This window comes from Abrus precatorius, unplaced genomic scaffold, assembly GCF_003935025.1.
Source record: "Abrus precatorius isolate BTA unplaced genomic scaffold, Abrus_2018 Scaffold10, whole genome shotgun sequence".
NCBI classification, from domain to species: domain Eukaryota; kingdom Viridiplantae; phylum Streptophyta; class Magnoliopsida; order Fabales; family Fabaceae; genus Abrus; species Abrus precatorius.
Window position 1 is genome coordinate 13284743 of NW_020874292.1, and position 144179 is coordinate 13428921.

Consider the following 144179-nt stretch of genomic DNA (forward strand, 5'->3'; position numbering starts at 1 on the left):
TTCATTTATTCAATATTATATACATGAGTTTAAAAGTTGAACTTCGGCATTCACATTAACAAAATAACGAAACTTCTTTGATATTTCCATGTACACCAAAAATTTACATAAAATTTATATGTATTTACAACATAATAATTCAGTGAGGTCTCAAAATACAAGTATTTGACACATAATTACATTCGTTGACAAATTTGTAACGGAACAAACTAGACATAGACCAACAAAATGATTAACTCCATGCTCTTCTAAAAAATTGCTAACTTCAATGTCTCTCAGTCAGACCTTCCAGTTTGAGAAGTCAATGCATCCCCTGTACCTTCTTCTTACGTACCATTGTACGATCATTGCAGCACATATATACCAACACAACAAAATGCAAGGGTGAGCTTACATAAATTAACAGCCTCATTAAGGAAATATGAATGAATATAAATAAAATTATTTGAACAGCTCATAACAGGCAGCACACGACATTACACAACTTCAATAAAATAATGCAGTATGTCCAGCCCATTCCTAGCCCATCTAATGCAAATGCAGCGATTCAGTTTCCATCTGGTTTCACAGCCTAAGTAATCCAGAGGAACTATTTTTCGGTCTGGGAGCGACTCATCCCGGTATCTGGATCTAGACACAGCACAACTCAGCATCCTAATCAGCTCTAAAATGATGTTAATGAATAGGATGTAACAGCTAAATCAACATGTTACAACACAACAAAATATTCGTTTTCAGCCTCAACAATACAACAATAAATATATTTTTATCTATCATTGGCAGCACAATAAATTCTTATATTTTCAATTTCAGCAATTTCAAGCAGACATATTATTTCACCCAGCTTCAATAATTCAATCATATATACATTTTTATAGCAAAACTCAGCATTTCAATACATAATACCCAATAAAACTAAGTAGCTCAGAATATTAACTAAATATTTCAGCACAGTTTTCTAAACAATCATCAAACAGTAGAGTAATCTACTTAATTACACAAACTCTGGATTGTAGACCAAAGTTAACTTATACAGTCCATTATTCTCAGCTAGAATGAAATAACTTATATAGACATCACGATTTATATTAAATGAACTGGATCAAATCAGGTAAGCTTCCCTTACCTGGAATGAGTTCCAAAATAGTACTCCTAGTGAGTTCTGTAGAGAGATCAATTGTTTGGGTGTGGAATACGGCTTGATCGGCTCAGATCTCCTTAAAATAATATGATTTAAGTCCCTTGAAAAAGGGAGAGAAGAAACAAGGTAAAAATTGAGAATTGAGCTCCGAGAACTCACCTAAACCTCAATAAGATGGAAAATCTCGCTTTGATCGGGAAGGAATTCAGCTTTGAGAAAGCTTTCTCTAAGAGTAATAAGAGAGAAAACAAAGAGAAAATGAGAGAGAAAAGTTGTCTGGTGAGAAAATGAAGTTTCTGGGCACTGAGATACCTTAAATACCCCTCTAGCGCGCGCTCTCGCTCAAGCGAGCTACTTCTCGCTTGAGCGAGCTCTACTCTTTCTTGGGAGAGCTAACTCTCGCCTGGACGAGAATACCAGACAGTGGAAGGACTCAAAATTTTTGATATTCTTGCTTGAGCGAGAAACTCTTCACTTAAGCGAGATACATCTCGCTTGGACGAGCAACATTCTCGTTTGAGCGAGATTGCGTCCAGAGAGCTACCTATTACTCCTGCGACATCTTGCTTGAGCGAGCTCATCTCGCCTGAGCGAGGTCATTTCTCGCCTGAGCGAGACTCCTTCTCGCCTGGGCAAGGTTACAACTGAGGCAATCCTATCTGTTCTCGCTTAGGCGAGACTAATCTTGCTTGAGCGAGATACCTTGCACCCAGACTCCAAAATTTTTCTCCTGAGTGAAATACTACCAATTCTTAATCACACTGTCTAAATTATCCAAATACTCAACACATTTAACCATCATTTTTTCATTCACATGACACTTCACATATATCAACATCATCATACAGCTTAACAACTGCTCTGCTTCTTGTTTGGCAATCTCACAACCTTTATTTTTCAACATATAGCTAATTCACATAGTGTCAGTTTACGCAACTCTAATCAATCGGCATAATAATAAATACATATAACTACACTAACCTGACACACCATCTTTCTGAGTAAATAAGATTAATACGGACAGTAATTGTAGGATAAACCACATGGGTTGTGATGGTGTTATATGAAACTATAGTGGTAAATGACCAACAAGGATTACCTTTTTTTTTTATGGTGCTCTTTGTGTTGAATTAGAAACAATCTTTTAGGATCTTCACTTAGCTATATTGAAATGTTGCCATGGGTTATTTTAGAATATGATTGCTTAAAAGTAATGAACCTTATTATAAAAAAATTAAGATTAATTTATCTTGAAGTGTATTCTATTTTACAGGATATTCATAATCTCATGTAAAACTTTTTTCATGTATTCATATGTCATGTTATTCACGATGTTAATTCAATAACTGTCAATTTAACTCATTTGACACATTTGCCTAAAGATATGTTTTATCCTATAAATGATCATTCAAATACAATTTCTAAATTTTTAGTTTTAGATAATTTACATATTCTATGGTTTGTCTTTTTCTTTGTATACAAAAAGATAGATTAAAATATAAGTGCAAAGAAATACTTTTAAAATATGTTTGGACTTTTTATTTATATTTTTTTTTATCTTATTGGAGTGTATATTTCTTTTCTTATAATAGTAATACTCACTTTTGAATTAGTTTTATTTTTCTAATTTTAAAAACTTTTAGATTTAAAAATAAAAAATTTATTATATATATAAAAATATCTAAAAAAAATATAAGCAAAATTAGTGTTTTTATTCTCGAATTTAAGAGTCAAATTTAATTTCGTTCTTTAATTTTATTGGAGCTTTGATTTTAGATTTCTAATTTTGTGTTGAGTACAATTGTAAACTTAATTCAAAGATTTTATGACCATTAAAAAAGAAAATTATGTTAAATGGGATTTTTTTTATATATATACATAAAAATATCGCACAAAGACTTATAAAGAAGATGATGAATGTTAGTATACTTGGTTGTAGAATTTGTGCACAATCACAGTAAAATAGGAAAAACATGATGAAATGGCCAATTAATGTACTAACAAGACAATAGGTATATTAAGCTAACAAAAATATAAATGAACATGATAATCTATATCTTTTATGAATAAGAAAACACAGAGAGAGATTTGCCTTCAATGAACATGAAAAACATAAATGTCCATCCTCAATTTCCAGTAATTGTACATATTAATAAAATGTCAAAACTCTACAATTGATCCTCGTTTATCAAATTGCTGATTTTTTGAACGATTGTCCATATTAATAAAATGATAAATAATATATGAACAGTATACATAAAAGAAATTAAAATGAAGTTGAAAAATAAAATAAAATATAACATTTACATTAAAAAAACACTAATTTTAGCAAAAATATCCTATCTATGAAAGTACTAAAACTTTACTTCTCCAACCGGTAATATTTTAATGTGACGGCGTAATTATATGGAAACCCAACATCTATTTCAGAGCATCTAAATGAATGAAGTGGTCTGATTTTCATTAATTTCAGTCTGTTCTTTTTTTTCTTTTTTTCTTTTTATCTTCTCCATATCAACAAATTAACAATATCATTCATGTGAAAAAATTATTAGATATGATAAATTTTTTTTTTTGAAAATACTTTCATTTTAAAATTTATATTCATAAATTATATATAGTGTTTAGTTTGATTTATTTTAAAATATAATTATATAAGAAAACTATTTCAGACACATGTTAAATATATAATTAATTAATCGACTTCATTACTTGTTGAATAAACTAATTGTGGGTTTAAATATATTTTTTATTCTTAAAAATATACTAAATTTTAAATTTAGTCTTTATATACTAATTTTAAAATTTTTAGTCTTAAATTTTTTTAAAATTATTGGTTTTGATTTCTTCCACTTACTTGAATTTATAAAAAGGTGAAACATGACATAAAAATTAAGATATGGCAATATTTGTGTTAGTGACATTGTCATTATACCGTCATTAAAGATTAAAGTTAATAATTTTTAAAATATAAAAAATAAAGCTAAAAGTTTTTAAAAAACTAAAATAAAAATTTAATATATTTTGACTTAATTATAAGAAAATTCACTGTAACGGAGGCAAGACTTCAGTAGGAGGGAGGGGTGTGATGACAACAAAACAAAATTATTGTACATATATGTGTTTATTTTCTGTGTTAAGTACATAAATATGTTTATCATCAAAATTTATTCACTTTCAATCCTGAATACATCTTGATCTGTCCACAGATACAAATTGCCATATGTACTTAGAATGATTATTGATCACAAACTTGGATACCCATGTACGACAAATCCTTGATGCTAACAGCATGATGTGGTTACAATTGTCTGTAGTCCTCCAAAATCAATGCCAAACATTTCGATTTTTCTTAGACTAATGCACTAAACCAACATGGTCAACTGGGAGAGGAATTGGATCCATCACCATCCAGAAGGTTATCGCCTCAAAAGTTCTGATATGCTACGGTAAGCCAACCCAAATGCACAATTTTATTTGTATGCTTTCGTTTGATCCAAAGTGAATTTGGATTTTACTCGATTAAAGATAAGGCATAATTTGTTTAAATCATATGTTTCCTATAGTTAAGAATTATTTAAATTTAATTGATTTTTTTAGTAAATTATGAAAATATACTCTTTAATAATTTGGAATGAATTTAAAAAATACTTAATTAAAATTTTCATTATTATACTTTAATTTATGTGCAAATTTTAATGACTTGCATTTATTTTTTTAATTGTTAAAATAAGTTCTTTATTTCAAATTCTGTTCAATATTTAATGAAAACATAATGCAGGTGTGACACACACATATATATATATATATAATAAAAATAAAAATTATTTCTAAAAAAAAAAAACTTTGAAAGCCACTTTTTTTTTTTTGGGTATTTGGAGTTGGATAGATGAAAAATTCAACTGAAAATTATCGGGCCTTAGCTCAATGAGTGGAAACATTAACGTAATTTGAATGCAAATTATTGAAGTTCTTAGCAACAAAATATCAGAATTGAAAATATAGTTACTTGATGTCCAAATTTAACCTAAAATAATCATGCATGTTCATTCACCTTAAAGAAATGGTTAATAGTGTCAATTCGTGGTTAGATTTTGTGAAAAACGTACGATAGTATCCTCCAATATGTGGATAGTATGATATTAGGCTATATGTGCTTAAATATAATTTTGATACATGTACGTGACATCTGTTTTTAATTCCTTTTCATATAAAAATATCTTCAATTTTTTTAGGTGCGAAAAGCGAGGAGAGGGAAGTGAAGGAAAATATCTTCGATTTAATTCTTATATATAATTGTTTTAATTAATTTTCATTATTTACTATTGTTATGATGCTTTCTGTTAAAGTTGTTATATATCAACATAAGTAGGTTCAAGAATATACATTTTTCATATTCAAATATATGAAAAAAATAGTGTTAAGAGAATTAATTTTATTATATAGATATTATTGATTTGAGTAGATTTAAAAAAAATAAATCTAATTACTATGTTTTACAATGACATCATGTTAGTGTAAGATAGTAATATATGGTGAGGATAATATCAAAATTAAATTTATATATAAAGGTTAGAGTATTATATATATTTATATATATAATAAGTTCAGTACAGAGATAAAAGTGTATTTAATTTGATTTTTCAAGGTGATTTTAGTTCTTTTCCTTTTAATTTAATTGTGCGATTTTGTGTTTTAAATTTTTTTAAACGTAAATTTGATCCTTTTACTCTTCTTTTTAAAATTTAATAAGGTTAGTTACCTTAATTTGAGTTAACAAGTAGTGTATACATTATTTAAATATGATGAAATTAAAACTGTAAGAAAAGGTCACATGATATATCTAATATTTTCATTGAAGTTTCAATTAAGTGTTCAATAAATATATTCTATGGTTTATTTAGTTCAATTATATTTAGAATGTAAAAATATTATTATTTTTTCTAGTCAATAGGGCGTAGCAATCCAAAACACAAAAGACCCTCAGCCAAAAAAACTTGAGAGAATCACAAATTACAAGCATTTCAGCTTAAGAAGGGGAGAAGGGAGGAGTCATCAAACTGATAGAAAGAGGATAGGAAATCAAGATCTATTTTAACAAAGGTGTCCGTATATTGATTTGACTCTACAAGTATGAGCAAATCAAATTGATATTATTATATTGTGTTAAAATTTAAATGAAAAATATAATGGAACAACTAAATTATTATATTAAAAAAATTAGAAGCTAAAATCATAGCAATTGAAGGTAAAAAGACTAAAATCAGATAGTTGGAGATATAAATACATTTAAGCCAGTACATTTTAACCTTTCCTTTGCTGACTAAAGTACATTTATCAATTAAAACGCAAAATGCAAACACGCGTAACAATATTTACAATTTCTTACTTAGCGGGCAATTTCTTAAGCTTTCCTTTAATATATTAGATTTGAAAGAGATGATTCGAATTTGCCACGATTGAGATGTGCCTCCCAACTTTGTCTTTTTTCAAACATTTTGCAAACATGGAATTTATATTCTTTATTGATAATGACATTTTATTTTGGATTTATGATTGTCCATTACTCCCTTTCTGGTGGGTGAATTAAATTACACGGCACGACCAAAAAATAAAATAAAATAAAATTACACGCGAGTAAAATAAGATTATCATCAACCAAATCACAAGAAATATGCATTTTTTGTTGTTCCTTTTGTTGCCCTTGTCAACGTTGTGTTATTTATGAATCTCCTCTAAAATGGGCTAATGAATAATGATGGTGTGGCCCATTTAAGAACTCCACTTATTATCACTACTCATTTCGAACAGTGTTCTTCGGAGACACACCCTCTCCCAATGCATTACCAGCTTCCCAATAACTGTAGCTTAATTTATTTATTTTTCTTGCTGTGTTTTTTTTTTCTGCGTTTGAGTTTTTAGGGCCTTGTGTTGCCGGTAACACAACAGCACCTGACTAAGAAGATAGGTCAAACGCTTAGGGTTTAGGTCAAACGTTGTACACAAATTGTATGTGACAAAATGAAATAGGATCCACAAACAAATTTATAATATTTGTAATCCTCTTCAGAATCTTAAAATTATATTTTTGTTCTCTCAAGCGTTACTTGTGTCCGCAACACTGTTAACTTTACAGCATTCATGGCATTGTTTCTTTTGCATCTCGTTTGCCTCAGTAATTTTAACGATATATAAAAATAATATTCCTTATGCATAATTTTTAGTTTTAAAATTAAAAAATTTTCAAATTCTTTAATTAAACCTGTTGATTCAAATTTTTAAATAAAATAAAAAGAGTATTTTTCATATATTTTTTATATTTAATAATTTTTTTTAAATATCTTTGTAACTAATTTTTAGTTATGATATTTGTTAAAAAGCTTTATATATACTTATTTTGATATTGTTTATCATAGACCAATATTGTACAATTTAAATGTACATATATGTACTTGGATTGCAAAGAAAATGAAAAGTCAATTTATAGTTAATCTTAAAACTTATGAACTACTTTATTTCTTGATTGGTGATTGTCAAAGGATCAACATTGGTTGTAATATAAAATGTTTTTCATTTAGCTTGTTGAGAAGCTTTTGACGTTGAATTTTCTAATAAATAAATATACATTTTTAGCTATATTTTTAAAGTTTTTTTTTTATAGTAATCCTTGAGTTTAATATATTCACAAACATTTGAGATCATAGGTGAACAACTAAAATGATGTCAATTGCTACATTAACTAAGTTATATGTAAAATTACACTGTTGATTAAAAGTCTCGCTAATCACCACATCAATTCAATCACAATTTTTAAGAAAATAGATCTTGAAGCATAGTGAGTAAATTAACATGCCATGTAACTTGTATGCTCAATTTTTTTTCCATTGATTAGAGAACCCGTCAATTCAACCTATAATCTTTATTCCTGAAATTTAGAAGCTTATTATGGTGTGTGTGAAATATTAAAATAATTAATGAGAAATTATGCACATATTTAAATATTATTTAAGGACATTAGATGTATCATGTTAATTATATTTACCAATAAGTGTGGCTTCACAATAATTTATTTACTTAAACACAATAGAAAAATTAAAAAGAAATAAAGCCGAGAGCAACAAATGACCATTATAAGGTCAAGTAATGAAATATGTTTCTTTGTTAAATAATCTAAATGTCTGTTTAATTAATATATAATAGGATTAATTATTTCACGAATACTTTTAGGCGATGATGGTGTGTAAAGATTTGAATGCTAAAGCTAATTTACAATGATTGGTTGATATTATTCTTAATTTGAATAAGCAAAGGTGGCAAATATACTAATTGTTTTAAAAGAGTATAGATTGTATAGTTTCTATAAGGATTCTTACCAAGCTTAACAAATTTCATAAAATTCAGTAAAAAAACAAATTAATCAACATATTTTTGAGTTTTGTGTCAAATTTATATAAAAATAATAATATTAAATAAAAATAAAAACATGAAAATTTAAATCATTAAAAGAAGAAAACTAAAGACGAGAACATGCAAGAATATATGAAAATTTAGAAATAATGTAGAACAAAATAAGATTATGGTAAAGTTTTTATAAAAAATGTGTAGAACAAAGAAATATAAGATAAAAAACACAATTATATATATAGAGAGAAATGAATAAAAATCATATGTAAATTTAGAATGAAAAAAATGGTTAGATTTAAACTTCATCTCGATTTTCACTCCTATAGAAAATACAAATACAAATTCTAACTCAATTTTATGGTATTATTGTATGATCTAAATATCTAGTATAGTAAAATTCAAAGTTTTGGTATTTTACTCTAATTTTTAGCTAGAAAATCTTAATATCTTAGGTAAATTTAACTAAAATATTTACAAACAAGAATCAATAACAATCACATCCTACACATCAACCTCTAATTCCTATGTCTAATTCAAAGAAACTTACCTCAAATTTCAGCTTGTCTATTAATATGTCCATTGTGTAGAAATATTTCAAATTTATATAAGTGAATGGCCAATTCAATTGAAGCATTAAGTGCATAAGTAAAACTATACAATTATCAATAAAAAATTAATTAGATTCACATAAATAAGATTACATGAGCTTGAATCTTGATTACATATTATCATAACCTAAAAATTCAACAACACACAGTGAAAAAGAGTCCTTAAATCTAAACATCTTCATTTATTTATAGAGTTTTTCAAAGTTGAAGATGAATCACTTTAAAGTTAATGTTATGTCTTTGTCCCACATTTTAGAAGATTCTATAAAATTTCAACTGGCTTTGAACAACTTGTCTTGCAAATAATTATTTGCTTTATATGTATTAAATGTGAAAACATTAAGTTTTATATTTTTCAACTCGTTCCTTGAATTATTTGTTTTATTAGGATGTGAGACATTGATTTTTAAATGTTAGGATTTCTGTAACTTTAATTGATTTTGAGTAATTTATAAAACCCTGAAAATGAGGATGTTGGAAACTGCACACATCCATTTTTTTTAAACTTCAAACTCAAAATGTGAGAACATTAAGGTTCAAATGTCCTATTTTTGTTCCAAACTTCGTTTAATGCTTCTAGATCTTTCTATTTTCTTCTCTCTAAATTCTAAATTTAAAATAATGTGAAAATTCATAAATTCATACAAGGGATTTGCAATTAAATGGATTTTTGTCTTCCATCTAATCAATTATGTAGATTTAACCATTATTCCTTATTTTTAATTAATTAAATGAATTTGCAACAAGAAGATCTCATTACGAAATGGCTTGTTTGAATTGAGTTAGAAGGTGCAATTCAACTTTATCCCAAAACCCTAGTAGCAAATTCAGTGATATCTAAACTTTGTACTCCATGAATAGATACTTTGATTATCAAGCTTTTGGAAAAACATATAGGCTACAAACTCATAATTGAAAAATTGAAGTAAACATGGAAACAATCAAGAAGTTTTGATATCATCGATACTAATAATAGATTTTATATATTGAATTTGATTTGGAACAAAATTATACAAAAGGTTATCAATGACAAACCTTTTATGATCTTTAATATTTTTTTTACAATTACTAATTAGAGCTAGAATTTTGTTGCTATAGAAGTAAAGGCAGAGTGAACCATGAATGTGCAGAAAGGGAGATTTACTTGTGTTTATTTTGAAATTGATCTCATTTTTTTTTGTTGTTGGTAAGATTTGCTTGCTAAATCATTGGTACAATATAAAGTATGAAGGTCTGCATATTGTTTGTTCAAATTTTGGTTGTTGTGGTGTTAGATTTGGTTGCATAATCATTGGTACAATGTAGAATATGAAGGTTTGTATATTATTTGTTCAAATTACGATTGTTATAGACATTACTCTCACTCCTATTCAGCGAATACTACTTCACCTATGAATGGTGTTACTACTCCACTAGTAGCTTATCCTATAAGAGACAATGAAGCGATTAACCCTAACATCAATTAGGATAGTGAAAATCATATTGTAAAAATTATTAATCATGATATAGTAAATGCTAATCATAAGAACAAAAATTTAGGAATAATGTATAAGAAATTGGGGTTCACACATGTAACCTAGTTGATTGTCCCAAATAGAAAAAATAAAAAAAGTGTTCCAAAATATAAAGACAAGGTTGAAGATCAAGAACAACTTTTGTGAAGAAATCATTTTCATGCTCTAAAAGAAAATGTTATAAAAGTCATCATAACTAATAATATGCATGTTTAGGAGCTCTTTTAAATTAGGCTCATGATTTAGAAAAGGATCAAGACTAATTCAAAGAAGAAACATCATTGTACTAATGTCATTATATCTCAAAAACTTGAATTGATAATTATCTAGAACCCTAAACCCTTAACTCATGAAGGAACTTTATGCTATGATGCATGAATGTGACCTTTTGGACCTAGGATTTCAAGGAGCATATTTTACTTGATGTAGGAAAAATGACTTTCACAAAATCTTTAAAAGGTTAGGTCAAGCATTGACAAATGTTGAATAGAGACATTTTTTCTAATTCTTTCGTAAAGACCCTCAATTATATCTATTTTGACCACTACTCTTTATTCTTGTCAGACCTATATATTTATATATGTATATATTATATTACTCTTTTTAATTTGGGTTGTAATTGCTTGATCTGTATGAATTTTCATATGTTGAAGTATAAATGTGTAAGTTGTGCAATTGCCAAATGAAAATTGTGCGTTTGTAGAGCTATTTGGTTGCTTTGTTTGATATATTTAGTAACAAGGGTTTGTGATAGATTATTAAGAGGTTTATGTGTGTGTTAACATTAAGGATATAGCAGAGCCTTTTATTGTAAAAATCTCATTTGCATTGCCTTCTTTCTGGAAAATATAGGAGTTTTAGTGTAGGGTTTCTCGCTCAAGTAAGGCAGAATCATGTTGAACTGGGCATTCTAGAGTGATTTTGCTCAATTGAGATCAGTCTTGCTCAAGTGAGATAGGATAATATCACCCCAACTGTCTTCTCACCTAGGAAAGATGAGCTTGTTCAGGCGATGAGTCACAGGAAAAATGGGGACTCTTGACCCATTCTCGATTAAGTGAGAATAGCAGAAAATTGAGTACTACCACTATATTATTTTCTCATCCAGGCGAAAACAGAGTTCGTTAAAGTTAGAACGCGCAGATTTAGAAAGGTATTTAAGGAACTCCAACCCTAAAAATGTTCATTTCTCACTAAACAACTTGCTCATCTTGTTTTCTCTCTATTCTCTCACTTTCTCTTCTCAGAGAAAATCTCTCGAAGCCTGAACCTCTTCTCAATCCAAGTGTAAACGACTATTCTATTCAGATCTAAGTAAGTCTCCAGAGCTTAATTCTCCAACTTCACTCCTTATTACTTGATTTCTCTTTCTCAAGAGCTTCCTACTTTGTCATATTAGGAATATATGAGTCCTTCAAACAATATTTTATACTTGAACGCTATGGCTCTACCTTGGGACTTACAAGGGGAGTGATCTTAGAAACCCATTTCTAGGTAAAGGAAGCTTACCATAGATGGCCTTTAAAATTCACTCGGATATTATGATATTTGTATATAAATCTTATTTTAGCTGAGAATGGGTTGATGTATGGATAAATCTTAGGATAGAACACAAAGCATGTGTAATGGGGTCCTCTGTTGTTCTATGAATGATATGAAACTGTTTATGTCTAAGACAAGTATTTGAAATGCTGGGACATAATATGCTGAAATGCTTGATATATGCTGTAAATCTATTATGATGAGACTGTTTGATAAATGCTGTAATTCTATGTAAGTTGTAGAAAAATGAGAAATGGTTGTATATCGTTGGGCTCTACTGAGAATATATATATATATATATATATATGTGTGTGTGTGTGTGTGTGTGTGTGTGTGTGTGTGTGTATAATGGCTATTCTACATCATAATAATTTTATCCTTCTAGAGTCGAGTTACATATTTAGGTAGTTAGACATGTAATGATAGGAAAAATGTTGAGTTGTGCTGTGTCTGGATCCAGGATGAGTCGCTCCCAAACAAAAAAATTGTAGGTTCCTTCTAGATTACTTAGGCTATGAAACCAATTAAAACTGAGTTGTTGCATTAGATGGACTGAGAATGTGCTAAAATGTTGCATTGAATTGCTAGAAATTATTGATATATTAAGTTGTATAAATAATAATATTATATTATGCATTGTATGACTGTGGCTATTTGTTGTATAAGCTCACCCTTGTATTCTATTTATGTTCGCGTGTGTGCTATGATGATTGTACAGTGGTACATGAACAAGCGTGACAAGTGGTACGTCCATTTCCCATGTTAAAAGGTTTAGCTGAGGAGTGATTCAATTTACTTTTTGTTAGTCTAGGTCTTAGTTATAAGTCTACACCATTTAGGTACAGGTTTGGTCATGAAATGTAATTATTTAATTTTTAAGTTTTTATTTTGAGCTCTATGCCAAGTAACTTTTATATATATATGTATATTTAGAATTTTATTAAAATGCCCTTTTGAGGTTTCACTTCACCATTGAGATGTTGAAATTTTTATTTTTCATTGATCATTCTACATTAAATATCAATTCCTTTTTAAATGCCTAAAATTTATACAGGTTTTAATTGGATAGTATGTTACAGATCCTTCCCAAAAAGGTTGTGACAATTCTTACGCCATTTTCAAAAGCGCTTTTAACACTTGTTCGTTTTCAGAAATCAGAGTTGCTCATAGAGATTTTGCTTCTTTAGTTCACATAAAAGTAATAATTCATTAGTAGATAGGTCGTCACATTTAAAAGATGATGTACTTTAGTTTAATGATAAAGTCTTTAGGAATATTTTTTGTAACACCTTAATTTAATTTCAAATAATAAATTTCACAAAAATGAGAATAATAAAATTTTCATTTAAATATAATTTTCCATCACAGAGTTTCATTAAACATTTCAAAATGATAAGGGATTATAAGTTTATATCAATAACTGCTACAAGACTAATTCAATTACATCGTAATTTCAAAATAAAATTTAAGCCTTATAGTAGTTTCATCCATCCCTTCACTAAGCCGGGTGCTGATCTTCTTGGTCACTTGAAAAATAAATGTAAGGGTGAGTACTCTACACTATCCAACACACACAAATATCAAGCCTCACCATGTACACTCCACGTATATTCTTAGACTTTTTACACAAACATAATCAATCACAGACAATACTTTTCACATATTCCATTTCAAGTTACAACCGGTGCGCTCACTGCAGCAACACATTTCACACACGTGCGCTCACTACACGTAGCCATGCTCACTGTGGCATTGTGATCACAGTTTCTCACCATGGATGGTCGTCAGTTACCCTTGCCTCACGGATACCACGTGTGCGGTCACGAGTTGCTCGGTAAAGGTGTTGGTCAGAGGTTTAGTCCGGAGGAGAGTGTGTGTCACCACCACTCTCTCTTCCTCAAAATATTTCTACCGTCCTTATCTTCTACACCTCTAGTGTATCGCTGAACCATTCATAGCATATCTACAATTACATTTAACATGCCCTTTCACACAAATTTCAGCCATATACAATATTCATATTCATACACGGCACACATGTCCACATTTATTCGTGTTACATTTAACGCACAACAATTTCATACATGCAACATTTTCAACATAATCCACATTCATCAATTTATTCCATCATGCACACTATTCAACATTCATTAGTCTATACTCCATTCAAGCTTTTCATTAAAACATACATCTTCCTACATTTCAATCACCCACATCATAACACACAGCAAATTAACAGAGTTCAAGTACAAAATAAGATAGGGTAGAGTCCCCCATTACCTCAAATGAAGACCCACACACCAAATCAACAAGGAAGGCCCTCCCCACATGAACTTCCGCCTAAATACATGAAAGAATTCCATGAGAACCAAGGAAAACCAAGAAAATAGAGAATGAGGTGAGAAACCGAAACCTTAACTATTAAAACTTACCTCCAAGCATTCCCAACATGATTTCAATTTTCAATCTAACTCCCAAACGACTTTGGAGGCAATTTAATTGGTGAAATAAGATTTTGAGTTGAGAGAATCAACGAGATTTTGAAGAGAGGAATGGAAAATGAATTTTTCAAACCCTAACCCCTTCAAATACCCCTCTAGTTGCGACACTCTTGCTGCAGCGAGACATTTCTCGGTGTAGCGACGCCCCTTATTGCTACAGCAAAAATTTCAGAGGAAACTGCATTCTGGTTTCTATAGAATTTTGCTACAGTGAGACTGCACCCAGAAATGCATCCCTCACTGCCGCTTTGTCGTTGTAGCAAGGGACCTTTCGCTACAGCTAGAAGGCGACAGTTTTATGCCTTCCTCTCAGGGCCTTTTCTCTCACCAAGAATACTCTACATCATACATTTAACCCATTTCAACAGTCCAATTCCAACCACAAATCAACATATACATATTTCCACACATGTATGAGTATCCTAACAAGGTCACACACACATCCACATCATCATGATGTAAATCAACACACCACATATGGCAATCTACATATATATTAATAATTAAACAATATTACAAAATTTGAGGCGTTACATTTTTCACCATAAGAATCACATTTTTTCTCAACTACATGGTATCCAAATTAAATTGTCATGTAGTTCTAAAATGGGGCTAGATTATTTGAAGAATAAATTATAGAAAGAATAAAATGATATTATTCTTCAAAAAGAACTTTTATGGTTTCAAAAGTTTCGAGAGCAGGGGTCTTGCATAGCCGTACTCATCTACGGGAAGCTTAATTATGAAGAGCTTTTAGGATTTTCAAACCTTATAAAAGAGAGACCTCAGACATCTTGTTGGATATTGTTTTTACATATTGTGTTTTGCTCTCTAATACACCTCTCATCTCGTTTCTCTTGCACGAGATTATTGGCATACTCTTGGCAGGACGTGGAACTTCGGGCGACCATACTTGAAGACTAGGAACTTATCTCATTCTAGTTTGATTTTCTTTATGGCTTTGTTTACGATTGTTTTAGTTGTTTCCTTTAGCATGAGTAATTAAGTCCACAATTAGGGCTATTGAAACTATTATTCATAAATTTATGAGATTTTGAAGTTTGAATCTATATTTAGTTTTCATTCGTGATTAGCTTTTATCCTATTGAGCATAATTATAATTCTAATTAATTATTTCGTCAAGCGACTGTACCTCAATTAGTTAATAGATTTATAGAATAAAATGAGACAAAGGATTAGGTGGACCAAATCAATCTTTCTCTTCCAATCATTATTAAATTAAGAAGTTCATAGGTGCTTTAAGCTTTCTTGAATTAATATCTTGTATGACCATTGGGGATGTTAGTTTAGAGAAAAGAATATTAATATTGCATGACCATTAGGTATTAATAGTAATTGTATGAATGATTGGTAATTACAAAAAAATCAAATTTAGAGTTAAACAGAAAAAAAAACATAAAGAATTAAATGAGAAAAACTCATATGCCCTAGGTTCCTCTCCGATAAGTTCAACCAAGACGTGCATTGTATTTTAAATTTACAATTGATTTTATAATTAAATTCTTATTTTTAATTCATCTCATATCCTTTAAGCTTAAATAATTAAATTAGGAAATTCTTAGTAATTGAAAAACAATCATTGTGGAACGATATTTCAGGAACTTATTCCAAGAACACTTTATTATTTCTCGACAGGTACACTTGCCCACCGAATGTAACACCCCTATTTTTCTATTTATTAATTTTTTTTGTATAATTGTTAATGCATGTTGTTTGAAATTAGAAGAGTTTTAGGTGTGTGAGTTGTAGAATTTCTTGCTGTAGGGAGAAATGAGCGTCTATAATTAGGCTTTCTATGCCCTTTCATTGTAGCAAGAAGCTCTCGCTGTAGCTAAAATGACAGACAGCAAGGGCAAACATGTCTAATTTTTGCTGCAGCAAGAGAAGGACTCGCTGTAGCGAAAATTAGCTCGTTGTAGTGAGAATATCACGAGTTAAGGGTATTTAAGGGTTTCCAAGTTGAGGAACTTGGATTATAATCCAAGTTACAACCCTTTTTTTCCCCATCTGACCTCTCTCCTTTTTTTCTTGGAAAATCCTTTAAAAACTCTAATATTTCTCTTATCCAAGCTTGAGAGTTCACTCTCCTTTCTATTTGGTAAGATCTTGAAGCTTGGTTCTCCATTCCTTTGGATATTTTCTTGTTTTTCCTCCTATAAATTTGATTTCTTATGATATTTAGGAAAAACTTATCCTTTTGAGCAAGATCTCTTAAAAATCCTTCACTAAACTTCCACTTTAAGGTAAGGAGAGCTTTATTTTGTTATTAAGAATGTAGTATGTGTTAATGAAAATATTGTGATGTAATGCATGATTGTGAATATATATTTGATCGAAGCATGTTTTTGTGGTGTTTGATGATATGCATGATCTTTGTTTTGAGTGTCTATGCATGTATGTTGTGGACTGAGTCCGAGGGTGACCAACCTTTGGCAATGATTGATTGATATATGATGTGGTAATGAACTTGAATAAAATAGAAAAATAAGAGGATGAATAATATGATAGTGTACAAATAATGACTTTAGGATATAATAAATAATGAGTTTGGCCATAATGACTAATGAGTAGAATAGATCCATAATAAGAAATATAGAAATGAAATGGGAAATATGGAAAGAGAAATGAAATGAGGAATAAGGACAAATATGAATAGTTCAGAGGTACATTGAGAGTATGGAAGATGGAGGCGATTGAGAAATCTTGGAGAAATGAAGGTGGTAGATGGTTTTCTTGAATTGCGTATGCCTCACACTTGTGTCCTGACTTAAACTCCTGACCATGCTTTTTCTAAAAGGGCCTGAATCGGTACACGTTGTATTTGTGTAGCTGTGGCTATCTAGCAACTATATATGCTAAGAAAGACCTTGAGGGATCTTAGGGGCAGTGAAAGTGTGAAATGAAAATTCCAAGTGTTAATAAAGAGGGAAAGTAATAAGCTGAGTAATTAATGATTGTTGCTTTTATATGAATATGATCTTGTGGCATGATGGTTTGTTGTATTACCTTCATTTGTATTGTTGACTTAATTGTGAATGCATGCTTGGTAATAAGAATAGAGACTCATCTTTACATAAACTTTTAGGAAATACAGATGATAGACTCACAGGGACTTGTTAGCCTGTCTGAGTTACTCATTACTAGTAGAATAGACCTAGTAGCTAGGGAATAACAGCAGTTATGCCATTGTAGTTTTATTGTACATAGTAATGATAGGTCGGTTATTATATTTACTTTAGAAATGACTATAGGATATGATGTACCTTTGGATTATCTGGACAGTGGTAGAATCCACCATACTGTATGTGTAGTTATATACAAAGGCTTGACCAGGCCACCAAATGCATAGAACTACGTGTACACCTTTTTGGGCCATGACCAGTATAGGAGACCCAATCATTGCACTACTGAGAGAATCACGAGCCCTGAGCTAGTAGTTGATGAGGGCGACCTCGATGAAGACGAAGACTTATCCCTAGAGGAGATAGTAGAGATTGTGGGATGGTTTGGGAATGATGACTAGTATCGTCTTTGGTCCTCAGGTGGATAGACTGCTTATTAAGACTTATTATATTTTGTATTTGGTAAATAATATAGATGAGTCATAATGTATTTTGATGTATATTTTGCTAATGTCAACCTCTTGTAAATTCCTTAGAACAATGTATATTAATGTTATTTTGATGTTTCCTCTTAATTTTTTTTAATTTCTATTACTTTGTTATTTAAGTTTTAATAAATTTGAGAAAAGTAAATGAAATATTTTATATTTTCACACGTTGTACTCGGCTTGCAAACGAATTTAATTAAATTTTTTCCTCTTAACTCTGGAATTATTTTATTATTATTTTGAATAAAATAAGGATGTTACATCTAACATGTATGTTTGTGGACAAGTGTATCCGCCAAAAAATAATAAAGAGTAAAATAAATTTCTAAATTAACGTCATACAAATATTGTCTTCAAATACTTATAATATTAATTTATTTAATTATGGTGTATATTTTTTTTCTGAAGAATGAAAGTGTTTAGTGATATGATGCTTTGACCACACTCTTTTATTGGAAGTAATTGTCATTTTAGTCATGGTCTTTTATTTGGCAAAATAACATACATGTTAGGAACATGTTTGTCTGATTAGTTATTTAAGTTGTTGATGGACATTTTCATTTTGAAAATCAAAATATAAAATGTTTGATATTGCTTTCCATAATGACAATCTATAGTATTTTTTGTTTAATTGACATCCAATTTGAATTTATGTATTGTAATATGAATTTTAAAATAAGTAACCTAACTAATACAATAACACCTTCTTTTTATTTATTTATTGTTTGATAAATTGTTTTAATATTGAGTAGTATTGGGATATGTTTTAAATTGATTGGAATAGTGTTTATTAGAATTCTGGTGTAGAGGGTGTAACGCTTGAAATTTTGCTAACTTAGTTAGCTAACTCTTACGCTTAGATGCTTGCTTGTTTTTTTGGAATTCCAACTTGTTAGTGTTGGAATGAGTTGTTGAGTGCAGAGATTTCTTGATAAATCTCTTGATTTTCTTTGAGCATGATTTATTTTTATAATTTATTATCTATTGGAATTTTAAAATCATTGCATGCAATTTATTTGGCTTCAAAATCAGTTGAGTTGTCTAATTACCCAAATTTTTAGGAAGGTTAATTTTCATGAAAATTAGTCATTTGGAAAACCTTGAGACCTCCTAAAATCCCTTGATTATTTTTTGTTATGACTACCAAAATATCATGTGAAAATCTTATCCAAAAAGCTGATTTTGTTTTGCTTAAATTTATTGAAAATCATGATTTATGCCCTTGAAAAATGTGAGATTTTATAATCATTACAAAGATTTATTATCATTTCAAAAGATTTTATAATCATTGTGAAAAGATTTTATAATCCTTTCAAAAGATTTTGTAATCATTGTAAGAGATTTTCTAGTCATTTCAAAAGATTGTGTAATCATTTCAAAAGATTTTGTAATAATTACTTAGCAGCTGTTATCATTACACAAAGTCTAGTAATCTTTACTTTAATATTTCTAAATCTAGTATCGGCCAATATATTTTCATGCAAGATATTCTTGTCTCCTAAATTGCAAATACATGATTACCTTAAATCTTTCCAAATCTAGTATTGTCTACTAGATTTTCATGCAAATTAAATGTTTATTTCCTTGATTGTAAACATCATGATTATAGAAAATTCTTCCTTTGTTTTCAAAGCCCCAAATCAACAAAATCTTTAGAAGTTTGCACCATGACACTTGTTTCATCTAATGCTTACCAAGTCATCTCGAATTCCACATCAACCAATCACTTTTCATGCATCACTATCCTAAATCTTTCTCTTTGGACTTTGCAAAATTTTGGAAAAATGCTGGCCAAAACCCTAACCCTTATACTTGAAACTATCTAATTTCCAATTGCAAACAAAAAGGAATCGTGTGCACACTTAGGCAACTGCATTTGGCTCTCTAGCATTTCTTTTAGAAAAAACCAAACCCTTCATTCTCTCACTTTGCTTCCAAAAAGCCCAGAGCCTTATTCAAGAAGTCTATTCACTTTTCTCTCACTTTCTCTCATTTTCTCTCAAGGAAAATGAAAGACTCCAAGCTCAAAATCAAACCATTCTTTCATCCTCCTTTTGTTTCCTTTCAACCAAAAATATTCCTTCATCCATTTCTTCAAGAAAATCGTGGAAGCAAACTCCTTTGGAGGAAGATTCAAGCATTTTGGTGGACTTCTTGTTCGGTACAACAACCAAGCCTTGGAGATCAACTTTGTTCAAGCTCATCCTCTTTATTTTCACATCTTCATCCAAGGCAAGGGGGAGTTCTCACCTTGTTTGTTTTAACCATGCCTTTGATTTAATTTGAAAGCTTGTCCTTTGAAGTTTTCTTGTGTTCTTGGTTTGTGGATGCAAAGTATGTTGATTTATCTCTTTGCATGTTGAATCTTGCCGTTGCATTTTGATTTCTCTCTTTGCATGTCTTGGATCCTTTTTTTTCAAACTTGATTTCCATTTCAAATTGAAGTTACCTCTTTTGATGAGGAAGCCAAAGTTTTGCATGTTGTTTTATTCCTTTCATGTCATGAATCTTTAATGAAAATCCATGTGCAGTTTTGAAATTACTCAAAAGGTTACTTTTTTCATGTTTTTGGTACGTTGAACTTCTTGAAAATTTGTGTGATTCAAAGGAAAGTGTTCGATCAAAGTAAAAATCAGAGATCTTGCTTGATTGTCTCAACTTTCCCCTTTCCAAGCTTGATTTCCTTTTGATATGAGATTACCTTTTTGGACAATGAAAGTTGAATGTTTACACGCTGAAATTTCCTTGTGTATGGCTCAGTTTCTTTCGTCGAAAACTTGATTTTCTCAATTTTGATCTTGGAAAGGCACTAAAAATTAGAACTTTACTTTACATGTCTTGATTTTGTAAGGAAGTTAAATGAAAGTGAAAAATGGTACCTTTTAGCTTTGAGATGGTTGAATCCATGTTGGGCTATATGTGATCTTGATTGAATAGAACTTTCTTGCAAGTTTGGTTTATTGACATTGTGTGAACCTTGATGTGTGTTTCGATTTTTACCGTTGATGTTGTGTTGGAAAATTTGAATTTAACATGCATGTGAGGTGTTTGGAATGTGTAAATGAATGTTATTTTAGAACTGTTCATTTTCGGTTTTTGTAACTTGGAAACCCTGTGGAACTATGCTTAAAGCTCTTGGTGTTATTTGTTGAAATTGTGAAATGATGGTTGAGTAAATGAGTGGATGTGTTGTTGTTTTTGGTGTGAATGTGCCGTCAAAGGCTAGTGAAAAGTGAGTCACATGCATCATTCATTTGAAACATGAATTAATTGATAAAAATTTGATAAAGTGCAGCTATTTTGTGATGGTGATTCAGTGTGATTTTAATGAAGTTTGTGCCTTGAGGTCTGTTTGAGAAATGAAAGGTAAACAAAGGTTTTATGATGATTTGATGGATATGCTTGTGTATTGAACTGTGAGAGGATTTTGATTGAGTCTAAGTCTGAACAATTATCCTTGGTGGAGAGTGAACAACCAAGAGGTAAAGCCATGTGAGTGCGGGAATTAAGGATGAAATGATGGACTAGAATGATTTAGAGATTGATGAGAAAGTTAGAACACTAAGAATGAGATTTGAATAGCAAGATCATATGAGGTTTGAGTGATAGAAATAAATTAAGTTAAAGGGATTAGACATTTAAAGGATGCAAGTGTTGAAGTAGGTTTATGATCTAGTGAAATTGAGTGAGTTTTTAAGGTATGAAAGGAATGAGGGAATAAAGGTTTAGTTTATTAAGAGAGAGTTCATTAGTGGGATTTTAAGTGGTTGTTTTGAAAGGTTTAGTTTACTAAGATTGGAATTGATAATGGGATTCCAAGTGGTTATTTTGAAAGGTTTAGCTTACTAAGATTGATTGAAATTGATAATAGGATTCTAAGTGGTTACTTTGAAAGGTTTAGCTTACTAAGATTGAAATTGCTAATGGAATTCCAGTGGTTGATTTGAAAGGATTCCAAGTGGTTGATTTGAAAGGTTTAGTTTACTAAGATTGAAATTGATAATGAGATTCCAAGTGGTTATTTTAAAAGGTTTAGTTTAGTAAGAATGAAATTGATAATGAGATTTCAAGTGGTTGACTTGAGAGTTTAGTTACTAAGAGTGAAATTTGTGATGAGATTTCAAGTGATTTGATTTGAAGAGTTTCATTGATTGAGAGTGAAATTGTTGATGGCGATTACAAGTGGTTTGATTTGAATATTCTTCACCGAGGTGCTGCACTTGACTCAATGATATAATGAGAAACGAGAATGTGTTTTGAGTTCATGAATAAGATGTACAACTATATCTATGATAATGAGAAATGATAATGTGAGTCCATGAATGAGATGGACAATTGTACTTGTGATAATGAAAAATGATTATGTGTTTGAGTCCATGACTGAGATGGACGACTGAATTTGTAAAATGTTGATGAACTGATGAAATTTGATTATGATGAAAGCCGAAAACTGGCTATTGTTATTGACCTCATGGAGTTTGCCATGATGGGAGCCCTGTGTGGCTATTTTTCTATTTGTGCATTTAGCCTTGCGATGGCTATGTTAAAATGAGAAAACTTGTGAAAGAAAATGATAAGCTTTACGACATGCATCATACTTTTACAAGTGATAAGGCATTGGCAGTGCACAGCTGATGGTGTGCAGGTTCAGGTCCCATGTAGACCTACAGGGGGTGGCAAAAAGGGAATAATCAACCTAGGGGTATGGCTGATTGCTTGTGTGTGGAGAACTCACCACTTTGATTTGTCTTGTGTCGTGTTGTTTCTCCCTTGTGTGTGTGTGTATATATAGATGGATAGGAATAAGGTGAAGGCATAGAACCTACCTTCTGAGGAGGATATTTGTTACTCACCCCCTTGCACTGCTGAATGGATTGAGGAGAACGATAGAGATCCTGCTTCTACTTCTAGTTCTTCTTCCCCTACTTCTTCTGAGGAGTCTAATCCTATCAAGGATTATTTTCCTTACAATTGATGTGATGATTTTATATGTTTATATTATTAGGGCAACTGCTCTTTAGGAGTCTGGTTATGCTATAATATTTATTTAGATAATGTTATTATTTTAAGTTATGTTAAAGTATTACGACTATTTTCCTCGATGGATCAACTGATATTTATAATATATGGAGGTAATTTTCAGATTATGAAATTGTGATTAATCTTACTGACGAATGTTGAATACAATATGTATGTTGACTCTCTCTTTCAAAAAAGGAATATATACTTACACCTGCATTTGCAAAGAAAAAAATACTATCAGATTTTGGTGTTTTTTGAGTTGCTATATTATAATTTAATGGTATCAAAGTATTACTACTATTAAAGTATTTTAGGGCGTTAGAGGGAGTCTTGCTCAACAAGGCAGGTTTTGCTCAAGCGAGAATAAGTGTCCAGAACCACATGTTTTCAGGACAATCTCGCTTAAGCAAGGAGAGTCACTCAGGCGAGGACTCACTGAAAAAATGTCTAACTCTTTGGACGTTGTCTTGCTCAGGCAAGAATATTCTCGCTCAAGCAAGAATATCAGAAAATGCTTGGAAAGACCACTATCTGGTTTTCTCGCCCAGGCGAGACAGAGCTCGCTCAGGCGAGAGCGTGCGAGGTTGAGGGGTATTTAAGAGATTTCCAACATGGAAATTTCATTTCACTCCAAATATTACGTTCTCTTTCAACTTTCTCTGAACTCTCACTTCTTTCTCTCAGATAAAACCTCTTCAAACTCTAATCACTCCTTCCAAACTTGGACATCAAATCTAAACGACTCCAATTAAGTTTATCTTGGTTTAACTCTATTTTCTCCATTCGTTTCTCTTGTTTTTCATTTCTTAAGGGTATCTCGTGATATCCAAGAAAACTTCTCTTGCTGAGTAAGAACCTTCATCAATCTTTCTTCAAATACTAATCTTGGGGTAAGAAGGACTATATTTTATCTTTTATTTAAAGTGTATATTTTGTACTTATAAGATCATTAGTACATAATATTTGCATGAAAATATATGTTTGGATAATGGGATTTGTGAAGGAAAATTAATTATATGTGTGTTTGATTGATTGGTGATAAATCCACAATTTATAGACATTTTTTTATTTGTTTATAGATTTTTAATAGAAAAAATAGACTTAGAAGTGATACATACCAAAAAAATCTCATTTAGATTGAATATCATAGCTTTCTTAAGTTTTGTTTGATTTACATTGATTTCTGTAAATATATTTTACAATTTTGATCATTTGAATAATTGTACAGGAATTTCTAAGCAAATCCTTTGAATTTTTGGCTCTTAGAAAAATATGAGGTGAAAATAACTACTTTCAGGCACCATAGTAATCTCTACAACAAGCCAATTACAAGAGACATGCCAAAGTAACTACTTTTAGAAACAATAGTAATCACTACAGAGCCAATGACACGTTCAGACCTACACATGTTTATTATTATAAACAATAGTGATTAAGCACACCCAAAGTAACTACTATCATGCACAAAAGTAATCACTACAAAGAGGAGAAAAATCATGGATGTTGCACGTGTTTACTATCATGAACGATACTAATTACTATGAAAGACGTCAAACTTAATATAAATAGATTTTTACTATTTTAGGGTGAGAGATTTTTGCCACTTTAGATTTTATTCATTTTGGGAACACTTTTGCAGAGCTAGGTCAGCTTTGGGTAACAGCCAAGGCCACATCCTAGGGTTTGATTTTTCATTTCGTCTTACTGTTCTTTGATTTTTACTTTGATGTATTGATTTTTCATGATTCCCCTCTTGTAATGGTGAGACCCATCCTTATGGAGGGCTAATTTTCTTGTAATCCCTAGTGAGTTTATATGGATTCTTGAATTCTTGAGCTTTTAATATTAATATAAACCCTTTTTCTCATGAATTTCTTCTTTCTCTAATCTCTTGAACTAAGTTAAGAGTTGAATGAGAGGGTGTTGCTTAATCAACTTCAAATTCATTTTTAACAAAGGTTCTAAACTTGGTTTGCTTAATTTCAGGTTTAATTCTAAGGTTGCTTAATCCTAAGGATTAGAGATTGGAGCCCATGGATTTGCTTAATTTTGTATGAAAATTTAAGGTTAATTTTCGCTTGTTAAATTGACCTAATTTAGGAGAAAAAGGGTAGAGTATTAAATCTTAATAGGAATTAGGATAGAATCTATATGGACAAATTAAGAGTTACTATATTCTATTGATTGAACTTTACAATTTGATTTTCCAATTGAGTAATTTATATTTGGAACCACAAACCCCCCTTTTCTTACTTATTCTGACTTAATGTTTACAACATGTTTGATGAATGTTTTCTAACCAATGTCACTAGAGACAACTTAGGCTTGCATCCTGAACTATATTAATTTTTCTGCATATTTTGATGAGGGTTAGCGACGAATCTTTCGTAAATCATCAAATGGCTTGAGTAAATATGATGTGTTATATGCAATATATGATGAGAACCAAGTAGATGTTATGATAAGTATGATATTGCACTTGTTGATTTGAAATGTTTACTATATGTTGAGATGTATATATGAGGATCTAGCTGAAAAGTGTGATGAGTAAATGTTATCTGATAGTCGAGAACTATGTGACCATGATAAAAGGTAAATGATATTAGTCTACATGACTTAAATGATTGAAACTATGTCATGACGTTATAAGTGATGTGGACTTAGTCCGAAAGTGCTTTATTAAGCACAATCTTTTAGATGGATGAACGAAGTAATTTGAAAAGAAATATGATATGAGTATAAAGTGTTAAATGGATCTAGTATGAATAGTTACAAAGATTCACTGGGGTATAAAGTTTGGAGACAATTGAAAATCTAGGAAAAACATAAGGTGGTAAGCTACATTTGCATATGTGTACACACTCTTTCTGAGAGTGAACGCGTTACATGGCGTCACACTCGTTTTCTGACTAGACTCCTGATTATACCTTTTCTAAAAGGTCCGTTATTGTATACGTTGTATCCATGTGCATAGGCTAACCGACAACTATTTACCTAGTTGAGTAAGACCTCAAGAAATGCCTGATGCATCGTATTTCTGTGATTAGAGTGCGTTGGAAGTGCGTGTGTAGGAGAGAGATTTAAGGATTTATGATAAATTATATAATGTGACTATGTGAGGATTGTTGTTATGTTGTTTTGTGGTTAAATTTATCAAATGTTCTTCTATTCTATGCTCATAATGAGTATAAGAGAAATAGATGTTTAATGATGAAATAGATGCTCATTCTTACTAAACTTTTCAGGGAACAACGATGACGACGCCCCGAGAACGAATTAGATTAATAGATCGTTCTGTACAATGTAAATTAAATTACATATTTAATGAGTATCAGAGAACTTGTTATTTTAAGTTGGCCATAAACTGTGATAATATACCCAACCATATTTATATTTTAGAAATGAAATTATATTATAGTATTCCTTTGGCTTTTCCTATAAATGATAGGATTCACCACATCCTATGTATATATATATATATATATATATTTATAGAGGTACGATTAGGACTTCGGTAGCAATGATTACCTATATACCTACCATGACCATGATTATCTCAGAATGATGACCCAAGTAACTTTTGAGTTGGTCACAAGCATTGAGGTCGCGACTGATTTTAGCGATCTTTATTTTAGAGATGATAAGGATCTAGATTCTGAGGATCTAGTGGAGATTAAGAGATGGCACGGTGATGATTGATACTGGGTCCTCAGTGTTTTAGATATGGATCATGATTGCTCTGGACTTGATGTATTTTGGTTATGTAACTATTATCCTAAGTCTTATATGTTGTTAATAACAGTTTGTAAATTATTGTATTTATTATATGTAATTGAAAGTTCAGTATCTATATTTCTAAAATTTGTTCTGATATATTATAATCATTAAATTTACAGTTAATTTTATCTCATTTCATCGTGTTGGTAAATTCAGTGAATGATTTTATTTATAAAAATTTTTTAATTTACTCATATTTTTGTATCACCTATTATATACAAAATTTTAAATTTACATTTTATCCCAATTTTATATAAATAAATAATGCGATAAAAAATTTAAAATTTAGGATATATGCATCAACTTTATTAACAAATGAGAGAATAACTCTCGTATTATATATTATTTCATATTATGATTAATTCATGAATAAATCTAGGCCATTAAGCCAATGTCTTTCATATTCAACCAAACGGTACTAGACTAACCAAATTCCATATATGATTTAAAAAAAAATAATATTATTATCAAATGTTGCTCTTGTTGCATGACATTTTAATATCGTAATTTTAATTTCTAAACTTTTAATCTCTTATATCACATTCATCTTTCGCTCTTCATTGATACTAAATGCAATTTTGTAACTATAAATGACTTCAACAGTAGTGACATTATCTTATGTGAAATTATTAACTCAGTAATTAATAGCACATATAATGCTAACTCATGTTTAAAAAAACAAAACATAAACTATCTTAAAATTCCACTCATTATTTCTTCCTACAAAATCTTTTTTGTTTTCTAAACAATATACTTACTCTTATTTTATGTTATTGGATCTTAAAAATGAAAATGTTAATATAATTTATTGTATAAATAATTTATGATAAAAAATTAAGTAACCCTTAAAATTAAATAATAAAATAATAAAAATTAACACTTGTTAATTTATTGCGTTTAATATATTAACAAAAGAGATAAAAATTTAGCAAATGATAAAAATTTAATCTGTAATTTACTTTTAAATTTTGATTTTTGTATGGTGTTTTAAAAGTATTGGTTTAATTTATTGTAATTTTTAAAAATTCTGAAGTAAGTCCCTATTTTTAACTTACTAAGTATGTTTTTCAAAATGCCCTTTTAGACCTATTACGAATAAATCTTGTTAATTCTTTTATTATATTATTATTATTATTTATTTAAATAGGTTAATGTGTTAGGCAAGAAATATCTCTTTCAATGACTTTGAACCTAATAAAATTAACAAGAGGACTTCAATAATATTATTTTAAAATTACAAGGACTTAAGCTAATGTTTTTAAAATGCAGGACAAAATCAAAATTTAGAAATAAATCAGAGACAAATTATATATTTAACTTATACATTATCAACTTGCAAGCTACTCATGCGTGGCACAGATAATTTTAATTTCATTATATTAATCATATGAGTGTTTATATTTCAATAAAATTTATAAATAAAAACTAAAATTATAATAAGTTTTATAAATAACAATAAATACTCTATTTTATTGGATAAAAAATCAAATATAAAAAGTTTTGAAATTGGGAACTATAATTTTAAGAAAAAAAATATTTTAATTAATATGCATGTCATTTTTACTTATACAATAAATTAATATATTTTGAGTGAATACTAAAAGTATAAACTAAAACTAATCAAAATTTAATTTAATAAGTAATTTTTTTTCAAATAAGTCATTAAATATGCTCTCATCATTGTTAAATAATTTATATTTTGAAGAGAAAAGAATTATTTGTTTTAATTAGAGATAGAATTAGTGATACATTTTTTTTTACTTTAGTTGATTAATTAGAGACAAAATAAATTTTAAACAATTGAATTCTCTCTATTATATTTTATATTATTAATGATCTATGCAGAGATGAAAAATATTGAGACAAACAATTTTTGTCTCTAATACATAAAATATTCTTTTTATTCATTAAATTTTGTTCCTAATAAAGAAAAAAGTGTCTTTATTGTCATCTTTAATGTGTTACTAATTCAACTTTTACTAGTTGTGATGGTATGGACTTTTTGCACCCAAAACCAACCAAATCTACAGTCTGAAGAGCCTTGGTATGCATCAATCAATTCATGGTTCTCTAATGAAGAGAGTGAGTTATGTTTCATTAGTTGCAAGCTCTCTACCAACACCTTTTGCTAGAAATACAACCCCTACATCACCACTAAGTCCTCATCTATGTGATTGTCGTGTCATTGAAGAAAATTCTTAAGGTGTTATGAGATTTATACTGACACCAAGCTTAAAAGACAAATGTAGTAGCAAAAGGAAATTAAAGATATTAATTTGTGTAGTTATGGTGTATATATGTGTGTGTCTGTGTGCTTTTTTTTTTTTTTTCCCTAAAGGATGCAAAGGTTTAGGGATATGCTGCTCTGACCACACTCTTTTATTGGAAATAATTGTCACTTTAGTCAGTCTTTTTTTGGCAAAATAATACATTTGTTTGGAACATGTTTGTCTTATTAGGTATTTAGGATGTTGATGGACAATTTCATTTTGAAAATTAGAATATGAAACATTGGATTTCCACAACGACAATCCCTAGTATTATTTTCCTTTTAACTTTGCAGTTTTAAGTTTGACATCCATTTCGATTTTGTATTGTAACATCAATTTTAAAACAAATACAGCCAAACTAAGACAATTTCTATCATGCATCAACTTTATTAGAAATGACAGAATAACTTTCATATTATATATTACTTCATATTATGATTAATTCATCAATAAACGTAGGCCATTAAACCAAATATTTTTCAAATTCAACCAAATGTGTACCTCAACATACTAACCAAACTCTATATATGATAAAAAAAAAATTATCATTATCAAACGTTGCCCTTATTACATGACATTTTGATATCTTAATTTTAACTTCTAAACTTTCAATATCTTATATCACATTTATTTTCCACTCTTCATTCATACTAAATGTAATTTTGTAACTAGAAATGACTTCAACAAGTATTGACATTATCTTATGTGGTATTATTAACTTAGTAATTAATAACATCTATAATGCTTACTCATGCGAAAAAAAAAAATACAACATAAACTATCTTAAAATTCCACTCATTAATCCTTCAACAACATCAACTTTACGTTATCTACATGTATTCATAGAAGAGCCTACCAAGTTTGCCGACCACAATTACCTCCCCCTCTATAATAAGGCTAGTACTTTAAAACCTAAACATGCCCAACAACTCCATTGATCGTTACTTGAGGAGAAATGGGACAGTTTCTCACCAATGGCCATTTGCAAGGAATTGTGGAAGCGAAAGGAAACGGGGCTGTTTGATTTAAGGAAGAAGAAGAAGAAGAAAAGGTTAGGACGGATTCTTAGGGGGATGAAATGAAGAAAAGAATCATCTCAACATGTCACTTGACATGTCATGCCCAATTTATTATTGGTTTTGGACATTGACTAAATCAAGGACAAAAATTGATGGAAATTTTGCAGTCTCAGGGACAATAATAAACATCCGCTATAATTTTAAAGACGAATGTAACTGTTAACAAATGTAAAATAAAAATATTAAAAATTGTACTGCTGAACTTCTCTTATGATTTTCGTTGCACCCCTAAAGATAATTTTCAATGAAGAGTTTTTAATTATTAATTTCTTAATAATTAAAATTTTATCCTGAGACAGCTGCCTAGACATCCAGTTGACAATGAAGCCTCCACTTTTTCCTACAGTTCTACGGGACAAGATTACAGCTAGCATTAATGGATAATAGTAAAATCACAAAGATCAACGTAACTCGTTGAGCCATGTGGATAACTAAAGACGTTTCATTTCACTCTACCTAACTGAAGACGTTTCACTCTATTCTACCTCAAATTTTTGGAACAAATAGGCAATTAACCATACACACTTAGGTGGTAATAAAATTACGACATCATAATCAGATCACTCACTCCTGCATAAATCCCAATTGAATGCATACAACTACCACTGGTCCCCTGGCATTTACCATGGATATAAAGGAGTCCTTTTCTACTTAAGATATTCAGATCCATGATTGAGTTGCTTATCAATTTTTCATGGATTAAATAATCAACTCCAATCCACCACCAGATAGGCGTGGGCAAGGACTAAGGAGTAAGGACCATCCACAACTATACTTGTACTATTTGTCACCTAGTGAATTACCTTATATCCGTAAGGTCCAGCCATATTCATGCCCCCACATGTCATCGATGTTCAAAGTGGTCGTACTCAGGGACCTAAATTCAACACATGCAGCTACAGCCACAATTTTAATGCCCTGATCATTTTGTCCATATCAGCTCATTAGTATAACCCTTGTCTCACACAAGTACACATAGCTGAAGTATACTAGATTTTTCAATTTCACCACCGATTTAGAAATTATAATAGAAATCCTTCAATTACACCCCCCCCCCTCCCCAGACAAGGCCATTCCTCCTTCTTATTCTCATGGCTTCCTGCCTCCACTGACGTTGCAAAATGGGAAGAACTCCTTGCTGCAGTCATGAGGAACTGAGAAAAGGTGCATGGACGGTTCAAGAAGACCAGAAACTTATTGCTTACATTCAGAAACATGGCACAGGAAGCTGGCGCACCTTGCCACAGAAAGCTGGTCAATTTTTATGCCTTAAATTTTATATTGTTCAGTAGATCACTACTCTAGAATAATATTTGGGTCAATAATTTCGATCTTATTATATTATAATAATTTTTTATCCCCATGGATAATTAGTTACCATTGATTGTTCATAAAGGCTGAGACAGAGTTGATAGAATTAGTTTGGCTAACATGTTTAAGTAGAAAATAGCATTTGTCATTACAATGAAAAGATGTAACATTTTAGTCCTTGTGGTATTGTTCAGGTCTTCAAAGATGTGGAAAGAGTTGCAGGCTGAGATGGTTTAACTACCTCAGACCTGACATTAAGAGAGGACAATTAACCCAAGAAGAAGAGGAGACGATAATAAAACTTCACGCGGTTCTTGGCAACAGGTATAAGATCTAGCTGCAAGCTGGAATATACAGTCATTAGTGTTGGTAATAAGGGACCCAGCAGAATTTTTGCATTTAGTATACATGATTTAGGAATTTTTTACAAGAATAATACTATTTCCCCATCAATCAAATTATGCTCTTTCCAATGGGTAATACTAAAATGTAGCTTTGCAGCTTAACCAAGAAACTTGTTTTAATGGTAAACATGGTGGACAAATTTTGATTACATTGCGTTGATTATATTATTTTCCTGCTAGGTGGTCAAGTATTGCAAAGCACTTACCAATGCGAACAGATAACGAAATCAAGAACTATTGGAACTCATATTTGAAAAAGCGCTTTGAAAAGAAATGCATGGATCCAATTAGCACTGTTAGTTCCACAGAATCAAAATCCACTCGCTTGTACACGGTTCCATCAAAGAAAACATCATGCCATGGACCAAACGCCACTACAAACCAGTCAGTTTCATCCTCAACTAAGCTTCTCAACAAAGTTGCTAGTAAAATTCTTGCATCTGGTTACCTTGATGCAATCAAATCATGCCAACCCGTTGGTGCTGGGAACAACACTAATGAGAGTGTTATTAACCCTGGAATTGGGCTAAAGGATAATATTAGAGAGACCCTTGTGCCTAATTTGACCTCCATGTCAAGTAATAATTCATCAACTTCTGCCCAAATACTGAACAAAATGGCCACTTCACTCCCTCATAAAGTTCTTGGCCTTGAAGCTGCAAAAGCTGTGTTTTCAAAAATGATGGAAAGTGGGGAAAAGGGTGAGACTACAAGTGATGGTAGCTTTGTTGGCAGTGATGAATTTGGAGTTTGTTTAGATGCTTTAAGCCTTTTTGAGGAAGGACCACACATAACAACAATAATTGGTTCCCCTTCTAGGCCTACTACACCAATGTTCAATAATCAAGTGACCACACCCTCATGCTTTTCAGAAAATGAAGATAGTTGGCAATGCGTTTCATCTAATTATGTTTCTTTCACAAACTGTGCTGAAATCAGCATGGTTGAGTCTTCTAGTTCCACGTCGTGCTTTCTGTTTGAGAATGTTGATCTTGAAACGTGTGATGATGAGATAAGCAAGTACATTCAGTATTTGTGAGCAAAATGTAAAAACCAAAGTCACTGGCCTCTCCATTGTTTTGTAATTAGGACCCATCTTTCTAAATAAATGGACCTCAATCATCTCAAATTATTTGTATGCAAGATGGTGGACCCCATATCAAAAGTTAAAGTGTATAGACATATAAAAACAATTCTGTCTTTTTTCTTGTCATGTGACGTTGCTCAAATATCTTCCGGCATATTTTTTTTTTGGTAAAATAAAAAGGTAGAGAAAAATAGTCTAAAGAAGAAACTGGCACGTTGAGATATTTTGTCATTCTTTTTATACATATGAATTTATTCTCTAAAACATATGTAGGAATAGATGAAGGGATTTTCCTTTTCTGATAAAGAACGATGATTTTTTTAAAAGAAAATAAGGATTAAAGATTTGTCTACTTAAAATTTTTGCCGGTTCAAACAAGGAAGGTGTCAAGGTCGGACTTCATGTTCTTCATCGTGTGTATCTGCATACTTTAGAAGCTAAGCTTTGTAGGATATTTAACATGAATTTATAGGGAAGTAATGCCGAATTAAACACGCTATTAAAACATAAAATAGCTTAGAGGTTGGAATCACTTTTATGGAATGCTTGGGAAGGCTCTTTTTGAGGTAGCTAGAGTTATTTTTCGAAAATATAAATTTGAAAACATAACATTTTTACGTTTAGTATAAGTTCTGGGGAAATTTTCTAAAATAATTAATTTTTCGAAAAAAAAAAGTTCATCTTTGGTTACTTTTTTTTTATATAAAAATAAACATTTTGAAATCCATTAAATTATTAACTCCACTCACCTTTTTATCATATATATATATATATATATATATATATATATTATCTCTTTTGAGTTATTTCAATCAAACAAATTTTTAAAATATTAAATGTTAACTAAGTATGATGAGATTTATCCTAAATCTATTGAATTTTAAACTTACTAGGGTTAGGATGTAAATCAAGATACAAAATTTAAAATTTGATGCTTAAAATACGAGAAGAAAATTCTGATCACAATATAGAGTTTTATTGGAAGAAAAGGATATCAATTCAAAAATTTAGAATTGGAGAAAAAGAATTTGTTGTTTTGAGAACTGAATAAAACGAAGAAATTATGGTAGGAATGGCGCCACAAACAAGGATGCTTGATAAGCAAAAGAGATCACCACAAGCATAAGTTATTTCTTGATAAGATCAATGATTTGCAAGAAAGAATCCTAGCAGAGAAAATACCCTCTATATTCTGATTTCAATCATGTAATTGTATTCTTCTAAATATTTTTTAATACAATTCATTTTAGGAGTTTGTCCACATGAACTTGACATATTAAAAACAAAAACTAATCCCTTAGTAAAAACATGTTGTTTATGTCCTAGAGGTTAAGTGGACGTATCTTAACCTCAAGTACAAACATTGTGTGTATTCATAGACTTCACACTTGATGTTTTGCTGTTGCAATACTCATTCATTTGGGTATTACCAATAGTCAATATTGCAAATATACAAGTACAATACTAATATTAGGCATGGGTACATGTATATAATACGACATTTAAAAAAAAATAATATGATATGAGTACATCAATTAATCTATATACATGTAAAATTATATAAAATAAAATATGAAAAATTATAGATAAAACAAAGACACGCAAATTTGAACATATCGTATATATAAATTTTAGCACACAAAGATGTCCTAGAACCACTACTAGAATATTGTGATTGCGTTTGTTATAGAATAAATTAATAAACTTGAATCCCTAATTTATTTCAGAATTTAGATCAATTTAAGTGTTCCTAAAATATATAAATATTTGGACTTCGGACCTACACAAGATCTCATATCTGGGACTTACCTTGTACCAGAGATAGAGTTGTTGATCGTTGCTTGTTGTTGCCAAAAATGGTCGCCAATAAGTGCCAAGCTTTAGTAAATTGTAACACAAATTTGGGCAGTTATTTACTTCAATAAATTTAATTTAGATTTCAATTTTCTTTTAATCTAGAAGAATTTGAATTTAAGCAATAATTTTGTCTTATAGATTGAAATGAAACTTAACTCCTTTTTGTTAAATTTATTGATTTATAATAGCTTAAGGAGGATGGAAGCCAAAGGAGACTGGAAATAACACTACTACAAAATGTGTATATATAGACGGATTTATTAACAGATTTTTAAACCATTACAAACAGTTTTTAAAATTACATACGTATTTTTTATATATTAATATAAGGGTATATATGATATATTATAAACGTATTTAAGCAGTTGAGGGGCAAGAAAATCTCGTTAGTGAAGGTATTATGGAGCTCAAGTGATAAGGAAAATATCACATGGGAAACGGAGAATAGGATGAGAGAGTTGTATATAGAGTTGTTTGTTTAGTTAGGTTGAATTTTAGAGACAAAATTCTCTAAAGGAGGGGAGAGTTGTAATGTCCTGAATTTTTGTAATAATATTTTAATATATTAATATAAGGGTATATATGAAATTTACATATGTTTGTATGTTTGATTTATATATATGATGATGTGCATATGCATGTGATAATGTGGACGTGTATGAATATATGAGTATGATTGTGAAGAAGTCCGTATAGTTCGGTTGAAATGTGATGTGGATTTGTGATTTGGCTGGAAATGATTGAAAATTTGGCTAAGTGTGTAATGCAGGGGTGTTCTTGCTATAGCAAGAAGATTCTTGCTATAGCAAAAAGGCCCTGGGTAAGCTGGATGATTGATGATTCATATTTTGTACTCACATTTATAGCCTTATTGCATCTTCTAAAATATCTTTCCTTCTTTATTTATATCATTTAGCATGTTTTTTAATTTCTTGCATTAAATTGGTGTTTTCATGAATATTTGCTACCTTTACTTTATATTTTATATTTTTGCTATTTTGACCTTTGTCCACAATTTTTGGCATAACTTTTTTCTGTATATCTCCTTTTTGGCTGATTTTTTTTGCAATGGATTTCTCACTTCATGGGCTTCAATTTGAACATATGGATCATATTGTTTGGAGTTCAGAGCTATTTTCTATTAATTTTTGAAGTTCAGACTTAAAACATACCTTTTATATTTAGGATTTTTATTTAGGGCTTGTATTATAATTACTTGCAGAGGCCTTGGCCTATTTATTTCTGTTTTTATTTAAGACTAGTATATATAGGGGTCAAAAGGTTAATGTTGGATATATCTCCTTTTCACCTCTCTCTCCTTTCCTTTTCATAATTTCATTTTTGGAATAAAGACTTTTTTTCTTTTTTGAGAGAAAACCCTTTTTCGTTTCATTCGCTTGCCTCTTTTCAAATTCTGCTACGTTTTAAATTATTTGTTTCTTGCGAATTATCTCGTCTCAAGCGTGGATTGCAAGATCGATTGATCACTCCGAGTTTGTCTTTTTACTTTTTTGTAATTCTTGGTTAAGATTGGTGTTGCATAATTTGATTGAATTTGGTTTTATCCTTGAGTGTAATATTGATCGATTGATTGCTTTTACATTTGAGATTTAGGCAAATTCGGTATAGTAATCCTAATTTGCATTTGTGATTTGTGATTCGTGATTTCAACTTGTGGTTTTAATTCTCGTTTTTGTTTTGCGTTTCGTTTTACATTTCATTTTGTTTTTGTTTTCAATTTTGTTTTTCGATTCGTTTTGTTTTCAATTTACATTTGTTTTTGTTTTTCTAGGTTAAATGAAATTCATTTTTGTTTTTTAAATTTGTTTTTAATTTTTAGATCCATTTTCAAAGTTTAAATTCATTTTTAGTTTTTAGATTTGTTTTCAAATTTTAAATTGTTTTTAGATTTGTTTTTAAATTTTAAATTCATTTTCAGTTTTAGATCCGTTTTCATTTAAATTGCTTTCATTTTAAATTACTTTTATTTTTAATTCGTCATTAAATCAGAAACTCCCAAATTAACCATCGTTGCATGTTTAAAATTGAAAATAGAATGAATTTGTGTCTGTGTGAGATGACCTAGGTTTGCTCTCTATATTGCAAAAATTAATTGAAAAATCTAGTTTTATGTGACACCATTACGACGTGGTTATCAAAATGGCGCCATTGCCGGGGATACAAGTCAATTTTGTTTTAATTTTATTGTGTACGCTAACTGCTTTATTTAATTTCCTACGTTGTTTGTTTGCGTTGGTCTTGCGTCTTTTATGTTTATGTTGCGTCGTTTGTGTCGCTAGTGTAGGTTACTATTCACTTGCTATTTACCATATTTTAGAAAATTCAAATAAAATAGTTAGAGACTGAATTTTGAGTTGAATTTTTGTATCCACATTTCTTTTAGTGTCTTTTAGATAGTAGAGTTGGCGGATTTGGGAAAAGAGTCGTAGAAAAAAATATACAAGTGAGTGGCAAATAAAAAATTGTGGAAACTTAAAACGGGCATAACTTTGGCTAGGAAACTCAGAATTGACATTATTGCCTATGCATTTGGGATAGAAAAAATTTTCCTATCCATTGCGATTTTCTAGATTTTCAAAAATTGCCTATTTTCTAAAATATTTTTATTTTTTGCTATTTATTTACTTATTTTTCTTGCTGTTAGGCATCTAGTTTACATAGTTGCATCTCAAAAAATTCAAAAAAATTTTGTGGCGTTTTCTTATACCAAAAAGAGATTTATCAAGGCTTTACTTCATCCATATCTCGCATTTTCATAGTACTTACCTTGTAAACTGACACTGTTCACTCAGTAAATGCTTTTTAAGTGTAGGATGTTCTTGGTGATTTTAACTTTGCATGACCAGGTCTGAGATTGAGAAGACACATTCAAGGCTTCAGAGATTACAAAGAGAGTACATTACAAGACGGCTCCAAATAACCAAGAGAGAACCTTGAAGGAGCTGGTTGGCCTTGATGTTGGCCACCAACCACTTTGCATCCAAGTGCCTCAACTACAAGAAGGCGCAGCCACCTATGAATTAAAGTCTGGATTAATACATTTGTTGCCCAAATTTCATGGATTGGCAGGAGAAGATCTGCATAAACACTTGATGGAGTTCCATGTAGTTTGCTCTACCATGCGGCCAGTAGATGTGCCTGAAGACTTCGTGAAGATGAAGGCATTTTCATTCTCACTTTGTGACGTGGCCAAGGATTGGCTTTACTTGCAGCCAACACCAATTATTACATGGAATGACATGAAGAGGAGATTCTTAGAGAAGTTCTTTCCTGCCTCTAGAACTGTAGAAATCAGAAAAGAAATAAGTGGGATTAGGCAAACTGGAAGGAGAGAATTTGTATGAGTATTGGGAGAGGTTTAACAGACTTTGTGCAACCTGTCTGAATCATCAAAACAATGAGCAGCTGTTGATCCAGTATTTTTATGAAGGTTTACTTTCTATGAAGAGGAGCATGATTGATGCAACTAGTGGAGGAGCTTTGATGGACAAGACCCCTACAGCTGCAAGTTATTTGATTTTCAATATGATAGAGAACTCACAACAGTTCAGTTCTAGGAGTGTGACCAGATCTGTGCATGAAACAACAACTAGTGATGTGGCTACAGTTGATAATCAGAGACTGAAAAATAAGCTTACGAAGTTAACTTCATTGGTGAGGCAACTAGCAATGGTATAGGCAGCGCCACAGACCTGTGGTATATGCTTAGGTAATCATTACACGGATGCTTGTCCACAGCTGCAAGAGAAATCCAGTGCACCTTCTCATGCGATGGCAAATATACATCCTTTATACCAGTAACAGCAGTATAATCCATTTGCATCTACATATAACCCAGGGTGGAGGAATCATCCTAATATGCGATATGGTCCAGGCCCAGCACAACATCAGCAAATGTATAGTTACAAGCAGCCACAGCCTGTGTAGCATCCTGCCCACCACCAGCCAGCACAGCGGCAACAGTCAAAATACACTCCTCCTCCTCTCTAATAGCAAGTTCCATAGCAGCAACCCAATTCTGGACCTTCTCTCGAAGAACTGATGAACCAGATGGCCACACAGAGTCTACAGTTCCAACAGAATGTTTCCGCCACTATACAAGATTTGCAAACCCAGATTGGGTAATTAGCTACCTCAGTGAATAATTTCCAGCAGCAAGGGTCTGGAACATTACTGTCTCAACCTATGGTGAATCCTAAAGGTAATGTGAGTGCTATCACTTTGAGAAGTGGCAAGGAGTTGAATAGCAGTCCAGTGGCCAATCCAGCCTAGTTCAGAGCAGATGTCACATAGAAGTCTATATAACAGCAGCAGATCCCTCTTCTATTTCCATCCAGAGCGTCTACATCAAAGAAAGTAGAAGCTGATCAAGAGCTGCTAGATACCTTCAAAAAGGTGGAGATAAATATACCGCTGCTAGATGCCATTAAACAGATTCCTAGGTATGCAAAATTTTTGAAAGAGCTACGTACATATAAGAGAAATTTGAAAAAGAGGGCAGTCCAAATAGTCTCATCCTTGTCTCAGTCCAACCTTCCACAAAAATATGATGATTCACGCACATTCTTCATACCATGCACTATTGGAGAAGCAACCTTTACTAATGTCTTGCTACAATTGGGAGACTTAAAGCCAACCAGTGTGATCATTTAATTGGCAAACCGCAACACAACTCAGCATTTGGGAGTGCTTGAAGATGTGTTGGTAAAAATTAACTAGTTAATTTTTCCAGCTGACTTCTATATTCTTGATATGCAGGATGAGAATTCTATATTGATTTTGGGGAAGCTATTTTTAATGACTGCAAGGACCAAGATCGATGTTCATACAGACACATTATCCATGGAATTTGGAGAGGACACAGTTCACTTCAATATTTTTGAAGCCATGAGACACCCAGCTGAAGACCATTCCATAATTGTTGATCATTCTATTTTTCTGATTGATGTTGCAAAAAATAATAAAAATATTGATGTGTGTATAGAAGTAGATGTAGGAGTAGATTTAGAAATAGACTTTGAGTTTTCGCAGTTTTTACAATTTTTTGATTTGGACATTGATGTAGTTCCTAGTTGCACCTATGACAGTGGCGTGTGTGCCATCTATGCTGAGATTGATACTGTTATATCCTCTGTTTTGCCTTCCTTTGCAAGTGCAGATTCTAATATTTCTATGGCTGCTAAAGTTTCGCAGTCTCCTTCATCATCCACACAGCAGCAGCCATCACTAGAGCTGAACCTTTTGCCAGACCAGCTCAAGTATGCCTATTTGGATATAGAGTAGAGGCTTCCAGTAATCATTTCTAGCAGCCTTCGTGAGGACCAGAAGGAGAAGCTGTTGAATGTTCTGAGAGTGAACAACAAAGCCATTAGCTAGACTTTGGCTGATATCCCTAGAATCAGCCCAACTATATACATGCACAGAATTATGTTAGAGGATGAGTCTAAACCTGTGAGATAACCCTAAAGAAGACTCAATCCTACCATTCTTGATATAGTAAAGAAAGAGGTGACCAAGCTACTGATGGCCGGAATCATCTACCCCATTTCAGATAGCATATAGGTCTTACCTGTGCAAGTGGTGTCTAAGAAGTCTGGGATAACAGTTGTGTAGAACCAGGAGAATGAGTTGGTTTCCAACAGAGTTGCCAACAAATGGAGAGTATGAAATAATTATAGATGGCTCAACTAGGCTACCAGGAAGAACCACTTTCCTCTCCCATTCATTGATCAGGTACTAGAGAGGTTAGCAGGTAAGTCTCACTACTGTTTTCTGGATAGTTTTTCTGGTTACATGCAAATACACATTACTCTTGAGGACTAACCCAAAACCACATTCACCTGCCCTTTTGGCACTTTTGCATATAAAAGAATGCCTTTTGGTTTGTCCAATGCACCGGCTACTTTTCAACGATGTATGTTGAGTATGTTTTTCAATTTGATTAAAAATTGCATGGAGGTGTTTATGAATGATTTTACAATTTATGGTTCCTCATTTGATTCGTGCTTGCATAGTTTGACTAGAGTTTTAGCCAGATGTGTTGAGAATAACCTTATACTTAAATATGAAAATGCCATTTTATAGTAACAAAGGGTGTAATCTTAGGACATCTTGTTTATGAGAGAGGAATACAGGTTGATAAAGCTAAAATTGATGTTATTATCTCTCTATCTTACCCCGCGTCTATGCGGGAGGTGTGTTCTTTTCTTGGATATGCAAGTTTTTACAGGAGATTCATCAAAGACTTCAGCAAGATTGCCCTGCCACTATCCATTCTTCTGCAGAAGGATGTGTCATTCATATTTTCTGATTCATGTAAGGAGGCATTTAAGGAGTTGAAGAGGAGACTCACCGCATCCCCCAACATGTAGCCACCAGATTTAAAGCTTCCCTTAGAGTTAATATGTGATGCCTCAGATTAGGCACTTGGAGCTGTATTGTCACAGATGGTAGGTAAATTTCCACATGTCATAGCTTATGCCTCTAGAACTCTTGATGCAACTCAAGTAAATTATACCACCACTGAAAAGGAGCTTTTAGCCATTATGTTCGCATTAGATAAATTTCGCTCCCATCTACTTGGCTTTAGAATAACTGTCTTTACAAATCATGTTGCTTTAAAATTCCTACTGAAGAAGCCAGATGCAAAACCCAAATTACTCAGGTGGATGCTTCTCCTATAGGAGTTTAATATTGATATTAAAGATAGAAGTGGTGTGTTGAATCAGGTTGTTGATCACCTTAGCCATATTGAAGGGACAACAAATCCTTTACCCATTTATGATCACTTTCCTGATGATTATCTATTTGCTCTGTACTCTGTAGATTATGTACCTTGGTTTACAGATATTGTTAATTATTTGGTTACTTCTGTTGTACCTCCTCATGCATCTAGATCTCATGTTGATAAGCTTAAAAGTAATGCTAAATATTATGTCTAGGATGATCCATATATGTGGAAATTTTGTGGTGACCAGGTTATCCGTCAATGTGTTCCTGACGCTCTTTCGATTAACATACTTTGCAGATTTGGTATGCTTAGGGTTGTTTCAGATTTTCTTTGGACTAACATACTCTGCAAATTTGGTATGCCTAAGGCGGCCATAAGTGATCAAGGAAGCCACTTTTGTAATAGGACCATAGCGACGTTGTAATAGGAAGCCACTTTTGTAATGGGTTGACACAAAATTACTACACCATATCATCCCCAGACTAATGGCCAAGCTGAGGTATTTAATAGAGAAGTCAAGCATCTATTCCAAAAGTTGGTTCACCCTAACAGGAAAAACTAGAGTAAGTTGTTGGATGACACTCTTTGGGCTCAGAGAATAGTTTACCGGACACCACTAGGCATGTCTCCATTTCATATGATGTTAGGTAAAGCATGCAACCTTCCAGTGGAAATTAAGCATAGATCATATTGGGCACTAAAGAATTGTAACATGACACTTGAGTAGGTCAGAAAAGAAAGGAAGCTTCAACTTCAGGAACTTGATGAGATACGCTTGCAGGCCTATGAGAACTTTAGGATGTATAAAGAAAAAGTCAGAAAATTCCATGATACAAAAATTCTGAGGAAAGAGTTCTCTGTGGGACAAAAAGTGTTATTGTTTAACTCTCATTTGAAACTGATTGCAAGTAAGCTTCGATCTAGATGGGATGGACCTTTTGTGATTACTAATTTTTCCCTAAGGTGCAGTTGAAATTAAGGATGAAGCTACCGGCAATTTTTAAAGTTAATGGTCACCAGTTAAAACTATTTCAAGAAAGCAAACCTATGTAGAAGGCTCAAAACATAGATGATGTATCTTTAGTGGAGCCTATTATGATGGAGGAAGTGTCTACATAGGGACTTGGGGCATTCTTTTCTCTTACCCTTATTTCCCTTCATTTTAATTTCCTTTAGTTCTCCATGCATGTCTTTTCACTTTGTTTTAACTATTTTCATGTGTTTGTCATTTTTCTATCCATTCCCACATTGCGAACATATTTGATTCAAGTGTGGGGAAAGTGTGCCAACATATTTTTTTCATTGGATTCCTTTGCTTTTAGATTTCATTTGTGTGAGCAACTTTTTATTTGTTATTCTTAGTTGAGATTTTTATAACATGATAATTTGTTTCTTGCATTTGAGTTTAGCTAGTTTTTCATGATAATTAGATTCTGGATCAATGATTGGTAGAATAATTACCTTAGTAATACTTGGGCTTATTGTCTTTCTTGTGTGATTCACTCATGTTTGTAGGCATTTTAGAACTTGACTTGACTCTTTTTGAGATTATTTGTTCACATGCACTTTTGATATGATTTAGGCCTTCTTTCACATTTTAGCTACTTAGCCAAATTGACTCACCTTGCATTTATTTCACTTGTTTACCCCTTTGAGCCTTATTAATTCTTTCTTGATAATTTTGCAGCTCATTACAAGCCATGTGACCTGAAAAACCATGAATCATCCAACCTTAAAAATTAGATGAGCTTTGGAATTGTTTTGGGAGTTGGTTAAAAATAAGTGTGGGGGTATTGTGTTATATTGTGCCTTGTTTGGAAATTTTGATGCATTATTAGTCACTAGAACAGTAGCTTAAAAAAACAAAAAAAAAATTCCAGAATTTTAGTGTTGAATTTTTGGTACTTTTCTACTTGTTTTTATCTCATTCCCCATTGCTCTTCTTTCTCTTGGCTTTTAGCCTTTTATACTTTCTTTTATCCCACCTTTTCTCTAGTCCTATTGATACAAGTCCTATTGATCTTTTGATGCATGTGTTTCAAATAGTGGAAATTAGAGGCACTTCAAGCCTATGGTTGTGCTTACTTTTATGATATGCTTTGAGTGAAAATGTTAACCTATACACTTGAAAGAATGAGTGATACCCATACCTTTGAGAGAATTTTTGCCTATTTTGATCAATGATTTAGTTAGATTGAAGTTCTTCCTTACTTCTATGTTTGGAACATATTCTTGATTTTTTTTATTCTTTCATACTTTGATTAATGAATTCATTTTCTTTCTTGCTCACACCACTTTCACTTTAGGATCCATTGAAATTTTTTTTACTTTGTTTGGTTTTGTTTTGTTGTCCTTTCTTTTATTTTGCTTGGGAGTGCAAAACCTTAAGTGTGGAGTTATTTGATGATTCATATTTTATACTCACATTTATAACCTTATTGCATCTTCTAAAATATCTTTCCTTCTTTATTTATTTCATTTAGCATGTTTTTGCATATCTTGCATTAAATTGGAGTTTTCATGAATATTTACTACCTTTACTTTTATTTCACATTTTTGCTATTCTGACCTTTGTCCACTATTTCGGCCATATCTTTTTCTATAGATCTCTTTTTTGGTTGATTCTTTTTGCAATGTATTCCTCACTTCCTAGGCTTCAATTTGGACAAATGGATTGTGTTGTTTGGAGTTCAGAGCTATTTTCTATTAATTTTTGAAGTTCAGACTTAAAATATACCTTTTATATTTAGGGCTTTTATTATAATTACTTGTAGAGGCCTTGGCCCATTTATTTCCATTTTCATTTAAGACTAGTATATATAGGGGTCAAAAGGTTAATGTTGGACATATCCCCTTTTCACCCCTCTCTCCTTTCCCTTTCATAATTTTGTTTTCATAGTTTCATTTTTGGAATAAAGACTTTTTTTCCATTTTTGAGAAAAACCTTTTTTCGTTCCATTCGCTTGCCACTTTTCAGATTATACTGCGTTTTAAATTATTTGTTTCTCACGAATCATCTCAAGCGGGATTGTAAGATCGATTGATCGCTCCAAGTTTGTCTTTTTAATTTTTCATAATTTTCGGTTAAGATTGGTGCATGCATAATTTGATTGAATTTGGTTTTATCCTTGAGTGTAATATTGATCGATTGATTGCTTTTACATTTGAGATTTAGGCAAATTCAATATAATAATCTTACTTTGCGTCTGTGATTTGTGATTTCAATTTGTGATTTTAGTTCTCATTTTTGTTTTGCATTTTGTTTTGTTTTTGTTTCATTTTCACTTTTCGATTCATTTTGCTTTCAATTTGTGTTTGTTTTTGTTTTTTTTGGTTAAATTAAATTCATTTTTATTTTTAAATTCGTTTTCAGTTTTTAGATCCACTTTCAAATTTTAAATTCGTTTTCAGTTTTTAGATCTGTTTTCAAATTTTAAATTCATTTTTTGTTTTAGATCTGTTTTCATTTAAATTCATTTAAATTTCGTTTGTTTCAAATTGCCTTTACTTTAAATTACTTTCATTTTTAATTTGTCATTAAATCACAAACTCCCAAATTAACCACCGTTGCATGTAATTGAAAATAGAATGAATTTGTGTCCGTATGAGATGACCTAAGTTTGCTCTCTATATTGCAAAAATTAATTGAAAAATTTAGTTTTATTTGACACCATTACGACGTGGTTGTTAGTGATTATGTTGTGTTCTCGCTGTAGCGAGAAGGCAACAGAGAGGGGTGTATTTTTGAGTGCAGTCTCGCTGTAGCGAGACTCTATAGAAACCAGAGTACAGTTTCCTCTGAGAGTTTTAATGTAGCTAGAAAGGGTGTTGCTGCATCGAGAATATCTCATTGTAGCGAGAATGTCGCGACCAGAATGGTATTTGAGGGGTTTAGGGTTTGGGAAACACATTCACACTCTTTTCTCTTCATCTCTCTTCCGATTCTCTCTATTTCTAACCTGTTCTTACCGATTAAACTGCCTCGAAAGTTGTTTGTGAGTTGGATTGAAGGTTGAAATTGTGTTTGAGACGCTTGGAGGTAAGTTATAAGAGTTAGGGTTCGGGTTTTTCCATTCCTCTTGTTTGTTCTTTCGATTTCTCATGGAGTTTTTCATGTATTTAGGATGAAATTTGTGTAAGGAGCACATTCTTTGTTGATTGTTTAGATCTTTGATTTGAGGTAAGAGATGACTCTACCCTATCTCATTGTGCTTTGAATCCATTTATTTGAATATGTATTGTAATGTAGTTAGGATAAAATGCAGGAAAGTGTGTGTTTTGATGTACATTTTGTGTTGAACGGGATTTGGAAGAAATGTGATGAAAATCATGTGGTTGGCTACAATGTGGTTGATGTTGAATAGTGCATGTGTTGAGAATGGTTTGATTGTACTCGGGATCGTGTTGGAAATGTTGTGTGTGCCGTGTGTGAAAGTGAATAGTGTAATGTGATTAAGATTGTGGGTGAAAATATGTGTTAGCATGTCATCATTTGATGTAAAATAATTGAATGATTGGAAATGTGTGTGAATGGCATGTTGAATGTGAATGTGGATGTGTTTGAATATGTGATCACGAGTGTCGCTCTCGGACAAATTAATAAAAACTGAATTGCATAAAAGTTATGTAGTAAGAGGTGTAATCCAAGTCGTCTCCCAACGATGATAATGTTATACGATTATAAAATTAGAGGGGGTTTGATTTATAGAATAACACTAATTAGAATCAAAAGTTAACATGAATTAAAAACTCTAATCCAAGAATTTAGAAGAACTACGACCACTCTATCACCGGATTCCAAGAAGATGCATCAAACAACAAATTAGTGATTAACATTAAATTCGAATGAAACCTCAATTCAAATTAAGCATTCACACGAGAACCCTCATGCATTCGATTAACACACAATTCGCTCAAAGTTCAGAAACCTCTAAAACCTAATCGATTTGTGTTAATTTAATTCACCAATGCCATTAATCTTAGATCTCAAACCTGAAAATCTAATTCACACTCCTTCAAGAATTAATTACATATATCAACCGAATAATATGTAATCAAACAACTGCACAATTATCAATCCAAACGAAGAACTTCAATTCGAAATCATAATTAGCAAGAGGAGAAGAAGGAATAGATGAAACCGAATTTGTTGTTGAATAAATTGCGAAACTGATCCTCAAGAGTGTCTCAACCCTTTTTCAATCCTTGAATTAGATGGAAATCTAAGCCTCCATGGATGGAGGGAAACAACAAGTCGTAAAGGTGAGAGGGACTGAGAGAGAGAAGAGAAGAGAAGAGCCAAAAAATTAAAATCAAAATTCAAAATTCAAAATTTCGTTCGTCACTTTGTTCCATGTTTTTCGGCTATGAAAACGGCCTCTTTTTGGTTTGTTGCCTGAAGGACAATTGTAGCCTTGGAGGTCAGCTTCAAAACACCACTGGAATGGGCTTAATCAGATGTCTGTGGACTGAGATATGACCCAAATACTGCACCTTGCTCAAGATCTGCGACTGCACCGCTTCAGTTCACTTCTAGGTCCAGTTTCAGCTTCTTAACATCCGAATTGGGTTCTGACCTCTCATAAGAATTGTGCGCCTTTCTCCTAGCTTTCTTAAAAATCAAGAATCACAATGAAATGAGCTCTACAACTCAAGATATGGCCCAGAAACCAAAACAGTATCAGAATTTGACAAATACTGGAAAAATTAAATAAAGCCCAAATAAAATTCAAACATCATAAAATGATCCAATTCAAACCAATTAGGCACAAAAGAGGATTAATGAGCTAGGAATGAGGGGAAATAAGGTTATAAAAATTCAATTGATCAATATGTTGGAAAACTATGAATGGTTCAGCGATACACTTGGGGTGTGGAAGATAGGGGCAGTAGAAATACCTTGGAGAAGAGAGGGTGGTGGTGACACCAACAGTGAGTGTGGGCGCACCATAGGCCACACACTCTCCTACTTACTTGACTTCTGATTAACACCTTTGCTAAGTGACCCGTGACTGCACACGTAATATCCATAAGGTGGGGGTTATCTGGCGACCATCCATGGTGGAAAACTGAGTAAGTCCCTGAGGTTGAGGGCATCAGAAAAATTGTGACTACAGCACCACAGTGAGCATGACTAACATGCAATAAGCACACGTGTGTGTATGGATTATTTGATATTGCAGTGAGCGCACTTGTGTGTGAATGAGAATGAAATGATGAAACTAATGCTTTGTACTTGTTGATGCCTGATTTAAAATATGTTAGAAATTGTTTATGTATGGAATGGGTAAGGTGAGACTCTATGCTTGTTTATGTATTGATAGTGTAGAGTACTCACCCTTACATTTATTTTCAGGTGACCAAGACAATCATCAGCACTTGGCTCAATGAAGGGATGGATGAGACTGCTATAGGACCTAGAAATTTATTTGAAAATTTTGATGTATTTAAATTAGTCCTGTAGCATTGATTTGATATGAATTGTAATCCATCCTTATTTTGAAAGATTTTTTTGAACTTATGCACTGGAAAATCATTTGAATGAAATTTTATTATTCCCAATTTTGTGAAATTTATTTATTTAAAAAATTAAATTAAGGTGTTATAATTTTGGTATCAGAGCAATTCACCTAAACCAAACTGGGGTATTAGGCTAAAGCGTCCAAGCTGTGTTGATATATTTTGCTTACCTTAATTATAAATGTTGATTTCTAATCTGACAAGTTAAAGTGTGGTTTAATACATTGTTTGCTAGCTTAGATTATAATGGCCGATAGAGGTAGAGGAGTTGGAATCACCAATGACCTCCTAGAGTGAATGACCTAAGTTTTGCAGGCCTTGGTACACAACCAATACGCGGAACCGACAGTGTACCGAGGGTTGTCTGCCTTCACTAGACACAATCCTCCTAAGTTTGACTTCCCCCGGGACTTGAAGAAACAGAAGGCCAGAAAGTTCCTTGAGCTGAAGCAAGGGAGTATGACTATGGGAGAATATGCTGCAAAATTCTAAGAGTTGATGAAGTACTGACCTTACTATCAGCATAAAGATGGAGAGGAAGATATGTGTGCTCAGTTTAAGCATGGGCTTAGGCCAGATATTTGACCTGCAGTCAACGTGTTCCAGCTGACTGACCTGCTCACTTTGGTGAGCAAGTGCAGAATTTTCGAGGCCAATTCCATGGGCGAGACCGTGGACACCAGGGGGAGTGGTCCAATGAGATAGGTAGAAGACCCCCTAGGTTCTCTAAAGAGCCATATTCGGGCTCCAGCTACTCATAGTCTAGAGAGACTTCGTCTTAGGAGAGAAGCAGTGGTATTGGCTCTGGCTCAGGATCGGGCTCTTTTAGAGGGTCGATCAAATGCTTTAGGTGTGGAGAACCACACATAGTGAGAGACTACCCACAACCAAAGACAAATTGTAATAACTGTGGGAAGTCGGGGCACACTGCCAATATGTGTTAGGCCGCCAAGAAAAGTGGTAGTACGAGCATAGCCCAATGGACCTCTTCATAAGAATTGTGCGCTTTTCTTTTAGCTTTTCTACAAATCAAGAATCACATGAAATGAGTTCTACAACTCAAGATATGGTCCAGAAACTAAAATAGTATCAGAATTTGCCAAATACTAGAAAAATTAAATAAAGCCCAAATAAAATTCAAACATCATAAAATGATTCAATTCAAACCAATTAGGCACAAAAGAGGATTAATGAGCTAGGAATGAGAGGAAATAAGGTTATCAAAATTCAATTGATCACGCACCTGCGCATTAACACTCTGGCCACTGAAAGTGAACATGCGTAAGGCAAAAGTTCTAAAATCACATGCACGTGGACACTGGTTACCGAAAGTGTCCACGCAAGAATTTTGAAAATCACTTTTAAAGCATCAACTTTTGACGATTTGAATTTCCACCTCAGCTATAGAAGCTTCTAGAAGACTTTTCATGTTATAATTCTCAGAGATTAAATTGAAGAAGTGAAAAAAGGCAGAAAAAAAATATAAATAGAAGTTAAGAGTTTAGGTTAAGAGACTTTTGTTCATTTTTGTTATTTTTCACATTGTAACTGTTTTAACTTTCAAGGGAAGTCTGAGAGAGGGATTGGGAGCAACTTTCAAGCTTCATTGGTAGAGGAATTAAGGTGAAAATTGGGTCTTGAAAGATGTTCTTCTGCTTCTTACCTTCTTCTTCTCTTACTTTCCTTTCTTCCATTGTAGTGTTATTCTAAACTTTTTTGGTTAGGGATCTATGGATCCAAATTTGATATTGTGATGTAATTTTGGATTTGGATCTTTAAATTTTAATTGAATTAAGTATGTGATTATATTCTTAATGCAGTTGTAAACTAATCCATCATTCAATTGAACATAGAGGAATCTTCATCAAAGAAAATTGAGTCTATTTGTTAGATCAGAATCATATGCCTAGGTTGAAATATTGGACACTTTCATATATACTATTCACAATTCATTTCCATTATTATACTTTGTGCTGAATCCATTATGCGTCTTTGTTTAGAGAATGCCCTCAGTCCCATCAGGAGGAGCATGAATTTGATCTCTGAGTGTGAATCCATCATTTATGAAAAGGGGGTGATTTCTTTATGTAACACCTTAAGTTTAATTTTCAATAAATAAAGAATTTTGTAAATTTCTGAAATAATAAAACTTCCATTTTTAATCAAACATTTCAAATAAAGAAAAGGGTTACAAATTTCATCAAATAGTTGCTACAGGAATTATTCAAATACAACAGTTTTCAAAATAATATCCTGAGTCCGGTGCTGATCGTCTTGATTACTTGAAAAATGAATGTAAGAGTGAATACTCTACACTACCAAAACACAATAAAACATAGAGCCTCACCTCTAATTCATTTTCAATACATTTATATAGATATAACACAAACAACATCATTATCCAGCACATTTCAATTGAACATCAATGCACTCACGGCAACAACAACACTTCACATTCAAAATTACAATTAATAACAATCCCGTGCACACGCAAGCTAGCCACACTCACTGTGGCACTGTGATCACTTATTTATACCATGAATGGTCGCTGGTTACCCCTGCCTCACGAATACCACGTGGACAATCACGGGTTGCTTAACAAAGGTAGTGGTCAGAGGTCTAGTCAGGAAGAGAGTGTGTGGCCCGTGGTGCACTAGTTCCACAGTCGGTATCACTACCACTCCCTCTTCCCTAAGGTATTTCTACCGTCCTCATCTTCCACACCCCTAGTGTATCGCTGAACCATTCACAGCATATTACAACGGCGCTACACGCCCCATTCACATACATTTCATTCACACACGCAATATTCATGCTTACACACGGTACACAACCCACATTTGCATTCAAATACACGGTTAGGCTCACATTTATTTCACATCACACGACACGTAGCCAATACTCATTTATATTACATGGCCCTCGGGCCCACATTTGTTCACAATATCATTAATTCACTAATCAATGGCATTCCATCACACACAATCACCCCCACGGGGCCTAACTATTCCAGCACACATCACATTGCACACCAATTTCCATTCAACACACAATTTCTACTCCCTATCTTAGCCACATTGCATTAATCAACAAAACACACAAGAATTATAACACATTGAGATAGGGTAGAGTCCTCCCTTACCTTGGATTGAAGACCCACACTCGGATTCAACCACGAATGTACTCCCTACACAGATTTTGGCCCAAAACACATGGAAGAACTCCATGAGAATCCAAGGGAACCCAGAAACAGAGAAAAAGGGATGAGAAACGGAACCCTAACCATTAAAACTCATCTTCAAGCATTCTCAACGCGGATTCAACCCTCAATCAGGCTCACGAACGACTTTGGAGGCAATTTAATCGATGAAAAAGGGTTTGGGAATGAGAGGATCAAAGGGATTTCGAAGGGAGAGGGAGAAATAACTCTCCCCGAACTCTAACCCCTTTAAATCCTTTTTTGGTTGCGATATTCTCACTACAGTGAGATATTCACGCTGCAGTGACACGCCCTTACGCTGCAGCGAAAATCTCAGACGAAACTGCACCCTGGTTTCTGCAGAATCTCACTACAGCGAGATCTTCTCGCTACAGCGAGATTGCACCTAAAAATGCACCCCAAACTGTCGCTTTGTTACTACAGTAAGACGTCTTTTGGTCCTTCCTCCTAGGGCCCTCTCGCTACAGCGAGAATCCTCTCGCTGCAGTAAGGACAACCCAGAATTACACCCTGCACTTAGGCACTTAGCCCATTTTCAGCCCAACCAATCATGCATACACATATATGATAACGCGCAATGCCTCAAAGTGGTTACTCTCGCTCCATAGTATTTATGCGCAGGTCCTGTGTTTTTGGCCTCTCTGGAGTTGTCACTTTGGTATTAGAGTGATAACTTTGGCTGCTCCAGAGTGTCTACTATGGTTCCATAGTAGCTACGCACAAGCCTTGTACTTTTTGGCCTTTCTGGAGTTGTCACTATGGGTTCATAGTGATCACTCTGGTCTACCTTTCTAGAACTAGCTTGCTTTAGTGTTCACTATGGACTCCAAAGTGATCACTTTCACCTCAAACTTTCTCAAATGCTAAAAATCCATGGAATAAGTCTAGAAACTCCTGCACAATTATTCAAATAATCAAAATTGCAAACTATATCTATTCAAATCAATGTAATTTAACCAAAAATTAAGAAACCTATGATAAATTGACCAAAATGATGTTTTTATGTTATTTACAATTCCTAAGTTTACTTTTTCTATTAAGAACCATCAAAATGACAAGTAAAAATCTAATAAAATATGGATTCATCACTGTACTTGTAGAAGATGAACCTAGGATTTTTGTTATGATGGAGATGGATTACTCTTATAGTATCCCATTTGATTTTCCTAGAAGTAGAATACACTAGACTTTATGTGTATATATATATATATATATATATATATATATATATAGAGGTATTGTTACGAGTTCAGCAGCCCTCACATATCTATTTACCTACCACGATCATGACTCTCTTGGAAGACCGTCCAGATGGACCTTTGAGCGCTTCACTGGCATAGAGGTTAGAGCTGATTCGGACGATCACTACCTGGAATCAGATGAGGATATGGATTCGGAAGACTTAGCTGAGATAGAGAGTTGGGATGCTGAAGATGAGTAGGACCGATCTTTGGTAGTTGGTTTTGGGGACATTGCTCTAGGATTCATACATGTCTATGGATTGTAAATATTATGATTATGTATATGTGTTAAGTCCCATTTATTTTGACAACAGTTTGTAAAGTTTAATGCTAATGTATGTAATTTATATTCAAATTTCACAAAATGAAGAATACTTAGTGTAATCGTGATGTTTATTTATTCTTCATATTATTTGTCATTATCGTTATATTAGTATTGCAAGTTTTAAAATTTTCATTTCCACATGAAGATTTAAAGAAAGTTTTATTAATTTGCTATAATTAGTTCATTAAATTCCTCAAAATGATGTTTTATTATAATTTATTAAGAAAAAGTTATGCATTGTACGAATTTTGAGATAAAGATGTTACAAAGTTTATGTATATAGGGCTTTATTATGACTAATTACTGAAATTTTTGTTGCAATATAATAATTTGTACAAATATTTCCATTCAAATTTGTATAAATGGTACAACAAAATTTTAGATGATGTATTAAACATAATCAAAATACAAATTTAAGAGACTGTACATGCATTTCATAAAGTTAATATAATAATTTACGAAAGATTTATGAAAATAATTGAGATTCAAAATACAAAATTTAAGAAATTGTACATGCATTTAGATTTTTGTTTGTTGTATTAAACTTATTTAGTTATATTGTGTTTATTGATTTAATGTGTAAGGCTCTATGCTACTAGATATGTTTAATGATTTATAAATTAATGTTTATTCTATTGTATTTTTTTTAAGTGTAGTGATTTACTTATTTAAATTAAATATGTGGTTTAAAAGTAATAAATAGAAATATATAATTTTATTATACATATTCAATGTGTTAAATTATTTTTTAATAATTTATTTATATATAAATTGTATGACTTTTAAAAAGACACACCTATTAAGGTGATTTAATAGTTTATTTATAAAAAAATTTAATGATCTATTGAATATTTTAATACGAAGTAGGCCATTAAAAATATTAATATGTAAAATCAAACTTTTTTAAAAGTTAAGCTAGTAAAAAACTTATAACAAATAATAAATTAGACTTAAGTTTCAAAATCATTAAACATGATAAAAACAATTTTATCTATATAAATTCTAGTCTAATTTAGTTTATTTTCGTATTAGATTTATATTTATAATATAAAAATAAAGGTATATAATAAACTACTAAGTTTTATTTTTTTAGTTTATTAAATTGAATGAATTATAATCTAGATATGAGTTTTTTATTTATATTTATTTTGTAAAGTATTATTCACTTTAACGGATTCAATCATTATCTTTTGAGATAAACCAGAAAATCCGAAATCAACAAGAATCTCGACTGAATCAATATCTCGTTCGGTTTTTAAATTTTAAAAGCATGTTAAGTGGATGAAATGAAATAAAAGAGAGAATTGAAAAAAGAGAGGGAGAAGACGTACAGAAGGTACTCGCAACCTTAAACAACCCGAAGAATTTTGTCACATTGGTTCTACACACACCGGTGCGTTCCCTACTTCTGATTCTATCATCATGCCTAGGGTTTCATCGACCCCTTCTCCCTCGCCCTCAGCTTCTATGGCTTCCACCATCAGAGCCTACGCGCTCCCTATTATTCTCTTCGCAGGAGCCATGTTCTACCAGCTTTTTCTCATTCCCAATGCTTTCCCTCCTTCCCATTATGACGGTAATTCCTTTCTTCTTTATGCTTCTCTTATTTAATTATTTATTATTTATTGTAAAAATGATTTTTCTTTTGGTGATTCCAGTTCTGCAAATTGAGAGGTATAGTTCGGTGGATAAAGTGAAGGAGGCTTACGACAAGCTTGAGTGTAAATGGTAACTCTTTGGATCTTATCACTTAATGATTTTACTGTCGTTTTGCATTTGATAGTGTTGGCTCATGGCTGTGAAAATTACTCTAAATTTAATGGCATTTTTGGTTTAACCTTTTCTTTCAAAAAGCTAAAATGAATGTGATTGTTTCCTTGAAGTAAGCTAATCTAAACATGCACTTAATCTTTTGTCATGTGAGTGGTTTGAATTACTGACTTTGTCATTCTCAACCTCTATTTGAAATCCTGATTAATGTGCAAGGATGGTGGATCACCAGGGAATAGTGTTACTGTATGTCTAATGCATAAAGGACATCCTTATTCACTGCCTGAACGATTTGGAACATTTAGTGCGTCTGGAGGAGAAACAATTGCTTATATTTACCAGTTCTGTGAAAGGACTTTTGAAAATAAGCGATTATGTTAGGTAACCCCTGTTAATAGTTTGTTTAAATAGATTACTTAGTTAACCCCCATTAGTAGTTATCCATTAGTTGGTTAGTTAGGTGAGTTAGTTTGAATAAGGCATGTTGCCTATAAATAAGAGGGGAGATTAAAGAGGGATGGCAGCTGATTTGTGAGAGGAAATTGGGCTTTTATGGCATTTGGGAGGTGCAGATCCTTCAAGTTCTGCAGTGTGAGTTTTGTAGTTGGGGTTCATCCCTAATTCTTTATAATAAGAACCTAGTTTCTATCAGATTACATCCCATAAAATAAGCTATTCCAAACAAGCTTTACTAGTCTTAAATCTTTGGTTTCTGTTTGGGCTGTTGTAGATGAGTAGTGGCTCTGCTACTTCTAATTGCTCACTCGACATAGCATGGGTACTGTAGCTCTGTTGTTTTATATTTTACTCTTTTTAAGCTTTTTCTTTGTTTATTTTTTTATTCAGTTCACCTTAGATGGGTGGGATTAGACTATTTTATTTGCGTGTTATAATTTTTTTTTAGTTAATACTATGTAAAGGAGGAGTTTAATGGCTATAACTGGTTAGTTAAGAACTTAAGATTCTTTTAGAAAATTAATTCAAATAAAGAACAGCAATTTTTGTTTATTATTTAGTTTGTTCAACATGTTGGCCTGTATTAGTTTGTTCTGAATGTGCTTAAACTTTTGTGTGGCATCCTCTGTGATATTTTTTTTATCACATGCTATTAATAATATTATGACAATAGTTGCATGCTCTTTCAGGAATTCGGCTGTGGAAGTTTCTGATATTCATGAGTTTTTAAAGGTTAGTTTTGAGAGTTCATTTTGAACTATCTTGTTTATCAATTAAATTATTGTACGATTCATAGAATCCTCATACGAAAAAGGTCTTTGATCCATAACTTATGTTTAGATTTTCACATTTTCTCTGGATAATACTTACTGAAATCTGGGAAGAGGAACAGCCATGGGGTAATGTGAAGTGAGGATCTATTAAATTTGGCTCAAACACTTTGATCTGTATCACTCCATTCATTTTCAATTTTGTCTGAATCTTGTTTTAGGTTTTTTATGTTGGTTCATGATTCAATTCATTTACTTAGGACCAGGTTGGTTTGCACAAATCTGTTAAATCAGAGATCAACGGCTGCAGCCTCGACATTGTGAAATGCACCTGCCTTTAAGAGTTGTTGCAAACCCTATATTAGAAGTGATGTGAGGAGAGGAGATCTTTGTGTATGTTTGAAGTGTTTCAAATGTACAGTTGAAGTAGGGTCTTTTCTAATGAAGCTAGCTTAGTGGGAATCAGTGTGCAGGCAAAACTAGTTTTTTATTTATTCATTCAATTTTGTTTAGTAAGATGAGATACAATAGCTTAGTTTTTCATAGTAACTTGTATTTGTTTGGTGATGACTTAATGTTAAAACATTATCCAGTTTTCCCCCTTCCATGCAGGTTGAACCCTGGCATGTGATGTTACTGAACTGAATTAATAAGCTGAAACTATTTTGGTTTAAAAACTGTTGAAATGACAGATATGGAGATAAATAGATGGATAAATAGAGAGATGATGGAATAGCTTGGGTGAAAGGACACTCAGTTATATACATATCTGCATACATATTATGGCCCAGTTTGGGTAATCTTATAGAGAAGTCCTTATAGGACTAAAAAATCAATACAAAAAATGAATAAAATTTCTCTCACAAGTTAAATGAGAGAGCTTCTAAAAAAATAGAGAAACTTAAGTTGTTTTTAGCTTATGAGAGAACTTTTACTTATTTTTTGTATTGATTTTTTTTTTTTTCCTGTAAGGACTTTTCAAGAAGTTTACCCAAACTAGGCCCATACATTACAGAATACAGATACACACACTGATACAATTTTATAAGGCTAAATGGGGTGACTAAATGCTATTTCCTTGGCATTAATTTCTATGAAAACTCACTACAGTTAACATGTGATACATGAACTGCCTATGGTTGTTCTAACAAAAATCAAGCTGGTTTAACCCTGTCATGCAACATAACTCCTATGAAATAGATATGCTAAAACTGTGTTGGATATTATAACTCAAAGTCTTAAACATGTTAATTATTAAGGGGTAGAATTGCATTAATGGAATGGACTCTAGTATTTTTATGTATAATTGGCTTTTCTTTTTCCTACCTTTTGCCCAGGAACTATAATGTGGTTTGATGGATTAAATTATTTGATGGCTGTCCGTTATGACCCTATTACTGTGCATTTGCTTATGTAATTTGCTTTGAGAATGTGATTTACAGATTCGATATGCCTATGAGTTGCTGACAAATCCACTATGGAAAAGAGACTATGACATCTTTGGCATTGATGAACAGCTTGTGAGTACTTTCTTTTGCATACTTAAAAAGTCACGTCTTTTATGTAGATCTGTTCAATGAGTGTTTATCTCATCCCTGATTACTGTTGTCTCAAATGCTTTAATTAAATGATATGATTTTATGATGGTAGCATATTGTTGAAAGTGCCAGAAAGCATTATGCGGGGAAACGTATTTCAGAATTGGACTTCCCTTTGCTACGTGCCCCTTCTGGTTAGTCAAGACATTCATCATTATTGATAGGAGTTTTTTGTTGAAGTTTTCATAGGGTTTTTGACATGGAAATTCTTTCATTGATGCATGCATCATTTCCTACCTCTCAGGATCTATAGATCATTCTTCTAAAGTCATTACTGCTAGTGACTTCCGGTCTATATTTCCGGATACAAAGCCATGGCTAATTCAGGTATAAAATATAGAATATATGCTGATATATTCCTACAAATGTGATTGTAGTCTTTTTTTTTTTTAAAATAAATTATTGTTGTTATTTTTAAGTCACTTTTTTGTCTGAACTTCCTATACTTTACCACTTATAACCTCTGTAACTACTGCATGAAAGTAAAATTCTTTTCATTCAAATTATATTTAAGTGATATTTGTACTTTTCATATTTCTTGGTGCCTTAAGTATTGTTTTCTATTAGGTCACTTGAGGCCCATATCCTTGAATTATATTTGTTTATAGGTAGAGATTTGAATAGTAATTCTTGTTTAATAAGTTTCTTCTTTTGGGAATAGAAAAAAAAGAAGATAAATTTTCAACATAAGAAGGATAATACTTTCGTAATTACAAATAAGCTAAGAATATGTTTAGATATACAACTTACTTGAGCACTTATTCAATAAAGTCTTTTTAAATGATTATATATGCCATAAATTTAACTATAAAACTTATTAAGATAAGTTGAAAACATTTTATTTTGATAAGTTATACCGAGAAGCTAATTGAAATAAACTAAAGAGCTTATGAAAGTCATAAGCTATTTTCATATGTCCATAAGCTTGTCCAAATAGGCCTAAATGTCAAGTGTTGTTTCCAGAATACTGCTTTTGATCATTTTTGAAACACTGGGAATTGAGGTGGGATGTATTCTCACTGGTTCTGTTTATAAAGTTCTTTCAACTAAATTTCACAGATTAAGAAAAATTGTTAAAATCAGTTAATTTATTGATTTTAAAAACTTAATTACAACATTTGAAGTTTAACCCTGTTTAAGTCAAACTCTATTATCTTATTAATTACAGAGAAGGTAGAAGGGTTGAACATTCATGAAGGGAAAATGTTAGAAAAATTAATATATGCTTCTAAAACTTTGTAAAGGATCTTATATTAAGGACCATCAAACGTTTTTAGAAGGGGCCTTGTAAGTAAAACCGTAGGGAGTAATAATTTGTTCGACATGAAGATGGTTTATTTTTAGGATATTGGAGTTATGTTGGCATTTTGCTTATCATTCTAACAACTTGGGTTGGTAATTTTTTTTTGTAAATTAAAAATTTTCAAGTGAGACAGAATGCAGTCTGACCTTAATTCTAGCTCAGAGGCACTGTGTGATTTATTGTAATTACCAGAAAGGAAAGAGAATAATTTTGTATACTAGAAAGAAAAAAGGGAATAATTATTTATCTTATTATTTTATTTGAGATACAGCTCAATGAATTTTAAGCAGAATTGGTTCCTAAAAAAGGAAACCTGTCTGCTATAAAATTAAGAGGTAAATCTAAATATAAAATCTCTTATAGTCCGATCAAAATCAGATTTTATAATAATCTGATTTTTGATATAGAATTATTACAAAAATATATCAGCCCAAATACTAGGAATCATTGTAGTCAATAACAGTCATTGTTGCCGCTATTGCTTGGTGTGGAGTGGAGCAGCTGGGTGCCACTATTTCATTGCTGTTGCGTCGCATTTCAGTGTAGGTGTAGCAGCTGTCACGCCGCGAATTGTGGCAAAAATCAGAGCAAATCCCGGCCCTATTGGCATCTATTTCGTCCTAGGGCAAAAGGACAATTTTGCCCTCCCTTTGCTGAAAGTTGGAATGCTTTTTAAGGGAGGCAATCTTGGGATTCGCCCCCTTTTATATGTCAAACAGGGGCAAAAGGGTTAGTTTGCCCTCCTTTTTGAAAAGTTGGAATGCTTTTTAAGGGGGGTAATCTTGAGATTTCTCCCCCTTTATATTTTTGAAAGTTGGAACACTTCTCCGTCTCAAACCCCTACCTCCATCTCTGTTCTCTCATATTCTTGCTTTGTCCTCCATCTCCATCGTCACTTTCTAGTGCAAATCACCATTCCTGGCCAAGTTCCAGTTGTCGTCTTCATCTCTGGTGAAACCAAACTTATTTCTAATGCAAGCAGAGACATTTTCCAGGTGTCTTCTTCATCTCCAGTGTAACCCAAGCAATTTTTGACGAGATGTAGACTTTTTACGATGATAATGAGACATTTTTCGGTGAGACCATTTGTGTTAGAGCTTTTACAGGTGACAGGTGATTGAGCACTCTTTGATCTATTTTCTTTCTCTGTTTTGATTGTCTTCAGAATAGCAGTCATCTTGTTATCCACTTTAGCATTTTTTGGGTCGGCTGCTCTGTGCTGGTATCTGGGATTGACTACTATACTAGGAATAACTCATGACATCCCCCCTCAAGTTGGTGCATAGATGTTTATCATGCCTAACTTGCTTACAAGTAGTTCAAAGTTGGTCCTAGCAAAACCCTTGATGAGAATATCAGCCACTTGAGAGGTAGGAAGGAACCAATGACATACAAATAGTCCCATTGTTAAGCTTTTCTTTAATAAAATGCCTATCACTCTCCACATGCTTTTTTAAGTTCACCAAACAAGAATATAAAAAATAATGGTTAAGAGCAGGAGAAATCAGAAATGGTGTAACGTAAGTGTATATGAAATGTATGATATATGAAAGAAGTTATAAAAGTAGCACTCTCTCTCAGTTCACAGACCAAGAACCTCCCTCTCTAGGCACAAACAGCCTCCCTAATCATTTTCTTCCATAAGAACCTTCTCTCTTATCCTTTCCTATATAACTGACTCCCCTTACACGTGTGCTCCCTTTCCCTTTTTGGTGTACACACGCCAGATTTTGGGCCTTTCTACTTGACTCACTAATGGGCCCATATCAGTCACCCTAACATGCTTAGTTCTGTCATGTACTGGATTTTGTGCTACACTTATTGCAGCTTTGTTGTCATAGTACAGTTTCATAGGTAGACTAGTAAATTCCTAATTCTTCAAGTACTCCTTTAAGCCATATTATCTTGCAAATTCCTTGAGCCATTGCTCTATATTTCGCTTCAGCACTACTCCTAGCAACCACACTTCGTTTTGTACTTCGTCATGTAACAAGATTTCCCCATACAAAGGTACACCAGCCTGAGGTATATTTTTTGTCTACAACAGAACTTGTCCAATCTGCATTAGTGTAGGTGATAGGAATTGTACCCCGCCCTCTAGGTGGGGAAAGGTCTACCAGAGGAAATCAAAGACTATTGGGCCTTAATGTGTTAGGGGGCAAAAGGGGAAATTTGTAGTAAGTTAGTTAGAGCTAAATCTGTTATATGGAAAGTGGCTGTAGGGGGTGAGTATCGGTGGATTTAAATTGTAATTTGGGGCAGAGAGAGATTCTCTCTTGATGGGGGAGCATTGCTCTAAGGAATTCTTGACACTTTTCCCTCTTCTTATTTCTTTTCCTTTTTGTGTTCTGTAAGCATCTTTGATACAGTCAGTATAAGTAGGCTTCCACTGACTTCAGATCTATTTTTCTATAAATTAATACCTTACTTAGAGTCTATGAAGCCTGGATACTTGATACGACACAGATACGATACGGATACGGGGATATGGAAAAAATTTAAATTTCAAGATACGATACGGTTTAGATACTTTAACATAAATTTTAAAAAATAATATTTATAAAGAGATATTGATAATTAATTTATATTAATGTGTTACATTTTCTAAGCATGCTATATATAGGATCTGTGTAAGAAAGAATATAGTCTAATTTATTCCACCATATATCATTTAAAACAAGTTCTTTCATATGGGCAGCTTTACCAACATCATCTTCTCTATAACTATTCCATTGGTCACTAATGACCATATTTTGCAAAGCACGTTTCAGCATCAAAACTCATTTTTTGTCAACAAACACAGCTGTTGAAAAATACAAGAATAACATTTTTACTTTGTTGCTGTAAAATGAATAGAAAAAAGGAGATCAGAAAAGATAAAGTTTGTGAGATTTTACCGCAACTGCAATAGAGTAACGTTTAAGACTGTTGCTGTAAAATACGGAGAAGAATAACTAAAACGTTGCTGAAGTCCAAAGAAGAGGAACAAAGTTCAAAACAGAAATCACGTCATCCATTATCACGAATTGGAGAATCAACACCTCAGGAACTTGCTCAACCAGAATCGATGCCTTAGGAATTTGCTGGACCAGAATTGACCTCGCAAAAAAACTCCAAATCATCTTGCTTCCGCAATAGTTCTCGTTTCCCCAAGAGAATCGCAGCTCGAAGAAGCCCTAGCTGGGTTTTGATTTTGGGTGAGGTTCTGGGGCATTCCTTTCTCGCAAAGAATGAGAGAAATGGGGAAATGGGAGAAGAGAATCGCAATTTGAAGAAGCCCTAGCTAGGTTTTGATTTTGGGTGAGGTTCTGGGGCACTCCTATCTCACGAAGAATGAGAGATATCGGGAATGGGAGAAGAAAGAATGAAAGAAATGAAGAAATGGGAGAAAAAAGATTGAAACGCTCCGTTTCAATAATAAACGTATTGGAGCTGTTAGCCGAGCCGTATCAGATGATTTAAAGCCGTATCCCAGCCGTATCTCATCTGAAATTAATTTTTAATAATAAATTAAATTACGGATACTTTTGGGATACGTATCTAGACGTATTGAACACGTATCGGTATCGGATATGTGTCCGACATGGATACTTTCAGTATTTTCACATATCCAGGCTTCATAGCTTAGAGTGCTCTTCAAGTATGTATTCTATATACTGCCTCCACATGCTCTTCATAAGGAGAGTGCATAAATTGACTTACAAGGCTTACAACAAAAGCATTATCACGTCTTGTGTGAGATAAATAAATTAATTTCCCTACCAGCCTTTGGTAGTGAGCAGTATCCACATGATTTCCTTCTTTGCCATCTCCAAGTTTGAGGTTAGAATCAATGGGTGTCTCTACTGCTCTACACCCACTTATGCAGGTATCATTTAAGAGATTAAGAATATAATTTTTTTGATAAATGACAATTCCTTTTCTTGACCTAGCTACCTGCATTCCAAGGAAATATCTTAAAGACCTCAAATCTTTTATTTTAAACTCAACAGCTAGAGGTTTCTTCAACCTATTCATTTCATGCATGTCATCTCCAGTGAGGGTGATGTCATCAACACAGACAATAAGAATTGAGATTTTCTTTTCAGATGAGCACCTCGCATAGTGTGGTCTGTTTGGCCTTGAGAATATCTCTGATTTTTTACAAATCGTGTAAATCTCTCAAACCAGCCCCTTGGTGACTGTTTTAGTCCATATAGGGCTTTCTTTAACTGGCACACCTTTGAATGGTATTCTTGTTCAAAACTTGGTGGCGCCTCCATGTAAACTTCCTCTTCTAAATCTCCATTGAGGAAAACATTCTTTACATCCAGCTGCAGCAATGGCTAATTAAGATTTACAGCAATAGATAGAAGCACTCTCGCTGCATTTAGTTTGCAATTGGAGCAAAGGTCTAAGAGTAATCGATACCATAGGTTTTGGTGTAATCTTTGGCAACAAGACAAACTTTATATTGTTCAAGAGATCTATCTGAATAATATTTGATGGTAAACACCCATTTGCATCCATGCCTTTCTGCACCTTTTACTATATTGCTTAATAGAAAATGGGAAAGCTAGGTGAAATTTCCACCTTGCATTTTATTTATTTACAATGTTGGAACTTTATTTAACCAAAGGAAATGTTGCAGTATTTGTGAGACTGTAACTATATGATGGTAAATGATTTGTTCTCCATCACGTGTGAGTATTCAATTTGGAAACTATGAATAATGTTTTATCACATTTGTATATTTGGAAGATAATCATTAGTTTTCATGTGAAGAGTCTGCACCACCATTCTTGTCTAATTCCATAATCTTTAAATATTTTATTTAAAAAATTTAACTTGGTATACATTCTAAATGTATTTGTATCAGTTGTATTCATCGGGGAGTGAACGTTGTGCTCAATTTTCCAAGTCCTGGAATAAGATTGGTATGTTATTTGAACATGAACTCTGCCATGAAATATTTTTTTTATGCACTTGATATGTTGCTGTGGAATATGGAGATAATGTTCAGTTTCTACTTAATAACATTTAATTTTCTTGATTTTGGTCTGTAAATTTTTAAGTGGTAGTGGTTGAAAAGGAGAGAAATCCCCTTCTCACAAAGTAGGTGAAAGGTAATATAAGAAATAAGCATGCTTGTTTTATAAGGGGGTAAAGTTTGTAATTTCTGGTGTATACAGTGCTTCTTCCACTCCCACCTTCTCTCTGTCTCTCTCTTGGAAGTTTTCTTTGGACAAAATGAAAGGCTGGGTGTTAGTCTTTTTCTCTCTCTCCCTCTGGGCAATATACGCTTTCTTTTCATAAACAGAATTGAATTTATGATGCTCTTCTTTATTTTTTTACATAGACTCTATCTAATTGATATTCAAGCACTTTGTTATGTACCACCAATTTAACGATAAGAATATTGTGATTATTTGCTTTGCCTTTAGCTTCTTTATTGGATGTTGTTGCAAACACTGGTACGGTGGAACTTGGTGAAAAGGAGCTTGCCGCATACCTTGCTGATAGAAGATCAACAGGAAAACCATTTCTTAGAAATGGTATGTGCTGGATACAGTTGAATTTTTTGTTTCTACCATTTGTTTCTGTTCATCTTACAGGATCTCTGTCAGAACAACTATTGCCCAGGTTTAAATAATTTTGTTTGACCCTCCTGTTATATATGAAGGCCAAATATAAGCAGGATTCTTTACAGAACTTACAGTTATAATTTGTAAATTCATTGTAATGATTGCATTTATTTTACCTAAATCAGACTTGTTGCAGATGTGCTGTTAATTTTGAGTGTGTCTACATACTTTATGGTAGTGGCTCCCAACAATTTCCTTATAGCAAAAATCTCAACTGCTTTCATCTAAATATACCATTGATAAAACAGATTTGCTATTGTTGATTTTCTTCTATGTTGATTAAAGATAAAAATACAAGATGATGTTGGCATTATAACCAACATAAAAGAATAGTTTAATGTTTTGACAAAAAGGGGAGACTGACCCAGAATTTCTGTGTGATGTGGGAAAAACACACAATTACATAATTGAATTTGCAGAGTACAATCAATTCACTACATTACAGCTCAATCACACCAAACTTCAACATGCTAAGCACAGTTAATTCAGTAAATGATACATAGATATATTGGCAGTTTGGCACTATGAAGACAATCAAGTGATAGTGAAAACACAGGATAAAAAGGTAAATCAGAGGCCTCAAAACTGAGTGGCTACTGGCTATCTATTCACCTATAAAAGCAATTCTCAAAAATTGAATAACCTATGATTTCTTCAACCAACAAGATGGAAGATGTTGTCACACTGCTGCAAGTCCAGAAAGCCTTTATTTTATCTGTTGTAAAGCAGAGCACATACACTAAATTTGGAATGATGATGCTTATCAGGCAGTCATAGAAGTACTCAATGTGCACCTACCAAGAGCAGTTTCATTAAGAGTGAGAAGTAATCCCTGAACACTTTTCACGAACCAAGAGCCACTACCTATCTAGTACCTACTACATTGGTGATACCGTCCATCTCCCTGAAGCTGTCATCGAGGGTACTTGAAACTAAAACAGGAGTATGCTGAATAATTTTGTGTTGATTAGATTGACTTGATCAGTGCTCTTTGTTACACCAATATATAGATACAGGAGAAAACAGAAAATAAATAATATATCCCTAATCTAGGAGATGTGATACAGATATCCTATTTCCCATACAGCTAACTGACCTATATTATAGCTATCAAATACAAATAATTCCAATACAGAATTAATCGACATTAATCAATAAGGGTTTTAGCCACTGTAAATTGGGTGCTTTCTGTTTGTGGCTGAGATCTTTAAAAGAGGAATTGGAAATTATGAAGAGGTGAAAGCACCAATTTTGAATTGTTGAAAATATTTGAGTTTACCTAATCAACCTTCCATTTGGGTGAAAACTTGTTAGAATGTAGGGTGATGGGAAGTTAAATCATCATATATCTACAACAGTAGTCGAAATTATTTTAAATGAGTTGGGGCATATGCCCATACACCCGCCAACATTGGTCAAAAAGTAAGTATATATATGTGTGTGTGTGTGTGTGTGGTTGTGTGTGATTTTAGCGTTGTTATTGGAAATGCATTATCTGAAAAGGTGTGAAGTTTTATAGATTGTCTGTAATTATTCTAGTTTGCTTGCAAATACATGTTTTGTGTGTTAATGGTAGATGTCTATTTTACATTTTGGGAGATAAGCAACATGTGTGTCTTGTCTTGACCTATTGAAAAAATTGATTCAGGAATTCCATCTTTTGTTGCTATTCCTCCTGGATGTCGAGCTGCTAAATGTTTTAGTCGGTGAGTTTTATTATAACCATGGTTTGATTTGAGGACGGACAATCAAATTTCTGTAAATCCTTTTTACTTAATTTACTAAGAGTTATTCACATTTAACTTAGATAGTTATGCGCTATTATATAGTGTGCTTAGTATAGTAGCATAAGTCTTGTTCTACTGCATGGAATTACTATACATTATTTACCTCCATGTTAGGTTTGATGGCGAGCTTACTGTTGACAAGGTTACAAATTGGTTTGTAACAACTATATTGGATTTACCTCAAATTAACTACTACTCAAAGGAATTGCTGGTAATTTGTCGATACTCTAGAGGATCGTGCTCTTTTCTGTAGACATGCATGATAGTGTTTCTTTCTTTTTTTTGTTTTCTGTAGCCTTTGTGTAAAGTTAGGAAATTCCTTGAATAATGAATGTTGAGAAAGAAAAACAAGTAACATAGGATGAATCTGTGTATTTTGACTACACAACTATTAGAGTATACAACTCGGTTGTATTAATTTAGTTAGTTTTTGTATTTTAGTTGTATTAGTTTTGTATCATTTTTTATATTTTTATTACAGTTACAGAATTTGTTAGCACTCAACTCCAATTATATATATTTGTGTAACTGATCTAAGCTAACTCAAGCATATATTGAAAAACTCCTAACGATTTCTTTTCTTCTCTCTCTCTCCTCTCATTCTATTCTCCCTTCCTTACATTCTTTTATGGTATCAAGAGCTTAGTTTCGATCCATCTGTTTTCTCATGACTTTTGCAACTAATGATGACATTAATGGCACTTGCCCACCGCCTCCCCCGCCACCAACACCAAAACTTGTGTTGCCTTGCTTGCTCCAACAACATTTTCTCATAGTCACTGCTAAGCTAAACTCACTGATTCGAATTACCTTCTTTGGCAATAGCAGGTTCAGCCAGTCCTCAAAGGCCATGGCTTACTCAGTTACATTCTTGCTCCACAAATTCCTCAGAAATTTGCTTCAGACCAAGATTGGGATCACAATACACTTTCACCTGAAGTGGTTCTGCCAAAGTATGAGATGGTTCTAGTGGAAGATAGTGAACAGGAATAGAAGCTAGAGGAGGGAAAGAAGTAGACTTAGAGAGTAAATTAGGAGCACTAGGTGTAAAGAAAGGGACAAGTTCAAGGAAATTGACATCAATCGAAACTAAATAGCAACAAATAATTGGAGAGTAACACTTATAACCTTTTTGAGGCTTAGTGTAATTGAGAAAAACACATTTGTGAGAGCGATGTGAGAATTTATCAAGTATGGGACTAAGGTTATGAACAAAGCAAGTTTACCCAAAGACTCATGGAGGTAAAAGGTTAAGGGACTGGTGAGGGTACAAGATAGAGTGATGGACTTGGTTTTGAAGAATAGAGGATGATATTCTATTAATAAGGTAGTACACAGTAAGAACATAACCCAAAAAAAAATAAGGAACCTAACTATGACACAACAGTGTACGAGCAGTTTTAATAAGGTGTCTATTTTTCCATTCAACAACTCTGTTTTGTTATGGAGTAGAAGCACAAAAGGTCTAAAGAAAGATACTGTGAGAAGCCATAAAATTTTGAAATTGATTAGATAAGTACTCATGAGCATTATCATTTTTGAAATGTACAAATTGGAACCCCAAATTGAGTTTTAATTTCAAAACATAAAGTTTTAAAAATAGAAAATAACTTAGACGATGTTCTTTTAAAAATAACCAAGTACATTTAGAATAATCATCACTAAAGGTAACAATATGACTCTGACCCCACCAAACAAGGCAAGAAATGCAAAAACCAAGAGACCTCCAACTTGGACCGAAGAATAAAGGACAAATCAGAGTATAGCATCTTGCAGCAACTCTAACAAAACAAGTAGTGGCCAAAATTAGTGTTGGATGTGCTGCCATGTCCCGGTGGTGGGGTAGTGAGGAGAGAGAAAACCAAAGAGGAAAGGGTGTGCATGAGGGCACGTGAGATCTCTGGTTGGCGCAAAACTTTGGGAATAGGCTGAACTGAGCAAGGCGAAGCAGATCCACGGGTGGTCTACAGATAAAAAAAAAATAAATGATGGAAAAGTCCCAGGAACAGTAAACATGGCGGTTCAGTGTCCAAACACTTGAAAACTGCAGGAAACTGAATATGAAAAACAGTTTTTGGGGAAAAAAATAAAATTTCACAAGCAAGTAGTGGGCTCATTGGGTAATCATGGATTAGGATTATCCTACGTTAGGCTCTAGATTCCATGGTGAGAAAGAAGAACAAGAAACATAAAATGTATATGTGTTTAGACTACACATTTGACCTGAACATATATTTATAATAGGGATTATTAACACAGAATATACAATTACGTAGTTACCATAGTTACAAAGATACTAATTTTTCTCTTTACAGTATTACCATAATTACATAATTTTAATAGTCTGCAATGATCAAGTTGAGTGATTTATACAGTATAATATTGGGTATGAACCAACTTGATTACATTTCATTGTCTTCCCTTGAGGTTTTTTCCCCAACCTTTACCATTTAATTTGGTCAGTTCCAGTATTCTTTTTTCTTGAATCCCCAATTGACAAGCTGTTTTATACTGTTAAGAGAGAAAATATTGAATCCGTGTGTTTAGGGCACAACGGAGTTATTCCAATTTATAGAGAAGAGTAAATAATTACAAAATATACAGTTACTATATTTACAAGATTCTAATAGATTCTAGCACTCCCCCTCAAGCTGGAGCATATAGGTCATATGCACCAAGCTTGTTACATATGTAGTTAATCCGAGGACCCCTTAATGACTTAGTAAAGATGTCTGCTAGTTGGTCATGAGAATTGACAAAACTAGTAGATATTTCTCCGGACATGACTTTCTCTCTGACAAAGTGACAATCAACTTCAATATGTTTTGTCCTCATGAAATATTGGATTTGAGGCAATATGCATAGCGGCTTGATTATCACATATAAGTGATATATGTGTGACCTCTCCGAACTTTAATTCTTGAAGCAACTGTTTGAGCCATATAAGCTCCTGACTCGCTATAGCCATAGCTCGATACTCCACTTCCGCACTCGACTGGGCTACAATATTCTGCTTCTTACTTTTCCAAGAGATAAGGTTATCTCCGACAAATATACAGAATCCAGAGGTGGACCTTCTATCTATGGGAGATCCTGCCCAATCTGCATCAGAATATCCCACAACTCGAGTGTGTCCTTAGTCTTCATACAAAAGACCCTTTCCTGGAGCTCCTTTGATGTATCGAACAATGCGAATCACTGCAACCCAATGTTCCTTATATGGAGAGTTGAGGAATTGACTTACTACACTCACTGCGAATGATATATCTGGACGGGTAACAGTGAGGTAGTTCAGCTTTCCTACTAATCGTCTGTACCTTTCAGGATCTAGAAGAGGCTCCCCCTGATTTGGCAAGAGCTTGACATTGGGATCCATGGGAGTGTCGACTGGCTTGGAAGTTAACATTGTTGTTTCTTCCAAAATATCCATTGCATACTTCCTTTGGGAAATGATGATCCCACTTTTGGACTGTGCTACTTCTATTCCCAAAAAATATTTGAGTTTGCCAAGATCCTTTGTCTGAAAATGTTTGAAGAGATGTTGCTTTACCTGTACAATGCCCAGATGGTCACTACTTGTGATGACAATGTCATCAACATAAACGACCAAATAGATGCAACCGGTAGGAGAGTGACGATAAAAGACAGAATGGTCAGCCTCACTCTGAGTCATGCCAAACTGTTGAATCACAGTAGTGAATATGCTGAACCATGCTCTGGGTGACTGCTTGAGGCCATATAAAGATTTTCGCAATCGACATACAAGACCAGAGGACTCCCCCTGAGCAACAAAGCAAGGCGGTTGCTCCATGTAGACTTCCTCTAGCAAATTACCATGTAAGAAAACATTTTTAATATCCAACTGATAGAGAGGCCAATGACGTATGGCAGCGATGGATAGGAATAGTCGCATAGAATGCAATTTGGCCACGGGAGAGAAGGTGTCGCCATAATCCAACCAGAAGATTTGAGTATAGCCTTTGGCGACGAGACGGGCCTTAAGCCGGTCAACCTTGCCATCTGGACCAACCTTGACTGTATATACCCACCGACAGCTAACAACTGACTTCCCTGGTAGTAGAGGAACGAGGTCCCAAGTCCCACTGTTCTGTAATGCACACATCTTGTCCAACATAGCTTGTTTCCACCCAGGATGGGAAAATGCATCACCTGCACTCTTAGGAATAGAAACAGAGGACAAGGAAGAAAGACAAGAATAATAGGAAGGAGAAAGACGATGATAACTTAAAGAAATATAATGAGGAGAAGGATTACAAGTAGAACGTATATGAGAATGTCAGATTCAGAGGGCGGGACCGGAAGATGAGGCGAAAGAGGTGGTTCCAAAGGTGAGTCCATGGTGTTGTCAGTGCTCGGTGGCTCCAAAACAAGACGAGTACGACGCTGATATACCTGCAAAGGTGGAGGAGATGGGTGTGGAGGGGATGGAGACACCTCTAGAGATTGAACTAGGGGCAGTTGTGGATGGGGAAGACTTGAGTGTAGATGTTCTAAGTTCAAAGAACGGAATGGACTCGAAAAAAGTAACATCAGCAGAAATGAAATACCTTCGAAGAGTAGGGGAATAACACTTGTATCCTTTTTGAGATCGTGGGTACCCGAGAAAAACACACTTATGAAACCGAGGAGAGAGCTTGTCAATGTCGGGACCAAGAGCATGAGCAAAACATGTCGAACCAAAGACACGAGGAGGTAAAGGATGAAGAGAGTGGTGGGGGTATAGAACTTGATGAGGGATTTTACTTTGTAAAACAGAGGAAGGCATGCAGTTAATGAAATAACATGCAGTAAGTACTGCATCACCCCAAAATTGATGAGGAACATGAGAGTGGAGAAGAAGAGTCCGGGTGGTCTCAAGTAGATGCCTATTTTTGCGTTCTGCAACTCCATTCTGTTGAGGGGTATGAGGACAAGATGTTTGATGTAACACACCATGCGATACCATAAAGGTCTAAAACTGAGTAGACAAATATTCACGGGCATTATCACTTTGTAAAGTTCGAATAGGAATACCAAATTGATTTTTTATTTCATTAAAAATAGACTGAAAAATTGAAAAAATTTTAGAACATTCTTTCATTAAGTATAACCAAGTACAACGGAAAAAATCATCTATAAAAATGACAAAATACCTAGATCCTAATGTAGAGGAAATACGACTTGGACTCCAAACATTTGAATGAACTAAAACAAAAGGGGACGAAGCCCGACTCATAATGAGACTAGAAAAAGAATGACGAACATGTTTGCCTAATTGATATGACTCACAAGACAAAGACTCTGACTTAGAAAGACTAGGGTATAGTTGCTTCAACTTATCAAGACCTGGATGTCCTAATCGAGCATGAATCAGAAGTGGAGACGCTACTGCTGAACCAACAAGAGAGGGCTTCTTGAGCTGATAGAGACCATGAGACTTACATCCGGAGCCAATCGTCCTTCCCGTAATCCGGTCTTGCAGGGAAACAGAATTTTTGGTAAAAGATATGACACAATCAAGAGACGTAGTAAGTTGACTAATGGATAATAAATTAAAGGGTGCCCCAGGGACATAAAGTACATTGTTAATAGAAAGAAAAGGAAGAGGATGGACAATACCAACACCTTGGGATTGAGTTTGAGACCCATTTGCCATGGTGACAGAAGGTAAATAACCAGAAGTAGAAAGAGAAGAAAAAAGGAATTTATTACCAGTGATGTGATCGGTGGTCCCAGAGTCAAGGACCCAAGGGCCTGAAGAGTGAGAGAGACCAACAAAGGAATTACCACTGTGTGCAACAGCAGCAATAGAACCGGAGGCCTGACGATCGTTATACCATTTCAAAAAATCATCATAGGAAGGTGATGGATGTGGATCTGGAGCCAATGTCGGAGCAGAAGTGGATGAAGGAGACACAGAACTCTGGGCCACCTGGGCAGTGCGAGGTCGACCATGTAGAGTCCAGCACTTATCAATTGTGTGTCCCGGGCAGTGGCAATGATCACACCAGGGACGTCCTTTGCTGCCCTTGCGCTGTGAAGGTCAGTTGGTGTTGCGAGAAACCAAAGCCGAAGAGTCAATAGGAATGGGAAGCAAAGGCTCAGAGGAGGATTTGGGGGGCACACGGAGGAGGGTTGCCCAAGTACTATCCATAGTAGCTTCTGTGAGGCTTCCTAGGATCTGATCACGAACATGAGAATATTCTCGGGGCAGACCGTATAAAGCCAAGGACATGAAAAACTTCTTGCAATTGTCAAGTTCTGCATCTGGAGTGGCAGCAGGAGGAAGCAATTTGTTGAACTCACAAAGAAGGCTTGATACGAAGCCAAGATAGGTCGACATAGAATCCTTAATTTGCTGGGCACTAAGGACAGTCATGAGGTCTTCACAAACTTGGTAGAGTCGCCGAGAATTGTTTGTAAAGAGTTGTTGGGCTTGTGTCCAAACAGCCTTGCAAGTTTTGTGAATGCAAAAGACATCACGAAGAGATGGGTGAATGGTGGCTCGGATGATATAGCACAGTTGAGCATCAACCTTTTTCCACAGAGGACGGTCGGCCTCTGGGACATCATCTGCTGTTTGGGTGAGATGTCTCTCATAACCCTATCCAACAAGCCAAAGTTCAATGTGAGAAGCCCAGGAGTAGTGCTTATCGTCCAATTGCTCAGAAGAAAGAGGAGCAGTGACATGGTTGGTAAAAATCTGGGTATCGGCTTTTGAAGTGCTAGAGGCAGCCATTGGTCAGTGAGAAGAGAGAGAAAATGTCCAAACAGCAGCGAAAAAGGGCAAAACAAGATAGAGTAAATGTCCAAACAGTAAACTGAGACCAAACACAGGTAGAGGAGAGAGGGGCGAGCAAACCCCAATCGACGGCGTTAGGAACGGACGCTGGACGCACCGTCACGCGCGGAGAGAGAAGGTGGCGCGTGAGAAAATCGCCTGAGGAGAAAGCGGCGCATGGGGGCGCGTGAGGGCTCCGATGAAGGCGCGGTCAGCGGGGTTCGGCCGATCTGACAAGGGCGATCACGACGGCGGGGTTTCCGTAGTGATCGGAGGTGGGACGGCGGTGGCGAAAGTGGCGGCGGTGGCGTCGGAAAAAAAAGGCACCGGTGAACAGTGGGTCCACCGGAAAAAAAATAAGGATTAGGGTTGCCTCTCTAGGCTCTAGATACCATGTTAAGAGAGAAAATATTGAATCCGTGTGTTTAGGGCACAACGGAGTTATTCCAATTTATAGAGAAGAGTAAATAATTACAAAATATATAGTTACTATATTTACAAGATTCTAATAGATTCTAACATGTACAAATTCCTTGCCAAAATTGCTTAGGTCTACAATTAAATATTGTTAGGGTTCAAAGATTAAGGAAGATGAATATGAAAGAATGATGATGAATCTTTATTATTGAATCAAAAAGACTTAAGGATGTTTACACACAATTTCCAAAGCTCCCAGCTCCTATCCAGAGATTGAATCTCCCTTTCTAGAATACAAGTTCCCTCCCTTGTTTCTGTTATCTCCTTCTCCATTTATACTTGCTAACTAACTAAACCTTCAACGGTTGGTCCCTTCTTCCTTGCATACACATGCTATATTTTGGGCTTAGTTCAGCAACTGTTCACTCTGGTTATTTTCTATATTTTCTGGTCTAACAAATATAGTCTACAACACTCATCTTGTGATCTAGGTGGCCCTTTATTCTTCAACATTCAGTACTATTCAGCAGTTAGTCTTGTGGCTGTGCAGTAAAATTTTCCTTTTAGCTTAAGAAGTACCTTTGTATCATAAAAAATATGGTTTTGTTAACCTTGGACCGTAGGACTGATTTTAAGCATCTAAAAATAGTAAACTTTTATTTAAAGATATAACATTTGTTACACGTTTGCATTCTCAATGTAATAAATGCTTTCTTTCCCAATAAAAGCTGGCCACTTTTAGTTTCTTAAAATGGGTCCTGATGGTTGAGGTTAATGTTTTCCTAAAAGGTAATACCTGAAGGTTGAAGCATTCTTCCATTTTATTTAACCAGCTTGAACCCTGTGATTTTGTCTTCCATTGTATTCCTATTTAACCTTTGTATCATCTCCCAATTATTTATCCATCACTTTGTGTGATTGACCCAAAATATCTAAACTATTCTGGTATGCTATAATCTTTAATTTTCAACTCCATGTTCATGTCTTGCTGAATTTGCATTCCTTGTACACTGTTTTACTTCTGCTGAAATAGGAACTGTGTGGTTCCAAAGCTTTTTCCCAAACTCCATAACTGTGTCTCAATTTGTCTGTCTTCGTCAATAACTATATCATCTGGAGAATTCATGTATTGAGACATTTGCTCTTGGATATGTTGAGTAATGACTTCCAAAACCAATATACAAATATAAGGGCTCACGGTTGACCTTTAGTGTAACTATAAATTATATTGAGTAAATACCCACTTTAGTTTTGGAGATTGTAAGCGCTAAGCATCTGTCACTTTAATTCTTGATTTCACAAAACTCTTATTGGGCCCCTAACTTCAAAAACATCATTCATTTTAGTCCTTTTCTAACAAAACAACATTCACTTTAGTCTTTATGTTAGTGAAAAGCATTGTGGAAAAGAACTAAAGTGAATGATATTTTGCAACTGAAACTAAAATGACTGGAAAATGCTTTTATGCCGGTGCCCCCACCATGAGTTCACTTACTAGTTTTAAATTAAGCCCATCAGCCTTGACAGCCAAAATTCATGCAACATGGACTCCCATCATTTCAATGCCTTCCTCAAAATGTCTCTTGGCAGTCTAGCCTAAGCATTTTCCAGGTCAATGTAAACCTTGCTGGAAATATATTATTATTCTCTGGTGACTCCTAGTAATAAAACCAATTTGGTGTTCTGAAGTATGAACCTTGTATTGATCTTTGATCAATTACTCTCTCCATAGTTTAATAATTTGGTTCTGTTTTACTCTTTTGTAGTTGCTACTTCTGTATGTCATCCTTGTTCTTAAAAAGAGAAGTCGAAGTGTTTCTCATTCATTCATCTTGCATTTTTTAAACTTATTATCCAGATTTATCATAATCACACCTTTGTCCACGTCCTAAAATTTCAATAGAGTTTTATGTTAGATGTTGACTGCCTAACACAACCTCCACTTTTATCCAGCCTTGGGATCAGCTGTGCAAAGATTTGCAACAGTGCACAACATGGGCAGAGTTTCAGAAGTGATAGCTGATTACCAATTACATGTTACTGTTTCTGGTTTTAGGCTTATAGGACTAGCTATATCATTGAACATTGACCGATATTTTTTCTTAGAAAACTGTTTCCACATAATGAAAAATACTTCTATTTTGGAATAAGAACAACTGAGCAGTGGTTGTACAAGTTATTCATACCTTATAGAAACTCTCAATTCTATGTTAGTCTTTTGGCAATCAGTTGTACATGTTGTTCATATCATATTCAAGGAATTTGACAGCTAACTCGTGTTTGTTTATCTGACATTTGTTGTTGTTCAATGTAATGTACTTGATTTTCCTTTTCTATTTAAATTGTTTATTGTGTTTGAGTTTCAATGGTTACTAATTGGAAGGTATTTGGACTCTACTAACATTACAGGTGCCAAACTTTCTGGGTAAAACTAGTCATCATAAGGTATAATTACCTTGCTCTATTATTGCCTTATATTGTTCTCTGCTGTTTTCTTCCATGATTTTTTCAGCTCAGATTATTGTTTTTATGATTCCCTCCTACTAGTTATCTCCTGGACTCTCCTTGTTATATATTTTTATTGACTGAAGTTCCAATGTTTATTCAAGCTAGGTAACTAATTGTTTTGGGAGAATTACAATTTAGTAATTCCTTGCAAGAATTTTTCCAATTATGGAACTGGACAAGTGGTTAACAAAGCCAAAATATGGTAAAAACATTAACCACTTATCTAGTCTATTGTTCTTTAATTGGAAATGTATTCCAACACTTCATAAAATGCAATTCTCACATTTTTGTGTGTGTGGATTTTAACTGGATTTTTCTGGTACAATTGATTGCAATTAATGGGAAATCAAGTTTATTCAAGGTAATTAGGTTACAAATGGCCATAATTTGTCTATAGACTGTTGCTCAATTTCCTAGCCTGGTAATTGTAATCTGATACTGTTTGCTATGACTTACAAATATGCATGTTTAACGTTGTGATCAATTTGTATCTAAAGAAAATTTGATATGCAATGATTTTTGTCAGGTCGTGTGTTATTCTGTTTTAGAATGTCTTTGGAAAGCCATCTGGATATTATTGACCCATGAAAACTTATGATTGCAGTTTAAAGCAGCAAAGCACCAAATTTTATTGTTTCCATTTTGAAGTTGTCTTTCTCCAGGCCTTGTTAACAATTTGATATAAGTAACTAATGATTTTAAGTATGAATAATGTTTATACTTATTGATACTCTTAATTCTAAGAATAAGGATCTTTCTAGAGGTTCCAAGGTATTGATTGATCTTGAATAGATGTACAATTGGTAGATATTTGACCATTAATAATATTAGATAGTTAAAGAAAACACCTTTAAGGTATACTACTGCCAACTTTGGGATAACAAACCACTAGAAGTAGCACTGGTACCTTTATAAACAGAAGCAAAGCAACAAAACTCAAAGTGATATTTCTCCTCTATCTTGATTTTTCAGCCCTTGTACTAGTGACAATAACTTATTGTTACACACGCGAGTGCAACTTGTCTTGTGGCAGCAATAATGCAGTATAAGTTTTAGAAGTTGGTTTTTTACCTTAATATGCACTTGTAATAATTCTCATCATGAAGTGTGGCAATTAATTTATATGAATAAATGCCCACACTTAAGTGTGTGCTTAGTTGACATGAAAATAGGCAGTGGAAAATGGGGCTTTGAAATGTTTGAAACAAGAATCAATTGCATGATGAGATGTTTGATTTTGATTAATTTTATGAAAAAAGAAATTGCTTTAATTTTCAAAGGCTTTTAAAAAGGCGGTGGAAAATTATCTACGTGCACATGATTTGCTGATTGAATTGGGTTGGAGCTAGAAGTGGCTGTGAACATAGTTCCTGAGAAGATTCTTGCAGTTTAATACTGTTAAGAGAGAAGAAAATGAAAGAGCATTGAGTGAATCCGTGTGTTTCAACTACACACCGAAGCATATATTTATACTAGGAGCATTGATACAAGAATTAATTACGGAGATATTATGGATGCCTAATTACCATAATTACAAGAATATCATTTCCTTAAATACAACATATCTTCTCCCTAATTACATTACTATAATTACATATTTTCATATTTGCATATTTCTAACACTCCCCTCAAGCTTGAGCATATAGATCATATGCACCAAGCTTGTCATATATGTAACTAATTCGAGGACCTCTCAAAGACTTACTAAAAGCATCTGCCAGTTGATCATTTGAATTGACAAAGCTTGTGGTGATGTCCCCCGATAAGATCTTCTCACCAATGAAGTGGCAATTGATCTCAATGTGCTTTGTCCTTTTAAGAAATACAGGGTTTGAGGCAATATGCAAGGCTGCTTGGTTATCACAAATAAGTGTCATTTGTGTAATCTCCCTAAATCTCAGTTTTCTGAGAAGTTGTTTCAGCTAGATAGTTCACATGCGGCTAAAGCCATGGCTCGATATTCTGCTTCTGCACTTGAGCAGGCAACTACACTTTGCTTCTTACTTTTCTAAGAAATTAAATTTTCTCCAATAAAAATGCAATAGCCAGAAGTAGATCTTCTATCAGTAGGAGAACCTGCTCGATTGGGATCTGAGTAACCTACAATTTAAGCATGACCCTTGTCCTCATACACGAGTCCTTTCCCTGGGGCTTCTTTGATATATTTTAAGATGCAAATCAATGCGTCCTAGTGTCCTTCGCAGAGAAAATTGAGAAATTGACTTACCATACTGACTGCATAAGAGATGTCTGGACGAGTGATAGTAAGATACTTTAGCTTCTTAACCAATCTCCTATACTTCTCTGAGTTAGAAAGAGGCTCCCCCTGACTTAGTAGAAGTTTGGAATTAGGATCTATAGGAGTATCCACAGGTTTAGTGATGTCATGCAAAGTGGCTAACAGCCATATCTATGTTTTTATCTTTCTAGTAGTTTTTTTAATTTTTATTAGTTTGTTAGGATCTTTATCTTTCCTTTAATTAAGAAGATTTATATTTATCAATTTGTTAGGCTTCTAATAGTTTTGTTGATCTTATATATTGGCATCAAAGGCCTATGAAAGGGGAGATTAATTAGTGAAGTCTTGAATATTTCTCAATATCCTTGTGTCAATCCCCCGGTATTCCTAGAATCAACGAGTTCTAGAATCAACGAGTTATTGATAGTCTCCCTATTTCATTACGTACGCTGCATCATTTAGCACTCATCAAACCTGTTTCCTCTAAGATATCCATTGTGTACTTCCTTTGGGAAATAACAATACCATTCTTGCATTGTGCCACCTATATTCCCAAGAAGTACTGAAGTCTCCAAGGTCTTTTGTCTAAAAATAGTGACTTAGGTGTTGCTTTACTGTGTAATGCCATGATAATCACTGCTAGTAATAACAATGTCATCAATATAAACAATCAAGTAAATGCATCCTGTGTCTGAATGGCGGTAGAAAATTGAATGATCTGCCTCACTTCTAGTCATCCCAAACTGTTGGACTAAAGTGCTGAATCTGCCAAACCATGTTTTGGGAGACTGTTTATCCATATAGGGATTTTCGAACACGATAGACTAATCTGAAAGACGACTTCTGAGCAACAAAATCAAGAGGTTGCTCCATATAGACTTCCTCAGTGAGATCACCATGGAGAAAAACATCTTGATGTCAAGCTGATAAAGAGGTCAATGGCGGATGACAGCCATGGACAAGAATAAGTGAACAAACGTCATTTTGGCCACTGGAGAGAAAGTGTCACCATAATTCAAGCCAAAGATTTGAGTATAACCTTTGGTGACCAAGTGAGCTTTAAGGTGATCAACTCGTCCATTGAGGCCAACTTTAACTGTGTAAACCCATTGGAAGGGGAGCTAGGTCCCAAGTTCCACTGCTCTGAAGTGCATTCATCTCATCAAGCATAGCTTGAGTCCAACTAGGATGTGAAAGAGCTTCATCTGGATGTTTAGGAATAGAAACAGAAGACAAAGACAAAAGGCACATATAATGGAAAGAAGACAAACGATGATATGATAAAGCAACATAATGAGGAAAAGAATTGCAAGTGGAACGTATACTTTTGCGAAGAGCAATAGGAAGATCAGCCTTAGAAGGCAAGGCCGAAAGAGGTGAATGAGTTAGAGGCGGTAGTGAGTCAAATGGAGTCCCTTCATTGGCTGGTGTTAGCATAGGAGGTGGGTGGGGCCGACAGAGATAAACCTGTAAAGGACGCAGAGGAGGAGCATCTGGAGGAGAGTCATCTGGCGGAGGTGGAGGTGGTGTCTCTGGGGGTTGAAAAACAACAGGAACAGGTGGGAGAGATGTGACAGATTGAGAAGGTGCTGAAGAAGACTCAGACCCAAAGAAAGAAACAGACTCAAAGAAAGTAACATCAGCTGAGATAAAATAGCGTTTAAGGGTGGAAGAGTAACACATAATCTTTTTGAGATCGACTGTAGCCAAGGAACATACATTTGTGAGTACGAGGCGAAAGTTTGTCAACCCCTAGACTAAGATTATGAACAAAGCAAGTGGACCCGAAGACATGAGCAGGTAAAGGATGTAAAGATTGGCGAAGAAACAGGACAGAGTGTGGTATCTGGTTATTAAGAGTAGAAGAGGGCATACGATTGATAAGATAACAGGCTGTAAGGACAACATCGGCCCAAAATTGATGAGGAACATTACCATGAAAGAGAGTTCGAGTAGTCTCAATAAGATGTCTATTCTTCCTTTCAACAACCCTATTTTGTTGAGGGGTATGTGCACAAGAGGTTTGATGAAGAGTGCTATTAGAAGCCATAAATGATTGAAAAGGTTGAGACAAATATTCTTTTGCAGTATCACTACGTAAAATACGAATGAGAACACTAAATTGACTTTTAATATCATGGTAAAAGGACTTAAAAATAGAGAATAAGTTAAAACAATTTTTCATTAAAAACAACCAAGTGCAACGAGAATAATCATCAATGAAAATAGCAAAATACTTAAACCCTAAGGTAGATAGTACGACTAAGACCCCAAACATCTGAATGGACCAAACTAAAAGGAGACGCAGCTCGTGTATTGACACGATTATGAAAAGAACTACCAATATGTTTTCCAAATTGACATGTCTCATAGATAATGTGGAGAGACGCTGCACCATTTGCTGAAGCTTTGAAAGACTAGGAAGACCAATCTGAGCATATGAAGAAGGAGAGGAGAATCCACCACAGATCTAGCATGAACCAAGGGACGAAGTTGATATAGTCAATGTGACTCACATCCTGTGCCAATCATCGGCCCCGAAATCTAGTCCTGCAGAAATACAAAGTCTTTAGTGAAAGAAATCACATATTCAAGAGAACGAGTAAGACGACTTATGGAGAGAAGGTTAAAAGGAGACCTAGGAACATATAAGACATTGTTGACGAAAAGTGATGGAAGGGATGAACAATACCAAGGCCCTGAGATTGTGTTTGAGACCCGTTAGCCATAATAACAAAAGGTAAATAAGTAAAGGTAGAGAGAGAAGATAAAGTAGAGTGAGAGTTACCAACAAAGGAATTACCCGTGTGTGCAATAGAAATAGTGGAAGTAGAGGTCTAATGATCATCATACTACTTGAGGAAATTAGAAAGGATAGCAAGAGGCGCCTAAGAAGCAGACGACACAGTAGTGGTTTCTGGTGGAGGTAGTGTAGCAGCCTAGGCAGCATTCACGGTCCGAGTGGGATGGCCATGGAGAGCAAAGCACTGGTCAATGGTGTGACCAAGTTTGTGACAATGGTCACACTTGGGACGACCTCTGCTGGTTTGTGGGGGTGACTATGGTCACTATTCTGAGAGACCAAAGCGGAGGGGTCAATGGGGACAGGAGCCACATCCGGATCAGGAGGAGATTTGGGCAGTACACGGAGTAAGGTGGACCAAGCAGAATTCATAGTAGTAACAGTAGGATAGCCTAAAATCTGATCCCGAACCATAGAGTAATCAATAGATAGCCCATACAAGGCTAACAGCATAAATAAGGTCGTACGTTGGTCCAATTCCTTTGCAGGGGTATCGGCGGGAGGCAAGAGTTCATTAAAGTCATGAAGAACATTGACTTTGTCCAGATATTTAGACATTGTTCCATTAAGACGGCAAGGAGTAATGACACTTATGAGATCTTGGCAAACCCTATAAAGATGCCGAGTGTCATTGGTATAGAGTTCCTTAGCTTGCACCCAAACAGTCTCATGATGAGAGAGAAAACACCTACAACAGAAAAAAAAACAGAAACAACCTGACGGAGGCTCAGAACAAAAAATTGAAGGCAGATTCGGAATCAGCAGAGTGAGATGAGTTCGGGGGGTCTAATTGCTGACTGAAAATCTGATCCCGAACCATAGAGTAATCAATAAATAGCCCATACAAGGCTAACAGCATAAAGAAGGTCGTATGTTGGTCCAATTCCTTTGCAGGGGTATCGGCGAGAGGCAAGAGTTCATTAAAGTCATGAAGAACACCACTGACTTTGTCTAGATATTTAGACATTGTTCCATCAAAACGGCGAGGAGCAATGACACTTATGAGATCTTGCCAAACCCTATAAAGATGTCGATTGTCATTGGTATAGAGTTCCTTAGCTTGCACCCAAACAATCTCACAAGTCTTATGAGAATGAAAATTTTGGCATAGAGAAGGACGAATGGTGGACTTGATGATGCTGCAAAGCTGGGCATCGATCTTACTCCACTTCTCACGATTAGCAGTAGCCACAGAGTCTTCCTTCGTCGTAAGGTGGTTCGCGTAGTCTTGGCCCTTAAGCCAAAGTTTGATGCAGAGGCTCAAGAATCATAGTTGCGGCCGTCAAGCTTCTCTGTATAGAGTGAGCAATGATTTAATTAGTAAAAATGGATGCATCAGCTTTGGGAGTAGCAAAACTCACCTTGGGTTGTAATGATGAGAGCGAAAACACCTGCAACAGAAAAAAACCAGAAATAACCTGATGGAGGCTCAGAACAAAAAATCGAAGGCAGATTCGGAACCAGCAGAGTGAGATGAGTCCGGGAGTCTAATCACCTGCTGAAAAAGTCACTGGACGCATGACAATAGAGGTGGTTGGAGAGAGAAACAACAACTGAGGGCATGTTTCTACTATCAAAGCGGGGTTGGTGGCGTTGGAAAGCCATTCAGATTTGGGATTTGGTCCCCGAAACAGTACGCCGGCAATGAACAGTATCATCAAAAAATAAAACCAGTCGGGAAAGAGACCAGAAATCAGAAGAAAAACACGATTTCTCTGGAAAAAGATTTCACTGATAAGCAATGGGCCTACCAGAAATGCATGGATTAGGATTACTCTTTCACCAGGCTCTTCAATACTATGTTAAGAGAGAAGAAAACGAAAGAGCATTGAGTGGATCCGTGTGTTTCAACTACACACCGAAGCATATATTTATTATACTAGGAGCATTGATACAAGAATTAATTACAAAGATATTATGGTTACAATTATCATAATTATGGGAATATCATTTGACATTACCATAATTACATGTTTTCATATTTGCATGTTTCTAACAAATACAAACGGAAGAAAGCGGGCATTGTTCCTTGTTGGTTAATAAAGTGGAAAGGGCAGCCTACTGAAGATGCTACTTGGGAAGATGCTACTTGGAAAGATGCTGTCACAATTTCCACTCAATTTCCAGATGTTAGCTTTTAGGACAAGGCTTCAATTGATGGGGGTGGCAGTGTTAGGTCCCATGAACCTAAGTGGATAAGTCCAATCTAACTTAGTCATGGGCCTTGGATTTGTATTTTGGACAACATATAGTAGGAGAAATAAGAAGGGGCAGAATGGGAATTAGAGAGAGAGTTTAGTTATGGAGAACACATTGACATTTAATGTTTCATATAGTGTGGGGAAGAGAGAGAACGAGCCAGTTATGCTTTTTTCTGTTAGTTGTGAGCAAGGGTGTGAACCTTTGTAGGAGCTTTGCTCTGGATATTGCAGAATTGATTCTGCAGTATTTTCTTTGTTAATAATCCTTCCTTCTTCTAAATGCTTTGCAAACATTGTATGGTCAGTATGGCATTGAGTGAGTCATTTCGTTTAACAACCCAGGTTAATCTATCAAACCAAGCTTGGGGGTGATTGCTTAAGACCATAGAGTGATTTTTACAACTTACACACTTAGCAGTTCATTGGCCCAAAAATTCGAGTTTTTTAGCACATCAGGATTGTCCGAGCTTACTGATTTTATGGTCTAGCTTGGCGATCCCAGTTGATCTTGGTGGTTTGCGTTTCCAAGGGCGAGCTAGCATGGAAAGGTGGCCAGAGATTGTAAACTCGTATGATCTTACGTTTTGGCACACGATTTTGACTGCTATGCTGCCAAGTCTCATTCTTCTTCAAAGCCTTGATTTCCTCCTCAATAGCAGCTTTCCCAACTCAGGTACTTGGACTGCTTTATGAAAGTCATGAGGTATCTTGGTGCTGTCCAAGGTGGTGAATAAAAGTCCTTTATTCCTGCAACAACTTCTCAAAAGAGACATGATTTCCAGTTGGGTATTACGTGCATGATCTCCCCCTTTTCGTCAAGAAAATAGGTATGTTTAGGTCATTAATGAGTATCGTCAAGTTCTAAATTCTGGTCTGAATCTTGGTTTTGCCTTGGAAGTGTAAAGGTTTCTATCTCTTTTTGAGTTTTCTTCTTTCTTGAGTAGACTTGTAGCTTTTTATCAACATGAGCATTAGGTTCATTCTCGAGTACTGCAGCAGATATGTCACTAGATTTAGATTCAGATTCTGCTCCTAATTTCAGTGCTAAATCTATCACAAATTGAGTTTGAAGAACATGTTCAATTGCAGCAACAGTAGATTCTGAAATCTGTGGAGTGGGACAAAGAATCTCCCAAGGGTGGTATTCACTAGTATTCACTCTCTTCTCCCAACTGCTACCTTTGGGTAAAATGTTTGATTTTCAAAAAAGGTGACATCCATGGTATGATAGAATTTTCTGGTTGAAGGGTGGTAACATTTGTAGCCTTTTTTGTTTGGAGAGTATCCTAAGAAGATGTACTGTAATACTTTTGGGTCCAATTTTGCTTAAATTTGGCTTCTGGTCATGTATAAATGCTGTGCATCCAAATATTTTTGGTGGAAAGGTTGGTAAGGAGTTTAGTGTTTGGGGTATATGGACAGTAAGGTTTGATGGGGAGTTTGAAATTGAGGGTTTTGAAAGTCATTCTGTTTATCAAGTAGGCTAACGAGAGAACTACTTCACCCCAAAAATGACTTGGTACATTAGTTGACAGCATGAGTGATCTAGTAATTTCCATGAGGTGTCTATCCATCCTTGCTACGATCCCCTTCTGCTGTGGTGAATCCACACGTGAAGTTAACTGCCCAACCATCCTTGCTTGGGGAGGTAAGCACCAAGGTAGAAGTACTCCCTCCCATTGTTAATTCTAAGGACTTGAATGTGGGCTTGAAACAAAGTTGGGATCATTTTACGGAAAATTTCAAATATCTTCCCCACTTCCAACTTTTCTTTCATAAGGAACACCCATGTAACCCTTGTGTGATCATCTATGAATGTGACAAGCCACTTTGATTATATTGCTAACTCGAGAAGGCCCCCAGACATCACTGTGAATTAAGGCTTAAAACCAAAGTTAATTTTTATAATTAACTTGAAAAATTACTATTATATTTTAATTATTTGCATCCAGTTGTTAACTGTTGTTACTAAACAACCATTTAGTGTTTATTATTACTACATACTAATTGTGGTATATCAATACTGTCACGCAAGTTTAGGCATCTATATGCCATAACAAAACATTGCAATCCTACATTTTGAGCAATCTTATACTTTGACATCTCATGCTTAGGCGCTTTACATACCTGGTCTGTCTACATAATGGTTCCTTAGAAAGTTTCTATCCATCTTTTTAACTGGAGGCAATTAGCTTGTCTATGTCATCCTTGTATCTCATTTTTCTATTATAATATTCAGTGAAAAATGCTCACAATTGTCCTAGCGCGTGTTTACTTTATTTTTGAGAAATGATAGTTTATTTTTATCAACTTCATCAGAGAACTTTGGAAAAAAATAAACAATGATTGCCTGGAAATAATCTATTTCCTCCAAACACCCACTTGAGTGTATCTATACTTAAATCTATCTGTTTTAATTAATATTTAGTTTTTGTGGTTCATGGCTTGTAGGTAAAAGTCATCTTTTTCTCAAAATCGGGGGAGCGTGCTGCTCCATTTATACGACAAGCAGCTAAAGACTATTGGGCTTATGCTTCATTTGCATTCATTCTCTGGCGGGAAGAGGAATCTTCCTATTGGTGGGGAGCGTAAGTTGCAATTTCTGAAAAATCTGAACTGGGAAAAAACATTATTCTATCTTTTATCTTTTCCATATAGCAGATGATGGTCCTACAAATGTTTTTGTTACATTTACTAGTTTGTTGATTCATTTCTTGATTTGGCATTAAGTATTGAACTTGATTTGTTTTATCTGTTTTTTAATGTCAGATTTGGGGTGGAATCTGCACCTGCTATTGTATTTCTTAAAGACCCAGGTGTAAAACCTGTTGTTCACCATGGTCTGTTTCTTTGTCATACAACCTGAGAGTGAGAACCATTTGAATGCACTTGTAAGCTTCAATTAACTGACTACCTGTGCATTGTGGTGCAGGTTCAATTAACAATTCTTTATTTTTAAATATGATGGAAAGTAATAAACAGCAAGGTATATACAACAGCACTATTGTTTAGATTCCCCAGTGTGTTTAATACCTATAATTTTTTCGGAACACAATTGTCTTTATCTATTAAATTTTTAATGTGTGTTGGGAACAATGCAGCCTGGAAATTTTTAAATGATATATTGAGGGGAAAGGGTTGGGGAAATAGGTGGATAATTTGCTTATGGGAGTAGTGCACTAACTTCAATGGATCTTACGGCTGACATATCTGATCCTAAATTTAATGGAATTAACTTCTATATTTGTTGGAATAAACCAAATACTTTTTGGAGAATGAAAATAATACTGCATTCTGTTAGAACTGTATCAATATCAAAGGAGGAATGGATGTTGTTGAATGAGAACAGCCCTAACTGCTGCCAATGTAGCTGAGAATAAGAGTAAATGGATGTACTGAGTTGGCTCTTTGAGAGGCCAGACTCTCCTATCATCAACTGAGTACATTAGGCTGCTTTTAATGTGATAACTCATCCAGCTATCTTCAAAATCTGATAATTTTGGTGACCTAATCCACACTTCTAATTTCCCTCCTTGTCCTTCACTTGTAGCTAATACCTCTGCTGGTTCTCTACTTCTACCTAGAGCTCATGAGTCTCAGAAAGAATTGGTGATAGGGGTTGTGAGACTGCATTAGGATTAATGCTCTTCTTAAGAAACTGGGTGAATGTGGCTATGATCCAGTAGCTGGTCTCAACCATATGGTAGGATCCATAGAAGTGTGTGTTGAGTTTTTCATTAGGGTGCTTAGCTAAATATTTCAGCCTATAATGCTAAAGATTAAGATAAGCCCAATCTCCTATAGTTAATTCCATGTGTCTTCTCTTATCCACAATTCTCTTCGTGAGTTCCTGTGCACGCAGCAGGTTGCTTATGAGTTCCTTAAGCTCCTAATATCTCTTGTTAGTTAACCTGTTAACCTATTCCAATTTGGATAGAATGGTGGTCCCCTTAAGCAAAATAGGAGGGTCCTGTCCGTATAGAGCCTTGAAGGGGGAGTAGTTTGGTTGTAGCATTATGATTAGTGTTGAACTGAAACTCAGCCTAATTCAGCCAATTGGGTCAGTGCTTGAGGTTTGTCCTTGAGAACTTGACAAATTTTGTGCCACCTTTATTCCCAAGAAGTATCGAAGTCGTTCAAGGTCTTTTGTCTGAAAATGGTAACATAGGTGTTGCTTTATCTGTATAATGCTATGATGATCACTACCAGTGATAACAATGTCGTCGACATAAACAATTAAGTAAATGCATCCTGTGGGTGAATGGCGATAGAAAACTGAATGATCTACTTCACTTCGAGTCATCCCAAACTATTGGACTACAGTGCTGAATCTGCCAAACTATGCCCTAGGAAACTGTTTTAAGGCCATATAGGGATTTTCGAAGACGACAGACTAATCCGGAAGACTCCCCTTAAGCAACAAAACCAGGAAGTTGCTTTATATAGACTTCCTCAGTGAGATCACCATGAAGAAAAACATTCTTGATGTCAAGCTGATAAAGATGCCAATGGCGGATTGCAGCCATGGACAAGCACAAGTGAACAGACGCCATTTTGGCCACTGGAGAGAAAGTGTCACCATAATCGAAGTCAAAGATTTGGGTATAACCTTTGGCGACCAAGCGAGCTTTAAGGTGATCAACTCGCCCATCTGGTCCAACCTTAACAGTGTAAACCCATCAGCATCCGACAACTGATTTGCCCACTGGTAGGGGAGCTAGGTCCCAAGTTCCACTGTTCTGAAGTGCACTCATCTCGTTTAATATAGCTTGACGCCAACCAGGATGTGAAAGAGCTTCATCCTGATGCTTAGGAATAGAAATTGAAGACAAAGACGAAAGACACATATAATGAAAGGAAGATAAACGATGATAAAGCAACATAATGAAGAGGATTGCGAGTGAAACGTATACCTTTGTGAAGAGCAATAGGAAGATCAGTCTCAGAAGGTAAGGTCGGAAGAGGTGAATGAGTTGGAACCGGTGGTGAGTCAGATGGAGTCCCTTCATTGGCCGGTGATAGCACAAGAGGTGGGTGGGGCCAGCGGAGATAAATCTGTAAAGGACGCAGTGGAGGAGTATCTGGAGGAGTCATTTGGTGGAGGTGGTGTCTCTGGGGGTTGAAAAACAACAGGAACAAATGGGAGAGATGTGACAGACTGAGAAGGTACTGGAAAAGACTCAGACCCAGAGAAAGGAACAGACTCAAAGAAAGTAACATCAGCTGAGATAAAATAGCGTTTAAGGGTGGAAGACTAACACTTAATAATCTTTTTGAGATCAACTGTAACCAAGGAAGATACATTTGTGAGCACAAGGCGAAAGTTTGTCAACCCCTAGACTAAGATTATGAACAAAGCAAGTGGACCCGAAAACACTAGCAGGTAAAGGATGTAAAGACTGGCAAGGAAACATGACAGAGTGTGGTATCTGGTTATTAAGAGTAGAAGAGAGCATACGATTGATAAGATAACAAGCTGTAAGGACAACATCAGCCCAAAATTGATGAGGAACATTACCATGAAGGAGAGTCCGAGTAGTCTCAATAAGATGTCTATTCTTCCTTTCAACAACTCCATTTTGTTGAGGGGTATGTGCACAAAGAGGTTTGATGAAAAGTGCTATTGGAAGCCATAAATGATTGAAAAGATTGAAACAAATATTCTTTTGCATTATCACTACGTAAAATACGAATGGGAACACCAAATTGACTTTTAATTTCATGATAAAAGGACTTAAAAATAGAGAATAAGTCAGAACGATTTTTGATTAAAAACAAACAAGTACAACGAGAATAATCGTCAATAAAAGTAACAAAATACTTAAACCCTAAGGTAGATATAGTACGACTAGGACCCCAAACATCTGAATGGACCAAACTAAAAGGAGACGCAGCTCGTTGATTGACACGAAAAGAATTATGAATATGTTTTTCTAATTGACATGACTCATAGATAATGTGGAGAGGCGCATAACCATTTGCTGGAGCTTCTGAAGACAAGGGTGACCCAACTGAGCATGAAGAAGGAGAGGAGAATCCACCATCGATCCAGCATGAGCCAAGGGACAAAGTTGATATAGTCCATGTGACTCACATCCGGTGCCAATCATCTGCCCCGAAATCCGGTCATATAAAAATACAGAGTCTTTAGTAAAAGAAACCATACAGTCAAGAGAACAAGACAACTTATAGAGAGAAGATTAAAAGGAGACCTAGGAACATATAAGACATTATTGATGGAAAGTGATGGAAGGAGATAAACAAGACCAAGGCCCTGAGACTGTGTTTGAGACCTATCAGCCATAGTAACACATGGTAAATAAGCAGAGGTAGATAGAGAAGAAAAAACAAACTTATTACTAGTAATGTGGTTAGTGGCGCCAGAGTCAAGGACCCATGGACCAAGAGAGGTAGAGTGAGAGATACCAACAAAAGAATTACCCGTGTGTGCAACAGAAGCAATGGAAGTAGAGGTTTGGCGATCCTCATACCACTTGAGGAAATTAGAAAGGATAGCAGGAGGTGCCTGAGAAGCAGATGGCAAAGTGGTAGTTTCAGGTAAAGGTAGTGGAGCAGCCTGGACAACATTCACGGTCCGAAGGGGACGACCATGGAGAGCAAAGTACCAATCTATGGTGTGACCAAGTTTGTGACAATGGTCACACTTGGGACGACCTTTACTAGGTTTGCGGGGACGACTACAGTCACTATTCTGAGAGACCGGAGCAGCGGGAACAACGGGGACAGAAGCCACATCCACGTCAGAAGGAGACTTGGGCGGTACGCGAAGTAAGGTGTGACCAAGCATAATTCATAGAAGGAATAGTAGAAGAGCCCAAAATCTGATCCCGAATCATAGAGTAGTCAATAGGTAGCCCATACAAGGTTAGCAGCATAAAGAAGGTCTTTCGTTGGTCCAATTCCTTTGCAGGGGTATCGGCGGGAGGCAAGAGTTCATTAAAGTCATGAAGAACACCATTGACCTTGCTCAAATATTCAAACATTGTTCCATCAAGATGGCGAGGAGCAATGCACTCGTGAGATCTTGACAAACCCCATAAAAACCTTGAATGTCATTGGTATAGAGTTCCTTAGCCTGTACCCAAACAGTCTCACAAGTCTCATGAGAACGAAAAATTTGCCGTAGAGAAGGATGAATGGTGGACTTGATGATGTTGCAAAGCTGGCCATCAATCTTACTGCACTTTTCAGTCAGCAGTATCCACAGAGTCTTCCTTGGTCATAAGGTGGTCCACGTAGGCTTGGCCCTTAAGCCAAAATTTGATGTTGGAGGCCCAAGAATCATAGTTGCGGCCGTCAAGCTTCTCCATATAAAGTGAGGTAGTGATATAATTAGTAAAATAGATGCGTCAGCTTTGGGAGTAGCAGAACTCGCCATAGGTTGCAACGAGGAGAGAGAAAACCTACAAACAGAAACAACCTGGCAGAGGCTCAGAACGAAAAAACCGAGGGCAGATTTGGAACCAGTAGAGCAAGATGAGTCTAGGTATAATCACTGTCTAGAAAAGTCGCTGGAACAGTACCCGATAGTGAACATGTCGTCGGAGCTGAAACCAGAAATTAGAAGGAAAACACGATTTTTGGAAAAAAAATTTAACCGATGAGCAGTGGGCCCACCGGAAATGCACGAATTAAGATTACTCTTTTGCCAGGCTCTTTGATACCATGCTAAGAGAAAATAAAACGATAGAGCATTGAGTGAATCCATATGTCTCAACTACACACCGGAGCATATATTTATACTAGGAGTATTAATACAAGAATTAATTGCAGAGATATTATAGTTACCTGATTACTATAATTACAGGAATATTATTTCCTTAAATGCAGCATATCATCTCCCTAATTACAGCATTACTATATTTTCATATTTGCATATTTCTAACACCCGTCAACCTCCTGCTCTTCTTGATTTAGAAAGCTAAAGAGAGAATCATTTCTTCCTCCAAGAGTAGGCTCACCTTTCAATTCAACGCTTTTCCACACCATTCAAATTTCATGATTTGTTGCCTCCAATTTGTAGTGACCTCTCCTATTGTGGCCAACCATTCCACACCCAAAATTAAGTCAACCTCTGTCATATCAAACACATAAGAATCAATGCATATTTGTAAGTCTTCCAATCAACTATTACTCCACTACACCTCCCTTGCACTTGTTTTCGGTTCCCATCTCCTAGTCTAATTCCTACCTTGGTGTTGCCATATTCTAACTCCAAGGACTCAACAATCTTCATCGAGATGAAATTATGAGAAGCTCCGCTGTCAACCAAAATTACTAATGGAACCCCTTTGATTTTTCCTTTTATTTTCATAGTTTTGGGTTGAAATCCAACTCCTGGACCCCCTGCATAACAACTAAGAGTAGAACACTCCAGCCCTCTAGGAGGATGTTCCTCCATCTCCAAAGCTAATACCTCTTTCTCCCCCTCTTCAGATTGTTAATCATCCACAATGATTAACTTGAGCTGTCGCTCAGGGCATTGATGCAAAGGGTGAAAGTTTTGGCCACATTTGAAACACAATCCCTTTTGCTTCCTCTCCAGTAGTTCACCATATGATAAGTGACGCATTCCTTGATCCTTTCCATACTGAACTCGCCTTTCTCCATCCCCAACTTTGCCCAAACTTGATCCACCAAACTTCCCTTCTTCCTTTTGAAACTCCTTGTTTTGTGTTCCACTTGAATTTCCACCAAGTCGTGCCATAGTCAAAGGCTCTGTTCCAAAACGCGAAAACAGAGGATGAGAGTAACCCTCATTTCCTGTATTTGAGCTCCTCCTATATGTTGTTTTATACTGCACATCCCCTAACAAGTCAGCCTCAATTGCTCTCGCTACCTCCATCATCCTTACCTTGTTATCAGGTTTATGAATATGAATCTTTCATCTAATCTCTGCCTGAAGACCATGCATAAAGTACGCCATGAATTGCTGTTCTGGCTTCCTGTTCGATATATGAATTTACAGTCCCATCCCGTTGAATTTCTATCAAACTCTCCAAAGGGTTCTCCATTAGAGCTCCTCCATACCTCCAAATTAGTGCTACTTTCAGGTTATCCCATGATGGTTCTTCATTTTTTATCCATAGATTGAATCAATGAACCGTAGGCCCTTCCATGGAGATTTTGGCTAGTTGCCACCTTTATCTCTGGCTGAGTGTCTTGAATTTCGAAATATGTCTTGGCTCGAGAAACCCACGCCCCTGGGTCAGCGCTATCAAACCACGGAAGCTCGACCTTCTTTACTGCAGATCAAAACTCTGCCGTTGCAGAATTTTCAGGGTGTTTGTTGACTTGATGAAGCTTCACCAATTTGATGCTGAGAGTGAGAAGATTCTAACAATGTATTCTGATCATGGGACGGACCTCGTGACAAGCGCGATTCCATCTATTTCATCTCTTCCATCAACTTGAAAACTGCATTCTGCAAGTCTGACTGTGACCTCTCTTGAATATCAGCTAGCTTTTAACTAAGTTCTCTAGTGAGTTCAAACGACCTTCCATGGCTGGTACTCCCTTTTTATGTTTAGGCATACAGCTCCTTTGCCACTCTCCGACTAGGTATCCGGCAGGTCGGACCAATTTGTTAGAGACCGAATCAAAGACGTAAAAGATATTATTAACACACAAAAATACTGCAGAAAAGATTCCTGCAATACCCAGAGAACAGCTCCTACAAGGTTTGCACACGCTTGGCCACTACTAACAGCAGAAAAGTATAACTGACCCTTTCTCTCTCTTCTCTCCCCTTATAAGAAACATTACACGTCAACCTGCTCTTCGTAACTAATTTTTCTCTTTAATTCCCATTCTTCCCCTTCTTATTTCTCCTACTATAAGTTTTCCAAATCCAAGGCCCATGACTCAGCTGGGCTGAACTTGTCCCCTTAGGTTCATGGGACCTAACAGTACCTGTATTGCTTGATATTTTGAATCTCAGCTCCTTTTAGTTGAATTGCATGGTCACGGCTCCTCGGTTGGGGTAGACCCTCTGGTTGCTTAAACACATCTTCAAATTCCATTAGTATTTGCTGTATTTCTATTGGAATCTCTAACCTCTCCCCGTCTTTCTCAGTCAGCATCTTATATTCAATCAAATACCCCTCCCCTTCATCTTGCAATGCCTTTTTTATTGATCTAAGAGAGGCTTTCCCTTTGGATAGTATTTCCTTGTATCTTCTTTATTTATTCTCCTGTTCTAATATCCAGACCAGTTCTTTGAAATCAACACATATCCTACCCAAGTTTTGCTACCATTCCAACCCAAAAGGTGAGCTTAACAGTGGCTGAAAAATTTGAAAAATCAGAATAACATCGGTGAACAGTTAGGCTGCAGACGCACAGTATTGCCAGAACAGTACATTGATGAACAGTGATGCAGCGGAGGGAAGGCTGGAAATTGGAATTGAAGCACAATTTCCAGGAAAAAAAATTTCACCAATGGGCAGTTGGCCTACCGGCTATGCATGGATTTAAGATTCTCCTTTTGCTAGGCCCTAGAAGTGTTAAGAGAGAAGAAATCAAAGAGAATTAAAGGAATCTGTTTGTTTCAACTACACAATGGGCTAAATATTATTGATAATAATAATAATAATAATAATATCAATGATTACAAAATAATTACAGAATAGACAGTTACCTAGTTACCATAATGACGAAGATACTAATCTCCTTACTTAACATATTTATACATATTTAACAACAATGATTTTACTCGACCACAATTTTACCCACGATTTAAAAAAGTAAAGGCTTCCAAAATCATAAAGTCGATTTTACGATTTGAATTGGGATTTTTACTACAATGTTTACCATCATCATTTGAGTTTGTAGATGGTAGTTAATGGTGTATATAATTACTTTTTCTGTCTGATACTAATGTTATGCTATTCAAGGAATTTTTAGTATATGACATTATTATCTGAAGTTTATAAACTTACAAATTTTCTAATCCCTAATTTATCTGCTGCATTTTCCTCTGTCTACCATTTTTACTTCCAGAGCTTCCTCAGCTAAGAAGTGTGACATCAATGGAGCTAGGCTGTGATCCCCGTGGCTATTCTCGTGCTGGATACGATACGGTTATATGGTATTGTGCCATTGCAGTAGGAAGGCCAAGCTTGGAGTTAAACAAAATGCGTGAAGTATGCACTTTTGTCTTGTCTTGGAAATAATTTCTATGATATGTTGCACACATCATCATTTACATCCAGAATTATGCTCATTTGAGTTCCTGATAAAAGTCAAATTGTTGTTCCATTTTTGGTATATTTGAGCTTTGATGCATAATCCTAGTAAAGTAAAACTGGGGCTCCAGACTAGTTCTAGATAGATGCATAATCTTAATAAATTGGGTATAATATTTATTACACTTTTTTCATTTTTATTTTTCACAGATTATAATTTTGAGAGGTGAATCTTTGTCTTTTAAACAAGTATGTGTTAGTCAAATTTGGCAGATTTGTAATTCAGGTCCATAGACTATGTGCAGGGTTCAAGAAACATTGTCTAAGCATAGCCACGTGGATGTGTCATCTGAAAATCAATCATTAGCCCCAGCTATTGACGCATTTAAGAGAAGGCGGTTGACATTTGCTTGGCTTGATGGTGAAAAGCAAAAGGTAATCTTTTGCTTTCATTTGCTTGATTTGCACTCTTTTTTGTCATTCTAAATAAAGTAATCCTTTTCTTTTCATAATAAATTTCACAGTACCGGTAATTGGCATTAGTGAACAAATTAACAAATATGAATTCAGAAATTTTTTTTAAGAATGGTTATTTCATTTGACAATGACCCATGAGCATCATAGCAATATTATTCTAAATTGCTGCCCTGACACTGTTTAATCTGCCAAATGACGGTTGTAAATAACACGTCAATTTGAAAATGTCCCATGACCTAATTTGACCACTAAATCAATAGAATGCTTATTCATGAAGATTTTATCACAATATAGCATCCAGTGTTGCATGTTCATCTCATCTTTGACAGGTGGAACTTATCTATTTTGTAATGATGTACTTATTAATCATAAAATATATTATTTTTGTTCTGTTAACCAAGATGGTTTTTGTTCACTAGTCTGCAGAGGCTTTTCATACTGGTATTACCATTCCCAGTTGTACACGAAATTCTTAACATTAATCCATGTATATTGTATCCTAGAATATTTTGGATATCTTAGAGACTTTTTTTGTACTAGTTTCTCTATTTTCTTAGTTTCTATTTTTCCTAACATCTCATGATTTGTTTCCTTATTTTGTTAGAATTATTAGTTTAAATAGGAATGTTAATACACACTCTTTTGAACACACCTTTTAATACACCTTTTGTCATTGGTCAATTTTTAAAAAGTCAAAATAATTTTAAAAGATGACCAATTAATGAAGCAAATACTTTGACTTTTTTTAAAAAGCTGACCAATCACAAGAAGTATGTTAGTGTGTGTTCAAAAAAGTATGTTGCTAGCATTTCTCTTAGTATAACAAGGGGTTAATGTTTTAAATTTTATCATCAAATTGTAACAAATCATGTCAAATCAAGTCCTTTTACATCTACAGCCCTATAATTGAACATGGTATCAGAGTGGTACTATCCTAGGTGACCTGTTCTATCACTATTTCGTTGGAGTTCCCTAAAATGTCTTTTGGTTTGACCCAACATTTTTTTTAAGACACTCGAGATTGATTCACTCACATTTGATCTTCGAGTATTCACAGAGACACGTCTGTCTTTTTCAGAAGTTGTCAATCAACATATCCTTCCAAGTGTTGATGCAGGAGGCAGATCTCCTGCACTTATGCTTGACTTTTTTGCTATTGTTCCTTGTGCTCACTTGCCATCTTGGCAGTATTGCCTCTTCTTTTGCTGGACTAAATTAGTTCGTCAACTCCTTGTTTCACTTCACTCTTTTATTGAGTCATGTACATGCTCAGCCTTTATCGCATGCCTATTTGTTAACGCTGTCAGCCTTCATTGCTGCGTGAGTAGCCAACTTTCATTTTGGCATTATTTATTGATACTGTCAGTGTTCATAGTTGACATGTGAGTGTCCATCATTCTTTGCTGACCTTTCATTCTTTGTGCTGTCAGCCTTCAATGTGAGCTTATTTATTGACATTGTCACCCTTTATTACTGACGTGTGAGTGTTCAACCTTTGTTGCTGACCTTTCATTTTTTGTGCTGTCAGTATTCAATGTGAGATTATTTATTGACATTGTGACCCGTTATTACTGACATGTGAGTGTTCAACCTTCATTGCAAACACAATTGGGAGACTGCTTCCCCAAAGAAACTCCATCCAACTGCCTTCATTGCAGAAACCCTAGGCATCTTCATTATGTCTGTTAACACTGTCCACATTGGTCTGCACCACTGTTTAAACCTCCTAGTCCCTTGCCACTACCATCTCGTGATGGAGCTAATACAAACTCTCCTCTAGAGCCTACTCCACCTCATTTCAGCCCTGCCTCCTAAAATTGACCTTCCTTTTGTACTTGGAAAAAGTATACCCTCAACACACAATCCTTCTCGTTATGTTATGTTGGGCTGCCTTCAAGAATGGCATTGTTGGGGATAGAGATACAGTCTAAGAACAGTTTTGTGATTTCAGTTATGTAATGAATATTTAAGAGGGGACAAGTTTGATGAATGCTAAACCTATTGGCACTCCTTTGGATTCTAATGCCGAACTTTTGTTAAATCAGGGAGAGAGCCACTTGTAGACTTAGCAAGATACAGAAAATTGGATGAGAAACTAAATTATCTCATTGATACTCACCCAAAATTCTTCTTTGCAATTAACGTAGTTAGCCAATTCCTTATTTATTCACATTAAGGACATTAGTATAGTATACAGTAATTTTTATTTTGAAATATACTATAGGAGCTCATGGAAAAGGGCTTATATGTAAAGACAAAAGTCATACTCAAGTTGTGGGATATTCTTATGCTGATTAGGCAGGCTCTCTTATTAACATGAGGATCCACTTTCTGGTATTGCATAGTCATTGGTCATGCTTTTGCATTATTCATGGGATATTTTGAATGAAAATTACTTCTGCATTATCTTTGCATCTGGCCTGAGCTAACAGAACTGATATTTTAGGACTACTGTCAATTTTACCTTGGTCATGCTGCTAGTGATCACACTTGTGGGCAACGGAAGGGTGTAACTGATATTCCTCGGTTATTTGTTATTCGTTACCTGAGAAATAGTAGTGCTGTTGATTCGCCGGCACAAGAAAAGACAAAGTGGACATCACTACTTGTCCAAGATCTAATTGATGATTCTGATCAGACAGGCCAGTTTGTGGCTGGGTACAAGGATGCAGTTGATGTTTCACAGGTTTTCCATTTTACAATCAAAATTTTCACATAAAAAGTTCTTACATTTCTTGTGTAGCTTAAATGTATTATGTCATATTACTTGTGAAATATCTTGTGCGCTATAAGAACTAATAATGTACGATGAATTAGATCTAATGCACAGCTCTTTTAAGATATTTTCTATTTTCTTATGCAGATAACTCAGTGGCTTGCAAATATTATAGCAGATGGTGACTCAAGAGATTTACCATTCTTTGTAAGTTTTATTAACTTGTGAATAGGTTTGGTAAGCCTTAATTTTAGGCCCATATTGAATGTTGAATTTGCAAGTAGTAACCTGGGCATTCAAGTATTTGATTCTGTTTACTGGTGTTTTTCAAATGATACATTTTCTTTTTGTGATCATAATAATTTCACGACTGTCAAACTTAATGCTTTGAAAGGACAGAGTTATTGCTGGGATTAATCAATCCTGTATTGTTTTCTTATTTTGCAATATCATTTTCTCTCTGCAGACACTACGAACTCCTAGGCTTGTTCCGGATGAAACCGAACCTATTTGGTCCAAAAGTGTACAAAATATTCCCTTGAAAAATCTGAAGCAGAGTATTCTGGGCGGTGTTAGTGGACTCTCTGTTTACCTTGAGGATCCAAGAGTTGGTCCTTTTCTTCTTCTGGGTGCCTTAATTTCTTTGGGTACCACCTGGCTGCGAAGGAGCCAACAAGTTCAGCTGTCTAAATCAAATCAACCTAGTTCCAATCAGTCATCAGACTCAAACCAACCTAGTTCCAAGGTAATTTTTCCTTGATATGCTTATCTTTGAGAATTTGATTTTTGAGTTATATGGCATTATAGGATATACAAAGCCAAACTAACGTAATGGAGCAAGAATTTTGTTGTTTTATGCTTATCTTGTATATTTTCCAAATCAAGGAATTACTATATTTTCATTCTGCAGGCACCGTCCGAGGATGAAGGAAAACAGAGACCAAGAGACCGAGTCCGGAGTCGGTCAAATAAAAAACCGCCCCCGTCTATGACAGATTTCGAACCATCAGATGCTTACCAAATGCCGCTATCAGATTCTGAATGAGTAGTTTTAGGTTGGTTTCTCCCTGAAGGACAGGAGCATTCCAAGACATAAGTTACATGGTCTAAAAAGTGAAACTCCTGAATGTCTTGGTTTGGAGCCAATATAATACAATATTGAAACCATGTCAACCAGTGATTTGAAGGCACATAATCCTTATGGCAGATATCAAGAATGAAACGTTCATGAATTCTGTTCTAGGCATAAATTTGCTTAATATTTGGATTAGCATAGTTAATGTAATGCAACTCATTAAGAGATGATTTAACCAAAATTGAGGAAGCCAACAGAATTAGCATAAGATGAAGTAAAGTGAAGTCGTTAAAGTACGTTACATGTGAAAAAAATTATCATATTTTCATTTAGAACATCTGATTTAAGAGTTAGACAGACGCAATTGACCAGTTAAGCGTGGAACGTGTGTACATGGCTGATCAGGGATGCGGCATCTACTATGCTCTCTTTTATAGTAATAGCAATTTCTTTCATTACACTTCATAGCAAATTGACTGTCTGCTAATGTAATTTAATTTTTTTCTTAAGCTGAAGGTTAATAATAATGATTATAATTCCTTTTTTAAATGAAATTATGTGATACAAATCAATTCCAAGAATGAAAATGAATCATTCTGTATTGAAATATTAAGAAAAATTAGTAGCAAGAACTATTGTCCAAAGCCTATCGAGACCTATTGCTCTCCATCCATACATAATACAATAATTTCCATAAGTATCCTTACTCCAAACAACTATAAAGGCAGGTAAACTTCACCCACCAATTAACTTCTCTCTTTCTACCTGTCACCACCTTTAGCTATTATTCCTTTATTTATTGGAGTGTAAACCCTTCACACTGTGGGCCTATGGCACAGCTTTTGAGCCCATTCTTCCCTTTGAACCTGTAATTCATTTGATCCTATCATTATTGATGAATAAAGATTTGTCGTGAATCTTTATCAAAATATAAATAGAAATTAATGTAATACTAATGTGCTAACTTAGGTTGTCTTCTATGAATCATTGGATGAGTAATCGAATATCAAACATGTACTTTGCAATGTATTTAGAAAGCAAGTAAAAAAGAGAGTTTTGTGATTTTAAGTTCAATCTACTTAAGTAGAAAATTAAATTGCAAAATTCAATCAATAAAATGTAGTAACTTCTAGTTGATTCATGTTGACTCTATTCTTATTCTTCTCAAGATTTAATACTCTTCCTCTCTTTCCAAAATTAGATTAATTTAACAAGCGAAAATCAACTTTATGTTTCTATACGAATTAAGCAATTCAATGGACTCTAATCTTTCATCTCAAGATTATGCAACCTTAGAAATAAATCAAGAATTAAGCAATTCAAGTTTAGAATCTCATTTAACTATTTATTCAATCCAAGAGATTAGGAAGAAGAAATTCATGAAAGAAAAAGAATTATATTAACATTCAAAACTCAAGAATTCAAGTGAACTCACTAGGGATTACAAAAGGTTTACCCTCCATAAAGATGGGTCTCACCATTACAAAATGGAAGTAAAGAGAAATCAATAACATCAAGATGAAAAAAGTGAAGAAAATGGAAATCAAACCCTAGGTTGAACCATTGACTGTCACCCAAGGTTACCCTAGGCTCTCTCAAAAGTATCATAAAACTCTAAAAAGTCTAAAGGAAAAAAAGTTCTGCAGAAAGTTTTCTAACCCTAAATGATAAAAATCTATATATAGAAAAGTTGACGCCTTCATAGTAGTTACTATTGTAATTGATAGTAACCACAGTGTTGTCCTGACTGGAATAACTACTATCACATGTGAAATTTCCTAAGGGAGGGAAAGTTGTAACGTCCCGAATTTTTGTATTAATATAAGTATATATGTGGATTTTCATGTGTTTGTGTTTAATATATATATATATATATATATATATATATATATGGTGATGAAAATATGTATATGATGATGTGGACTTATATAAATGTGTGAATACGAGTATAAGCATATATGTTAGTTTGTGGTTGAACTAAAATTGTTGAATATGACTGGGCTGGATTGAAAATAAGCTAAGTGTGTATTGTAGGGTGTTCTCTCTATAGTAAGAAGGCCCTAGGTAAAAAGCATGAAACTGTGCGGTTCTCGCTGTAGAAAGAAGGCACTGGGAGAAAAGGGGAGAAACAGCGAGAGTTCCCTCCCTAGAGCGAGATGGCGACAGTGGAAGGTGCATTTTTGAGAGAAATCTCGCTATAGTGAGAGGGAGGGGTCACGTTGTAGCGAGAGTGTCGTGATCAAAAGGGTATTTAATGGTTGTGAGTTAGATCGAAGGTTGAAATCATGTTTGAAGCGTTTGGAGGTAAGTTTGTAAGTTAGGGTTTTCGGGTTTTCATCACTTTCTTTGATTTCTCATAGTGTTTTCCTCTATACTTAGGACGAAAGTTTGTGTGGGGTGCACTTTCATCATAGATTTTGTGTTAGGTTTTTAATCTGAGGTAAAGGGTACTCTACCCTATCTCATTGTGTTTGAATCTGTTATTTTGCTATGTGTTATAATGTGAATGCTGGAAATATGTGTCTTAATGGAATTAATTTGATTGTAGTGAGATTATGGTGAAAATGTTGCGTAGAATGTAGTGTGAATGTAGTGTGATGGGTGTTGGCTATTGTGTGTGATGAAAATTGGATGTTTGAGTGTAATTTGATTGATTGTGGCATACGTGTTATGTGTGAAAGTGTATATTGAAATATGATCGAATATGCGAGTGATTGAATGTGATTGCATGCCATTTGGTGATGATGGACAATGTGAAGTGACTGAATATGTGTGGAAAATGGCATGTTGATGTTGATTGTGAATGTGTCTGAATATGTGGAAAGCTATGAATGGTTCAGCAATACACTGAAGGTGTGGAAGATGGGGCGATAGAAATACCTTGGAGAAGAGAGGGTGGTGGTGACACTAATAGGGAGCGTGGGTGCACCACATGCCATACACTCTTCTCTTGACTCGACCTTTGACTAACACTTTTGTCAAGAGGCTCGTGACCGCACACATTGTATCTGTGAGGCGGGGGCTATCCAGCAACCATCTATGATGTGAAACTGAGTAAGTCCCTGAGGTTGAGGGCGACAGTGAGTGTGGCTATATGCACCTATTTGTGAATTGAAATGGAATATTCGAAATGCGTTACTTGTGTTTACTAATGTTTGAGTTGTGTTACGCTAGAAAATATGTGGAGTGGGCAAGGTGGGTCGCTATGCTTGTGTGTGTTGGATAGTATAGAGTACTCACTCTTACATTTATTTTTCAAGTGATCAAGACGATCAGTACTGAGCTCACTGAAGGGATGGATGACACTGTTAGAGGATTTAGAATATTTATTTTGTTTTGAAACTGAAATTTATTAATTAAGTCCTGTAGTGATTATTTGACTTAAATTGTAATCCATTCTTATATTTTGAAATATTTTGCTGAACTATGCCTTGGGAAATCGTTTGAATGAAAAACTTTTATTATTCCCATTTTTTTTTTGCAAAATTCATTTATTTTAGAAATTAAATTTAAGGTGTTACACAAGGGTGTTCTAGGGCGGGTGGGTGTGTGCAAAGAAGGTCTCAATCATCTAGATGAAAAATTGCACAATTCATATCCAATTAAGAAACAAGGCAAGTTTTAGAGGATAAATGCAAAAATACATGTAAAGTGCACACAGAAAAGAAATTTAAGGCCCAATTCTCTACCATAGTAAAAGGTGATAATTACTTGGCAACATGTGAGTACAGTTCACCTTACAAGAAAATATGTTCAGTATGGTAGGAATGATAATTATTTACAAAACAAAGAATGATTGTTAGTTGAATGAGAAGTGTAATCAGAATATAAAATTGGAATTACAAAACTAGACTAAATTAAAAGAGAAAGATAATGAAAATATTTTTGTATTTTTATTTATTACTATGCATGAAAATTAGACTAAAAATATATAAAATAGAGGCAAAGAGATCACTCCTTTTTCATGGATGATGGCTCACAATTTAGCGGTCAAATTCATGCTCCTCTTGATGGGACTGTGATGAATCCACATTTTACTAAATTTTTATACATAATTTATTACTTTTTATAGAAAAGAATAGACTTAGATAGTGTAAATAAGATGAACATTCCAATTAGGCTAAATAATATAGGTTTCTTAGTTTTTGGTTAATTTACATTGATTTAGATAGTTTATTTTACATGTTTTAATTATTTGAATAATGTGGCAGGAATCTCCAAGCCTATTTTGAAGAATTATTGAATTTTGAGGAATTTGAGGTGAAAGTAACTACTTTCAAGATTGATAGTAACCACTACAGTAAGCTACTTTCAGCAAAAGGACCAAAGTGATCACTTTCAAAGTTAAAAGTAATCACTCCAGAGAGTGCAAAATTTCAGGAGCTGCGCGTAAACACTTTCAAAGTTGAAAGTGATCACTCTAGAAAGACCAGAATTCACTGATGTTGCGCGTGTTTACTCTAAAGATTCATAGTGATCACTTTGGAGGGCGCCTACCTTAGTATAAATAGATTTTTACCAAATTAGGGTAGGGACTTCTTATATTTTTCATACCTTTTCTCTTCCTTACTAAATTAAGACAATTTTTCAGAGCTTAGGGCAACCTTGGGTGAAAGCCAAGGGTGCAACCTAGGGTTTGGTTTCTCATTTCCCTTGCTTTTACATTAATGCCAATGAGTTTTCTACATTTTCAACTTGCGTTTTTGACCCCCATTTCCATGGAGGGCTAAATTTTGTGTAATCCTTGGTGAGTTCACATGGATTCTTGAGTTCCTTGATTTTAATGATAATATAACTCCTTTCTTTACATGAATTACTTCTTCCTTGTTTCTTGAATTGAATTAATGGTGAATGAGGGAGATATTGCTTAATTAATCCTAATTCGTTTTAAGGAGATTTTAAACTAGGGTTTGCTTAGTCCTAGGTTTAATTCTAAGGTTGCGTAATCTTGGGATCAGGGATTAGAGCCTAACAAATTGCGTAATTTCGTTGGGACCATAAGGTTGATTTTCGCTTGTTAAATTAACCTAATTCATGGGAGAGAGGATGAGTGTTAAATCTTGAGTGGAATAAGGATTAGAATCTATGAGGGTCAACCAAGGATTGCTACTTTCTATTGTTTTAATTAATTAAATTTGTTTGCTTGTTGTTCTTTATATTGATTTGAAACCACAAAACCCCTCATTTTAATTGTTTGTTCGGTTAATGCCTTCAACATGTTTAATGAAGATTAATAGCCAATGTTCACGGGAGACAATTTAGGGTAACCCTAGTACTACATTAAGTTGTTTAAATTTTGATGAGGATTTGCGACAAATCTTTTAAACATAACGACAAATCAATTCGATCATCAGACTGAGAGCATAGTCTGCACAAAGATGCATAATGGATTCAGCACAAAAATGAAGTATGAAAACTGAACTGATAATTATATATAAAAGCATGAAAGTGTCAAGTAACTATTCAAAGATAAAGCAGTAAGGTAAGAGTAAAGTAAGAAAAGAAAAGCGATAAAGTACAATAATTACAAGGAAATAATGGACAATATGTGCAAGAAAATGAAATAAAAATAACTGAAAAGTAAATAACATAAGGGAAACTAAAAACTAAATTAGGTCTTCATTTGAGCTGGAGGAGTAAAAGCTATCCTCTGCATCTTCTTCTTCTTTTTCTTCTTCTTTTGAAGAACTAGAGCTATCATCCTCCTCAGCTTCCTGAGGTGGTGGCGCAATTGCAGTAGTGGTGAATGAAGAAAGATGCTCTAATAGTCTTGCCTCTTTTAGTCCTTAGAGTAGACTTGGAAGTGTTTACCATGACGCTTAAGCTCTGAAAGTATTTACTCTTGTGACACTTGATCCTTTCTTTAATTTAAGCAGAAATTGGATTCAAAATTTGTATTCTCCCTCTACAAAATTCAGAATTATGTAGAAACATATTTCAAACATCAAAGTAAATGCAAATCAAAATGTTTATGCAGTAGAATTCATGAGATATCCAAAACTCAAATGGACTAATGCTAATATGTAGAAAAGTAATTAAAAAGAAAAAAGAAAACTCCTAAGAAAATTATGAGTCTTTTGATGGTAAGAATTTAAATTCTATCCCTAGATATTTCTCCTTTTTCTCATAAATCTACAACACTTCATTTAATTGAGAACTTGGAAGAAATAATCGCGGAGGGATTTCCAGCTACTTGATGAACTCAATGAGCTTTTCTTCATATTTTTCATTGCCTTGATATGAAGAATATTGTGTCCTGCTGTTGTACTTAGGCTGCTCTCTTGGATATACAATGATGTAATATTCATACTTCAAGGCTCAAGCAAAGGCTTCAATGCAATGTAAAAGTTGGAGATTGATGTGTAGCTTGCACTTCAACAAATGCATCATGATTCATTTCCTTAGAACCTACAATGGCTACATTATGATTTACTTTCTCAGAATTTATAATAACTGCATCAAAATCACCATACACATATATATCAATCTCAGCCCAAAAGCTACATTTTGCAGAATCATTACATGCATCACAAGTAAAGAAATCAGAATAATTGGCTAAATTGAATGAAATGAATGAGGAACAGGTTGCTCAAAATTTTCTACTACATTAGTAGCGGTAGCATGAGGAGTAGGAGCAAATTATGCACTTGCTAGACTGCAATCACTTGCTAGAGCAATAGAATTTAGATCTTCATCTATTGGTTGCTACTCTTGAGAGTCTTGAATGGCCTCTCTTGATCTCAAGGTAACATTTTTTGGATTGACAACTGGTTGTGCAGATAGATTACCAAAATCTTAATAATGCAAATGATTCAAAGTGGAAGCCAACTATCCAATCTAATTTTCCATGTTTTGAATTGTTGCTTTCGTTCTCTGCTAAAATTTTAGATCATTAGCTGCTATTTCCTTCATCAATTCTTCCAAGGAAGGTTCACTCTTTGAAGCTGCAACAATTTATGATAGAGGTTGATATTGTTGCTGCTGTGCAAAATTCCCCCCATCCCAAGTTCAGATGACTCATCCAACCTACAAGTTCATACAATGTTGGACAAAAATCAGTGGGGTGCTCAGGTGAAGTACAGATCTCACACAACCTTGCAGCCCTCTGTGACAATGCCAACTACTTGATCAAATAAGCTAAATCATCTATCTTATCCTTTAGTTTTCTATGATCAGCAACATAAGTATTTTTCATCTCATAAACTCCTCTACTTAAGGCCACTGGATTGCTTCTAGTACTGAACTATTGATTATTAGAAGACATATTTTCAATTAATTGCCTTGCTGCAATAGGAGTTTTATCTACCAAAGCTCCTCCACTAGCTACATCAATCATCTGTTTATCCATGGATATAAGACCTTCATAGAGGTATTGGATAAGAAACTGCTCATTAATTTGATGATGTGGACAACTTGCACAAAGTCTCTTGAATCTCTCCCAATATTCATACAAACTCTCTTTGTCCATTTACCTTATACCACAAATTTCTTTTCTAATTAAAGTCACTCTAGGTGTAGAAATATTTTTTTTTAGAAATATCCTTCCTAGACCATCCCAGCTTGTAACTGATCCAGGTGGTAAATAGTAGAACCAATCCTTAGTTGTGTCTTGCAATGAGAATGGAAATGCTTTTAGCATTATATGATCCACAGGAACTCCAGCTGGTTCCATGGTGGTACACACAATGTGGAATTCTTTGAGGTGTTTAAATGGATCCTTACCTGCAAGACTATGAAACTTGGGCAACAAATGAATCAATCTAGACTTAAGCACACAAGGTGTATCTATATTAGGATATTGAATGCACAATGTCTGCATAGATACATCAGGTAAAGCCAACTCTCTTAAAGTTTTCTCAGCCATAATATATAAATCGAAATGAAAATAGGAGGAAGAAGTAGAAAAAGAAACAGAAGCAGTGTCACTATCACTATCAGACTGCCTAATTCTCCTATAATATGTTCTATCAATTTATGGATCAAATAGGTATAGGAAAACAGGATTTGATCTAGTCATGTGCTAAACACTAAAGACTAACTATGAAAATTGAAAGGGGTTCTAGACAACAAAAAAACAATTGTGTAGAAAAATTATGTAGCAAATAAGTGCAGAAAAAAATGCAAAGGTGTAAAGCATAACAAAACAAAATAAATGCAGAATGAAGAAGTGTCTAACTAAAAAAAAAATTGCATAATTCTGCAGAAACAGTATGCAGCAAAGTGACACAAAAATGCAGAAAATGTTGCAACAGAAAATTATGTAGAATTTGATGAAATTGTGCATAATAAAGAATGCAAAATTATGCAAAATGCAGAGGGAAAAATATAGAATTGCAGAAAACTATGCAGCAAAATTTTAGAATGCATGTAAACTCTATACAGAATGCAGAAATATCTACTAGAATTCTACAGAAAATTATGCAGCATAAAACTAGAAACAGAACAATAATAGAGTAGAAAATAAGTGCAGAAATCTACAAAATGGAACAAGTGAAATGCAGAAGATTAAAGACAAAAATGAAATGTAGAATTACAAAATTTAAAGAAAGGAAAAGTGCAGATGTTTATGTAGAAAAATGTAGCAGCAAGAACCGAATAAACAGAGTAGAATAAATGTAGAAATTATGCAGAAAACAAAAATGATATGCAGAAGTAACTAGGGAGTAACAAAACTAAACTAATTCTAATCTATCTATTATGAAAAAAAAAATAAGAAAGAAATGAACATACAAACATGCAGAAAATTAAAAACAGAACACAAAACATGTTTAATATCTAATCAAGCACCAATTATTCTCCGGCAACGGTGCCAATTTGATGAACAAAGATTTGTCGCGAATCCTCATTAAAATATAAACAGAAATTAATGTAATACTAGGGTGCTAACCTAGGTCGTCTCCCATGAATCATTGGATGAGTAACCAAATATCAAACATGTACTGTTCAATGTCTTCAGAAAGCTGTAAAAAATGGGGTTTTGTGATTTCAAGTTCAATTTACTTAAGCATAAAATTAAATTGCAAAGTTCAATCAATAAAATGTAGTAACCCCTAGTTCATTCATGTTGACTCTATCCTTATTCCTCTCAATATTTAATACTCTTCCTCTCCTTTCAAAATAAGGTTAATTTAACAAGAAAAAATCAACCTTATGTTTCCATCAAATTAAGCAATTCAAGTTTAGAATCTCATTAAAACAAAATAGGGTTCATTAAGCAATGTCCCCCGCATTTAACTATTAATTCAATCCAAGAGATTAGGAAGAAGAAATTCATGAAATAAAAGGAATTATATTAACATTCAAAACCCACGAATTCAAGAACTAAGTGAACTCACTAGGGATTACAAAAGGTTTTGCCTTTTATAAAGATGGGTCTCATAATTACAAAATGAAAGTAAAGAGAAATCAATAACATCAAGATGAAAAATCAAAGAAAAGTGAAGAAAATGGAAATCAAACCCTAGGTTAGACCCTTAGCGAGACCCAACGCAATCCCAGGCTCTCCCAAAAGTATCCTAAAACCCTAAAAAATCTAAAGGAAAAAGTTTTGCAAAAGGTTTTCTAATCCTAAATGGTAAAAATCTATATATAGAAAAGTTGATGCCTCCGTAGTAGTTATTATCGTAAATGATAGTAAGCACGATAAGTGTTATCCTGACTGGAGTAACTACTATCGCATGTGATAGTAGCTACACAACTTCCAGAAATTTCCTTCCTCTTTATAATGGCCACTATTGCAAATGATAGTGGCTCCAGGCAGCACACGTGGCAACTATAGTAAATGAAAGTGGCTACGTAGGCTTGTTGTGTTCTAGGCTTCTATAGTGTCCAGTATTGCTTCTGAAAGTGGCCACTTTGGTCTGTCCTTTGGAATTATCTTACTGTAGTGGTCACTATCACTTCTGAAAGTGGTCACTTTCACCTCATATTTTCCAAATAGCCAAAAATCCATGGAATTCGTCTGAAATTTCCTACATAATTATTCAAATAATTAAAATTGTAAAATATATTCAAAAAAATTAGTTTAAATAAGACAAAAATTAAGAAAGCTATAATATTTGACCTAAATGAGATTTTTTTTACTATTTATAATTTCTAAATTTATTTTTCTATTAAAAATCTATAAAAAGACAAATAAAATATCTATAAAATATGAATTCATCAATTACTCTTATCTTCTTTTACAGCTAGGCTGAAATTTTGAAATTGGCTCTTAATTGTTAGCTCATCCTTTCATATAGCTTCATCAATTGATTTTCCTTTCCACTAAGTTATTAGTTGAGTCATGTTTTTCCCACCATAAACTATTGTTCAGTAAGGATGTCAACGTAGGTTGGCCTGCCATAATCTGTCTCGCCCTAAGCCAGCTTGAAAGTAGGTTAGGCTGGGTTAGTTCATTTTTGAAAGTGGACTAAAATATTTAGCATTTCCTATTTAGAGATAGGTTGCAGATAGACTTGTTCATTGTTTAAAAAAAAAGAAAAAAAATATAACTATGGAATATGGATTAAGGTTGGTAGCAACAATGACAATTGCAGCAATTGTGAGCATTATTGTGTGGGTACAACATGACCTAGCTAGTAGGTAACTGTCGATGGTAGATCACAAATTAAAACTGGAAAATAAAAGAGAGCAGAGGAGATGGAGACAACTATTGTTATTGCCTATTGGTACCTAGTGGAAGAGGTGAACCATGAAAGTATGCAAAAGGAATTTTTTGACTTTCCTGTGAATGTTACTTAAAAAGTTTTCTTACCCATGTTTGTTATAAAATACAAAAAATATTTTCAGGAATCTTATTCCTAGGAAACTTGAATTGTGAAAAAATTGAAATTTTCATTTTTTTCATCTCAATAGGTGGGTATCTTTAACTTTCTTATGAATCTAAAATTTTTGGACAAAATTGCCCCATTTACTTTACATCAGTGGTGTGGTTGTCCTATACTCAGCTGGCAATGACAATCTGGGTCAGCAGTCTTCTTAGGTTTAAACAGTTCCTTCACCATGGCTATGGATATTGGAGGGGCTACTTTGACCTTCTGCAAGTAGTCGCTGAAGTTGACCCCAGCATCTTGGCACAACATGGTAATGATGGAAGGAAAACCAAGAGAGTCTCGGTTCTTGCTCAAGATCTCCATAATAGCACTGTTGATTACCTCACCAACGTGGATGGGCATGCCTGTGAGGATGACATATATGAGCTCTGCCCGCTTCACTACCAATGTGGAAGAATGAACGACTGGCATGAAAGAGCTGAGGATAAAGACACTTGATAAATGCTTTATATATTTGATCCTACATTGTAATTCATGAAGAATAATTGAGAGTTTTAAGCTATTTATTGAGAGAAGTTACTATCATTAATTTCATTTTTTGTTATATTTAAGGAAAAATGATCAAGAAGTGAAAGCTTTAAAGATGTTGGAAATTGAAAAAAGAAAGGAACTAGAGATATACACGGGCAGATACACGCCCGTGTATATGAGCGTGTATCTCACTAGATGCAAAAGTCAAGCACACAATCAAGCCAGAGATATACACGGGCAAGTACACGCCTATGTATATGAATGTGTATATCATTGGTGTTATCAATTGAAAGACATCATCTGAACCAAAGATGTACACGACCAAAGTACATGGCCGTGTACATGAGCGTGTACTTTTCAGAAAAGCTTTGAAGGGCGTCTATTAGAAAACAGAGATGTACATGGCCAAAGTACATGGCTGTGTACTTGGGCGTGTACTTTCACGTACGTCAGAATTTAAACTTCAGCGAGAAAATAAGCCCTAGGACGATTCTTATAAAAGGAAACTTGGCACAGAAACCTAGGGGACACTGTTTTGAGGAGAAGAAAGACTCAGAGACGGCTGGAGGATGGGATCAAGCACTTTTATTCATCTCTTTTGTAATTTTAGTTTCAAGATGTTTAGGTTCTAATTTTTCTTTGAGTATCTAGACGTAATGAATCTTAATTGACCAAATTTTCTGCAATTCTTCTAATGCTATTTCATGTTCTTTTCTCTTGAGTTTAATTGAGTAGTATCAATTGTCTTCCATCTTGTTTTCTTGTTTGAATTTGAGTAAAATTCCTGCATGAAATTAACATTGCTCAATTAAAAGGACTTGAATGTATTTCTAGAGATAGAAAGACGTAAGTTTTCTGTATTAGAGTTAACCCTAATTATGGAATTCATAATAAACTTAATGCAACCTAGGGGTATTAATTAAGGAAGAGATTCTGATTGATCAACCGAGGGTTAGGAATCATTATCCTTGAGAAAGGTATTGATTTAATTCAGAATTTCCTGTAGCGATAAGCGTTTGGAACTAAGTAGTTGAAGAAGAATTTTAGTTATTTGGACACTTAGGAGGATTTATAGTCTAGATACTCGCCTTTTCCCGTTGAATACCTTTAGTCATACTTTTCTATAATTTATTATCATAAGAAATCTGTTCCTTTTAATTTATTATTCTTCTACTTTTAGTAATTTTATCAACAAAAATTTATTTCTCATATTCATTAACAATTGCGTAATTAAGGAAGTAATTCTTAATAATAGTCCTTGTAGATACGACACTTGGTACTCTATTTTTCATAATATTATTCTGACAAAGGGTACACTTGCCCAGTAATCAGTTTTTACACACCAACACTCCAGACTTTGGCTGCAGGAAGCGAGTGTCTTGTTGTCAGGTTCTTGGGCTGCATTCTAGTGTCAAACTCCCAGTTCTTACCCTCTTTGCAGATGGCTTGAAGGATAGGCTTGTAATCCTTGTCCTCTAAGATGCTAAAGGTAGAAAAGTTGAGTTGCCCAGCTAATTTCTGCACAGCTGGGATGTTTAAAATTCTTTGGATGTTGGAGGGGGTGAAGTTGATCTCTTTTCCCCTCACCATGATGTGTCTAGGGGGAAAAGTGTCGCCTTTGACCTCATGGCGTTTGCATAGAATTTCTGGGTGATTTCCTTCCACCCGTTGCCAGCACAAGTGGTGAAGCAGTCACAGCCTCTTTTTTGAATTTCCTCCTAGAATTGAGGGGTAGGTGCCTTCCTGAAGTTCAAAATTTTGGTCCTGCACTAGCTGTCTTATCAAAATATTGGTTTTGAAATAATTTTCATGCTCCAATTACCAGAATCTAGGATCGTGTGCAGATGGGGGTCTGGAGGAAGATGCACCAGCTGTCTTGGCTCTCTTAGACCTTGGAGGATTCTTTCTTAGTGTGTTAACCATGGTTGCTGTAAAGAAGAAAAGAAGGGATAGTGAGTTGGATACAACTGATATGATACAACAGAGGTATATGGCAAACAAAGTAAGATTTAGATTGAAAGTGAACAAGGCAGACTAGAATGTGTGCTGTAATGGGGTAGTAGACATGACAACATGAAGGCATGAAAATTGACACAAACAGTAATGCAACAGCAAAATGAATTTGAAACAGGAAATGCAAACAATTGGGGTAATAAAGACAGGATTCCAAATTCAGTGTAACACGCTACTATGTATGTCACTGCAGTTTCAAGAAAAATCATTCAAACTACAGGCAGTGCAGTCTCAAATTCCAATCTACAGAAATGAAATGGGAATGTGTATGTGTGCAATGGAACAATGGGGTTGTGTAGCTATTATGAACAAGTAAAGGTGTATGACCATTGACAAAGAGGTTATTCAGTGGTGTGAGGCAATCTAATTAACCAATTTTCAATAAAGCAGTGCATACACAACAAAGTGAGAGTTGTGGAAATGAAAGTGATTATTTTGAAGAAGCAAAAATTTTATCAGAAGTGTATGTGTGTAGCAGGGGGTCAAATTAATATGAACAAATGAGGTGTGAAACTCTCATGGTGTATTATATGTCAAGAATGAGCACATGTTATGCAAAGATTCAGAAATTCACAACATTAGAAATGTGGACACAAAAGCATTGTTGTTCCAATTCACAGTGCATACTGCAGGATACATAAATAAATACTATAATGCAGCAGATTGAAGTTCAATGCAACTTAAAACACAGGGAAATGAATCATAAAGTGGGGGGATTAATTTTAGATGTCAAAATGAGCCTAGAACAGGCACTATGTCAACTGCAAAAGCACAAAGTAATCACTATCAGATTGAGGTGGCTACCCTAGGGTTCCATTTTGATGAGATTGAGCACATTAACTAAATTAAACACCCCTAATCCCCTTTAAGCACAAAATTGCACTTCGAATAAAACAATTTATACAACAAATGCTATGCAGGAAACTTTAAAGCAGAAACCCCAATTGACAGTAAGTACTCCAAGGTTCAATCATCCAAAGTGTAGTGAATTGAATCAAATTAACATGCATTGCTTCTCTTAATCATGCTGTCATGCCCAAAAATCTCATTCCCCTCAAGCAATTTTAACACAGAAATCCAGAATGAAAAACCATATTTATTGAACGAATAACCCTAATGCAAAAAGAGGGGAATTTGAAAAATTACCTGGGTTGGAGTATGAAATTAGTGCAAAAATGTAGAAATGGATGAGCGTAGGCAGAGAATAGTGAAAATGAGGAGTGTGAGTGTAGAGAAATTGGGGATTGGGGTTTGAAGTTTCGCAAAGAGTGAGAGTGAAAGTAGGGGCTTTCAATATATAGGTTGTGGGTGTGGTTACTTTGAAATCCATAGTGGACACGCGCATTAGAGTTTTTCAAAATGGTGTTGCGCGTAGCTACTATGGGGTCCAAAGTGGCTATTACAGAGAGCGTTAGTTTTTCAAAATTTCAAATGGGATTGCGCGTAACTACTATGGAATGGGAGTAGCTATGCGCAGCATGTGAGCTCAGGAAAGGTCTCTAGAGTGTCCACTATAGGATCCAAAGTGGCTACTACAAAGAGGCCTTAATTCCCAATGTCCCTGCACATGATCACTATGAATTGAAAGTGGCTACGCGCAGATGCACCAGCCTAAAAGCCATTAAAAGTAATCACTATGGGATTTAAAGTAAGAACTACAGAGAGGAGGACCACTTACCTCAGCTAAAAGTGACTACTATGAAATTGAAAGTGGTCATCTCTGATGACGAAATTGAAACTTCTTTCCCAAAGTGACTGTGTTGTAAGGTGAAACTAAGCATTCCTCTGTGCACTTGAGATTCCTTGGATTTGTGCATGAATCCAGTCCAAAATTTGCAATTCCCACTGTAAAAATCTAAGGATATGCAAAAAATATGTCAATTAACAAATATAGTGCAGAAATAAAAACTGCAACAGCAGAATTATGCAGGAATTTATCATATATCATAGCTCAAACATAAAATGCTTATTGAATGTAAAGGAACAACTAAAATTCTTAATCAACTAGTGAGTTGCCTCTCACACAGCGCTTCTTTAACATCACTAGCTTGATGTATGAGGTGAGTTATGCAGGCCAAGGGTTGGGATGGAAGCTTATGCATGATGAATGTAGGTCAATCTCTTTAACTTCCTCTAAAGTGGCTGAATTTTGCAAGAATGGCTTCAAATGATGCCCATTTACCATAAAGCTTTTACTAGTACAGTCACTTTGGATTTTCACTGCACCATGAGGGAATACCTTTGTGATTGTGAAGGGTCCAATCCACCTTGATTTGAGCTTTCCGGGCATGAGTTTGAGGCGAGAATTGGACCTTTTGACCAATGTAGAATTCTTTTCTTGAGATCATTTTGTCATGGTACCTCTTGGTCTTTTCTTTGTAAATTCTTCAGTTCTCATAAGGCTCAATACGCAGCTCCTCTAGCCCTTGCAATTGCAACTTCCTCTGCTCTCCAGCTGAGTCATAATGGACATTACAAGTCTTCACTGCCCAATATGCCTTGTGTTTTACCTCAATTGGAAAATGGCAAGCTTTTTCATAGACCATCCTATATGGTGACATTCCCAAGGGTGTCTTGAATGTAATTCTATATGCCTACAAGGCGTCATTAAGCCTTCGACTTCAGTCCTTTTTGTGGGGCTACACTACTCTCTCAAGTATTTTCTTAATTTCTCTGTTAGAGAGTTCAACTTCTCCATTTGTTTGTAGGTGATAGGCAGTGGAAAATTTATGTACAACTCCATATTTCTTCAAAAGACTTATGTAATTTTATTGCAGAAATGACTACTTTGATCACTAATGATGGCTCTAGGGATTTCAAACCAGCAAAACAAGTTGTTACGGATAAAATCTATAACAACTCTAGCATCATTAGTCCTAGTGGCCTTAACTTTCACCCATTTTGAGACATAATCAACAGCAAGAATATATAAAGAAAACCAAAAGATGAAGGGAAGGTCCCATAAAGTCAATATCCCAGACATCCAAGATGTCACAATATAGGATGGGTTGCTGGTGCATCTCTTGTCTCCAAGTAATCACTCCTCCCGCTCTTTAGCATCTCTCACAGGTGGAATATGTTTGCCATGAGTCTTTGAAAATCGAGGGCCAGTACAGTCCTACATCTAACACTTTCCTCACTGTCCTCTGGGGTCTTTGATGACCTCCTACAGCTGATGCATGACAGAACTGTAGTATGGATGGAATATCTTCATCAGGTATGCACCTTCTAATGAATTGGTCACTATAGAATTTTCATAAATAAGGGTCATCTCAAACGTAATGTTTAACATCACTCCTTATCTTTTCCTTTTTAGCTTTTAGTGCATCTACTAGAAAGGCCCCTGCAACAAGAAAGTTAACAATGTCAGTATACCAGGTTTTCTGTGAAGCATACAACTCTAAGAGTTGCTCATCAGGAAAATCATCCAAAAGTTGAATAGGGTCAAGAACCCCCTCTATTTTGCATTCCACTTCTGTTCTTGATCTCCAAATCAAACTTTTAAAGTAAGAGCATCCATCTTATCATCCTGGACTTAGAATCTGTCTTTTTTAGCAGATACTTCAAAGTAAAATGATCAGTAAAAAGCACAACTTTTAACCCTAAAAGATATGACATAAACTTGTCCAATGCAAAAACTATAGCCAACAATTCTTTCTCAGTTGTGGTGTAATTACATTGTGCTGGATCCAAGGTTCTAGAAGCATAATAAATGATGTGAGGAAACTTACCAACCTACTATGTCAAGGCAGCTCCTACTGCAAAATTGAATGCATCACACATCAATTCAAATGGCTTCTCTAATCTAGAGGTTGGATGATGGGTGTGGTGGTCAGGGATTCCTTAAGCATATTAAAGGCTTCTTTTCACTTTTCATCAAAATTGAACATAGCCTTTTTTTTGCAAAAGCTTGGAAAGAGGAATGACAATTTTGGAGAAGTTCTTGATGAATCTCCTGTAGAACCCTGCATGGCCAAGGAAAGTGCAAACCTCTCAAACACAAGAGGGGTAAGGCAATTGTGTAATAACATCTAATTTTGCAGGATCTACCTCAATGTCTTTTTCAGATATGATATGACCTAACATTACACATTGCTCTACCATGAAATGGTATTTCTCAAAATTTAGCACAAGATTAATGTCAATACATCTTTTCAAAACTTTTTCCAAGTTAACTAAGCATGTAGAAAAAGATGGGCCATATTCAGAGAAATCATCTATAAAAACTTCTATACAATGCTCCACTAAGTCAAAAAAAAAAAAATATACTCAACATACATCTTTGAAATGTTCCAAGAGCATTGCATAAGCCAAAGGGCATTCTCCTATAGGCAAAAGTGCCAAAAGGACATGTAAAAGTGGTTTTTTCCTGCTCTTCAAGTGCTATGCAAATTTGAAAATAACCGAAAAAATTGTCAAGGAAACAGTAATGAGACTTACCAGCCAACCTCTCCAACATCCAGTCAATGAAAGGTAATGGAAAATGATCCTTCTGGGTTGCTTGGTTTAGTCTCCGATAGTCTATACAGACTCTTCAACTGTTCTGAACTTCGGTGGGTATTAATTCATCTTTCTCATTCTTCACCATAGTGAGTCCATATTTCTTTGGGACAACTTAGACCTTGCTGACCCAAGTGTTGTCTGAGATAGGGTAGATGATCCCAACCTGCAGTAACTTGGTGACTTCCTTCTTCACCACGTCCAAAATGATGGGATTCACCCTCCTTTGAGGTTGTCTCACTGGTTTAGCATCCTCCTCCAACAGTATTTTGTGCATGCATAGAGAGGGGCTGATTCCAGGATTATCAGCGAGGGCCCAACCTATAGCTTTCTTGTGCCTCTTTATTATGTCAAGAGTTTCTCCTCTTGATCAACATTTAGCTTAGTGGATATTATCACTGGAAGCTTTTCATTTGCCTCTAAATAGGCATATTTCAAATGCTCTGGCAAGGGTTTGAGCTCCAGTGTGGGAGGTTGCTCCCAAGAGGGAAGTGATTTGACACTCTTAGTAGAAGAAATTTCTGCAGCATTCAAATCAAACGGGTTAGATTCAATTGTACTTTCTGATTTCAATAAATCACATTCCCAATTTCTCCAATATCAGAAGTTGCAGAATTTACATTCAAAAATACAAAGGTCACACATAGAAGAATTATTACAATATTCACAAAGGGAAGTGTCTATGAATTCAGAAAAAATTAAGAGAAAAGTCCTCTTCTAAAAACTTAGAAAACTGTTCATCTATCAAATCATCAAACAAATCAACTTGGGAGACAGAATGTTCTTCGGATGAGTGCTTCATGGCGTCCAATACGTTGAAGTGCACAATGCTGTCCCCAAACTCCATAGTGAGTGTCCCAGCGTGCACATCAATTTTTGTTCTTGCAGTCTTCAAGAATGGTCTTCCTAGGATAATAATGGGTGCAACACTCTTCATTGACTCTCCCTCTTGCATATCCAGGATGTAGAAGTAAGCTGGGAAAATAAGATCATTTACTCTGACTAGCACATCTTCAACAATCCCAGCTGGGTTTGTTATGCTCCTATTGGCTAACTGGATAACCACACCTGTAGGCTGCAAAGGGCCAAGAGACAGTGAAGTAAAAGTGGACAATAGTTTGTGCAGGGAGGTTCCCTGAGCCTTGGCTAGCTGCCCACTTGATTCTCCAAAGTTTTGATACTAGCCTCAGTTTTCTGCTGGAAAGTGATGTTGTTTATGGTCAATTGCTTCATGAGCTCCTCCAATGATGGTTCATTTTTCTGGGATGCACTTGGTTGTGAGGAAGATAGTTGGTGATGGTGCTGGGTTTGTTGTGGTTGATGTTAGGATTGATGGGACCTATTTGAGCCAGCATGATGTCCTTGATATTGGTTGCCTTGCTACTGGTTTTGCTGTTGAGAATTGCTCCCCCATATCAAATTTGGATGGTTCTTCTAGCTAGGGTTGTATTATTGAAAGATAGATCCCAATTACGTTGTTGCTGCGAATTTGATGGTGGAGGAATAGATGGTGGAGGAGGTGCAGATGCAACAACACAATTTTTCATGGAAGTTAATTGCTTCACCATGGATGCTAATTCATCAAGCTTGTATTCAAACTTACTCGATTCAGCAACTTGTATTTTACTTACATTTATGGTAACACAAGAGTTTTTTCTTGTTGCAAATTGTTGGGAGTTGGCAGCCGTGTTCTCAATCAAGTTGCAAGCTGCAACTGGAGTCTTGTCTACCAATGCCCCTCCACTTGCAGCGTCTATCATACTCCTATCCATGGGATGCAATCCCTCATAAAAGTATTGGATGAGCAATTGATCACTAATTTGATGATAGGGACAACTAGCATGGGAAGTCAATCCATGGGGTGCAGTCCTAACTAGTAATAAATCCGGGAGGGAGATAGTAAAGTCAATCCTTGGCTGCATCCATTAGAGAGAATGGGAAGTCTTTCAATTTAGCATGCTCTTCAGGTACACCTTGTGGCCTCATGGTTGAACAAACTATGTGGAATTCCTTGAGGTGCTTGTGTGGATCTTCACCTGTAAGACCATGGAATCTAGGCAACAAGTGTATTAGTCCTGTCTTAAAAACAAAGGGTGCATCAATGTCAGGATATTGTATACATAAAGTTTGATAAGTTACATCAGGTGCAGCCAATTCCTTTAATGTTCTTTCATTGTCAGCCATTTGGTTCAATTCATAATTCAAAGAATGTGGTGATGAGTAGATAGATGAAGGGGATGACGGTTCCTCAAAATGTTCAGAATTATGCTTATGTATTCTAATGTTACTATGAAATGTCCTATCAATCTCTGGATCAAGTGGATATAAGCCTCCAGGATTTAATCTAGTCATGCACTAGAAACTAACCATGAGGAATGAAAAGAAAGTAGACTAAATGAAGTAGCAAAAATGCAAGAAAAATGTAGATAACAATTATGTAGAAAACTAATGTCTAAGTATAGTAAAATAAAGCAATAACACTAAGCAACAAGAAACAAAAAGAAATTTCAATTGATTACAAGAAAAACGCAGGATAAAGTCACAAATTCTGCAGAATTATGCAGCAAAAACTGAACAAAATGTAGAAAAATAAAAAAACAAAACACTAAAACAGAGTAACTAACAAGTTCAATGCAAAATTAACACCAAAGTCCGCGGCAATGACGCCAATTTGATGAAAAGAAATTTTTCGCAAATCTTCATCAAAATATAAACAGAAATTAATGTAATACTAGGGTGCTAACCTAGGTCGACTTCAATGACAATGGTTGAGAATGTGCATCAAACATGTTAAAAGCATTAATTATGAAAGCAATTAATTAAGGGGGGAGAGGGATTTGTGTAATTCCAAGGTTAAAATAAAGAGCAAGAAGTAGAATTGTAAAGTTCAATCAATAAAAAGTGGTAATCCCTAGTTCATTCATGTAAACTCTATCTCTAATGCTCTCAAGATTCAATACTTTTCCTCTCCTCCCAAAATTAGGTTAATTTAACAAGCGAAAATCAATCTTATATTTCCATATGAATTAAGCAATTCTATGAACTCCACTCTCTCATCTCAAGATTACACAATCTTAGAAATAAACCTAGAATTAAGCAATTCAAGTTTAGAATTTCATTAAAACGAATTAGGTTTCATTACGCAATGTCTCCCTCATTCACCCATTAATTCAATTCAAGAGTTTCAAAAAAAGAAATTCGTGCGGGAAGAAGAACTATATTAACATTCAACCCCAGAAATTTAAGAGTCTAAATGAACTCTCTAGGAATTACAAAAGGTTTAGCCCTCCATGAGGATGGGTCTTACAATTATCAAATGAAATAAAGAGAAACCAATGACAATAATGCAGAAATTAAGAAAGAATAAGGAAGAAAATGGAAATCAAACCTAGGTTGGGTCCTTAGCTGTCACCCAAGGCTGACCTAAGCTCCGCAAACATTCCCAAAAATGGCAAAAATCTAAAAGATGTCAAAAGATCCATAACCCTAATTTCTAAAATTCTATTTATAGTGTAATGGTCGTCGCCCATAGTAGCTATGCGTAGCTTGCATCCTGTCATTCCCTCTCTGGAGTGTCCACTATGAGCTCAAAGTGGCTAAGCTCAGCGCGCGTAGCTACTATGGAATAGAAGTGGCTACGCGTAAAACTGGGTCATTTTGGCCTTCTCTAGAGTATCTACTATGGGATCCAAAGTGGCTACGCACAGGCCCTCTTCAGTCTGGGGTCTCTGTAGTGTCCATGCCAAACCATCGTGATTGGAACTTGTTTTAATGAAAAAAAAAATGATTAGAATGACCAAAACATCTCTTCTTGAACAGGCCCAAAGGAAATACAATCATTGAAGTCGTCCCCGACAATCATCTTTGAAGTGACACAACAGACTATGACTAGACATTTCAAGGAATCCACACTTCTCACATCTCGCAAACAACTATATTTAACACCTTAATTTAATTTCTAAATAATAAATTTTGCAAAAATGAGAATATTAAAAAAAAATTCATTTAACTAAAATTCCCATCACATGACTTCATAAAATAGTTTAAAATAATAAAGGATTACAAGTTTATATCAAAGATTACTACAGGACTAATCCAGTTACATCATAAATTTCTAAGTCCTATAACAGTTCATCCTTCCTTCACCGGAATCTGGTGCTAATCATCTTGGTTACCTGAAAAATGAATATAAGGATGAGTACTCTATACTGTCCCACACACATGCATAACTTAGAGACTCACCTTGCATAACTATAGGTGTTCTAATATATTCTACTCAAGTCTAGGTAATCACAAACAATATTTCATTCCAATTCATAATCGATGCACTCATGGCACCAAACAGTTTACACAAGTCACTGTACCTAGCCACACTGTCTGTGGCAATGTGATTACAGATTTACACCATGAATAGTCGCCGGTTACCCCTGTCTCATGGATACCACATGGGCAGTCATGGGTCGCTCAACAAAGGTAGTGGTCAGAGGTCTAATCAGGAAGAGAGTGTGTGGCCCGTGGTGCACCCACACTCACTGTTGGTGTCACCACCACTCTCTCTTCCCCAAGGTATTTCTATTGTCCCTATCTTCCACACTCCTAGTGTATCACTGAACCATTCACAGCACAATATAACGGCGTTAACACGCCCCATCCACACACATTTCATCATTTAGTCATAATTCACGGCACAAAGCCCACAATCATTTATTTCACACGGCTCTCAGGCCTACATTTGTTCGCAATAATCGTTCTCAATACACAACACACGTGCCCACATGCATTTACAACATAATTCATTTCAACAACACATAATATTCACCATTCACAGCACACAGCACACAACACAATTATTCATTCACAGTCCATTCAATATACAACATTTCCAACACAAACAACAATTTCAACCGAGTCTGTACCTATTAAGTCACTCAAGCATACACAATTTAACCATTTCGACACACCTAATGCTAACCAACCTCCACCACTCCATGTCTAACATAATAAATTCGTCAAAACACGTATATTCTCACATTTCATTTCAGTCACATTATAATGCATAGAGAATAAATGAATTTCTAAACAAAATGAGATAGGGTAGAGTCCCCTTTTACCTTAAATGAAGACCCACACACAAAATCAACAATGAGAAGGCTCCCCACATGGACTTCGTCCTAAATACACGGAAGAATTCTATGAGAACCCAGGGAAATCGCGAAAACAGGGATATGGGATGAAAAACGAAGAACCCTAACCATTAAAACTCACTTCCAAGCATTCTCCACACAGATTCAACCTTCAATCTTGTTCCCGAATGGCTTTGGAGGCAATTTAATCGGTAGAATAGGCTTTTGGGTTGGGAGAATCGAAGAGATTTAGAAGTGAAGGTGAGAAATAACTTTTCTTGAACCTTAATCCCCTTTAAATCCTCTCTGGTCGTGACACTCTCGCAACAGCGACTCCCTCCCTCACTACAGCAAAAAACTCTGACAAAACTGCAGTCTGGTTTCTGCAGAATCTCGCCACAGTAAGATTGCACCCAGAAATACAGCCCAAACTGTAGCTTTGTCGCTACAGCGAGAAAGGCATAGTTTCATGCCTCATGCCTAGGGGCCTCTCGATACAGCGTGAGTGCCCTGTAGCAGTATCCATACTTAGCCTGTTTTTAGCCCAATCAATCCAATCCAATTATATATATTTATATACACATATCCATACACATTATACCCACAACATCGTCATTACGCATTCATATGCAAATTACATCTTTCACATTTACACGTACATATAAACACATATACATATATCAATAATAATTAATATTACAAAAATTTAGGGTGTTACACTATACATCTTGGAAGCAAAGGCCTGGAGTAAAGGTATAATCAATCCATAGTCAATCATCCAGTAACAGATTAAGTAGTCGAAAAAGCAGTAAACATTACTATGGCTGTGAAAATGATCACTTTGGTTTGCCTTCTGGATCTAGCTTGCTGTAGTGTCCACTATCACTTCTAAAAGTGGTCACTTTTAACTCAAATTTTTTCAAAGGCTAAAATTCCATGGAATAAGCCTAGAAATACCTGTACAATTATTCAAACGATCAAAATTGCAAATTATATCTATGTAAATCAATATAAATTAACCAAAAATTAAGAAACCTATTATATTTGACCAAAATGATATTTTTATGTTATTTAACACTTCCTAAGTCTACTTTTTCTTTCAAAAAACACTAAAAAGACAAGTAAAAATTCAATAAAATGTGGATTCATCACCCCTTTTACTTTACTTCACTTTACCAATTGCAAATTATTTTTACACTTTCTCTTCTCTCTACTTTACTAATCTCTCTCACGCTCTCTCCTCCATAGCTGCTTTGCTCCTACTCTTTGGTAAGTATATGTTTTTATTTTTGTTCATTTTCCTCTCTCAATTACCATTATTTGTCTGTGCTACTCTGCTCCTTCTTTATTTTATTTTATTTTGTTGCTTTACCTGTTGCCATTATTTGCAAAGCTATATATGGTTTATATTTAAGTTAAGGGTATTTTTGTAAAAGTAATAACATTCTTGAGTAAGTTACTTCGTAAACAAACATGGGTAACAAGTTACTCAGAAAACACATTCCTGAGAAACATATTTCTGATAATCTCACTTAAAAAGATTCTGGATACCAAACACCTCCTTAGAGAAAAAGACAAAGCAAAATTAACAATTGCTAAAGGTTGAGGACTTAGGGGCAGGGGCAACGCATTCTTGAGAGTAGAAAAAGGTAATTGAAAAAGTAAGTCTGATCATCCAAAGTAAATGTTAAAAAAGTAAAGAACTTAGCTCGATGACCAATCCCGAGTTAAATAGCTATATATTTTTACCGTTGATAGATGTCACACCCTTTAACATATTCTTGAATTACTTTCTTCATGCCAAACCAATAAAGATTAGTTGTCAACCTTTTATAGGTCCTATAGAAACCTGAATGGGACCCCTTGAAAAGTAGCATGAAATTTCTATAATAGTTTCGGAATCTATTCTAATTGAGCAAAAATCACCAATTTACCTTTATGGAACATAACTTCATCTTTATAAGTTAACTTAGGTTTTGCGTTTTCCTTCTTCTACCTTATTAAAATAATACCTAATAAACTACCATCCTTCTAAAGTTCTGTAATTAATTATTTTCACCATATAGGATATGATACCGAGGAACATTATTCTCCTTCCTCATTCCTTCTAAAGAGTGCATCAATGCCTTTATTGCTAGCCCAAGTATGTAAACAATGTCAAAATGGTAATCAAGCAACTTAGTTGGGTAATTCTGTTGATCCATAGAAGAAACCCTTGGTTGCAATAGTTGTGCAAGCTTTTTTTTATCGGTATACACTATAAAATGTCTTCCTAAAAGATAAGGGTGCCAATGTTGCATAGCCAAAGAAATAGTCATCAACTCTTTCTCATATGCAGATTTAGAAAGGTTTCTTTTACTTAAAGATTTACTAAAATAAGTTAATAGCTTGTGATTAGAGATGTCGCAATCACAATCAAATGCACTAGGTTACTTTTAAACAAATGTAGTATAGGAAGCAACCTCAGTCAAATTCCAGACAACACTTTTCATTTCAAATACAAAGTAGGAGAACAAAATTGGGGGATTTTATCATGAAAGTAGCGATTTAAGAATTGAATAACAAACCAAAATAAAAAATGTTTAGAAAAATCAATTAACAGATATCAACCTAAGAAACTCTCATCAATAGTTTGATCCATCACTGATTACCAAAAGAAATGAGATTTGATCCCAATCTTATTAATCTCGAATTATCCACATGAACATCTTCAAGCGTTTAATCAATGTACATACACCAATTAGTAATCGCATAATCAATATTAGGTAAAGTGATTTAAACTCTAATCTAATTAACCTAAACCATAAATTTGTGATTTAGCCTCTAATTGAACCTAATTAAATATAAATTCATCAATCCAAAATTAATTAGACGTACTCTAAAGCATTAAGATCGTATTCTAATTAGAATGTGTTGATTAAACTCAATCAAGATTAATCCCAAATTAAATTGAATTAGAATTAAGAAAAATAAAGGAGAATCAAAATTAGAATTCAAAATTAAACACAAAATTTCATAATCCAATTAAGTGAAGATAGGTCTTTCACTACATAACATTCTTGACTTTTAGCCCAACTTTAGCCCTGAATTTGATTGAATTAGCCAATGTGTATTTCAAAAGAAATTATAAGTCTTTGTCTTAGATTTTTAGAGCCACTAAGATCATCTAAATCTGAAGTCTACAACTTTAGATATTGCCTGCAGAATGAGAAAAGGTAAGAATGTGGTGAAATCTAAAAATTAAGTAAATAATTCAAATAAATCCATTGAAGCATAACATTACAAACATCATCAAAATCATGAAATTAAGCTCAATTGACATCTAATAAAACTTATTATAGACCTATAATGATTGATCAAAAAGCAATTGATTAAATTTCCCCATACTTAAGACTTTTCACTTTGGGGTAAATCACAAAATTAAACTATAGGAAATCAAGAGCACAAAACTATGTACAAAGCCAACCAAACTGATAATATCATGGCAACAATGGAAATCAATTCTCACACTCCAACTTGATAAAATAAACTTATCCAATCAAGTGAATCAACTATAAGTGGTAGAATCCTCACATGACATACTCTTAATCTCTCAAGTATATTAGGCAGAGTGTATCACTTAAATGTACAACATGAAATATAATCAACCATAGGTTTGCCTATGGTCTACTTCTCTAGTTGAAATCACACATGCATACAAAAATCAAGTAGACTTTGTTAGGTTATAATGGGAGCATAGGAAAGGTGGAAAACATCTTATAGGGAAACAAGCTAAAATTAAAGGTTGGTCATTTGGCTAGTAGCTTAAAAGAAAGAAATGATGTCTCTATCATGTTAATACTTGCATATGGAAATGTAGTCTCAAAAAGAATCAAGGCAGTCCATGAAATTAAAATGAGAGTGGAGTAGGAAAAACTCCCTCCCCCATTAATTCGGGTAGATGACCAATCCAAAAATGGTTTCTTCCTTCTGTAAGTCCTTATGAAAATGCTTGAGTTGATGCCCATTAACCTTGAAGCTCCTTTGAGATACCATATTTTCATCCTGTTTAGTTCTTAATCTATTAAGCACCAACTTAAGTCTGGAGTTATATAACAAAATTTTTTCAACAATTTGAAACTCTTTATGCCCTATCATCTTAATATGAAATGCCATGGTTTTCTCTTTATAGATGTTAGAGTTCTCATATGCTTCTCTATGAATTTTTTCCAACTCTTACAATTGAAATTTCCTATGCGAACCAACTGCATCCATATCTAGATTAGATTGCTTGACTACTCAAAATGTCTTATGCTTCACCTCCACTGGTAGATGACATACCTTGCATAAAGCAACTTGGTAAGGAGACATTCTTATTGGTGTTTTGTAAGGAGTCCTATAGGCCCAAAGAGCATCCTTCAAGCGCAAACTTCAATCTTTTATACTTGGCTCAACCATTTTCTCTAAGATATATTTAATTTCCCAATTGGAAAATTTTGTTTGCCCAATAGTTTGAGAGTGGTATAATGTGAAATTCTGAATAACCTCAAACTTATGTAGCAAGGCATCCATGGAGCTATTATAGAAGTGTGATCCCTGGTCATTAATCAAAGCTCTAGGAAATCTAAATCTATAAAAAAATGGGTGACCTGACAAAATCTTGAACAACACAGGCATCATCATTATGAGTGGCCTTTGCCTTCACCCACTTAGAAACATAGTCCACAACTAACAAAATATAAGTAAAGCTGATGAGAATCAAAGAAGGTCTGTTGAAGACAAAGGCTTGAAGACATTCTCAAGGCTTCAAGGATCAATGATAAAGGCAAAGGCAAAGAGCATAAGAGGAGATCTAGAGAAAATGGTTAATTGCATATGCTTAGAAAACTTGAACTCTAATGAGTCCCATTAGATTTTAATTACTATGTTTAATTTATTTATTTTAACATTAGACATGACTTACTTTGAGCTTTTATTCAGGATAAAAACTTGTTGTTTTATTTAGTTTATTTGGATTTGAGTTTATTAGCACAAGAAACCCATTAAGGTTTGTGTTAATTTATGAGCACAATACATATATAACCTTTTGTAAACGCACTTTTAGTAAGTTTAAATGCAATTTGATATTGAACACTCTTGTGAGAGAGTGTAACTCTAGCTTCTTGACGGAGCCAACTTTTCTGGATCTTATCAAGAGGCCAAGACTATTGTGACAATTGTTCCTTTAACTTATCAATCTTGCGATTGTGGCACCATCTTCCACCTTTATTCTATTTTTTCTTTTATAATTTTTTCTTGTCTCAATTTCTATTTTTCCCCCCAATAATTCTTTTTTTTTTTTGTACAATCTAATTTAAGATCGTTTAATTCTATAATATGGATCATGATTACCATTAGTTGGTATAAGAGCTTTAGTTAGAATTGGATTAAAAAGAACAACTTACGGGTATTGTTATCGCACTGTTCAAGGATATTATTCATTATATAGTTCACACGTCACTATTGAAAAACAAATTTGTTGCCCTATTATTTAAAAGAAAGAAAGAAGAAGAAAGAAACTCCAAAAAATTATAAAAAAAAAAATCTATAGCACACAAAAAAATTTTAACCATGAGTTTTTGATACATATTGCTTACAATTTTTAACTTATTTTTGCATAGTTTATAATTCATTACATACAAAAAATTTTATGAACAACTTGACTGTTATTTAATATTATATAATCTTCTCTAATTACTCCATTCTTCCTTTATTTGTATTTTATTTTTGAGTGTGCTTATTTTTTATTTAACTTTTTTTTTCTATTGTCTTGTTGGCTTTACTTATATCTTATTGATTATGTGTCTCTTTGTTGTGGTTAATTGTGTGAATTGAAAGTTGACTTCCTTAAGAACTCTTGAGAACACTTTTGGAGAGGAAAAGGAAAAAGAGAAATCTTTACACAAGAGCCAATTTTGAATAAACACGAGTGAATATTTATTGAGTAAAAACACTTAGCGAGTGAAAAGAACTTTTTATTGCATTAACTTTTATTATTTTGTAGAATGTCTAAGGAAGGAGAATCAAGTAGGGAGCGCACTCTCCCCTTATAAATTGAATGACTAGCACAAAGATTTGAAAGAATGTTTGAGAAATAGAATGAAACAATAAGAAATGTTCAAGCAACCACATGATCGCTCTCCATATGCCCATGAAGATTGTAGTAGTTCTTCCAGAGAACGAAGAAAAGATAGGTGGAATGATGAAGAGAGGAGGTATGATAAAAGAAGAGAAAATAGAAAGAGAAGGAATGAAATAACGAGGAGAGAAGAAGATAGAAAGGTGAGAGAAAATGAAAGAATTTGTGGAGTTAAAATAAAGATTCCTAATTTTTATGGAGAAATAATATTGAAGCATACTTAGAGTGAGAATTGAAGATAGAACAAGTATTCTTGTGTCATGACTATATTGAAGAAAATAAAAGAAGGTAACTTCTCTATAATTTCATGACTACGCCTTGGTATGGTTGGATCAAATTCAAAGGGAGCAAAGGAGATATGACGAGGACCCTATAGTCACATGAATTGAAATTAAGAACCTAATGCATAAGAAACTTGTTCCTACATACTACAATAGGGGGTTTCACACAAAGTTTCAAAATCCAAGGCAAGGTGGAAAAAATGTTGATGACTATTACAAAGAAATGGAAGTTGCCACGATAAGAGCTAATGTATTTGAAGAAAGAGAAGCAAAAATGGCTCGTTTCTTGAATGAGTTGAACCTTGACATCTGTGACATGATGAAACTTCATCCTTATGTAGAAATTGAAGATTTAGTTTGTCAAGCTATTAAAGTAGAAGCACAGCTCAAAAGAAAGGAAACTTTGAAGAAGAGTGTCTCTTCTTATAACTCAAAAAGATGGAAGGAAGAAGTGAAAAAGGAGGAAATATCAACTAAGGATATGAATGTCCAAAGTGGGAAACCCTCACTTAAAAACTTCTTTTAATTCTAATAATACTTTTGTTTTATCTACTTCTTAGCATAGGAAATCAAATACTTCAAATGCCTTGGAAAGGGCCACATTGCATCCCAATGTCCGAACAAGAAAACCATAATTTTGAGGGAGAATATTGACATCTCAAGCACAAGTTCATCTCAATCATCACATGCTTCAAGTGAAGAAGATAGTGAGTTTGAAACTTTATATCACAAGGAAGATTTGCTTATGTTAAGGCGTCTCTTTGGCAGTATAGCTAAAGAGGATGATACTATGCAAAGAGAAAATACTATTCATTCAAGATGCTTGGTATGTTGTGGAAAGATTTATTTTCTTATTATTGATAGTGGTAGTTGTACCTATGTAGCTAGTGTTAGACTTATTGAGAAATTGAATCTTATTAGTACTCCTTACGCCAAGCTCTATAAGCTACAATAATTGAGTGATGAAGGGGAGTTGGTTGTTAATAGGTAAGTTTTGATTATTTTTTTTATTGACAAGTACAAGGATGAAGTCTTGTGTGATGAACCTGAGAACGGTAAAAGCAATGATGAAACTATACAAATTTGGGGTGAAAGGAAAAACTTTTGTCAAACTATAAAATAGAAATTATTTCAGCCCAAAATTCTCAAATCCACAAAGGAAAGAGAAAAACATAGTGTGTAATGATTGTAAACCTAACACTTGATAGATGAAATGACAAGTTAGTTGTCTCTATTGTGCAAATTGTACACTAAATGTCAAAGTATAGATGTAAGGAGGGATTCTTAAATGATGTTGTGAGAAAAGGATTTGTGGTGTACGAGCTTTGATAAAAGTGCCTTCAAAATAAAGGCTGGAAGGAGGGAGTACTAGAGTGAAGACAATGAATTTTCACCTTGGTGTTGGGAGAAGTAGATTTGTGGTGGTTCTCAAAATAGAAAGGGGAAGGAAGAACAGGATGGTGTATTCGTAACAAAGAGAGTAACGCAAATAAGAAGGAGTAGGTGAGAGAGAAAAGAAGTTTTTTTCGAGCTTTGTTATCTTATGTTCATATGTATAGTTGGATTTGTTTAACTGGCTACTTAAGTGAGGTAGACATACAACTGGCTACTTAAGTGAGGTAAACATACAATGTCTATACCCGACACCCTATTTGAGTGTTGAAATAGCATTTCTGAATAACTATAAAAGCATGTATGCTCCACTCACTAACTAACTACTCTTTTTTTGTTCTCTTACTTCTAGCTCAACATCTTTATCAATTCTTCCTTTATTTTTATTTTCACTATGTAAATTGTCCATACCTTGAGCCCATGGCACAACTATTGAGTGCATTCTTTCCTTTAAAACCTATAAACCATATTAAATCCTACCTAACATATAAAATATAAAAATTAGAGATTAAAGTTGATGATGAGTGGAAGAATTTTTAATGAATGAAATGGCAAAATATGCCAACCACTTGGAAGTCCAACTGTGCAAGCTTGATGACAATTAGTCTATGATCTTGGAATAACTTCTATTTTTCTTTAAAAAATAACTTGAAGTACTGCATTCTATAAGGGGTTATATATATATATATATATATATATATATATATATATATATATTTATTTATTTATTTTGGACTTGCAGACAGCAAGACCATTTTGTTTGATAACATTGATAAAAACATTTATGTGTTTAAAATGTTGATCAATAGAATGGGAAAAGATTAAGACATCATCAATATAGACAATGACAAATTTTGAATAAGGATTGAAAATGTCATTCATAATTTTTTGAAACTCAGAAGGGGCATTTTTTAGGCCGAAAGGCATAACATTCCATTCATAATGCCCAAAGGGGACAGTGAAGACAGTCTTGTACCTATTGTTTTCACAAATTTGGATTTGCCAAAACCCAGATTTCATGTCAAATTTTGAAAAGATCTTAGCAGAGTTTAATCTGTTAAGAAGGTCTTTCTTATTGGGAATAGGATGCCTAATCCACTAGAGAGCTTGGTTAAGAGGTTTGTAGTTGATAACTAACATGGGAGTACCTCTTTCTACTTCTGCGGGTTTATTGACATAAAAGGCAGAACAAGACCAAGGACTCTTGCTTTTTCTAATGAGATTTTTGTCTAAGAGATCTTTGATCTCTTTCTGACAATATTGGAGGAGTTCTTCATTCATTTGGATAGGCCTAGCTTTGGTGGGTATTTGGCTATCCTTGAACCCTGATTCATAAGGAAGACTAACAATATGTTTCTTCCTATTCCAGAATGCGCTAGGCAAGTCAGAACATATAGAAGATTGGATGTTTTCTAAAAGGGATTGAATCTTCTTCTGAAGTGAAGGATTTTGTAATTGTCTTTCAATGTTAGTAAAAGAAACTTCTTCTTTCAGAAAATTAATTTGATTGATTTTATTTTGAATAGAATTGATATTTTTTGTAAATGGTTTATTTGAAAATTTGAAAGTTATTCGTTTCCCTAAATGATAAGTGGAGATCCCATTTTTTGAAATCTGTAAAGGGAAAAGGGCTTTAATAAAAGGAGTTCCCAAAATAACTTCATTTTTCAGATTTCTTACAAGGAGAAAGTTTGTTTCAATCTTAAGCCCTTGATTTTCAATCACAGCTTTGGAAAGCTTATAATTAATTTTGAGTTTCGAACCACTAGCAGTGCTGAGTTTTTCAGAAGTTTTTTCAAAGTACTTTGTAGGGATTAAACCTTCTAAAATACAATTTGAATCAGCACCTGTGTCAAAGAGGGCTAAAGTGTCAAGAACAAAATCATTAATAATGATTCTGATATTAATGTAAATTTTTTGAATTTTGACCTTGTTGATCAAACACATAAAGGTTTCTTCCAGATTTTTAGAATCGACCTTTATAGAATCATTATTTTCAAGAAGTTCTTCTTTCTCAATGTCAGATTCATCATCTAACTGGGAAAGAATAACTTGATGAATTTGTTGTTGTTCTTTGATCTCTCTGATTTCTTTCTTGAGATTGTTGATCTCAATCTGGAGATCCTGAATAGTGGTTGGTTTAATATTAGAATTCTTTTCTAATCTTTTGAAAATATTCGTAATATCAAACTTGTTTGTAGTAAAATATTCTTTAGACTTGGGTTTAGTTTCTAAATTTCTTTGAATTTATTTAGAAATTCTTTTCTTTCTTGAAGATCAGAAATGGAGCTTATTGCTTCAAAAAGAAGATCTTGTTCTTTTGTCAAAACATTGATTTCTAGAGTGTCATCACTATCAGAAGAAAAAATTTTATCATCATTTTGGATTTGGTTGACATCCTCATCTGATTCTTTGACAGAATCTTCATCAGAGGATTCAATAAAGAGATTGTTAATTTGGTCTTCTATAGAAGGTTCTAGGTTAAGGCTGCTTATTTTCTTCTTCAACCTACAGTATTTACTGATATGGCCGGGTTTACCACAGTTGTAACATGTTATACCTGTTCTGGGTTTCTTAGGAATGTTGGTGGGGATGACATTTTCCCCTTGCTTTTTGGAAGGAGATTTCCTATTGTACTTACATTTGTAAGGTTTCTTATAAGTTTCAACAGCCTCTTTCTTAGGAGCCTGTTTCTTCTTCTTGGTGGAGCAAGATGGAAGACCAAATTGCTCGCAGAAGGATCCTAATTCTTTCTTGCCTAAGGCCTTTTCTTTAGCAAGATGCTTCTGTAATTTATCCTTTTGACAAACCTTGATACTATTATGGATAATAATGGCAGTAAGCTGACCATAGTCATAACTGTCATAATTGATTTCTCCAGTTCGAGATTGACTTCAGAGTTTGCTCCTAATAAGATCTCTGAAAGCTTTAGGAAGCCCGTCCAGATATTTTTCTTTCCAATAAGCTTGGTTGCAATCTTCTCTAGTTAAAACCCTAGACATAAAGATATCTTTATACCATTTGAAATGTTCTAAGGAATCACATATGAGGTTTGAAAGGAGTTCACTTGATCTTTCTCTCCAAAGAGAAGGGTCTCCAAAAAAATGTTGGGATATAGTATATAATAAAGTATATACTGCATCAGGAAGACGGTCATTATCACTGACAATAGTTTTTCCCTTGTCATCAATTTTTACTGCAGAGAGGATGTTTTCTCTATCAGTTTTAGTGAGATAATTATCCCACCAACCTTTGAGTTGTCCAGTAAATCTTGCAACTAGAATATAAACAATGGTGTCTTCAGGCATATTTTGATTAGTAAAATAGCCCATGGCGACAACCGACATATTTTGGAGTTTGGCAATAATATTATATTCAGACAAACCATCAATATTCCAAATATAAATATCATTAGAATTAAAACTTTGAATAAAGTCTTATTTTTCTTCTAAAATAAGATCAGGAGCGGTGGCTCTATTGTAATAAAGTTTGGAAGAATTTTTCCAATTGTTGATAGGATTGATAGCTAAGACAGAATCTGTTTCAGAATATTGTTCTGAATCAGTCTTAGAAATGGCATTGACAATTTTGGTAAGAGATCTAGTTCTAGGTTTGGCACTAGACTCTTCAGTATTTTGAGAAGTGTCAGGGACAGAAGTGAGAAGACTAGTAATCTTACTAAGTAACTTATTTTGGTTGTCCTCATTCACTCTGGTTTTTTCTTTTTGCCTGAGTTCTAAGATTTTCTGCTTAGCTTTGGCACTAATCTTGAAAGGTTTGAACAGAGGTTTCTCTAATTAAGGTTGAGAGGATGAAGAAGTCATTTCTTCAACTTTAGGTTTGATAGGATTAACAGAAATTTTTTCTCCTAGAACCTAAAGGTACTTATTGGTGTAATTAGCCTGTTCCATAAGGCCTTAGATATCATTAGGAGTGATAGACTCGTCAGGATTCTTAGATTTAAAAGGAGTAGCAGTAATAGGGTTACCGCTTTTGTCTTTCAGATTAGGTAATTAATACTGAGTTGTGGGAGGCAGTTCACTTTGAACAATTTGTCCGTCTTTGATCTGTCAGGATATAACATTAGCAGAGGAAGTATTAATAACATCCTCTTGCCAAGGATAATTAATATTATTATGAATGGTATAAGCATGATACCAATCAAAGAAAGGGATGTTCTGTTTGACTTTTTCAAGAAATTGATAGAATTTCTCTTGGATATCGGACCTGTCTTTTCTCCTATAATTTTGAAAGAACCACTCTCTTTGAGGTTTCCAATCGTTAGAGTAGAAATCTTTCCTAAGGGTTTCTTTATCTATAATGAATTTATGAGACAATATCATAAGACTCATTAAGAGAAGAGTAGGTTGGAGATTGGATACTCTGATTTTCTTCTTCTTTCTCAGAAGTTTGGTAAACATTTCTAGGGATCCTAGAAGAAGTATCTAACCCTTGAAAGTTTATGGAAGGATCATGATTAATAGATCTAGGGATTTCAGACCTAGAAGATTGAGACCTGTAAGAGAAAGACCTCCTAGCAGAGGCAAAACTAGAACGACTACTATAAGCATCGACTCTAGAAGAAAAGGAGTTTCTCCTATCAAAGGTTATTTCAACTTTCCCGGAATTGTCCTGAGAAATATTTTTGATTTGAGGAGCAGGCCTAGGGACACAAGGCGAAGCCTTGTCCAAGACCCACTTTTCAGGAATGGAAACTTCATCCCATTTGATGATCCTAGGAAGAGAGACGTTAGCCTTTGTCATATCAGTGATAAACAAAGTAGTCTCACCACATTGAGGAACAGAGAGTCAAGGATATGGTCATCTAGAAGACTCACAGTTTTGTTGGGAAAACAATTGAAATAAATTGGTCCTTGGCCAAGACTGGTTTCAACAGTACCTATAAGGGAGTCATTGAAGTCATTATGGCGAGCATCTCTAAGACACATGAGGATAGCAGCATATATTCCTATGTCTATGAGAGGTTTAATGGCTACTTGTACACATCCTATGTGGAGGTATTTGTATTTACGCTTGTGCTCATTGATGGAAGATTTGGACAGGAGATGAAATTCTTCTCCTAGATCTTTTCCTAAAGGAATATTATTTTCAACAGTCTTAATTATATAATCAAAACTGCTTTTCTTGGAATGTTCTTTAGGAACATATAATGTGTCCTGAGGGATTTCTGGAATGGTCCAGTCATCCATGCTTTGGTTGATCTCTTCGAAGTAAACTTTTTCATCGAAGAGGTTATGTTTGGGTGTAATCTCAGGAGACTATTTCTCTTGATCATTAAAGAGATTAGTTTTGGTTGGAGAGGAGGAGGAGGAGGAGGAACTAGAACTAGAACGAAAAGAAATGCGGGAGAAAGATTGCAACAGACGAGACATCATAAAATTGACTTCTGGTTCATCACCCTCATTTGGTTCCGTAACAATATATCTGTTAATTATTTATAACTTTTTCAACTAGATCTGGTTATTTGTGGACTTTTTTTTTTGTTTTTACAAATTTTGAAATTCTTTTACTATAGCCACCAGCTTCTTATGTTCTTGGCTTCTTTTGAATACAGCATCGTCAAATTAGCCTTACTGCCCTTTAACCACACGGGACTTACTGCTACAATCTTATTCAAAAGAACTAAGAACTGCTGTACTTCCAGTAAAGGATTTTCATAAACAAAGATTTGTACAAAAGCAACATTTCAGAATCATTAGTTCGTGGCATTGTTACAGACAGGGACGACCATTACAAGTCTCACCCGAAGGGCCTGTCAGCTGTCCAGCCTATAAACCATGATTACAGAAATTTCATAAAGAGAATTTAAAGTCCAGATCCAGAGAAATACAGTTACAAATAATCAACAATTAGATTCCTTGGTCATAATATTCATCAAGGAACTATCATTCCTATCAGCAGATCTATTGAATTTGCTGATAAGTTTCCTGATAGAATCCTAGATAAAACCCAATTACAAAGGTTTTTGGGATGTCTCAATTATGTAGGTGACTTTATTCCGCACCTCAACAATATTATTAAGCCTTTACATGATAGGCTTAAAAAGAATCCTTCTTCTTGGATTGATGTTCATACCAATGTCGTCAAAGAAATAAAAAATAGAGTCAGAAAAATAAATTGTCTCTATCTTCCTATTCCTCAAGCTTTCAAAATTGTTGAAACTGATGCCTCTGACATAGGTTATGGTGGCATTCTCAAACAAAGAATCGAGTCTCATAAGCATATCATTGCATACACTTCAAAACATTGGAATTCTACACAACAGAATTACTCAACTGTTAAAAAAGAAGTTTTAACAATTGTTTTATGCGTATCAAAATTTCAATCAGATTTACTAAACCAAAAATTTCTTATTAGAGTAGATTGCAAGTCTGCTAAAAAAATTTTACAAAAAGATGTTAAAAATCTTGCCTCGAAACAAATTTTTGCAAGATGACAAGCAATTTTAAGTGTTCTTGATTTTGATATTGAATATCTCAAAGGCACCTCCAATTCCCTTCCTGACTACCTTACCCGTGAATTTTTATAGGATAAATAGAATGCCTAGAAAGGCAGCTACCCCTTCTAGGGGAGGAACAACCAGAGGTGGTAGAGTTAGGCTTGCCCTGACTCTAAACAAAACAAAATCAAAGTCTGTCACTACAGACTCTTGTTCCAATTCTTCGAGGTCTTCTACTCCGACTGGGTCATTCACCCAGAAAGCCATCTAGATTGTAGAGTCATCTACTCAGCAATCTGTGATTCCTAAAAAAGACTCATTCAACAAGGCTGATTCTTCCCAATCAAAAAGTGTTAAACAAACCAAAGCAGACTATGCTTTCCCTGTCAACACTCTTCTAGCCATACAACAAGGTAGCCTAAACAGCCTACCAAAGAAATCTTGGGCAGACATTGCCTCTAATGAAGACATGGAAATAGATTTAGCAAACCTAAACACTATTACCCAATCCTTCAGTCAATCACAAAAGACAATAAGCTTCCCTGATAAAATAGAGAAAGCTATAGTCTTCAAAAGGGTAAATCCTCAAATACCAATCATTACATGGCAAAAGGAAAATTTTTCACTGTCATCCAAATGGAACCCGAATTTTGGGACAAAAACCCATACAAAGCTATCACCAAAGCATTTTCTCCTGGTTTTCATTTCAGACCATATGCCTTGAGCAAAACCAGACAATTTTATGAGTTCATCTTAATAGATTCAGATTCAGACTCTGTCTCTATTAAACATTACAAGGACCAAAAAGATCCTTCAATAATCACTCATTCAACAATACAGATATTAAAGATTCTGTCACCAAAGAATTTTGGAAAAGATCCAAATGTATTCAAAAAGTTCTCCCAATCTTTTGATCCGGTAGGATATAATTACTGGGACTATATTGATGCTTGGACAAGGACTTTCTGGTTCCAGAATAAGCTCAATCGACACTCTTGGTTGATCTATTTCAAGAAAAACCAAAATTACAATTTCCCTAATTGGTTCCTACAATGGTGCGACTTTTTTGGACCTTTAGAAGCAATCCTTCCATCACCTATAAAAGAAGGATTTGAAATATTTAAAACTAGATATGCTCCCAGCAGGATTGGTGCAGATCTTAAATATTTTTCTGCATTTACTATGGCCTGAGTATTCTCATGGCAGTACAGGTATAGCAAGACAGAAGAAGATGATATTTTACCCATGATTCACAGACATGCTTTTGTGAAATGGTGGAACCAATTCAATGCAGAACATGCCGGACCACAACGAGTTAATGAATTTTTTGGAAACAATCCAAAACTTTTAAAGCTCGCGGATCAAGCAACTTTTCAATTTCTAAATCAGAAAGCAAAAATTGCTGCCTTCCTATCAGGATGTGATTCTAAAGATAAAATGAAGAAAAACTTAAAAGAAGTTCTTCTTCTTATAAATCAAGATGAGGCTGAATCTTCTACCAAAGAAGAGTCTAATTCCAACAAAGAAGACGACTTTTATCAAAATGAAGATGATTGTTTCGAAACTATACAGATAGTGTTTTAAATTTTCTTTATAAGGAGGCCTCGACCATATTGTGAGGTACCTTTTCATTAAGCAACATTAAAGAGAGAAACTAGTGAGAAGTGCTCTGACAATATTTCTTGTAAGCTTTTCTCCAAGTTTTTAATAAAAGTTTGTTGTTTCTTGTTATTTTTCTCTTCTCCCTCTTAGCCGGCTCTGTTCGGACGACCGACTTTCTTCTCTTCTCCCTCCACTAGATTTGTGCTGATTCTACCGCCATTTTAGTTTCTTATGTTTTAAATTTACTACTTTAAATTTCTGTACTTTACATTCTGCATTTCATTTAGTAGTCCTGCTACTGCCTACTTTCCTTTTCAGTCTTGTTTATTTTCCTTTACTTTTTCAAGAAATTGATAGAATTTCTCTTGGATATCGGACATGTCTTTTCCCCTATATATATATATATATATATATATAAACGAAAAAATTAAAAAAATTTTAAAATGGGATGTTTTGAAAGGAATTATGAAAATATATAAATTTTAGTAATTTTTAACCTAAAATCTTTAGTGATGTTTTTTGGTATTTAAAATATTTTTATTATTTTTTTAAATTGCTATAGGATATTTTTTATTATTTTTATTTTTTAAAAATCATCAATTGTAAGTTTTGATTTTTTTTTCAATTGTTTTTAAAAATTAGTATTGACAATTTTTGAAATTTCATAAATTTTCATGCCATTCTTTAATACCTGTTAAATGACATATTTTCAAAAATACTATATTTTAGAATATAGGATATTTTTCTAAAAGAATGAAATGGCTTTGTCAACTCGAATTCCATTTTTGTTTGCAGTTTGATGAGCATTTAAGTTGTAAAACACATTTTCTTAGATTAGTAGTAATTTTAGCTAACATAACATGCTGTAAAAAAAAAGGTTAAACCGGGCTTATTTTATTGTTCTTTCATATGATAATAGATTTGTCGCATATCAAGAGTCTCGATTGACTTATAATTGAAAATAATAAATTTTATCAGCAAGCAGCTTGATATCACTTAAATAAAGTCTTAGATTTGAGTCATTGTATATACAAAAAATTTTTAATAATAAACTTACTCACCACATCTAGGTGCGCAACTTGAGTTAAATCTAAATTAAATCAAATAAAAAATTATTAAAATAAGTAAGTATTTAATAAATAAAAAATATAAAAATAAATAAATACTTATTTTAATAAAAATTATTATTTTCATATGTTTAGAATCACCTTTAAGAACTTATGTTAATAAAGTTGTCTTATTAACGTTAGTGTTAGAAATTTTAAGTAAATAGGAATAAACGTAAAATGTAAGTATATAATTGCTTCAGGAAGTTGGTTTTTACAACCTTACCTTTTTAAAATCTCTACTGTTCTGATACTCCATCAACATCTTTGCATAATCTTTTACCACATCATTCTTCCGAGTATTTTATTTATCGATTTGGTTGTGCTTTTATTATCTATTTTTTTGTTACTAGAAAAAATGGCCTAAAAAAATAAGAAGTCTTGCTGATAAATGCATATAGAAATTAAATTCCAAAAGTATCGCTTCCAAAATTTATGTTCTGAAGTTTATACAAAATTCTTTTGAAAATTAAATTTCAGAAGTATGATTAAAAAATTTCTGGAATTTAACTTTCGTAATCATATATTAATATGTGAAGGAATTAGTTAGTAAAATTTTTTAAGAATGTAGAATTTATTATCAATTATATATATTAAATGAGTTTGATGGCTTAAATTGCATCAAACATCTTTAGTGTAAATACAAATAAGTAAATATATAATTTTTTCTTGAAATGAATCTGTATTTATTAATGACGTTTTTTAGTGCAATTGGTAATAGCATAACGAGAAATAAGTTTACTGAAACTTATTTATCTATTAATTTTTGGGTGCATAAAAATACAAAAAAGCATGACTTTTTGGAATTTGGAGAAAAGTGAATCTAAAGGGTTTTTTATTTTATTTTAAATAAGGTAAAAATAAAAAAATTACTAAAATAGTGTATTTATAAAATATTTTTCTTATTTAAAGTATTTTTTATCACGTCCCTTTAAATATCAGTTATTATAAGATTGACACTTGCTTTAACTTAAATTTAACTTATTTAAAATAAGTGTCTTTAGTTCATATGTAAGTTGACACTTGTCTTTTTATCGTCTATGTAACAAGTAATACTTATTTTTTTATTATTAAAAAATTAAAGTTGATCGAACCCTGTGTGAAGTTGGTGCATCATTTGTACTCAGCACTCAACTTTGATCATGTCCCTCACATGTTGAAGAAGTGTCCTGATGTTATTCCTACCCCAAAGGTCGTGTAGCACGGGAGAAACGATTGTGACACGTCCAAGATTCTAGACAACAACTATTACAGGAATATCTTAAGACAATAAAGATTCTTTTATAGTGAATCACCAATTAGCCAACGACAAGAGGACCAAATCTTATGTGAACAAAGTGACTCTTAGCCAAGACTATTTCTTCAAGGAATTTTCTAGAGCTATTACCTTGCTCTCTTAAAACAATCCTCTCATGGGCACCAAAGGTGAGATCAGATATAGTATGCAATGTTGCCAACAAGTACAATAAGAACCCTTCATACAATATGTTCGACCAAACTTTAATTTTTTAGTAATAAAAAAATTAAGTGTCAATCATTCATTGGACAAAATAAGTGTTGACACTTATTTTTATTATTAAAAAAATAAACGTCAATCCTGTACAGTCAATGCTTAAAGTTACATAATAAAAAATAATCTAAACAAAAAAAATATTGTATATATATATTATTTTAGTAATTTTTTATTTTTACCTTATTTCAGAAAAAAAAAATCGAATCCAAAAGATTAGTGGATGGAATTTTACGGGTTTAGAAAAAAAAAATTACAAAACAATAAAAAGTGGGGGAAAACGAAAAACAAAAAAGGGGGTGTGTGCGAAAGAACATCCCCTTCAATGTTTTCAAGTTGGGCCTAGTTTTAATATATGTGGGGTGTGTGGCATGGCCCGATAGATATACAGCCCAGGTAATTAGATAAATACCAAAAATGAAAAAGCGAAATGAAATGAGATTCTCTTCGCTCTGACCACTGAGGTGACTCGTCACCATTCATCACGCTTCACAACTTCTCAGTCGGCGACTTCGTTATTCATTTGTGCTTAGAGGTGAAAAAGCTCCGATTTTTATCCACTTGTTTGTTACAATTCATCACGTTTTTCTTGATTTTTGCCTTTCAATTGCTTATGCTGTGTTCCCCCCCCCCCCCCCCTCTCTTTTTTGTTCTGTAACACTTTTACCCGTTTAAGAAACTGAACATGAATTTTCAATTTAGAGGTTCATTTTGCCTTTACATTAGTCACATGGCTTATAGTGATGGATTTGATGGCATTTAATAGTTTCAGACACCTTAAAAGCTTTGTTCTTTGAGACAGCTACATGATTATTATATTTGTTTTACTTTTACACCTTAAAACCTTAGGCCAACCCGATTTAACGATTTAGCTGAAATTGAGAAGATGTGAAGTTTATAGCTTAGACAGGTTGCAACTCTTGCTTCACCAAGCGTAGCCTTAGTTTGTACCTGAGAATGTGTACCTGTATGTTAGCTTGATAGATATGGGTATATAGCTAGATTGATTTTTTTAATGCTTATTAGGAGCAATGGGATTGTCATGACTCTGGAGCTCTTGTATTGATTACCCTGAGAAGAGCTACAAAATTTTATGCCTATGTACTCATTTTGTGTGGTTTTGGATGCAAATCAATGCCAGTGTCTTTATTCATAAGCTTCTACCCTTTCATCTTTTTCAGATAGAATAGAGTCGTTTCCTATGCTACAATGTGGGTAGAGCATATGAAATCTCTTTTTTCTTTTAATATAGTCAGAGATTGTAGTTGGGATTTCTTACCCCTTTTGTAATTTTCTTCTTTCTCTTGATATGTTATTTATTTTTATCTTCAAAAGAAAAGTTCAATTAGCATTTGATACAATCTGTAATTCTGTTGAAATTTCCATAGTTATATTCATTAATGCACTTTAGTTGTTTGTATCATCCTTGTGTTAATTTGTTTATAGCTTGCAACCATTTGTTACTTAACTTTGATCCAATTTGGATAATATTATAGACTAGCACTTACAAGAGGAGAAAATATGGAGATAAAATAAATCAAACTTCTTCTATAACTTAAATTAACTTATGCAAACTAGCTTTTAGAGTCGTTGGATGGAAAAGCTTTTGAAAAAAATTATGCGCATAAGTTGATTTTATTCCGGTAAAGAGGGATCCAGAGAGACTTAAAAGAACCTTAGACAAAATTATTAAAGGATATCTTTTGACTAACCAAATTTCTAAAAATTTGATTTTTGACCGAGCTCAATGGCATCAGTAATCTATATAACCGACCTCACCTAATGAGATAAGACTTGGTTGTTGTATAAGTTGATTTTAACTTATGAGAGAAGTCTATTTTATTTTCTTATTCTAAAGTACTTATTGAGAAGTTTAATCAAATAGGCCTTTTACTGGTTCACTTGTGTAATATACCTGTGTTTGCTTCACTTATTCAGTGAAAATCATTAAGTTGTAAGAAACATGGGAAAAGACTCAAAGCCAAAGGAATCAGGAGGGAAGGGAAAGGGAAAACAGGCAGCAAGTGGAAGTGATGAGAATGCTTCTAAGGGAAAAGGAAAAGGTGGGAAAGGTGGAGATTCACTTGGTACTTGCACCTATGTCAAAGGTAGAAAATTTGCACCATCCACGATTACCATTGTAACCATTTGAGTAGTTTTTTTCATAGTTTTTGTCTTAGAATGACATTTATTATCGGTTATTTATTCTGTTCAGCAAGGCATGTTTTATGTGAGAAACAAGGTAAGATTAATGAAGCCTACAAGAAGCTGCAGGATGGTTGGCTTAGCAACGGAGATAAGGTCCCACCAGCTGAGTTTGCAAAGGTATTTTTCTTTAGAAGTTATACTGATTTTTGTTTTTCCCCCCCCCTTAAAATCCTCATTTGGTTTTCTATTTATTGTGGGGCTGAGAATCTTATTGAGTTAAATGCCAGAATTATCTTTTGCCTACCATGACCCTTTTTAAATAATGTGAAGTAGGATCAATAGCAGTTTGTTGGAAAGGAGAGATAAAAATCTCTTCATTTAAAATTAATCTAGAGACATATTTGTATTTTCAATTGTATATTATCAATAATATTTCACTGATTTCACAGGTAGCTCAAGAGTATTCTGAATGTCCTTCAGGAAAGAAAGGCGGAGACCTTGGATGGTTTCCCCGAGGAAAGATGGCTGGACCATTTCAGGATGTTGCCTTCAGTACACCTATTGGAGCTACTAGCGCTCCTTTCAAATCAACGTATTCTCTTGGACTCTTAAGTGTTGTTATCTTGATTCCTTATAATTATTACATGAGCATCCATGCCCCTTCTCTTCTCCATTTAGGCAGAAGTGCTAATGTTTGCTTGAATGATGATGCAGGCATGGTTACCATATCATCTTATGTGAAGGAAGAAAGAACTAATACCTGAATAAGAACGAAACTGAATCTGTATCTGTGGCATTATAGCACTTGACTGTGGTTTGATTAAATGATTTGCTTCCTTTCCTTTTGTGATTGTGGTTAATGATGTAAACCTGCAGTTTCTAACATGCATGTTGATCTTGCTCTCTAATACTTCAACAATCCAAAGCATATAAATGAATGTGGATGCTTTTACTACATTTGTAGGCTGTAGCATTTATTACTGTTATCCTATTAAAGTAAAGCGCTAATTTCACCTTTGAGAAAGGCTTAATATGACCAACATTTGTGGTTCTTAAGGATCAAATTGGGGTTTTTACATTCGTAGAGATTAATGTTCTTCCTCTAGAATTATTCTTTGTCTCCTCTACCCCTATTTATAAGGTTAAAATCCCTGCAATTCACTCTCCTTGCAGGTTCCTCTAGTGGCTTGTTTTACATATATCCAAACTACCTTAACCAATTATGTTATTCCTTATCATATATTTTCTTAAAGTAGTTATACATTTATCTTTAACATTTTTTATTTTTGCTGTTATGATTGTCTCTTTAAACTCAACGTGTATAATAGAGGATTGTTGGCCATGTATTAGTTTCATAAAACTTTTCTTTGAGCTTGGTTTTTTGGTCACAAATAACTATATATATATATTTTTTCTAATTAGTTTACTTAACTCGTATTATATGTATAACATCTTTATTAAAATACAAAATACAATTTGACTAGTTAAAAGAAATTTTATAGTAAATATCTCTAAATATTTATTTTCAATTAAGTTCAGTGTCATGCAACTTATGTAACTGACATAATAAGACAAAATTTAATTGTTATTTTATAATTAATGTATTTGTCATTAATGAATTTGGGAGAAATGTGGAGACGAAGGG

General features: G+C 34.3%; 3 protein-coding genes across 6 annotated transcripts; all 3 read left to right on the plus strand.

Moving 5' to 3' along the window:
* The first annotated feature begins 31404 nt into the window (after positions 1–31404).
* On the plus strand, positions 31405–33439 carry LOC113845939 (transcription factor MYB34-like). 2 transcript variants are annotated; one of them, XM_027473685.1, is made up of 4 exons: positions 31405–31498; positions 31559–31743; positions 31995–32124; positions 32385–33439. In XM_027473685.1, exons 2-4 carry the CDS (start codon positions 31611–31613, stop codon positions 33241–33243), a joined length of 1122 nt encoding a protein of 373 aa, XP_027329486.1. In that variant the 5' UTR covers positions 31405–31498; positions 31559–31610; the 3' UTR covers positions 33244–33439. The 2 variants fall into 2 exon arrangements, with proteins under 2 accessions (XP_027329486.1, XP_027329477.1); XM_027473676.1 differs by having other exon boundaries at positions 31467–31743.
* Positions 33440–54449: 21010 nt separating this feature from the next.
* Positions 54450–99482, plus strand: LOC113862317. The gene is made up of 20 exons (XM_027495410.1): positions 54450–54780; positions 54863–54932; positions 56120–56162; positions 57643–57720; positions 57851–57932; positions 58043–58125; positions 63960–64017; positions 64525–64635; positions 66374–66431; positions 66627–66723; positions 76120–76155; positions 85913–86049; positions 86231–86301; positions 86394–86447; positions 94484–94626; positions 94963–95103; positions 97592–97831; positions 98009–98068; positions 98328–98606; positions 98772–99482. The coding sequence occupies exons 1-20, from the start codon at positions 54627–54629 to the stop codon at positions 98904–98906; spliced, it is 2130 nt and encodes a 709-aa protein (XP_027351211.1). The 5' UTR covers positions 54450–54626; the 3' UTR covers positions 98907–99482.
* A 41319-nt stretch (positions 99483–140801) lies between these two features.
* LOC113852463 (peptidyl-prolyl cis-trans isomerase NIMA-interacting 4) lies at positions 140802–143551 on the plus strand. 3 transcript variants are annotated; one of them, XM_027482745.1, is made up of 6 exons: positions 140853–140921; positions 141833–141913; positions 142325–142494; positions 142602–142711; positions 142984–143126; positions 143249–143543. In XM_027482745.1, exons 3-6 carry the CDS (start codon positions 142350–142352, stop codon positions 143289–143291), a joined length of 441 nt encoding a protein of 146 aa, XP_027338546.1. In that variant the 5' UTR covers positions 140853–140921; positions 141833–141913; positions 142325–142349; the 3' UTR covers positions 143292–143543. The 3 variants fall into 3 exon arrangements, with proteins under 3 accessions (XP_027338545.1, XP_027338544.1, XP_027338546.1); XM_027482744.1 differs by lacking the exon at positions 141833–141913 and having other exon boundaries at positions 140802–140921; XM_027482743.1 differs by lacking the exon at positions 141833–141913 and having other exon boundaries at positions 140802–140921; positions 142984–143551.
* Positions 143552–144179: the final 628 nt, after the last annotated feature.

Excerpts from the sequence above, each read along its gene's own strand:
- LOC113845939 (XM_027473685.1), top strand. The coding sequence starts at position 31,611 with ATGGGAAGAACTCCTTGCTGCAGTCATGAGGAACTGAGAAAAGGTGCA. Across the intron at positions 31,744-31,994 it reads CACCTTGCCACAGAAAGCTG|GTCTTCAAAGATGTGGAAAG; the intron begins GTCAATTTTTAT and ends GGTATTGTTCAG. Across the intron at positions 32,125-32,384 it reads CACGCGGTTCTTGGCAACAG|GTGGTCAAGTATTGCAAAGC; the intron begins GTATAAGATCTA and ends TTTTCCTGCTAG.
- LOC113862317 (XM_027495410.1), top strand. The coding sequence starts at position 54,627 with ATGCCTAGGGTTTCATCGACCCCTTCTCCCTCGCCCTCAGCTTCTATG. Across the intron at positions 66,724-76,119 it reads ACTACTCAAAGGAATTGCTG|GTGCCAAACTTTCTGGGTAA; the intron begins GTAATTTGTCGA and ends CTAACATTACAG. Across the intron at positions 95,104-97,591 it reads TTGATGGTGAAAAGCAAAAG|GACTACTGTCAATTTTACCT; the intron begins GTAATCTTTTGC and ends CTGATATTTTAG.
- LOC113852463 (XM_027482743.1), top strand. The coding sequence starts at position 142,350 with ATGGGAAAAGACTCAAAGCCAAAGGAATCAGGAGGGAAGGGAAAGGGA. Across the intron at positions 142,495-142,601 it reads TACTTGCACCTATGTCAAAG|CAAGGCATGTTTTATGTGAG; the intron begins GTAGAAAATTTG and ends TATTCTGTTCAG. Across the intron at positions 142,712-142,983 it reads CACCAGCTGAGTTTGCAAAG|GTAGCTCAAGAGTATTCTGA; the intron begins GTATTTTTCTTT and ends CTGATTTCACAG.